Raw genomic sequence first — 144,179 nt, forward strand, 5'->3', positions numbered from 1 at the left:
GCTTCCCTAGGACTGAGTTTTCCCTCTGTGTCACTGGGAGCCACTGACAGATAATGAGCAGGAGCAGGATGAGGACCGTGAACCAGGCACATAGGGTTAGGTAGAAGGCCTGGATCAAAGAAGATGCAGTTAATAAAGGACCAGAAATCAAAGTTGGTGTGGGAAAATATTCAGCCAAGGAAAAGTGGCACACTTGAATGAAGGCTGTCTAGTACCACACTATGTAAATCCTGGTTCTTGCAGTATAAGATATTGCTCCTAAATTGTTTAACCTGTGTTCATCTTATCTCCACAAAGAGTGAAAAACTACCTGGCAGACAAGGTCCACACGTCATAACTATGGAGCAGCTCCAGGTTTATTTGAACAGTAATGATCTGAGAGCTGACATTGATAAAATACTCTTTCACCAGTCCAGTAGAATTCAGTTATTAAGATGCTGCACTCATTGCCCTGAACTGACTGACATTTTATGTCTGACTTGAGATCATGTAGACACTGACTCTGATCAGCAGTCACACTGGATCACATCTCCCTGGTTTTCTCCTCTGCTTTTAAGGCTCATGGGATTACATTTAGCCTATGCAGATAATCCAGGATTATCACTTTAATTTAAGGTCAACTAATCAGCAACCTTAATTACATCTGCTGAGTCTCTTTGCTATGTAAGGTAACATATTCACAGGTGTTATACCTCATCATATTCACAGTTCCAGAAACTAGGGCATGAACTATTCTTGGGGGGCAAAATTCTACTTCAGAGATGACATTTTTCCCCTTGCGGAGTAGGAGGAACAGTCAAGTGTTAACAGGGAGGGAGGAAAGGCTGAAATGACAGATTATAGCTACAGGATAGTTTTTCTCCACAAGTGGTAGTTAAACATGTTTATGTTATTAAAAAAAATACAAAGTGAAATTTATTCTTTGCCCTCCTGTCCACGGCTCCCAACATCACTTTTTGCCAAAAATTAAACACAGCTGATTTGGTGTTCGAAATAAATATGTATTTATTCAAAAATAGATTTTATTTGTTTTTCATAAATCATATAATCAAGAATATATTGTTCTGCAATTTGTGTTTTTTTCTTAATATCTCCTGGATACCACTTCATAGCCATGTATATTAATTATTCTCATGCTTTATACTACTCTATATGCATATACATTTAAATATAATATAAATAAATTTAAATTTAACTGTTGCCCCAATAAGGACATCGAGGGTTATTTCTCATTTTTTTATTGCTAGGCTAATGCTTTAATTAGCCTTCTTGTATATGTTTCTTAATATATATGTGTAAATATATTCTTAAGGTATGCACCTAGAAAAGTTTCTGAATAAAATGGTATACACATTTAATACTATTGCTTATACCCCTGCACAAATTGGTGCCACTTTACACTTGTATTGAGTATGAGGCTATCCATTTCTTTCCAGAACTTTATATTATTATCCATTGTGAGGTCTGCAAGTCTAATGAGTGAAAAACAGTATCTTGTTCATTTTTTATTTAAATATTTTATATGTAATAACAATGTGAATATCTTAAAGTACTTTGCAATTTTTTCTAATGGGTTATCTGTTTCTTAAGAATTTGTAGAAGACTGTTTCAATAGTTTTGATTCCAATGCTTTCTGCTGTTTAGTTTGCACATGTGTGTCTGTTTATATCTCCATAACCATTCAGTCTGTTAACTTAATATGTTTTCTCTTTTTGATGTTCGCTTTTTATGTATTGTTTAATAAGGCCTTGTTTAATACAAAGGTATAACCAGATTATATACTATGTTTTCTTCTCTCTCTGTCTCTTTGTCTCTCTTTCTATATATATATATGTATCTCTCTCTCTCTCCAAGATTATATCTCTTTGCCTATAAAGACATAGAATATATGTATACATATACACAAAAATAAGGTGAAGATGGAAGCACAATGAATAATTATACATATAGTTAATAACATTGTATTATAGGTATTATATATAATTCAGTGTGGTTCTGCCTATACCTTATTATTGTATATATATTTTGTGTATATTATATATACAATAATAATATAGATTCTATATAATTTTACATATAATTATTTAATGTGTTCCCATTTGTACTTGTTTTTTTGGAGTTTTTGAACTATGGGAGATACAGGTCTGTCTTTAATATTTCATAAATGTATTGTTAATTATTTCAACATCTCTTATTTTTCATTGCATTCCCCCCCAGTCATTTGAAATGTTACATTTAATTATTCTATTTCTTTAACTACACAAGTATATCAAGTCCTGATATACCTGCCATTACAGTGCAGCCAGTATTTTAATTACTATAGCTAAAAAAGTCTTAATATCTGATAGAATATGTTCACTTTTTTTCAAAATTTCTTCACAATTTTTGTAAACTAATAGTTCTCTATTAATTATGAAATCACAATATTTATTTCCTTAAGAAACCTCGATGAAATTTTGATTGGGATTGCATTAAATTTATTGATTAATTTGAGTAAACTTGGCATAAGTGTCATATTGAGATTTTCATCCATGAACATATTTCAATTATTCAAGACTTTTATTATGGACGTCATTCAGAGAGTTTTATCATTATCTCTGTAAAGATCCTGCGTTTATATATATATATATATAAACATAATTTATTGGCTTTTCCTGTGATACTCTACTGTATCTACTGTGCAGGTTATCTGGGGAAAGGTTTAGGGCACTAGGGTAAAATCTTTTGAATTTAAGTGCTTCTGGTAGCTCAGAGTTTGACAGTTCACCTTAATTAACATTCCATCTCTGAAATCTGTGTTTTATCCTTAAGTGTTACCACATGAGGGCAGACACTCCTATTCCTAAAACCTGACCCTAAGATGAGTCGTAGAGCTCTGCTGAAGCCAGTTATCAAACAATACCCTTTAACTAAACGTTATGTTGGTTGGTTGGTTGGTTAGCTTGCTTTTTCTTGAGTACCTACTCTTATCCAGCAATGAAGTGTTTTTGGTGGCATTTCCAGTGTTCACAGCATTATACTGAAATAATTTTGGGGCTGCTTCTGTCTTCTTTGCATATTTAAGCTCTTTCTTATAGTTTTCAGCCCTCCAGATGATCCCTCTTTTAATATCCTTAATGATTTGGACTTAATATGTGCTTTTTATTCTTTATGCCATTTTACTGCATTTGTAGGTGGAAAAGATTATCGCATTAAGTATATATCTTGAAAGGAAATTGTAATAGTTTAAAAATGAGCAGCATTCCAACAATTTCAGACAATTAAGGTGAAAAAGAGAAGCTTAAAAATTTGTATTAATTTACAAATATTTTTGGTTTATTATCTATAACATGATATGGAAATATAGTTTTATTACCTGCCAAGCACTTTAAATTATGCTTAATATTCTCGTGTTTCTGATTAATTTTTTCTTAAATGGTATTTGAAATCGATTAAACTATTTAAGCTGTTCCAACTTGCAAATAGACATCAGTGTTTTCTATTTTTATTAAAACTATACTTGGGAAGAGTTTGAACCACTATGTTAAACAATATTCAGTGGGAAAAGTAAATTAAAAATAAGTCAAAACTAAAGCAACATTTATTTAGAGATTGCATTAACACAAGTTATTATAATAAATGATACTTTTTGAAATTCAGTTCACATGAAAATGACTATATAAAAATTTTAAATACTATAAATATAGAGCTCTATCAAACTATCACCATTATATTCATGTTGTATCTGCATGATAATTAATAATTTTTACCTTTGTATTACTTTCTTATGAATTTTAACAGTTGTCTAACCATTCTTTCTGGAAATGAGACATGCTTCCCTTTCCTATCTGCAAGAGCTAAGATGCAAACAAAACCCAACTTTATCTTTTGATAAACTAATTTTTTTCGCTATTATATTGGTTAAAAGTGCCATATTCCCCACCCCCCCCAATCCCCCGCCCTGGGAGGTTGACTTCTTTTTTTTTTTTAACATCTTTATTGGACTTTAATTGCTTTACAATTGTGTGTTAGTTTCTGATGTATAACAAAGTGAATCAGCTATACATATACATGTATTCCCATATCTCCTCCCTCTTGCATCTCCCTCCCACTCTCCCTATCCCACCCCTCTAGTTAGAAACAAAGCACTGAGCTGATCTCCCTGTGCTATGTGGATGCTTCCCACTAGCTATCTGTTATACATTTGGAAGTGTATATATGTCAATGCTACTCTCTCACTTTGTCCCATCTTACCCTTCCCCCCTCCCTGTGTCCTCAAGTCCATTCTCTATGTCTGCGTATTTATTCCTGTCCTACCCCTAGATTCTTCAGAACCATTTTTTAAAAAAAACTCCATATACGGTATTTGTCTTTCTCTTTCTGACTTACTTCACTCTGTATGACAGTCTTTAGGTTCATCCACCTCACTACAAATACGGTATTTGTCTTTCTCTTTCTGACTTACTTCACTCTGTATGACAGTCCCTAGGTCCATCCACCTCACTACAAATAACTCAATTTTGTTTCTTTTTATGGCTGAGTAATATTCCATTGTATATATGTGCCACATCTTCTTTATCCATTCATCTGCCAGTGGACACTTAGGTTGCTTCCATGTCCGGGCTATTGTAAATAGAGCTGCATTGAATATTGTGGTACATGACTCTTTTTGAATCATGGTTTTCTCAGGGTATATGCCCAGTAGTGGGATTGCTGGGTTGTATGGTAGTTCTATTTTTAGTTTTTTAAGGAACCTCCATACTGTTCTCCATACTAGTTGTATCTATTTACATCCCAACAAGAGTGCAAAAGGGTTCCCTTTTCCCCACACCTGCTCCAGCATTTATTGTTTGTAGATTTTTTGATGATGGCCATTCTGACTGGTGTGAGGTGATACCTCATTGAAGTTTGGTTTGCATTTCTCTAATGATTAGTGATGTTGAACATCCTTTCATGTGTTTGTTGGCAATCTGTGTATCTTCTTTGCAGAAATGTCTGTTTAGGTCTTCTGCCCATTTTTGGATTGGGTTGTTTGTCTATTAGATATTGAGCTATATGAGCTGCTTGTATATTTTGGAGATTAATCCTTTGTCAGTTGTCATTTGCAAATATTCTCTCCCATTCTGAGGGTTGTCTTTTCATCTTGTTTATGGTTTCCTTTCCTGTGTAAAAGCTTTTAAGTTTCGTTAGGTCCCATTTGTTTATTTTTGTTTTTATTTCCATTTCTCTAGGAGTTGGGTCAAAAAGGATCTAGCTGTGATGTATGTCATAGAGTGTTCTGCCTATGTTTTCCTCTAAGAGTATTATAGTGTCTGGCCTTACATTTAGGTCTTTGATCCATTTTGAGTTTATTTTTGTTGATGGTGTTATGGAGTGTTCTAATTTCATTCTTTTACATGTGGCTGTCCAGTTTCCCCAGCACCACTTATTGAAGAGGCTGTCTTTTCTACATTGTATCGTCTTGCTTCCTTTATCAAAGATAAGGTGACCATATGTGCGTGGGTTTATCTCTGGGCTTTCTATCCTGTTCCATTGACCTGTATTTCTGTTTTTGTGCCAGTACCATACTGTCTTGATTACTGTAGCTTTGTAGTGTAGTCGGAAGTCAGTGAACCTGATTCCTCCAGCTCTGTTTTTCTTTCTCTAGATTGCTTTGACTATTGGAAGTCTTTTGTGTTTCCATACAAATCTGAAATTTTTTGTTCTAGTTCTGTGAAAAATGCCATTGGTAGTTTCATAGGGATTTCTGGAATCTGTACATTGCTTTGGGTAGTGTAGTCATTTTTATAATGTTGATTCTTCCGATCCAGGAACACGGTATATCTCTCCATCTGTTTGTATCATCTTTAATTTCTTTCATCAGTGTCTTATAGCTTTCTGCATACAGGTCTTTTGTCTCCTTAGGTAGGTTTATTCCTCTGTATTTTATTCATTTTTTTGCAGTGGTAAATGGGACTGTTTCCTTAATTTCTCTCTCAGATTTTTCATCATTAGTGTATAGGAATGCAAGATATTTCTGTGCATTAATTTTGTATCTTGCTACTTTACCAAATTCATTGATCAGTTCTAGCAGTTTTCTGGTAGAATCTTTAGGATTCTCTATGTATAGTATCATGTCCTCTGCAAAGAGTGACAGTTTTACTTCTTTTTTTTCCAGTTTGGATTCCTTTTATTACTTTTCCTTCTCTGATTGCTGTGGCTAAAACTTCCAAAGCTGTGTTGAATAATAGTGGTGAGAGTGGCAACCTTGTCTTGTTCCTGATCATAGTGAAAATGGTTTCACTTTTTCACCACTGAGAATAATGTTGGCTGTGGGTTTGTCATATATGGCCTTTATTATGTTGAGGTAAGTTCCCTCTAGGTCCAGTTACTTGTGGGTTTCTGTCATAATTGGGTGTTGAATTTTGTTGAAAGCTTTTTCTGCATCTATTGAGATCATCATATGTTTTTTCTCCTTCAGTTTGTTAATATGGTTTATCCCATTGATTGATTTGCGTATATTGATGTATCCTTGCATTCCTGGGATAAAACCCACATGATCATGGTGTATGATCCTTTTAATGTGCTGTTGGATTCTGTTTGCTAGTATTTGGTTGAGGATATTTTCATCTATGTTCATCAGTGATATTGGCCTGTAGTTTTCTTTTTTTCTGACATCTTTGTCTGGTTTTAGTATCAGGGTGATGATGGTGGCCTCATAAAATGAGTTTGGGAGTGTTCCTACCTCTGCTGTATTTTGGGAGAGTTTGAGGATAGGTGACAGCTCTTCTCTAAACGTTTGATAGAATTCGCCTGTGAAGCCATCTGGTCCTGGGCTTTCGTTTGTTGGAAGATTTTTAATCACAGTTTCAATTTCAATGCTTGTGATAGGTCTATATTTATTTTCTATTTCTCCCTGTTTCAGTTTCAGAAGGTTGTGCTTTTCTAAGAATTTGTCCATTTCTTCCAGGTTGTCCATTTTATTGGCATGTAGTTTCTTGTAGTAATCTCTCATGATCCTTTGTATTTCTGCAGTGTCAGTTGTTACTTCTCCTTTTTCATTTCCAATTCGATTGATTTGCGCCTTCTCCGTTTTTTCTTGATGAGTCTGGCCAATGGTTTATCAATTTTTTTTATCTTCTCAAAAAACCAGCTTTCACTCTTATTGATCTTTGCTATTGTTGCCTTCATTTCTTTTTCATTTATTTCTTATCTGATCTTTATGATTTCTTTCCTACTGCTAACTTTGGGAGTTTTTTGTTCTTCTTTCTTTAATTGATTTAGGTGTAAGGTTAGGTTGTTTATTTGAGATATTTCTTGTTTCTTGAGCTAGGATTGTATTGCTATTAACTTCCCTCTTAGAACTGCTTTTGTTGCATCCCGTAGGTTATGGGCCATCGTGTTTTCGTTGTCATTTGTTTCAAGGTATTTTTTGAGTTCCTCTTTGATTTCTTCAGTGATTTCTTGGTTATTTAGTAGTGTATTTTTTAACCTCCATGTGTTTGTATTTTCAGATTTTTTTTCCTGTAATTGATAGCTAGTCTCATAGCGTTGTCATCAGAAAAGATACTTGATACAATTTCAGTTTTCAGTACTAAAGCTTGATTTGTGACCCAAGATATAATCTATCCTGGAGCCTATTCCATGAGCACTTGAGAAGAAAGTGTATACTGTTGTTTTTAGAGGGAATGTTCTGTAAGTATCAACTTAGTCCATCTTGTTTAATGTATCATTTAAAGCTTGGGTTTCCTTATTTATTTTCAGTTTGGATGATCTGTCCATTGGGGAGAGTGGGGTGTTAAAGTCCCCTACTATGATTGTGTTACTCTCGATTTCCCCTTGTATCGTTGTTAGCCACATGCATTGAGGTGCTCCTAGGTTGGGTGCATAGATATTTACAATTGTTATATCTTCTTCTTGGATTGATCCCTTGATCATTATGTAGTGTTCTTCTTTGTCTCTTGTAGTAGTCTTTATTTTAAAGTCTGTTTTGTCTGATATGAGTGTTGCACTCCAGGTTTCTTTTGATTTCCATTTGCATGAAATATCTTTTTCCATCCCCTCACATTCATTCTGTATGTGTCCCTGGGTCTGAAGTTAGTCTCTTGTAGATAGCATATATACAGGTTTTGTTTTTGTATCCATTCAGCCAGTCTGTGTCTTTTTTTTTTGGAGCGTTTAATCCATTTACATTTAAGATAGTTATCAATTTGTATGTTCCCATTACCATTTTCTTAATTATTTTGTGTTTGTTATTGTAGGACTTTTCCTTCTCTTGTGTTTCCTGCCTAGAGAAGTTCCTGTAGCATTTGTTTTAAAGGTGGTTTGATGGGGTTGAATACTGTTAGCTTTTGCTTATCTGTAAAGTTTTTAATTTCTCCGTCAAATCTGAATGAAATCCTTGCTGGGTAGAGTAATCTTGGTTGTAGGTCTTTCCCTTTCATCACTTTAAATATGTCCTGCCATACCCTTCTGGCTTGCGGAGTTTCTGCTGAGAAATCAGCTGTTAACGTTATCTGGATTCCGTTGTATGTTATTTGTTGCTTTTCCTTGCTGCTCTTAATATTTTTTCTTTGTATTTAATTTTTGATAGTTTAATACGTCTTGGCATGTTTCTTGTTGGATTTATCCTGTATAGGACTCTCTGCGCTTCTTGGACTTGATAGACTATTTCCTTTCTCATCATGGGGAAGTTTTCAACTATAATCTCTTAAAATATTTTCTCAGTCCCTTTCCTTTTCTCTTCTTCTTCTGGGTCCTCTATAATTCGAATATTGGTGCATTTAATGTTGTCCCAGAGGTCTCTGAGACTGTCCTCAATTCTTTTCATTCTTTTTTCTTTATTCTGCTCTGTGGTAGTTATTTCCACTATTTTATCTTCCAGGTCACTTATTCGTTCTTCTGCCTCATCTATTCTGCTGTTGATTCCTTCTAGAGAATTTTTAATTTCATTTATTGTGTTGTTCATCATTGTTTTTTTGCTCTTTAATTCTTCCAGGTCCTTGTTAAATGTTTCTTGTATTTTCTCCATTCTGTTTCAAAGATTTTGGATCATCTTTACTATCCTTACTCTGAATTCTTTTTCAGGTAGACTGCCTATTTCCTCTTCATTTGTTTGGTCTGGTGGGTTTTTACTTGTTCCTTCATCTGCTGTGTATTTCTCTGTCTTCTCATTTTGCTTAACTTACTGCTTTTGGGGTCTCCTTTTCTCAGGCTGCAGTTTTGTAATTCCCGTTGTTTTTGGTATCTGACCACAGTGGGCAGGGTTGGTTCCGTGGGCTGTGTAGGCTTCTTGGTGGAAGGGACTGGTGCCTGTGTTGTGGTGGATGAGGCTGGAACTTGTCTGTATGGTGGACAGGACCACGTCCAGTGGTGTGTTTTAGGGTGTCTGTAAACTTATTATGATTTTAGGCAGCCTCTCTGCTAATGAGTGTGGTCTTTTTCCTGTCTTGCTAGTTGTTTGGCATGGGGTGTCCAGCAGTGTAGCTTACTGGTTGTTGAATGGAGCTGGGTCTTAGTGTTGAGATGGAGATCTCTGGGAGGGCTTAGCCATTTGATATTATGTGGGGCCCAGAGATCTCTGGTGAACCAATGTCCTGAACTTGGCTCTTCCACCTCAGAGGCTCAGGCCTGACACCTGGCCGGAGCACCAAGAGCCTGTCAGCCACACGGCTCAGAAAAAGAGAGAAAAGAAAGAAAGAAAGAGAGGGAGGGAGGGAAGGAAAGCAAGAAAGGCAAGGAAGAGAGAAAGAGAGAAAGAGAAAGAAAGGAAATAGGAGAGAAAGAAAGACAGAAAGAGAATAATAAAATTAAGTTATTAAAATAAAAAATTATTAAAACTAAAAAATGAAAATGTATTTTAAAGAAAGAAAGAAGAGAGCAACCAAAGCAATAAAAAAATCCACCAGTGATAAGAAGTTCTAAAAACTCTACTGAAAAAAAAAAAAAGGGACAGACAGAACCCTTGGACAAATTGTAAAAGCAAAGCTATACAGATAGAATCACACAATGAAGCATACACACTCATGAAAAGAGAAAAAGGAAAAGAAAAAAAATATATATATAAAGAGGAAGAGAGCAACCAAATCAATAAACAAATCTAATGATAATAAACTTTAAATAGTAAACTAAGATAAACATAAAACCAGAAGCAAATTAGGTACAGAAAGCAAACCCCAGTCTACAGTTGCTCCCAAAGTCCACTTCCTCAATTTTGGGATGATTCATTGTCTATTCAGGTGTTCCAAGATGCAGGGTACATAAAGTTGATTGTGGAGATTTAATCCACTGCTCCTGAGGCTGCTGGGAGAGATTTCCCTTTCTCTTCTTTGTTCACACAGCTCCGGGGGTTTAGCTTTAGATTTGACCCTGCCCCTGCGTGTAGGTCGCCTAAGGGTGTCTCTTCCCTGCCTAGACAGGACGGGTTAAAGTAGCAGCTGATCATGGGGCTCTGGCTCACTCAGGGTAGGTGGAGGGAGGGATACGAATGCGGGGCGAGACTGCAGCGGCAGAGACTCGTGTGACGTTGCAGCAGCCTGAGGCGCACCGTGTGTCCTCCCAGGGAAGTTGTCCCTGGATCCTGGGACCCTGGCAGTGGCGGGCTGCACAGGCTCCTGGGAGGCGTGGTGTGGATAGTGATCTGTGCTTGCAAACAGTCTTCTTGGTGGCTGCAGCAGCAGCCTTAGTGTTTCATGCCCATCTCTGGTGTCCACGCTGATAGCCGCAGCTCTTGCCAGTCTATGGAGCTCATTTAGGTGGTGCTCTGAACCCCCTCTCCTAGCACACCCCGAAACAGTGGTCTCTTGCCTCTTCGGCAGTTCCAGACTTTTTCCCGGACTCCCTCCCAGCTAACTGTGGTGCACTAGCCCCCTTCAGGCTGTGTTCACGCAGCCAACCCCAGTCCTTTCCCTGGGATCTGACTTCCAAAGCCAGAGCCTCAGCTCCCAACCCCCACCCATCCCAGCGGGTGAGCAGACAAGCCTCTCAGGCTGGTGAGTGCTGGTTGGCACTGATCCTCTGTGCAGGAATCTGTCTGCTTTGCCCTCTGCACCCCTTTTGCTGTGCTCTCTTAGGTGCCTCTGAAGCTTCCCCCGGCCAACCTCTTCGTTTCCACCAGTGAAGGGGCTTCCTAGCGTGTGGAAACTTTTCCGCCTTCACAGCTCCCTCCCAGAGGTGCAGGTCCCATCCCTATTCTTTTGTCTTTGCTTTTTCTTTTTTCTTTTGCCCTACGCAGGAGTTTCTTGCCTTTTGGGAAGTCTGAGGTCTTCTGCCGGCATTCAGTAGGTGTTCTGTAGGAGTTGTTCCTACGGAACATGTAGGATGTATTTTTGATGTATTTGTGGGGAGGAAGGTGATCTCCATGTCTCACTCCTCCGCCATCTTGTAGGTCCCCGTTGATAGTGCCAGATTTTCAGATGGTTTAAAAACACACTCAGAAAACAATATGTATCCAGGAATAATATTAAATAATAATATTAAATAATATTTAATATTATTGAATTAAGTATTTCATTTAAGATGTATCATTTTTCTAACGTCCGAAGCATGTATGAATATTGTAATAAATGTGTGCATTCAGTTATACTTTCCTGAAAATATTACACTAAATCAATTATATAACTTGGTGCCATCTTAAAATTGAAATAAAAAATCAGTAAAGTCAGACAATCAGGTTCTACAAAAATTTTACAAGTTTTACAATAATTTTGCAAATTATTTTTAAATTTCATTAGGCTTTCTAGGAACCAGAGTAAAAGAGGTAAAGTGATTATTAGATAATTCTCGTTTTCAGACATTTTGTTTCAAAATATTTAAGTAAAGATTCTTCTCACTTTGATTTTTAAAGTAATATTCCCTCCTGAGGTGTAATGTAGAGGAAACAATTTTGACGAGGGTCATATTACAACAGTTTCATATCAAGTACAATAATGAATAGCTGTTCATTGCCGTACTTTTCAAACAAGCTAAGTGAGTTATGATAGGTAGAATAGTGTAGGGATTAAGAACACTAACTGCTTGGAGAAAGATTGCCCTTGAGATCGTTCCAATGGTGAAGTTGACTTGAGGTCTTTTAAACGTAAGGATATCTAAAATTTAATTTTAAATCGTTTCCATTAGTGAGTTGAAATATAATCCTTTTCCCTAGTCATGCACACGCAGATGATCTTTGATGTTATTTTGGAGAATAAAAGGGTTTTTGTGGTGTTGAGCTGGGTGGCCCAAAATGGGAAATAGTAGAACATGTGCTTGGTGAATAGCATGAATTCTGCAGAAGCAGTGAGTTAATACAGATAGTGTTTTTAACCAAAAAGTTCCCGGGATTTATTAAAAACTTGGAAATTTGGATCTCTCACAGAACATTAACAAGTTTTAGTCAATATGATCCCCATGCACAGGGACATTTGACAATTCAAACTTCATAATACTGTTAAAAGATAAAATGGGTTAGTATACTATAGAATAAAGAGAGCTACAGGATAAAATACTGTCCTATTATAATCATTCAAAGAAAATTATCACAACTGGGCTTTCTGTTTTGGGGGCTTTTGAGAGCAGGCAAGATATTTTCATTTCTAATGAGAAATTGGAAGAATAAAATGAATTCAAACAGTGGATATTTAATTCATCAAGAATAGTCATTTAGGCTCTATTCTAGGACTAAGACAAACTCCTCAAGGACCTCTTCCAGGGCTTAGCGTAGATTTAATTTCTCAAGGTCTAAGCTAGATTAGATGAGAAACACACACAGAGCAACTTGTGGCCATGTGTCATCACAGTGAATACCTGATTCTTAGAGGACATGGGAAGTCAACAGTCCAAGGTAACATGCTGGATATAAAGAAGGGGCTATGGGTAGAGAACAAGTATAGGTGCTTGCAGATGATAAGATGATAAATAGATAATGTAGCTGAGTGCACACATATCAGGGCAAGAGGTTCTCAACAGAATTTGTAAGTAATGTAAGATTATGAGAAGCTGGTGTCTTTGAAGTAGAGAGTTCACCATCTTTATTATGCCAGGTCATGAAAAGACAAATGCTCTGTAGAGAAAGAATGAATTGTGCTTGTCCTTGAAGACAGAATATGTTACTGATGAACACAGAGAAGTGAAGAGAACATAATCAAGTTCCAAAAAATAAAGACCAGCAGGTCTTTGGATTTGTTGTCAAACTCAACTTCTAGTAGTATATTAGCTTCCTGCAAGATAATGGAGGATATACACAAAGAGATCTAATTTTTAAAAATGAACTACTAGTATTTGAGAAATAACTATTTTGAATATTTTTTCAGGAATTAATAGCTTATGATATGCTTATTCCATAACATGCAGAAAGCTCATGATTTCTAATAAAATTATAAGTGAACTGTGCCTTAAATTATGAATTTTCAGTTGGATTTATGCATTTAGGCTTCCAAGATATCCAAAGGAATGAACAGAACTTCCTTTCATTCTTTGCAGTGTTTCTTGTTTGTTTGTTTTGTTTTTGGGATTTGCTGTTGTTTTTTAAGATGCTTTGATTTTATTTCTTCTGACATTCAGTACTATTTGAATCATTGAAATAATAGACCGACATCTAGTGATATAAATTTCTGCGATATTCAGGAAGCCAAACAGCAGTATATTAACTAAATCACATATTTTGTTTGTAGCTTTTGTTTTTTTCTCATTGTATTAACCTGAACACTTTATCCCCTCTAGAACAGTAAATCAGAGAATCTTGGGCTATAGATAGGAGCATTAAGAATATCTTGGCTGTCCTAAGCAGTAACTCAGTTCTGTGAAATTATATCCACTGGGATCTGTGGGGTGCTTGAGACAGCTTTATTTCTCGAATTTATTACATTCCTTCACAGCTTCTCTTAAAGATTTCATAAACTCACAATGAAAAGTGATCACTTAAAGTCAGACTCCAAACATAGCAGAGGTAATCATGCTTGCCTTTTTCCTTCCCCTAGATGAATAGCAAGGACAAGTCCCAGGTAGTTCTCTGCCTTAAGATCATGCCTGGGGGCATTTTTGGGTCATTTAACAAGCAAACTCTCTGTTACAGTCGAGCTTAATTTTTATAGAAGAACAATTTTGTATTTCAAAAGAACTCTTTGGTATTTGACCTACTTGCAGGTTGCTGAAGGAAATTTTACATTGTTTTAATACAGAAGCAGTAGTTGTGTTTTTGTATTAGAAAACAGTGACTCACGTTTTTATTCTTTTATGGTTTTGCTTTGACTTTATGTGCTGGGGACAGAAATGTCTTTTTGTTTGTTTGTATTATTTTATTAACTTCATTTGATTTAAGACCCTAGAATGAGCTGGACTCAAAAGTTAAAAAAAAGTACAGGTATATGTTGCAGTGTTTAGCAAATTAGTGTGTTTTGCTCTAATAAACTGTAAATGATAAGAAAAATAAACACTTGGTACAATTACAAACTAATTTGAGTCTGGAGGATATTAACATATTAATATTTAAAATATACTTTCTAACCATCACTTGGTAGATTTCAAAAGTGTATTTATGACACTTTTACCAACATTAAAGCAAATGTGGTAAATGTTAATACTAGGAATTCTTCGAAAGAGTATATGATCATCAGTCAAACTGAGGTAATCCAAGACCCACAAGATATTTTACCGTTTCAAAGAAAACACAGCAAATTTGATATCTTTCAGATACTGTATGCATTACTACCTTTAGATAATTCTGTGCTTCAGCATTAAGTCATGTTACATTGCTTTGATAATATCATATCTTTAACAATTTAGATTTTTCCATCATTGTAATTAATGACGCTAACAGCAAAAATGAAATATCAAAAATCTCCGTGGAATAGTTAAGGATGTCTAATCTGGTTTCTAGACTTGAGAAGGTATGCGGGGCTTTTCAGGCATAGGTATATCAACAATAATTGTGTTTCCTTAATTTCCCTTTCAGATTTTTCATCAATAGTATATAGGAATGAAAGAGATTTCTGTGCATTAATTTTGTATCCTGCTACTTTACTAGTGCTAATTCATTGATTAGCTCTAGTAGTTTTCTGGTAGTCTTTAGGATTCTCTATGTATAGTATCATATCCTCTGCAAACAGTGACAGCTTTACTTCTTCTTTTGCGAGTTGGATTCCCTTTTTTTTTTTCTTCTCTGATTGCTGTGGCTAAAACTTCTAAAACTATGTTGAATAATAGTGGTGAGATGGGCTTCCCTGGTGGTGCAGTGGTTGAGAGTCCGCCTGCTGATGCAGGGGACACGGGTTCGTGCCTTGGTCCGGGAAGATCCCACATGCTGCAGAGCGGCTAGGCCCGTGAGCCATGGCTGCTGAGCTGGTGCTCCGCAACAGGAGAGGCCACAACAGTGAGAGACCCGCGTACTGCCAAAAAAAAAAAAAAAAAACGAGTAGTGGTGGGAGTGGGCAACCTTGCCTTGTTCCTGATTAAGGAAACACTCCCATTTACCACTGCAACAAAAAGAATAAAATACCTAGGAATAATCCTACCTAACGAGACAAAAGACCTGTATGCAGAAAAGTATAAGACACTGATGAAAGAAATTAAAGATGATACAAACAGATGGAGAGATATACCATGTTCTTGGATTGGAAGAATCAAGATTGTGAAAATGACTATGCTACCAAAAGCAATCTACAGATTCAGTGCAATCCCTATCAAACTACCAATGGCATTTTTCACAGAACTAGAACAAAAAATTTCACATTTTGTATGGAAACAAAAAAAATCCCAAATAGCCAAAGCAGTCTTGAGAAAGAAAAACGGAGCTGTTGGAATCAGGCTCCCGGACTTCAGACTATACTACCTAGCTACAGTAATCAAGACAGTATGGTAGTGGCACAAAAACAGAAATATAGATCAGTGGAACAGGATAGAAAGCCCAGAGATAAACCCACACACATATGGTCACCTTATCTTTGATAAAGGAGGCAAGAATATACAGTGGAGAAAAGACAGCCTCTTCAATAAGTGGTGCTGGGAAAACTGGACAGCTACATGTAAAAGAATGAAATTAGAACACTCCCTAACACCATACACAAAAATAAACTCAAAATGGATTCAAGACCTAAATGTAAGGCCAGATACTATAGAACTCATAGAGGAAAACATAGAACACTCTGACATAAATCACAGCAAGATCCTTGCTGACCCAACTCCTAGAGAAATGGAAATAAAAACAAAAATAAACCATTGGGACCTAATGAAACTTAAAAGCGTTTGCACAGCAAAGGAAACCGTAAACAAGATGAAAAGACTACCCTCAGAATGGGGAAAAATATTTGCAAATGAAGCAACTGACAAAGGATTAATATCCAAATTTTACAAGCAGCTTATGCAGCTCAATGTCAAAAAGAACAACCCAATCCAAAAATGGGCAGAAGACCTAAACAGACATTTATCGAAAGAAGATATACAGATTGCCAACAAACACATGAAAGGATGCTCAACATCACTAATCATTAGAGAAATGCAAATCAGAACTACAATGTGGTATCAGCTCACACTGGCCATCATCAGAATGACCATGATCAAAATATTTACCAACAATAAATGCTGGAGAGGGTGTGGAGAAAAGGGAATCATCTTGCACTGTTGGTGGGAATGTAAATTGATACAGCCACTATGGAGAAGAGTATGGAGGTTCCTTAAAAAACTAAAAATAGAAGTACCATATGACCCAGCAATCCCACTACTGGGCATATACCCTGAGAAAACCATAATTCAAAAAGAGTCATGTACCAAAATGTTCATTGGAGCTCTATTTACAATAGCCCGGACATGGAAGCAACCTAAGTGTCCATCGGCAGATGAATGGATAAAGAAGATGTGGCACATATATACAATGGAATATTACTCAGCCATGAAAAGAAATGAAATTGAGGTATTTGTAGTGAGGTGGATGCACCTAGACTCTGTCATACAGAGTGAAGTAAGTCAGAAAGGGGAAAACAAATACCGTATGCTAACACATATATATGGAATCTATAAAAAAAATAAAGGTTCTGAAGAACCTAGGGGTAGGACAGGAATAAAGACGCAGACATAGAGAATGGACTTGAGGACGTGGGGAAGGGGAAGTGTAAGGTGGGACGAAGTGGGAGAGTGGCATGGACATATATACACTACCAAATGTAAAATCAGTAGGTAGTGGGAAGCAGCTGCATAGCACCAGGAGATCAGCTCCGTGCTTTGTGACCACCTAGCAGGGCGGGATATGGAGGGTGGGAGGGAGATGCAAGAGAGAGGAGATATGAGGATATATGTATACATATAGCTGATTCACTTTGTTATACAGCAGCAACTAACACACCATTGTAAACAATTATACTCCAATAAAGATGTTGAAAAAAAGTGTTATATGAAGAAAAAAACCAATAATTGTGGTTTTTAAAAGTGAAGTAAAGATTTTCTTTTATAATTTATTTTTATTACTTTTTTCAAATGACTGTTAAGTTTTTAGAATATAAATGCTTATTATATAGTTTGGACTTTTTAGTAGTTTTTAAAGGAAACTGTTAAGTATTTGTTTTGGCCTGGAGTGAGGTGAAAAAAATTCTGAACCTCTAGGGATGGTGTGAAACTAGAAAGTTTCAGAACCCTTTGTATATGGATAGTCTTTGTATAATTTTTGAAAATTTTATCACTTTTTAAAAATAGGACATTTTTTAAGTAAAATGTATTAGCTGAGTTTCTACAGAATTAGATTATAGATGGTTCTTCCTAGTTCTACTTTGCGATGAGTTTTTTTTAATGCACTGTGCATAGAATTGGCTTAGAAAATGATTTTATTTAATTTCATTTTCCCTTGTTGTTGTGTTATTTATTTTTTATCTTACTTCCTCTCATTCCCTAAATAGACTTTATTTTCAGAAGCAATATTACGTTTGCAGCAAAATTCAGCAGAAAGTACAAAGTTCTCAAGTAATCCCAAAACCCCACTGGCAAAGCCTCCCTTGCTATCAACATTGCAGAGTGGTAAATTTGTTATTATTGATGAAGCTACATTGACACGTCATTCTCATCCAAAGTGCATAGTTTGCATCGGCGTTCACTCTAACGTTGTACCTTCTGTGGTTTTGAAAAATGTATAATGAAAAGTATAAAACTTTTTAGTATCATACAGAGTTTTTTAAGTACCCTAAAAATCCTGCACCACTTATTGTAAACAGGTCCCTCCCCACTAACAACCACTGAACTCTTTTATGTCTGCATAGTTTTGCCTTTTCCAGAATGAATGTCATATAGTTAGGATCATATGGTAAGTAGCCTTTTCACATTGGCTTCTTTTACTTAGTAATATGCATTTACATTTTCTTCATGTTTTTTTCAAGTCTTGATTATAGCTCTTATCTTTTTAGTGCTGAATAATATTCCATTGTTTGAATATCCCACAGTTTATTTAGCCATTCACCTAATGAAGACCATTTTTAATCGCTTCCAAGTTTTGGCAATTATTTCTTTTAAAAAAACTTATTGTATTGAAGTATAGTTGATTTACAGTGTTGTATGTTTTAGCAATTATTAATGAAGCTGTTAAAAACATCTTGTTTATATATGGACATAAGTTTTCAACTCATTTGGGTAAATACCAAGGAGTGTGACTGTTGGATCTGATGGTATAAGTGTGCGTAGTTTTGCAAGAAACTGCCAAATTGTTTTCCAAAGTGGCTGTACCACTTTGCATTCCCACCACCAATATATGAGAGTTCCTATTGCTCCGAATTGTCACCAGGATTTGGTGTCATCAGTGTTTCAGATTTTGTGCATTCTAATAGCCATGTAGTGGTATCTCATTGTTTAATTTGCATTTCCCTAATGATACATGATGTTGAACATTTTTTCATCTGCTTATTCGCCATCTCCAAATCTTCTTTGCTGAAGTGTCTTTTCAGGTCTTTTGCCCATTTTTTAATCAGGTTTTCTTTTTCCCTATTGTTGAGTTTCAGGAGTTCTTTGTATACTTTGGATAGCATTCCTTAATCAGATACGTCTTTTGCAAATATTTTCTCCCCATCTGTGGCTTGTCTTCTCATTCTCTTGACAGTGTCTTTTGTAGAGCAAAAGTTTTTAATGAAGTCTACTTATCAATTATTTATTTCATGGATCATGCCTTTAGTGTTGGATCTAAAAAGTCATTGCCATGCCAAGGTTACCAAGATTTTCTCCTATGTTATCTTCTAGGGGTTTACATTTTACGTTTAAGTCTGTTATCCATTTGCATTAATTTTTATGAAAGGAGTAAGGTCTGCGTCTAGATACATTATTTTGCATGTGGATATCCATTTGTTCTAGTTCCACTTGTTGAAAACACTGTCTTTAAATCAGTGTATTGTCTGTGCTTCTTTATCAAAGATCTGTTGACTGTATTTATTTGGATCTCTTTCTTGGCCCTCTCTTCTGTTCCATTGATCTGTCTATTCTTTCACAAATACCATACTGTCTTGATTAGTGTAATCTTTTTTTTTTTTTTTTTTTTTTTTTTTTTGCGGTACGCGGGCCTCTCACTGTTGTGGCCTCTCCCGTTGCGGAGCACAGGCTCCGGACGCGCAGGCTCAGCGGCCATGGCTCACGGCCCAGCCGCTCCGCGGCATGTGGGATATTCCCGGACCGGGGCACGAACCCGTGTCCCCTGCATCGGCAGGCGGACTCTCAACCACTGCGCCACCAGGGAAGCCCGATTAATGTAATCTTATTAAAAATTCTTGAAGTCAGATTTTGTCAAACCTTTACTCTGTTTTTCTCCTGTAATATGTGTTGGCAATTCTGAGTCTTTTTTGCCTCTCCATACAAACAGTAACTTGCTGGGCTGTTGATTGGGATTTTTTTTACCCTAAAGATCAAACTCGGAAGAAATGACATCCTGGCAATATTGAGTCTTCCAATCCGTATCTCTCCATTTAGTTTTAGTTTTTCTTTGATATCTTTTATCAAAGTTTTGTGATATCAGAGTTTTATAGTTTTCCTCATGTAGATCTTTTTTATAGTTCATTATATCTAAGTATTTTATTTTTGGGGTGCTAAGGTAAATGGTATTGTGTTTTTATTTTTATTTATTTATTTATTTATTTACATCTTTATTGGAGTATAATTGGTTTACAATGGTGTGTTAGTTTCTGCTTTATAACACAATGAATCAGTTATACATATACATATGTTCCCATATCTCTTCCCTCTTGTGTCTCCCTCCCTCCCACCCTCCCTATCCCACCCCTCTAGGTGGTCACAAACCACCGAGCTGATCTCCCTGTGCTATGCGGCTGCTTCCCACTAGCTATCTATTTTACGTTTGGTAGTGTATATATGTCCATGCTACTCTCTCGCTTTGTCACAGCTTACTTTTCCCCCTCCCCATATCCTCAGGTCCGTTCTCTAGTAGGTCTGTGTCTTTATTCCCGTCTTACCCCTAGGTTCTTCATGACATTTTTTTTTCTTAAGTTCCATATATATGTGTTAGCATACGGTATTTGTCTTTCTCTTTCTGACTTACTTCACTCTGTATGACAGACTCTATGTCCATCCACCTCATTACAAATAGCTCAGGTATTGTGTTTTTAATTTCCACTTAACTTGTTCTTTGCTGGTATATAGAAAAGTTACTGACTTTTACCTTGTATCCTGCAATCTTGCTATAATTACTTATTAGTTCAGGAGTATTTTTTGTTGATTTTTTTTATTATGTCTATAGTTAATCATATCATCTGAAAAGATAGTTTTGTTTCTTCTCAATCTATATACTTTATATCTCTTCTTATCCTATTACATTAGTTGAAACTCTCATGTGATATTGAAAAGGAATAGTAAGAGGGGACATAATTGTCTTGTTCTTGATAGCAAGTGATTTTAAAATAAAATATTTCTGTTTTATTATGTTACTGTGAATTACATTGGCTAATTTTAAAATACTGAACCTGGTATAAACTAAATATGTGTGTGTGTGTGTGTGTGTGTGTGTGTAATTTTATCATTTATCACCAGAATCTTCCTAAAGAGCAAAACACAGAGCATATTTAAGAGGCTGAATCTTTATAATGAGGTTCCACCTAGACTTAATCAATTTGCTGTTCTGAGTTTTAAGCTTAGAATTTAGACTTGTATCCATTTGTACTTTAGTAAAAATTGTATCTCACAAACTCAGTTGATTTTCACATGAACCAAATCTCAGTCTCCAGTTTAACAAATATGTCATCCAGTCCTAAATGAGGTTACATGAATATTGGCTGGCTTGTACAAGTGAATTTAGATGAATTTAGATTTCCGTTGCTCAAAGACAGAAGATTCCTAGATAGGTAGGATTTTAAAGGCTTGTGTTTTGGGCTTGGAAGTTAGAACATCATGTGTTGGCAGTCTAGTAGCATTGCATGTGATTTTGCTCAACTGGAAAACAAAAAAATTTTTTTTGAAAATTTTTTTTTCTCCAACTAATTCTCTAAAAAGTTTCACATAATAGGTAACAACAACCCTATTTTTGGCACTATAAAAAAATATATTTCTCGGTTTTAAGAAAGGGGAGTCAGATTCCTCTCATTTTTATGCCTTTTTTTCATTGTAACTGAAGTCTAATTTACACAAATCTATGATATTTAGTTTTGTGTTTGATAATGTGCTAAGTTGAAAGCTTTAACATATGTGCTGTGTGTACCAATGATAATTTACTCCATCAAGATTTTATTGTGTTTTTCAGTAACCTGGAGATACTGTTTTTAGGACAAGTCCTAAGAACAGTCACTGCTCTTCCCACTTTATTAATTATATAGTAGGAATTTGAAATGGGATATAGTAAATTTTGGCTGTATAAAGTGGAAATGAAGTTATTTACAAACATGATTTTACTAGTTAACAAACAGAACAAAATCACTAAATTGGAGGAACAATAAAATGCCATCCTCACTATGGTAACATTAGATCCTGTGTTCTATCTATTATATCTGGTGGTCACTCTTTTGAAAAGCAGGTGCTTCAGGTGTCTGTTTGTTTGCACTTAAAGTAGACAGAACCCCAGTCTCAACCAAGTGTTGACAGAGCCTGTACTAATTTTAGACTACTGGTTCAATTGGTGTAACTGTAATAAAACTTGCACTGAATAATCATGGAAGACGAAGAGTCTGTTTTATTAACCACTTACTCATGGAGTTTTCACTGCTTTGGCATAAATTACAAAAAAACTTTTTTCCCCCAAATGTGAGATGACCTAGATCTCAACACTTCGTTTAAATTGCAAAATGTGACATATATACAGAAAGATAGATTATTGTTAAAGGTGGAAGAAATTGTATACATATTGTCAAATGTTCCTCATTGAAAATTGAATCAAATTGCTTTCCTACCAGCAGTGCACAGAAGTGCCAGTGTCTTAAAAATTTGCATACTACTTAGCCCAAATTTCACTTCTAGGAATATATCCTTGGGAAATGAGCAAAGAAGTGGTTGTTTTAGGATGTACTTTGCTGTGTTTCATATAGAGATAAAAAGTTGGAATTTCAAAAATATGGCATTATTAAAATAAGTTCTGAGACATCCATGAAAACTAATTTTATGTAGCTAATCAAAATAATATTTCCAATGTCTTTTCCTCTGTTTAATTCTGACATAGAAGGTATTCAATCAGTACTACTTGAATTAATATAAATATATTCTCCATCTGTGTTTTCATTTTTTCTTTCCTCAAACCATACTCAATGCTATTTGAGTAAACTCAGTATCATTAAGGCAGAAGCTGTAGAAGAGAAAAAAAATATGAATGATTTTTGTGTGACAAACAATTATTATTTAAATCCAAATAGTATGACAATGTAATTGCCTTACTGCAGATTGTTGGCAGACACAGATCTAGAACCCATTTATATCCTTGTGATTTTACCAAAATAGTATCTCTTTTCAACTCCAAAATTAAGGAGAAAAGATCCTTTCAAGTCTAGCAAATTGATGTACCACTAAAATTAGAGGCTATCCATATGTAAACAATGGTCTAATCCCTCCTGGCACTGAGCTGATGGGGAAGATTTCGCTTCATACATAATTTGTTTAGTATTCCTGAGCCCCCTGTTTTTCTTTCCCAAGTGAGGGTGAGAAGATAATTCCTATTTTGCACATCTTTATTAATCAAGCAAAACTGGGGAACAGATGTGCGATTCTTTAGCAGTTATGGGGATAGACAGAAGGAGAGCCATAATTTTTAGGCTTGTCGCTTTAAATGATGCCCATGAGACACAGCATCACAGACAGAGCCGTTGAGATGCAGAATCCAAATGGCAACCGTATATTTTAAAGGAAAAGTAAATAAGTTGTACTTCTTTGCTGATGTGCATTCATTATGAAGTAATGTATGTATATATTGCTGTTAGTTGTTGACTAGAAGCCAAAGGAACTTGCTTACAGGTTCTTCAGATTTTGTTCCAATGGAGGGTGCAATAAACACATACTTTAGTTGAAGAAAACCATCCTTTTAGATAGTTTTAAACAACTAGTATTATTCAAATATGGATCTAGAGTTTGGAGGGTCAGGACTAATTGGCCTCTAGAGCACATTTAATTGCACATTTAATTGATTCCTCAGTTATCAAATTTTGTTTTGCTTAATAGTAATAGTTTTAAACCAGTTATCTTATAAGAATAATTGTAGTTAACATAGCAACCTCAATCTTCAATAGTTAAACTTTCAAAGATTGAACTATTTAATTTTATGGAGCACCTTGAAAAATTTTTATTATTTTCAGTAAGAATATTTAGGCTAATAAATTTCTTGTACTAATAAGAAATACTTCAGTTATGTTTAGTACAGAATGCAACATATATTTTATATACTATAGGGGACAAAAATTAAATAATATATTTCATTTAAGGTTTCTACTTTTATGGAATTTGGAATATTTTCTTTAAATAAAATGATTAACCTCCTTTTTATTTAATGTAAATCCTTGCCCCCAGTATATTAAGTATATCACATCTCAATCCTAAATCAAGATATAATAAGCACTCATAACTTAACAATATTTAAAATAATACTTTCTTTAGAAATCTGTATTAAAACTCTCTATGATCTGTTGTATATGTTTTATAATTTAAAGTCAAGACTCTAGTTCCAAACATTTCTACCACCAAACATTCTATTTATGAATTTTCACTATATTTCTAAAGTCTATTAGTTATATTATTACATTATTTGCTTTCACTTTATTATTCCAAAACTACTATTAGTGAAAATTATAAATAGTTATCAGCATAACATAAAAGCCCTACTATGTGACTCACAATGCCTAGGTCCTGGGATTGCTTGTGAATAAGACAGTTTTCACGTTCTCTAAAGTTTTTGACGTAGTCATTTTATGCCTACCCAAAAATGTTGTACTCCAGAGGAATTCCTAGGGTATTTTGACTTTATAATTCTTCTGCTAAGTATAAACCCACACTCAAACAGGTTAATGATCTCTTGATGTTCTTCCACTTCCCATATGAAACATCCAAGGAGTTCATCTTCTTTCCAAAATAGCAATAGTTTTAATAGATTTAAAATTTGTAACTAGAGTAATGGAAATAAAAACAAAAATAAATGGGACCTAATGAAACTTAAAAGCTTTTGCATAGCAAAGGAAAACATAAACAAGGCAAAAAGACAACCTTCAGAATGGGAGAAAATATTTGCAAACGAAACAACGGACAAAGAATTCATCTCCAAAATATATAAACAGCTCATGCAGCTCAGTATTAAAAAAACAACCCAATCAAAAAATGGGCAGAAGACCTAAATAGACATTTCTCCAAAGAAGACACAGATGGCCAAGAGGCGCATGAAGAGCTGCTCAACATCACTAATTAGAGAAATGCAAATCAAAACTACAATGAAGTATCACCTCACACCAGTCAGAATGGCCATCATCAAAAAATCTACAAACAACAAATACTGGAGAGGGTGTGGAGAAAAGGGAACCCTCTTGCACCGTTGGTGGGAATGTAAATTGATACAGCCACTATGGAGAACAGTATGGAGGTTCCTCAAAAAACTAAAAATAGAATTACTGTATGACCCAGCAATACCACTCCTGGGTGTATACCCAGAGAAAACCATAATTCAAAAAGACACATGCACCCCAGTGTTCATTGCAGCACTGTTTACAATAGCCAGGACATGGAAGCAACCTAATTGCCCATCGACAGACGAATGGATAAAGAAGATGTGGTACATACATATAATGGAATATTACTCAGCCATAAAAAAGAACGAAATTGGGTCATCTGTAGAGACATGGATGGACCTAGAGACTGTCATACAGAATGAAGTAAGTCAGAAAGAGAAAAACAAATATCGTATATTAACACATATATGTGGAATCTAGAAAAATGGTACAGATGAACTGGTTTGCAAGGTAGAAATAGAGACCCAGATGTAGAGAACAAACATACGGACACCAAGAGGGGGAAGGGAGGGGTGGGATGAACCTGGAGATTGGGCTTGACATATATACACTAATATAAATAATAAAACAGATAACTAATCAGAACCTGCTATATAGCACAGGGAACTCTACTTCACCTAAGTATACAGTAGAAACTAACACAGCATTGTAAAACAACTATACCCCAATAAAAAATAAATAAATAAAATTAGTAAGAAGTGTTCTTTACTTTTGGGGGGTAATTAAAATGAAACATTTTAAAAAATTTGGAATCCGTAGTCAAATCTTTAAGATTTATGACTTTAATAAATCACAAAAACAACAGAAACAACAACAAATGCACTGGTCTTTCCTATATGGTGGGTGTATACATTTTATTTTTATTTATTTTTTTATTGGGATATAGTTGCTTTATAATGTTGTGTTAGTTTCTACTGTATAGCGAAATGGGGTTCGCTGTGCTCTACAGCAGGTTCTTATTAGTTATCTCTTTTATACATATTAGTGTATATATATCAATCCCAGTCTCCCAATTCATCCCACACCCCTGCCCGATATACGTTTTAAATTTACAGTTTGCCTTAAAACTTTTGGAAAAATATTTCACTGGAAAATATACTTTTGAATTTATTTATATATTATTACACAAATATATGATATAGTAAGTAAAATATATGATAGAAAATATAAAATAATAAATAAAGGAAGAAAAAATAAAATTATGTCTCAATTTCTCTTTGTGAACAGGGCCAGTGTTAACATTTAGGTAAATTAAATGATTTTCCTTGTAATTGCTTATTTTAATACAATGTATGATATGTATGTGGATATTCTTTATTTTTAATATATTATATCATGATATTCTTTCATTTAGCCATGTTACAATAATGTTTAAAAACCAGTTAAAGCAAAACTATTTCAAGAGTTTAACAGGCTAAAAAGTATTTCATATTACAATCTTTGTGAGCATTGCTATTGTGAGCATTGCTATTAATATAACTGTCTTGTCGAAACTCGGCCTCTGTTCACTGGTGCCAAATAGAAACACAGAGACGGATTTTGGGGTGAAGTAGAAAGAGTAGCTTTTATTGCTTTGCCAGGCAAAGGGGGCCACAGCGGCTAATGCCGTCAAGACTGTGTGACACACCCTGGAGGGGGTAGTAAGGAGTCTTATAGTGTTAAAGGATCAGGGAGTGATCAACTTGTGGCTGTTCTTCTTATTGGTTGGTGGTGAGGTAATTGGGAGTCAGCATCATCAGTCTTTTGGTTCCAACTGTTCTGGGGTCTACATGTTTGTGGGCACTAGACAGTTAACTTCTTCCACCTGGTGGGGGTTTCAGTGTATGCAAAACAGCTCAAAGGATGTGGGTCAGAATATTATCTATAGTCCTTGAGGAAGAACTAAAGGTCCTTGACTTTGTTTAATGGCTACAGTATTATTATTTTGTCTTGCTTGACTGTTTTCCTTTCTTTCTGCATTGTCTCACTTCTCTGATTAAACTTATTCTTTGACTAAAGTTTTTCTGCATGCAAAAGGCAAGTGCAGGACATGGGTGAGGAAGGCCTCATAGGGTCCTGCTCAGTTACATTATCATAGTTGAAACTAAAGAACAGAGAAATTTTTACAAGTTAGATTTATTTAAACACGTTGAATGACTATCTCTGTGTGGTTAGGGTTGGTGAGTATGTGCTGTGTGACACATTTGGGATATGTGTAGGTTTATTTCACTGTAAAATATGTATAGTTTGTCACATATAAAATTTTCTTGGGGTAGGGGAGCTGTACAGCACCTTAAGAAGAAGGCAGTGCTTCTTTTGAAGAGCAATAACTAAATTCAAGAACACCTCATGAATGCTGACCATAGAGAGAAGTACTATAATCATGAAGCCACCATAGAAAGAGAAGAGAAGGGCAGCTACTTAAAATTATTGTTCCTGGTTATAATCCAGCTATTTTTCACAGGATCAACCCTACATAAAATAATCTAACCCAGTAGGAGCCAAACTTTTCATTTAATATGCTTAATGTGTGCTTATAGTAATAGTAACTGTAATGATAGCTGACATTTGAGTATTATAATCTAGCCCATATTTGCATGAATTAGCTCACTTAACACTCATAAGAACCTGTGAGATAGAAAATGTTATTTTAATTTGCATAATCATGTGTAAGGTGTGTGTATACTGTTATGCAAATGAAATTACATATATGTATGTGTATATGTGTGTGTACATACATATATATGTACACAATTAGTCATTAGTTGCCAGATTATTTTTATTCTCTGTCTCTCTGTCTCTCTCCCCGCCATCAGTTTTTTGTTACTTTAAATTTAATTTTAAATATGCAAAGTATACATACCATAAAAATTCAAAAGATTCAGGGGGTGTGCAATGAAAAGTAAGTTTTCATCTCACAACTACCTTCCAGTCTCATTTACCCTTCTCAGGAATTCCCACAGTTGCCAATTCTTTTTCAAACATTGATGCATGGCTATTAAGTGGAGCAAGAGGAACTATTCAATTCAGGTTTATATCAGTCATTGAAAATAATTTGAAGCAAGTCTAAGATCACACAAAGAGGAAGTGAAAGACCCACTGTTTGAACCCAGGTCTTCTGAATTTGTACACTGTTAATTTTAACTGGTCTTCTACCTGACCCTATTATAAGCTACTGAAAACCCCATGAAATGAAGAAAAGCCTCAATAAAATAGCAATTTCAAAATACACAATTATTATAAAATAAGATGTTTGTTTCATTAATCATTCAATATCTAGTGTACTGGCCTCTAGTTCTTATTGTAAATAGTGCTCTGTTTAAAATTCAAAACACAGGAACACATTCTGTTCCTTCTCCCTCTCTGTTTCAGAGAATTGTAATGTGCCTTAAAACTTTTAAAAACATATTTCACTTACCAATATGATAAATGCATTTATATTTCTTTTATACAGTAAATCCAGGTACATTATTGAAAATTAGAAAAAGAAGTGACAAAAAATCACCAGAATTCCTCCACCCAAAGATAACCACTGTTAATATTTCAATGTTTTTATTATTTATAGGCATATAATTTACATACTGACATACATGTCTTGCATATTTTTAAGTAAATTTATTTAAATATTATGGTGATTTTAAAACTTTGTAGCATGTACTTACTCACATGCTAATTTACTTTAAAGATATTTTCCAGTAACTAAGTATAGATCTTCATATTTATCTTAATGACTACACTAATCCATTGTATGAGTTACATATAAATGTAAACACCTAAGTTTATTTAGTTTGGCCCAGAATTTTTCTTTTACATGGTGCCCGTTTTTTATCTTGTGTTCAAAGAGATATTGGCTTCATACAAGGAATTGAGTAATGTTTTCTCTTTATTTCCTTGAAGACTTTGTATGACAGTTGCATATTTTTTCCTTAAATGTTTTTATATTTTTGTATAAAAATATCTAATCCTACTGGTGCTAGAAAAAACAGATAAGCTTATTAGAGCCTTCTTTTCTCACAGATTATAACTGAAATTTCTGGATAAAACACAACTGCCTGAAAATTCTGAATCAGGCATAGTTGGAAGGAAAGTCAAAATTTGGAGAAGCTCATGTAAAGTTTCCCATTTACTTTTTTAATGCATTTCTTTCAATCCTTTGATCAGAGGTTGATCAGTATGTACACTACTATTAGGCAATCTGGTCATCAATAATTCTGAGAGAAATCTCCATTTTTCTTGCAAGAGGACCAGGAAAGTGGACCTTTGAAAGATGGAGGATGTAAAGGAGATCTCCATTTTTCTTCCTATCTTTTTATCCTTCTGTTATCTCTCCTGCCTGTACCCTGAAGATAGAATCCAGGCCTAGAGCTGTGACAGAGGCAGCAGGCAATTGAAACTCCAAGAAAAAACTCATCTTTCTAGTCAGAAGAAATGGCAGAAAAGGCCCCTATGGGCTAAATTATGTTGAAAGAATCCCCATTATTTTTTCTCTCTTTTTGTCTCATAGAATTGGTAAAAGTGCAGGCCCTATTTGTCAAGTTACAAATGTGGCACCAGTACATTGTATAAGAAATCCTAGACAATTCAGTAGAATAGTAAAAGTCATAGAGACTGCAAACTAAAACTTGAAAGCTGTGTATCCAAAAATGAAATGATTTTTTTTCCATAGGAAATCTCAAGGAATCTGTGAAAAATTCTTACAAATAGTGAGTGAGTTTAGCAAGGTTGTAAGATACAGTGTCAATATACACTAATCATTTTTATATCTGTAGAGTAACATCGAACAATTGCAGAGAATTTTTATATAAAATAACATTTACAGTAGGCTCAAAGAAACATGAAATATGTGTAAATCTAACAAAATATGTGTGTGATCTATGCTAAAAGTTACAGAACAATGACTGAATCAATCAAATTTATCTAGGTAAACAATATAACATGTTCTTGAACTGGAAGGCTCAATAATATTACGAAGTTAAATCTCTCTGACTGATCTGTAGATTCAAAATACAAGAGACCTCTTATCTGTGGTTTCACTTTCCACAGTTTGAGCTACCCATGGTCAGCTATGGTATGAAAACGTTAAATAGAAAGTTCCAGAAACAAACAATTTATAAGTTTTAAATTATGCACTGTTCTGAGTAGTGTGATGAAATATTGTGTCGTCAGGCTCCATCCTGCCCAGAACATGAATCATTCCTTTATCCAGTGTATCCCACCCTTTTAATCAATTAGTAGCCATCTCCGTTACCAGGTCAACTGTCATGATTATTGCAGGACTTGTGTTCAAGTAACCCTTACTTTATTTAATAATGGTCCCAAAGTGCAGGAGTGATGAAGCTGGCAATTCGGATATGCCAAAGGGAAGGTCTAAAGTGCTTAGTGAAATAGTGAAAATTTTCAACTTAAGGAAAGAAAAAAATTATATGCTGAGGTTGCTAAATTCTATGGTAAAAAATGGATCTTCTATCTGTGCAATTGTGAAGAAAGAAAAAGAAATTTGTGCTAGTTTTGCTATGGCACCTCAAACTGCAGAAGTTACTGCCACAGTGTGTTGTAAGTGCTTAATTAAGATGGAAAGCGTATTAAATTTGTACAATAACATATTTTGAGAGAGAGAGAGAGACCACATTCATATAACTTTTATTGCTGTATATTGTCAGACTGATCTGTTTTATTAATTATTGTTATTAATCTCTTTGCCTAATTATAAATTAAACTTTATCCTAGATATGTATGTATAGGAAAAAACAGTACACATAGGGTTTAGTATTATCCAAGATTTCAGTCATCCACTGGGGGTCTTGCAACATAAGTTTTAAGTTTTCCTTCCAATCCTTGCACATTACTACCCACAGATAATTATTGTTCTTCCCAGAAACCATGCACATGTTCATCACATAATGATGTCCCTGGGTGAATATCAGATACTAAGCATGATGGACAAAGGTTTATATACAGATTGGTTATGCCTTCTGTCTCAGTCTATGGTGTATCTAACAGATGATACTGGCCTTGAGATCTTCTATTAGGAAATTCATCTCCCAAAGAAAATTGTGGTTTAGTCACTAAAAAAAAATGATGGTCAAGGAAAACATTTCTCTGCCCTCTTTTTTCTTTCCCTTTTCTACTAGAAACAAGTTTTAAAGCTCATATTTATAGCTTTAACTCTGAGGCATATTAACATGGTGTTCACTTCTCATTTATTCTTTAAACATTTGGCTCTAATATTTGGTTTGAATTGGAGAGGAAACTGTGCTTTATGACAGTGGGACCTAAATGTGTGTGTGTGCATGTCCCATTTAGATTTCCCTATTTAATGATTGCTTTAACAAAAATATACTCCATTTACCACACTAGATAAGCCAAAATTGATTTCTGCCCCTTAAAATGTAAAGACTCATATAGTTAATGCAGTTTTGCTATTATTAAAGAAGAGGCCACTATTCCCATTCAACACCTGAAACAAAAATTGAATTCATTTTGCTTCCAATACAAAGGGATGGTGAAGTGTTAAGAAATAATTTCTCTGAAGCCTCAGACTGATGGTATAGTATAGGGTTAGAGCAGTCAGGAGTGCAGGGATTACAGGACTTCGGAAGTGGCAGTTTTTTGTGATTTATTCATTTTTAACAACAGAATTAATTACTACATTGTAGCTATTACTATGTGGCTGACTTTCAATATGATAGGGTATTGGTTATTGACTGGCTTTCAGAAGCTTGTGTGCATTCTGATGAGAGGTTGACATTAATCAATTCTGGTGGGTTTATAGTCAGTTCTGGTGGCCATACATTCCTATGACCAAAGAACCATCAGTATTTTCCTTTTTTGAATTTGGAGCATAAAAACTGTGTAGAGTTTAGGAGTACAGAAAACAGTTCAGACTTTCAGAGTCGATTAATAGAATCAGAAAATGGCCTGGTCCCTGGATTTGGCATTTGTGGATTAGGAAATTGAGGAGTAGCCAATTTTAAAAGATTATAAATTTACTAGTTAGAATAAATTTTTTTAAATGGTTATCATCTCATTATCTGCCCAGTACTCTGGACAGTTTTTCACCTAGTTCTGTTCAGTTCTATTCTCTTCTTAATGAACCACATTGACAGCAGGACGTATCCAATATTGGGAGACCAGATCCTCTGCTCAAAACGTCTTCCCCTGCCAACTGTTTGCCTGCCTCAAACTTCGAAAAAAATCTAGAAATGTTAAAGTCCACCACATCACAAATATTGTCCGTTTAGCTTTGTTAAGTGTTAGGTTGGCTTAGCAAGTCAAGAGCATGGAGGAGAGAAACGGCATTTTGCTTTTGAAGAACTTGGGCAAAGGAAATTTTTGAGAACTTTTTCTGTTAAGATATCTCTATATCATTATTTTAAAAATTATATACATATATATACATATATGGAAAGGGCTAGAATCAACATCTTGCGTGTTCTAGAGCTGCAGTGTGGTATAGTTTTATACAGTAAAGGCCGTCATTACCAATATATGCAGTCATCGACATTAAAATGTTTGTATACTATAAGAATTATTTTTACAAATACTTGATTTTAATTTATAGCTCATTGTTCCGTAAAAACGATGGTAGATTAATCTTTGGAATTACAGACAGCAGCCAAAAAACCTTATTTAAACTCCAGGATACTTGAAGTGCTATTATAGCAATAGCATTATTTCATTTATTTATAACTGCTATTTTAAAATGGTTTCCATTTGGACCTGCATTTCGAGTTACATATCAAGAAGCCAGAAGCATTGTGCAATACGTAGAATTTAAAAACAAGGAAAGCACTCCACTTCAAAATTTGTGTAATACCACTACAGCAGTACCTGGGAAAATGTGAAACCTTGAATACAGTTATCAAAACAAGAACGAGTGAAAACCAGTGAACTCCCATAACCACATGTGGTTGGTTGGAGCATGAATAATGTATAACTCTCCCCCTTTCTTCGGTAATGACCAGAGAGAGTAGGAAGGGCCTCCAATAAGCTAAGGAACTTGTTATAACAAAGTCCAAATTTTCTTTTCAGATTTCTATCCCAGTGGACCTCAGTCTTTAATGAGTTTACAAGTCATGTAAAGATGATTAAAGTATAGATTTCTCAGCTCTAATTTCTGGAGATACTGAATCTGTTGGCTTAGGTTAGGTCTGTAATACTGCATTTTAGCAAGCAATCTAGATAATTTGGACACAATTGTTATGAAATGGTATCTCTACTTATATTACAATATATATTTATTGACTATCATTTCTATGATGCTCTGAATGGGGGAGAATAGAAGTTGGGATAATTGGTAAGGATTTTCATCACAAAGCAAGATACACATTCTGATTTATTCCTAAATTGAGTATATTTTAGGCAGAAACTACTTACTGTTAAGTTTTTAATGTCTGTTTTTGACTTCCCAGGACTTAGATGCAACAGATGTAGTAGATTTTTCCGAATTATTATGCCATTTTGTACCTTATCTAGACAACCTGATAATGAAAAAGTATTAAGGTAACAGATATTTTTACTGCCCCATTTTCCAACAATTGTTAACATCAAGGATTAACAAAAGATCAATCCTGCCTTTGATCTTGTATCTAAATTTCATCCAAATCCATATCTATTGATTCACCAAGTAATATTTCTCAAAGTAAGAGTTGCAATCATTTTGGATTATCTCAGGAATAATGTTAGCAGAAAGAATGAACATATCCCCGTTAAATCAGAATACAAAGTAAGTTTTCTATATTGAATGTAAAAAATCTTTTAGACATTTGTTTGAAAAAAAATAAGGTTTGGAAAGATTTAATTTTATCTGTAAAGCCTAAAGAACAAATAAGTGGGCTAGATTCTAAAGGGCTTTTATTCCATGTAAACAACTAACATTATCAGAGGTTGAAAATTTTATCCTTAAAGTGGCATTATACCATAAGACTCTGACTCTCAAGCCAGAGGCATGTAATTGAACATTGGATCAAAAATTAATAGCTTATCATTTGTCTGGAAGCCCCAAATTCTTTTTTTAAACCTCACTTCTGTAAGACATATCTATACAACAGTAACTAAAATGCTGCTTCTTGGGACATAAAGGAAAGTGCCTTCCTCACGGTCCAGTTTTTGAAAACTTACAGTTCAATAGGCTTTTGGAAGTATTCCATTTGAAGGTGTATGATGTTTATCAGGTGAACATTATAGGAGTAGGTGCTCTGTTGTTTAAATAATTTGAAATGGAATTGATCCAAATGATTCCAGCAAAGTTTTAAGGAGGAGTCATTTAATTATTCTCCTGAGAAACCCTGAATTACTTCAGAAATCTGTAGTTTTGAAAATTTAGTGAGACATTGAGTTGTTTTTCTGTTTTGTTTTGTTTTTTCTCCCTGCCCTGTGAGGAATGTAAAGTGCTCTATCATCTAATTTCTGTTAGTTTATCAGCAGTGCTTTGGTGTTAAATCTATAGCCGAAAGTTGAAAAGAAACATTCATTCATAGTAGGAGCGCATCCGAAACAAAGCAAGGTCAAAGCACAGCTCTTTTGATAATTATTATCTTTTTAAGGACACAGGTTAACATTTCTATCCCAACTAATTTTTTTGTACTGATGAAATAGTTTTTAAAAAATAGTGATTTCTGTGTATGTTATTAATTGTAATTTTCAACTGGCAAAATTGGAGAACAGAGCATCACAATCTTCCCGTAATTACCCTGTGGCAGATGGAACAACAAGAACCATATCTTCTGCCAATTAACTATTTTTTTCTTAAATTATGAGTGCTTGGCTGTTTCAATAAATGTCATGCCTCCTCAAAAAAAAAAAAAGGTTAAAAAAAAAAGAGTAGAAGGTGTATAATGTTTATGAATGCTTAGTAATACAGACTGAAGTTGGGGAATTTTTTTAGATGTATCTGATGAATTGAACATTACACTTCAAAGCATGAATATTAAAGAAAGGTCTTGGATTACTTTTCCATCTTGGAAAGATAGTTAAAAAGGGGTTTGACACTTGATGATACTCCAGAGTATGTATCTCAACCTCACTACACTTAACTCCTACCATTTTCCCTAACCACCAAGTGTAAATGCAAGTTTCTATTTATTGGGCTCTGACTCCTCTGTTTTCTAAATATTCTAAAATCAATTTGATTTCTTACAATGAAGATTTGCACAGTTTTGATGAGATTATGTTGACTCCTGGAAATCATTTTTTTAATTCTCGGTACACCGTCTTGCAGCAATTATAACCAGGGTTTTCTCTTCAGTAGGACACTCAGATCCCATTAGTGGCAAACAATTTCTTGTAGGGTTATTCTCCAGTCAAAGATAATTTGATTGTAGTTACCAGACTCAAGCTAATGGTGTTTACTAATCTGTTTGCTGCAAGTGATAAACCAAAGGAAATAATGCTGACAGAAAGATATCAGCACAAATTATGAGAAGCCAGTGTACCATACAGCCCAGCCTTAGCTGTTTTTTCTTTCCTCTTAATAGCAGAGGGGAATGCACTAATACACAGAAAGCCGCAGTTGATTTTTGAACATATTACAGTTTTAGCTCATCACACATCATGCACATTATATCGGATAACATTCATTGCCACTTCTTGAGGTGGATTAATATTTACACATGAATTAACAATTGTAGGGAGAGGAATGGAGTCTGAGACTAGCTTTCTGAGAACTACTCAATAGATAAGCTTTGCTGCACCTTTCTTAGTCATCCAGAAATATTGAGCCATAACAAGCAGAGCATCCAACACTCTCCTCTTCTCCAGTTAGTTTTGGCCCTTTCTGATCTGACTCATTTAAAAAAGGCTCAAATTGGCCTTATGCATTTTACATTGGTTATCATAGCATATAAAACCTGATACATGTGTTGTCAACCATATGGGAAATGGACATTAGTTTATCTATAACTAGTTTGAAAAAAAAAATGAATAAAAATAGATCTTCACATTATTATATTACTGTAAAAAAATAGGTAATAATTCAGCTCACTACCAAACATGAAAATTACTTTCCAGTTACAGGCTTTGGAATTTAATTTATTCTTCCAGTTTTGGAATGGAAGATGCATCTATGATTATTAAGACTTAGATTGTATTTGAGGCAGTAAAAATACACATAGTCATGCAGCAACATTAGATTTATTTCTTTAGCCTCATCCTAGGCAAAAGTTGCTACCTGGTTTCAGAGCAGCGATCTGTCCCCCAAAAGATGCTAGACCCATAGACTTGTGTTTAAAATGTGGCTCTGCTAAACCCATCATTTGACCTGGGCAAATGTCATGTGGATTTTTAAAAACTCATGCTCTGGTGCCCATTTCCTCATCTCTTTCATCTTTCTCATGGCAAATTAAGGGCAATATCATGTACCTTACATCTTTACTATCTCGATATACCTAATTGGTAGGTGCTTAGCATCATGCCTAATACATAGGAGATACATATACATGATAATTTCTTCTATATTCCTTTGTCCTCCTTTCTCTATTACAATTTAACCTCCAAAAGTAAGTCAGAATAGTTCCTTAGACTTGGTTTAATTTATGATATGTTTAAATTAAAATATTTTTCTGTTTCCCTAATAGTCAATGCCACCTTTCCCCAAAATAGTAACTATCCATAAGTTGCTGAATGGTTAACTATCTATATTTCTTGTCATTTTAACAACTGTAGAATGTTATACTGTTTATTAAAATGAAGTTTTCCATTCAGTAGTGTAAGAACATTCATATATTCAGAGAGGGTTTTATTTCTTTGAATAAGATGGTAAGAAGACTCTTAAGTATAGCTATAGGTGGATGGTAAAAACAGTATATCAATATTTGCAATCAAAGTCTTTGTTTATGGAGACTAATGTATAATATGAGGATTAATAAATAGCATATCATATTAATACAACATGTATTCATAATAACACCGGTATGAATGTTATGGAGCTTATGATGAGGATATGATCAATAATTACATTGACTCAATGTCTATAATGTGTTAGTTGCTGTGCTAGAGTCTCAAAATGTCTTATTTGATTCTCACAACTATCCTATGAGTTAGGTATTGCATAAATTTTAAATATGAGAAACCAGTTTTGGCAAGTTTATCTGATTTACGTGACAATTAGAATAGGTGAAGCGTACAGGGATAAAAGGCAAGTCTGCCTCATCCCATTGGATGTGCGCTTTCCACTGAGCCACATGGCCTTCTATTGATAGAAGGATTGTGTTTTCCTTAACTCTTTAAAGAAAGGGAGCTGTGTGTTACTACTGTTATATTTCCAGAACCTAGCATAATTTCAGGTATATATTAGATGTGCTCACTATCTTTTTTTGTTGTTATTGTTGGATGAGTGAGTAACTGAATGCACCATTTTATCTCTTGCATTTAGCATAAGGTCTTGTCTTAAATGATCAATAACTATGCTCTGAAATTTTACTCATAATGAAAATAAGTTCTTGATTCAGAACATCAGTTGGATATGGGTGGAAGTCATATGACAGTACTCATGAAAAAGCCTACTGGCCAAACTCTGGTCCAGTCTCCTTCCCCTTGCACACATGTCCCTCCACCATCTATGTCAGGTGGAAGTTTCAAGCAGAACCTACCTGCAAGCACAATGACAAGGAGGATGCTGCCTTCTGATGCTGAAGGGAAGGGTCTCCTCCTATTTGGAATATTTCTGTGACATATATCTCAAATATTAATCATCATAATGTCTCCGCTGAACTTATGAAAAATCTCATTTTCTTCTAAGAATGTTATGCAATAATTATGTTTATTTTATGTTTTAGATTTATCACATATTTCATAATTGAGTACCAATAAAAGCTTAAGTACAGCTCACACTGAGATGCATTTCTCTCAGTATCTGTCTTGGCATATTTTACATTTTTAATAATATGATGTTTAGTAAAAATGTGCCAAAGGACCTAAATTGATTTGAGTAAAATTGATCCATAGGCAACCACCAACTTAGAACACAGCAAATTTTTCTGCCAACCCTCCTTTTCAGTTTTGAAGATCATTACTTAGGGCAAATACTTACAATAAAAATTAATTTTGAATCATGCCATAAAACGTAGATTCTTTTTCAGCATACCATTTTGTAGAACAGTCACCTACTCCTAAATCATCATAAAATGGATTTGAGGGATAATGAGAATCTGTGATTGTTAAAAATGTATCCCTGTTATGCAAAATTCACAAGACGTGGCATATTTGTTTAAATGTGTCAAACTTTGATATTTAACTTCAACTTCTATTGAGTTCTGTCTGTGTTACAGAAGCTGCTAAATGATAGAAATTTGAAGAGGCATAAAATAAAATTCCTCCTTTCAAAAATCTCGTCTATCTTGGCAAACACTTCTAAGTACATGACAACAGTATCTGGAAAGGGGTAGTGTGTATTAAAGGAAGGCTGAATTATTTTCCCTGTTTATAAGTAATCTTGAAATTTGTTAATAATAACATTATCAGCATTAAGATTATTCAGGAACTTATTGAAACATTCTATGTTCCTTCTTCATTTTTCTCTTTTCTACATTTGTAGTCTCTACTTTCTGTCATATATTTTCTCTTTCATGTCGTCTATACCTTTTATTTCCCTATCATTCTCTTTTCTAACCTTCCTTTACTTTATTATCTACTGTGTTATCTTTCTTTAGCATATTCATTCTTGCTCTAACTTGTTTTTTTAATTTGCAAGAAAACCTTTGCTTCTATAAAATTGCTATAGTTATATAAAATGATAATCTACATAGGACATAGAACAAAGTAGTAAGAAAACAACTGAGATTAAGAGGCTTGCTAAGTATCAGACGCTGTGCTAAATGCTTTACATATATTATCTCATTTCAACCTTGATTAGACAGAAGTAGAGATTATTGCTGTCCACATTTTCCAGTTAAGGACACTGGAGCACAGACGTCACATGTAGCAGGTCAGACTGTGCTCTGTGTAATCCTGGGGAATGCCACTCACATAGACTAGGATGTACAGTAAGATGGCTCTGGCTACTCTTCAGTTTTTTTTCCTTGGCAGAGATGATCATCAATCACAGTGTGTAAAGCAGAGTGAAGTGTTTGGGAGCCGTCTGTGAGGCAAAGTTTGCCCAGATTCAGGTCCTGGCTCCACCACTTTCAAAGTGTGGGCCACGGGCATTGAGAGATCAAACAACTTGCCTTAGGTTACTCATCTGTACATTGACATAATAACGGCTACTCCATAGACTTGTAGATGATCTAATTAAAGCGTTTAATATGAGTTGAGCACTTACAACCATGTCTGTCACACAATAAACATTTTACAGTGGTGCGCTAGTAAATGTTTAACAACTGGCTCTGCGGAGTAAGGTGGAGAGGGCCTTGATTTGTAGTGTTTGTTGGGTGTAAATAATACCACTGTGGTCAATTTCAAGCTCCAATGTGGCATCACTAAATGTATTGGAAAGAATTGCACAGTAGCATTTGGAACACAGATTTTCACTATATAAATAAAGGAGATGTAAATAACCTCAAGTGCATAGATATTATTAAAATGTAGTAAAAATAATTAGGAGGCAGTAAATTTTTCTATTTCCTTACCTTTGTTTTTTGTGGGTTTTTTTAACATCTTTATTGCAGTGTAATTGCTTTACAATGTTGTGTTAGTTTCTGCTTTATAACAAAGTGAATCAGCTATACATATACATATATCCCCACATCTCCTCCCTCTTGCATCTCCCTCCCACCCTCCCTACCCCACCCCTCTAGGTGGTCACAAAGCACTGAGCTGATCTCCCTGTGCCATGCGGCTGCTTCCCACTAGCTATCTATTTTACATTTGGTTGTGTATATATGTCCATGCGACTCTCTCACTTAGTCCCAGCTTACCCTTCCCTCTACCCGTGTCCTGAAGCCCATTCTCTACGTCTGCATCTTTATTCCTGTCCTGCCCCTAGGTTCATCAGAACTTTTTTTTTTTTTTTTAAGATTCCATGTATATGCATTAGCATACAGTATTTGTTTTTCTCTTTCTGACTTACTTCACTCTGTATGACAGACTGTAGGTCCAACCACCTCACTACAAATAACTCCATTTCATTTCTTTTTATGGCTGAGTAATATTCCATTGTATATATGTGCCACATCTTTATCCATTCATCTGTTGATGGACACTTAGGTTGCTTTCATGTCCTGGCTATTGTAAACAGAGCTTCAGTGAACATTGTGGTACATGATTCTTTTTGAATTATGGTTTTCTCAGGGTATATGCCCAGTAGTGGGGTTGCTGGGTCATACGGTAGTTCTGTTTTTAGTTTTTTAAGGAACCTCCATACTGTTCTCCAAAGTGGCTGTATCAATTTACATCACACCCACAGTGCAAGAAGGTTCCCTTTTCTCCACACCCTCTCCAGCATTTATTGTTTGTAGATTTTCTGATGATGCCCATTCTAACTGGCGTGAGGTGATACCTCATTGTAGTTTTGATTTGCATTTCTCTAATAATTGGTGATGTTGTACAGCTTTTCGTGTGCTTCTTGGCCATCTGTATGTCTTCTTTGGAGAAATGTCTATTTAGGTCTTCTGCCCATTTTTGGATTGGGTTGTTTGTTTTTTGATATTGAGCTGCATGAGCTGCTTGTAAATTTTGGAGATTAATCCTTTGTCAGTTGCTTCATTTGCAAATATTTTCTCCCATTCTGAGGGTTGTCTTTTCATCTTGTTTATGGTTTCCTTTGCTGTGCAAAAGCTTTTAAGTTTTATTAGGTCCCATTTGTTTATTTTTGTTTTTATTTCCATTCCTCTAGGAGGTGGGTCAAAAAGGATCTTGCTGTGATTTATGTCATAGAGTGTTCTGCCTATGTTTTCCTCTAAGAGTTTTATAGTGTCTGACCTTACATTTAGGTCTTGAATCCATTTTGAGTTTATTTTGTGTATGGTGTTAGGGAGTGTTCTAATTTCATTCTTTTACATGTAGCTGTCCAGTTTTCCCAACATGACTTATTGAAGAGGCTGTCTTTTCTCCATTGTATATTCTTACCTCCTTTATCAAAGATAAGGTGACCATAGGTACATGGGTTTATCTCTGGGCTTTCTATCCTGTTCCATTGATCCAGATTTCTGTTTTTGTGCCACTACCATACTGTCTTGATTACTGTAGCTTTGTAGTATAGTTTGAAGTTAGGGAGGCTGATTCCTCCAGCTCTGTTTTTCTTTCTCAAAATTGCTTTGACTATTTGGGGTCTTTTTTGTTTCCATACAAATTGTGAAATTTTTTGTTCTAGTTCTGTGAAAAATGCCATTGGTAGTTTGATAGGGGTTGCATTGAATGTGTAGATTGCTTTGGGTAGTATAGTCATTTTCACAGTCTTCTTCCAATCCAAGGATATGCTTACCTTTGTTTATAATACAATTGTGCATTTATATTATTTATTTTTAAATTAATATTTATGTTTAACCACTGGTTCACAGAATTTCTAATTATGTAACGGTTGGGTCTTGCAAGTCTATACAGGCACACTTCATTTTATCGCACTTCACATTATTGTGCTTTTCACAAATTGAAGTTTTGTGGCAACCCTGCATCAAGCAAGTTTATCAGCACAACAGTATTTGCTCACTTTGTGTCGCTGTCACATTTTAGTAATTTTTGCAATATTTCAAACATTTTCATTATTATTATATTTATTATGGTGATCTGAGATCAGTGATCTTTGGTGTTACTACTGTGATTTGCTGAAAGCTCAGGTGATGGTTAGCGTTTTTTAACAATAAAATATTTTTAAATTAAGGTACGTACATTGTTTTTTTGACATAATGCTATTGCACAGTTAAAAGACTACACTATAGTGTAAACATAATTTTATATGTGTGGGAAACTTGGAAAAAAAGTGACTCCCTTTATTGCAGTATTTGCTTTATTGTGGTAGTCTGGAACCCACCCTGTTATCAGTGAGGTCTGCCTGTACAAGTCAGCTACAATGTACCACTGGTACTTTAAGAGTGTTTAAAAAAATAATTAATAATAAATAAATAAACAAACTCAGTGTAGATTCAGAATACATCTCAATAAAGCACTCCCTATTACCAGTGGATCAAATTTTCAAATAAGATGAAAAAGTGTTTTTCATCCTTGTCTATGGAGTTATCTTTGACTTATATAGTATTTAACTAAACTTTGTAACCTTATGAGGGAAGATTAAAACATGATAATGACAGAAATTTGGTAAATATCACATAGCTAGTCAGTGGGAGACTCTACTTTTGAACCCAACTTTCCTTTATTTCAAGGGCTATGATTTTTAAATTTTTTTATTTTTATGTTTTTTAATCCCACACTACCTCGAGACATAGGAACAAGGACATGAATATGTACTTAGAATCAGAGCCATTTTCTAAAACCCAGAATTAACTATGGGACAGTTAAAAGTAAAAGCATGACATAATCAAATATGAAAAAAGCTATGACTTTTCTAAGGTCTCGTAGCCACAAGCACAATCTCAACTCTTCAGTGATTTTAAAATAAGGGTAATATAGGTTGACTCATTAATTTTCAGAAAACATACTACCCTATCTGGGGAATTAGCTGGACAATTAGAGGGGAGGGGAAAGCTAATGATCAATCTTTCTTTTCTCCCAAAGTTTAACATAATTTAAAAGAATAAACAGCTTTCCACTTCAGATCCTACTGCATTCCCTTCCTTGCAGCTAAGTAAGCAAAGTTCGTTCATCAACAGCTTTGCCAAATATCCTTTCTTCCAGTCCCCATGGAGTCGCAAGTTGTGTTCCCAGGAAAGCTAGCTCTAAGATGGAATTTAGTTTGCAGGAAGTTTATATTAAGGAAAACTTGGGATCAATACCTGCAGAAGGGAGGGAGAGCAGGAGTGGACATAGAGAGAGGTCAAAATGTGATGCCTTTGTAGTAGCAGATGTGCCCAACTTCTCGGCAAGTTCAGAACTAGAATGACCCTTCAGAATTGTCCAAATTGAGGCAAGATGTTCAGATGTTCAGATTTATGTTCCCTCGTTGATCTGTTATGGTATGTGTGACTTTGATCAAGGTGGTTTCTGCAGCAGAGGTAATTGCTGAAAGGGCTGAAAGCTGAAAGTTGCCTGCTGACAGACACCAGCAGTGGGATTAACAGGTCCTTTAGTGAGGAGGGATCTGGGTGGCATATCAGAGTGTCTACTATCTGTCATCATATTCCAGTCAGTCCTTACACTGGCTATGACTGCCTTTCATGGCCAAACGTATTTTCTGTTTTTCCTCCAACAAAACCCTTTCTCTACCCTGCTCCTCTTCTTTTCACTGTCCCCTCATTTCTCCAGTCCTTTCTTCTCCCGAACTTTTCTTCATCTCATTTCCTGACCAAATACTAATCTCAAGACATGCAAGATTTGTCTGGCCCATTTTGATTTCTGAATCATCCCTGCAAAATCACATTCTGTAGTTTCAAAGATAGTCTCAATTGCAAGTAATTATACTTTTTCCCCCCATGAAAAGGCATTTTATTAAGTGTATAGCAATAAAACCTAATTTTCATTTCCTTATGAAAATTTTTTATATGTATCAAATCAAAAAAGATAGAGTACTTTTAAGGCTATGTTATTGACTTTACCATTATGCAATATGGCCATTATAGTTCACACAATATTACCAATAAATAATTTCATATTGAGAACTAAGATAAATTTCACAGCTATTGTCAGGTAAGCCTAGATTGTAAACCATTCTCAGGAAAGATAAGATGTTGTCCTATACCTCCTTTGTGTCATGAATAGCTCCTAGAACAATACTAGACTCACAGGAATAATTAAAACAATCTCTTTTTAAATTTATCAAGTTTCTATTAGGACTATAAAGTGACACACAACTGAGATTCTTTCTGTTCACAAGAATGGACTCCCAAGCAGAAGAACCTCTAAGGGTGATTTTCTGATTGTTTTCTTAACAGTAAGTGAAAATCAGGAAAAACCACCTGATAGGCCACCTTCTGACTACTTTAAAGAGAGTATTTCTCAGAGAGTGTCAAGATGCATTTCATGTATATTAGTGCAGAGTCTTTTTTTTTTTTCTTTTTTTTTCTTTTTTTTTTTAGAGAAGAAATAGACTTGTACTCTGGTGAATCCTGCATCAGTGACAGCCTTTGCTCCTAATGCTAGCAAGGGACTAAATGTCACTTTCCCATGGGAAGTGTCCTTGGTGTATTTTCAATATGCAGCATATCCTGACCAAGATGGTTTTAGGAAGATAACAGTGCTCTGCAGTAAGCTGACTCTCCTGCCCTCTTATAACACAGAACACATTCTGACAAAAGATGAAGGAAAAAGAAAGAGCCTTAACAGTTTGTTCAGCTCCAGAGCTGAACGTATGTAATACCTCCATTATTTTCCTGGCAAACCTGGGATGTGGACAATTATGAAGTCATTCAGTGTGATGAAGATGCACCAAAAGTGGCAGCTCTTCTTAAATGGAATATTAAGAAAATGTAAAATAACTCTAATCCTGATAGGAGCTGTACTACCATTTTAAAAAGTTCTCTTTGTCATATTTTAAAAACTAGAATTCTCTACACCATAAAATACTATAATATTTTCCAGTTTATGCTTCCTCTATATGGTTTATTTGCTTACTGTTTAATATTCTTCGTGAGGGTTGAAGTTGAGCAAATATACAAGCTGAGCTTTTGAATGTTCCAGCTCCTTCTTTTTTAAGGTATTTAAAAGTTGGTTTGTGCTTACAAAATTGTGGTAAGAATTGAAAGCCCTTTTCTTTGAGTTTTCTTGCCATGTCTTAAAAGTTTCAAATGTACCCTGGAGCTGCCACTGGAAATTGAATATTTCATGAGAAAGAACAAAACAAAGTGAAAAGATTAAAATTAAGATACTTCCCAAAGTCCAATGTTCCAATTTCAAATGCAGTTTAATATGATAAACATGCATCTGTATTGCAACACTTTTCTCCTCTCTATAAAATCTCAAATTGGTATCTTTGAGAAACCTTGATTGAGAAGAATGCATTTTTATTTAAGTATATTATACCTAATATATTTTGCTCCTCATCTGCATTCAAAAGGAATTTTTCTGTTGTAGGATAAATTGTAATTCAGATGATAAACTTTTGGATTTCTTGTTTTTATAACACCTAAATTATGCATATTTTTGTCAATACAATCCATCACATAGTGATATGTAACAAATAATGTTTCAATATATAGCAAAAAATATGTGTTCTGTCCAATTTGATTATGCAAGGAACTTGTGCTCCTTAGTGGAACATTTTCCAGTATCAACAGTTTACTATTTAGTAGTGAATTTGAAAGGTTTTATAGAAATTAAAAAATAAATATTTGTGCATGCATGTATGTGTGTTTAACCCTAATTCAGTAGATGGCTGGTCAAGTTTAAAATGTAGAGGCTAAATTTGGAGAAAGTCATTATTATTAAAGTGGAGAAAACATTTATGTTCTCAACATAAACATAGGAAAAGTATATGAAGAAAAAATAAACCTAATTTGATTATGTATTCTACCCTTTGAGGGAGAACAGCAAAGGCTTGTTAAAAGATAAATGTGATAAATGATAAAAGATTCCCTTTTTGTTGTTGTTGATTGTGTGTACGTCATATTAATGGTTTGAAAGATTTGAGTCACTGAACTAAATACATTTAAGTTTAGAACTCCGTTTCTTTCCTAGCTAGGAGAAGTTAGAAAACAGAAATACGGAAAACCACATAAGATAGTTTGGAAATATTTAAGTTTTGATTTGTTTGAGGAAGGCAGAAGTAACCCAGAATTTTCCAGGCATTTGCATCAACTACTGTGAAACCCAGAGGTTCCTACGTTATATTTTCAGTGATTAATCTATTGAGGCTTTGCCATGTATTAATTACTATTGTTGGATACTGAATAATTTTGGTTACAAAAAGTAGACCCTTCTCTGCTTTAAGGGAAAAGTGTATTATCAAAGGATATTAAATAATTTTCAGAACTTCTGGAATTCCCTAAAAGTCAGCCTTGGAAGCTATAAAGTAAAAACAAAAACAAAAACAAAAAAACCCAATAAACCACAAGCAAGGAATTCTGGAAAGGAATGTAGTGATGAGGCTGAACTACAGCTTAACCACTCTTAGGTTGCTGCACTTTTGGTTATGTTGGCTGTACCAGTATAATATAGAAGAATGGAGCTCTTTTAATAGAAAAATCAAAGTTTGATTAGACATAGATTCCAAGTACAAGTCTTGTGTATTTTGGTATCAGACACATATATGTTTACTGGATTCCTGAGGTTAGCTATGTATGATTCTTTTCTCAAATATAAATAGAAATAAATCAGAAATAAGTATTATGAATTCCCAAAATATACTTTTTAAATAATAATTATCATAGTAATAGTAATAGTGGAAGCTACCAGTTATTGACTACTTACTGTATACCATTTGTTCTTGGTTGATTTGTGGGTCAATAATTAGTATTAGGTAAAAGTACAAAGTGAGAAAGATGATTTGAGCTTAAGCATAATGTATCATGTTTAATGAAATACACATAAGCTTGTTTCAAACACGTCTTGCTTTAGTGCCAAATATTGGCTTCAACATTTTTTAGCTGTGAACTAAGTAAATCTTATTGTGCTGTTTTCACAACTAATAAGGAAAACAATACCTGCCTTGTAGGAATTTTGTGATTGTATGGAATTTAATGTAAGTGCTCAAAAGAATGTAACACAATGTTAGAAATGTTTATCATTAGTTATCATTATTCCAGAAGAAGGTCCAATGATTATAGCAGAAGAAAATATCCAATATTAACCCAATAAAATGTAGACATGTTTCCCTGTCTGAATTTTGATGATGAAGTTAATATGCATGTCTGTGTACTGATTTTTGATGTAATTTTCTACCCAGAACAGTAGGGAAAGTATAAAATAAATTAAAGGCCTATGCTGTGTAAACCTGTGCCAAGATAGATTGGTATGTAGTTAATATTTTAATAAGAAAGGCATGACTGGAAAAGCTGTAGGATTTAAATCACCTGGTATTTTTTGAGTAAGAATGAGAATAAGCAAGATGGAAAGATTAATGTTAGTGTACAGATAGGTGAAGACTCTGAAGCTTAGGAGATGTTAATTGACTTTGCCAAAGTCATGCAACTAATACATGAAAGAACTTTGGCTAAAACTCCAGTCTATATAATTTAGCATCCAAACTCCTTACCTAACTGTGTGGGTCAAAGAATCTAAGGATATACTGTAAGGAATAAAGGTGGGGCCCCCAATTAGCAAGATACTAAATGCACATCAGAGTTATATATTAACTTTGTCTTAGGTTGGAATACTCCAGAATCAGATTGTGGGACAAAGATGTAAATTTAAATAGTTTATTTGCAAGGTGTTCCCAGGAAGCATCCACAGGGAAATAGAGAAGTTAGGGAAATGAAGAAAACCAGTAAAGTGTGTGTTAACAGGCACATTACCACTGTGGATAAATGGGGCTCAGTCCAGCTGGGGAAACTCTGCAAGATAGTATGAAACATACCTCAGAGTTCCACCACTCAAAGCCAGGTGTATCTGCTATAGCTTTGATGTAAGACTTGTTCTTCATTTGATAATAGTTGATAAATTTTTGATAAAAAATAAGACACATTTTTAGTTTTTTAACCAACTGCTGTACTGTTCTCCATAATGGCTGTACCAATTTACATGCCCACCAACAGTGTAGGAAGGTTCCCTTTTCTCCACACCCTCTTCAGCATTTATTGTTTGTAGATTTGTTGATGGTGGCCATTCTGGCCGGCGTGAGGTGATACCTCACTGTAGTTTTGATTTGCATTTCTTTAATAATTAATGATGTTGAGCACCTTTTCATGTGCTTTTTGACCATCTGTATGTCTTCCTTGGAGAAATGTCTATTTAGATCTTTGCCCATTTTTTGATTCGGTTATTATTATTTTGATATTGAGCTGCATGAGCTATTTGTACATTTTGGAGATTAATCCCTTGTCATTTGCTTTGTTTCCAAATATTTTCTCCCATTCTGAGGGTTGTCTTTTTGTTTTGTTTATGGTTTCCTTTGCTGTGCAAAAGCTACCATATGACCCAGCAATCCCACTCCTGGGCATATACCCAGAGAAGACCATAATTCAAAAAGATACATGCACCCCAATGTTCACTGCAGCACTATTTAAAATAGCCAGGACATGGAAGCAACATAAATGTTGGATAATGGATAAAGAAGATGTGGTACATATATACAATGGTACATATATAGTCAGCCATAATAAAGAACAAAATAATGCCATTTGCAGCAACATGAATGGATCTAGAGATTGTCATACTGAGCGAAGTAAGACACAGGAAGACAAATACCATATCACTTATATGTGGAATCTAAAAAAAAGGGTACAAATGAACTTTTTATAAAACGGAAGTAGAGTCACCAATGTAGAAAACAAACTTATGGTTACCAGGGAATAAGGGTGGGGGGATAAGGGTAAGGATAAGGGTAAGGATAAGGGTAAGGGTAAGGATAAGGGTAAGGGTAAGGATAAGGGTAAGGATAAGGATAAGGATAAGGGATAAGGGGGAGAGATAAATTGGGAGATTGGGACTGATATATACACACTACTATATAAAAAGAAATAGATAACTAATAAGAACCTGCTGTATCGCAGAGGGAACTCTACTCAGTATTCTGTGATGGCCTATATGGGAAAAGAATCTTAAAAAAAAAAAAGTGGATATATGTATATGTATAACTGATTCACTTTGCTGTACACCTGAAGCTAATACTATGTTGTAAATCCACTATACTCCAATAAAAAACTTAAAAAACCTAAAGTTATTACAAAATAAAAAAATAAGATATTTCTAAAAATGTACTTTGAAAACTATTGACATAACTATGATCAGCATAGGCTGTTCATACACTAGACTCTTACTGTTAGTCAAATTAATGTTTACCCATGTTATAATCAAAGGGGACCTAGAAACCAGTCTGTCCTGTGAGCCAGCTGATGTCCTGTTGTGCTGAGGTTGGTGCTGAGTTTGGTTCTGGCTTCTGGACTCAACCAACTATTGGCTCTGACTTTTCGCTCTATCCCATCCTAATACCTGCTGCAAAAAGTATTCTAGAGGACACTGGGCTAAACTGGGAAGGTGTGAACTGGCTAGATTAGGGAGGGAGATAGGTGGCAGACTCCTCAAATCCATGATATCCTAAAACAGGAATGTCCTCAAACTGGACTGTAAGCTCAAGGAAGGTGTTGGAGCAGTTGATGGCGTTGTGTGTGTGTGTTTGATATCTATAAGCACTTCCTTTGGTATCTTCCTACTGTGTTCCTTCTGTACCATATCTCTCCCTGTTTGCTCAGATATCATATTCCCCAAGGAGTAATAGGCAAAAAGCAGGTAATCAGCTAAAGGGTCCTTTCAGAATCTACAGTTGGACTGAGTTTGGGGGACTGACCTTCAGGAGTTGCAGGACCTGAGGGGGCTGGACCCAATTCACAAGCCACTTCAAGTCCACAGCTGAGATGGGCTTGACTCCTCCCAGGTTGCTTGGTATATGTTGCTGGTGACAGGACCAAGGCCAAACAGGGCCAAACAGTACAGAACTGTTTCTGGGTCAATACCTGGGTCCATGGTCGGCAAGTCAAGTGGGTGGGAGCCTGCCTTCTCCAGTAGCTTCTCTAAGTGTCTCTCCTTCGTCTTGGGCTGCACCGAAGTTTCACAAACTCCTACTTGTATCCTAAAGCTCCCACAGTACACTTTTGTCTTTGCACTGATGCCAAATTATCATTGTTAAGGGGCGATATGAGCAGGTGAGCAGGGGACTTCTCTGGTCATCTTGCTGACGTCACTCCTCTCACATGAAATACCTGATTGTTCCTTTAATGGGACAAGTATACTCCCAGCCCAGGTCTTTAAATTTTCTCCCTTTCTCTTTCTTCTTCCTGAAACAGCCCTCCCCAGATATCTATAAGAAGCTTGTCCTCACTTCATTCAGGTCTCTGCCCAAATGTTATCAGAGAGAACTTCTAGATTAATCCATATAAAAGAGTACTCTGTCACTTTCTATGCCTTTACTCTGCTTTTTCTTCATATAATTTAATTCTTTAATATTGATGCACTGAATTTCTTCCTATACAAAATTTAAAATCTGTGGAAATGTGGAATCTGTGTCTTGTTTTCTGCCATATTCTGCACATTGAATGAATGGATTTTTTGTGTGTGTGAGGAGTAAACAGAATAATCATGTAAAAATATTACCATGGTGCCAGTTGCCCCATTCAAATTGTGCCTCTTTTTTGTTTAAAGTAAGGGATAGTCTTATAGCTCTTGGGCAAAATCTTGCTCCTCACCTGTTTTTTATAAATTAAGTTACTGTACTACAAGCACAGCTGTTTGTTTATGTTCTGTCTATGGCTACTTTCCTGTTACAATGGTACAGTTGAATCACTGTGACAGAGACTGTGTAGCCTGCAGAGACTAAGATATTTATCCATCTGCCTCTTTGTAATGAGATAATGATACTTATTATCTGCCCCTTTAGAGAAGATGTTGGCTTTTTATCCACCAAGGAGTGAAATGCAGGAGTGGACTGACTGAATGAAGAAAGTAAAAATGAACAAATGAATGAACGAATGCATGAATGAATAAGTGAATTAGTGACTCTCAGGCTTACATAGATAATGATAACAGCTATTAATGTGAATCCCTATTTGACTCTTTGGAATCGAGTTCAAAGTAAGCAGCCTTCTCAATTTTAACAAAATGTGAAGTTTTATCCCTTGCACATTTAAAAATGAGACGTTTATACTAGTTGAATTTTCAGGCCCAGGAGTTGAGAATTTGCCAAAGGTCACAGAGGAGGTCAGATGCAGAGCTGAGGCAAGGTCCAAAGTGTCTCCATATGTAGCCCATGTCTTTCTCAAATATATATCTGGGTATCACTGACAAAAAATAAGCCATTTCAGCACTTATTCTAAAAGTCAGTTAAAACTTGCATTATTGTCGAAATGTTGTTGGCAATACTCTTCAATTAGTAAAAATGGATATTTAATTAATTTATTTATTTTTTTACAAATTTATTCATTTATTTATGGCTGTGTTGGGTCTTTGTTACTGTGCGCAGGCTTTCTCTAGTTGCGGCGAGTGGGGGCTACTCTTCCTTGCGGTGTGTGTGATTCTCATTGCGGTGGCTTCTCATTGCGGAACATGGGCTCTAGGCACGTGGGCTTCAGTAGTTGTGGTACACAGGCTCAGTAATTATGGCTCGTGGGCCCTAGAGCACAGGTTCAGTAGTTGTGGCACACAGGGTTAGTTGCTCTGCGGCATGTGGGATCTTCCCAGACCAGGGCTGGAACCCATGTCCCCTGCATTGGCAGGCGGATTCTTAAACACTGCACCACCACAGAAGTTCTAAAACTGGATATTCTAAACAGAAGCTTAATTTTTAAATGTTTTATTTGATGAGGTAAATGTGCTTTCATGACTAAGCTCTAGTAAATGAGAGTGGTATTTTTGTATCTTCTTGATAAATTGTACACACTGGAAAGCATTCCCTACTCCTCCCTTTGAGTAGACTGATGTTTGGGCAATTTTCGTTACTTCTAGGCAAAAGAATACAGATTTTTCTCTGTCTACCCAAGTGAGAAAATATCAATGTTACTGTATAGAAGAAACAAGTTTTTATTTAAAAAGGAGCATTGTGAGAGGAGTCAGGAAGCTGGATTCTATTCCTGGCTTTTCTGTAGTGATCTTAAACAACTGTCAGATATACTTTTTTTAATAATTACCATATTTGTTTTTATTTTCAGTCAACATACAGTATAATCCCTGGTACACAGTTCATATTCATAAACACTTGTTGAGAGAATATATAGAAAACATAGAGTTTATGGTTAAAAAAAGAGAAAGGGGAAATTTTATGTACGAGATAGAAACTTGTATAATTAAGAGGAGGTTAATAAGCCTTACAAAACAGGTCAAATGTGTTTTGTTGTTACTGTGTTTTGTTATGTTTTGAGGTTTTAAAGGCATTTAGGTGGAGCTACAGCTGTCAACATTTGCTTACTGGGAAAAGGATCAGGGCACATCCATGGGAACATACGGAAAATTCTCCGTTATTTAAACCATGGTAAAGAAGAGACTAAATATTACACCTAACCACCAGTCTAAAAATTACTCAAGTTACTGTGCATCTAAAACACTACTATTACATCCTCTGAAGTGGTGAAGGAAGTCAGAGTACTTCTGTTGAGTGAAAGGAAGGAGGGTTTTGTTGGTCAGAATTCTTACGGTTGCTAGTGAGAGAAACCCAACTCAGAATAGAATAAGTGGAAAGATGGGGTGAGTTGAAGTTTACTGCCTTACGGAACTGAAAAATATAGATTTGTTCTTGTCTTCAGAACTGGATGAGCCCAGGTGCTCAAATAATCTGTCCGGGAAGCTCTGTTCCTTCCTAACTTAGACCTACTTTACTTTGGGTTGACTTTTTGCTTAGGGAGTTCTCTCTATGTGGTAGTTCCAGGCTCATTTAATCAAGAAAAACACGTGACACTGTCTTGTCCAGTCATTTTTTCAGACGTGAGTGTCTGGCTAAGGCAGGAGTAGAGCAGATGCACCTATTTTCTCTGGGAATGAAAAAGCAGCTTCCTCTTGGAAAACTAACCCTCTTAGTTAATGTGATGATTCCTCTGGATATGTGGAACAAATATTCCAACAATTTTGATGGAATTTTCAGGACTTCCAATTTCTGATCTGGTATGTAAGAAGCTTAGACGCTTAGACTAGAATGCCTCTCACTAGAGCCAGTAGCTCAAGTCTTTCTCACAGAGCTACAGCCATATGATTTGAATGAAAAAAAAAAAAAAGACATTGGAGAGTAAATGAGGTTTCTTTCCATTGGAGATAAAAAGTGTGTCTATTTCCCCAATCTGCATTCACACACTTTCTTGATGCCTTCTTCATTTTATTGTAATGTTCTTTAACTCTTTTTCAAAGCTGGATATCAAAATTCTTTTATCTTCTTATTTTATTGTTTTTGAAAACCAAGATTTTTTAACATGTCTTGTATTAAATTGAACAATCTGAGTAAAATTCAACATGCATGAAAAAATTATCCTAAGTCTGAGGATGGAGAATTCAAAATAATGACTGAGGCTTTTTTCACTTTAATTAACTATCAGTGTGTTGAGGACCATTTTTCAACTATTGCTTCTTTAGTCATTGTTCTTAAAAGTAGTATTATCTTTAATTAAAGTGATTGACCTGAATTAATATATTTATACATTTCACTAACATCACTCAGGAATAAGTAGCATAAATGTGGTATGATTTCTGTCTCAACCTCTTTTCCTTTTCTTCTGTTTTAAAATTGCTTTAATTTTCTGTTTACATGCTGCATTAGTAGATATGGGTTAATTCTGTTGTTTTTTTCCTTGTCAATCACGCTGTATCCCAGATTGATGATGTTAATTCCACAGGATAAAAGAAAGCACTGGACTGCAATTTGGGTTTTACAAAACGCACACACACATACACACACACACACACACACACACACACACACACACACACACACATATTCCACATGTGATGGAAGTAGGCCTGGGAATCTGGCAGGCTGTGTTATTGTTCTTGACATGTTTAGCATATTTTCAGATATTATGCATAATGCCATAATAAGGTGATCACATTTTCAGGTAACCAGGAAATGAGAGAAGTAACTAAGTTGAATAATAGAAATAAGATTCAAATGCTTCATTATAATCTGGAATGATGTGCCATATCCCTGTGAATTTCATTTACATTTTAACTATTTAAGGCAGTGACAGTAAGCCCAGAAAAACAAAGCAAATTTAGAGGATGGGGGAGATATCATTTAAGAGGTGACCCTGTGAAGAAGAGTTGAATGTACTTCAGTGATTTGATGTGGCTACCAGGGAAGCTGAGTATGTCTCAGGCCACTGTTTTTAGATATTTTGGCTCTGATTGGGATGGAAAAATGCCTGACACCGTGTTTAGCTCCAAGAATCATTCCTTAAATAATAATCTGATACAGTGAAACACCGGCAAAGGAAGGGCGTTAATTAGTGAAGGAACTCAAAAATAACTTTCTTGGGTTTTTAAAAATTTGTTTAGAGAGAGGGCTCAGCAATAAGACTGCCTGAGGTCAATTCCCAGGTCAATCCCTTGGGGACTTTAGTTTAGTGATTGGGTCAGAATATATAAGAATCATGGTGCTTCAGATAACCCACATACTCAGTTTTCCTCATCTGTGAAATGGGGAAGTTACGTTCCCCAGAGAGTGTTTGTTGGATGAAACATGAAAATGCATCACACATACCTAACAAGTTTGATATGGTCAGTGAAGGTTAGCTCCTATTGTGTTTTTTTTTTAATAAATTTATTTATTTTATTTTCTATTTATTTACTTTTGGCTGCATTGAGTCTTCGTTGCTGCATGTGGGCTTTCTCTAGTTGCAGCAAGCGGGGGCTACTCTTCGTTGTGGTGCACGAGCTTCTCATTGTGGTGACTTCTTGTTGCGGAACGTGGGCTCTAGGCATGCGGGCTGCAGCAGTTGTAGCACACGGGCTTAGTTGCTCCGTGGCATGTGGGATATTCCCAGACCAGAGATCGAACCTGTGTCCCCTGCATTGGCAGGCGGACTCTTAACCATTGCGCCACCAGGGAAGTCCCCCTATTGTGTTTTTTCTTTTCATTATAATAATTATTGAAGAAAGTTAGGGAAAATGCTTCTCAAAAATATAAACAGCCTCAGAAAGTTATGTGCCCCTCAAAAAATCATTTCAGCCCTTGAAATTGCCCACAGCAGCTAATAGCAGCTACACCAGTCTCACCCTTTAACCCAATATGCTGTACTCATGTAATTTTTTATGTATACTTTGACATGAAAAATGTTGGGAAGCATTTTGAAGATAAGAAAAAAATGGTAAAACTAAGTTATTTTGAAATAACACTGTAGCATTCGTGTAAGGAATGATTTGGTTGGGGATGGTTAAGAGGAACATGGGTTAGGATGGTGAGTTCTTAGTATAACTTCATGTCAATATTATTGTAATATTCAAAGTAGTGGTAAAGGTGATAGATATGGCAGGTTTGAAATTCCATTGGTGGTGTTTGTATTATTCCACTACAGCTTTTACAAGCGGACTTCAGTTCATCCGAAACAGGAGAAAAAATCATATAATCCAGGATTAGGTATTTCAGCAACTTCTTAACTCTCAACAAGTTATTTAAGACACATTCAAATGTAGAAAATACCTGTAATAGAATCGGCTTGTCAGCTTCAACTGAGTTTACTTATTCACTCTTTTTTTTTTTCCAGAATATGCGACCTTGTGGTCACTGCATGTAGCATACCAGCCATATGTATTTAAGCAAGTGAATGAGAAGGGGGAACTTAAAATGTCCCACTGCTAAGTACTAGGTGCTTTAGATGTGTGATCTGATTCAATAATCACAACAGCTGAGGAATCAGACCTCTACTGTAGTGTGTTACTTACTCAAGGATCTCCAGTGAGTAGAATAAGGATTCAAATTCAGGGCTGTCTGTCTGATTCCAAACTCCATGGTCTTTCCTTTAATCATGCTTCAACCTATGTTCAGTAAAACTTTACAGTTTTAGACTTTGTCACCCACTGTGCAATAACAATTTTCCTGTGGGAAACACATTTATACCGTTAGGAGCAAAGAGGCATGTGCTTCTGTGTGCCTGTGAATGTGAGTTTGTGTGTGGTTACGTGTGTGAATTTCATGTTTTCAGTGTGGAGTGGATCTGATAGAACGTTGGGCTCAATGAAATTCTTGAAATTATATCACCAAAGCATCCACCTCTCACAAGGGCAGCATCAGAGGAATACCTACAGGGGATAGCAATTAGCACTTTCTAAAATAGTCAAATTAGTAAAAAAAAAAAAAAAAAAAACTATTTCACTAGTGACCAAAATAGGCTTTTCATTTTAACCCCTTATTAATAGTCCTATTTTATAAACACAGTCCTTCAGGATCGTTTCAAACCGAGGTGGAAATCAAAAAATCAAAATATTCATGATTCATTGAAACAGCTTCAGATGTGTAACCTTTCTAAAAGTTACTTCTAACATTCATCACCCAGCAACTGCAGCTGAGTGATAAGGAAACAAGGCAGAGACTGGAGAAAAGGAGATTATCAAGTATGAACAGTTAATTTGAGTACTTCTCTCAAATAGAGTAGGCAACATATGTTGAGTTTACTGTCTTATACCTAAATGCCAAAAGAATATTTTTGAAAGGAGGAGTACAGCCATCTCAAATTATTTTTTCCTATAAATATATTGATTTTAAAAAAAATATTTAAAATTGAGTCTAAACTGGAACACCTTAGTCCCCATGCTCTGGTTTCTTTCTTTTTTCTTTTTTTTTTATGGAATTCAGGGTTACTGTCTCCTTTCTCTTTAATATTATGGTCAGTCCCTCACCACACTCTGCTGGCTGCATAATGGTCTCCATGCTGCTCTCCTCCACAACCTCAGACGTGAGGTCCACCTCTGACCACATGCAGTTCAGCAGACTCTGAAGAGCCAGGTCTTCCTGGGTCTACGTTTTCATGACCTGAGACTTCAGTTTGTGTAGTAGGTGCTTTGAGCTTTTTCAGAAAAGAGTCAGTCTTCTTGGTTCTCTTACTTGGAGAACCTAGGACTAGTCTGTGCAGTCGGGTACGCTTTGAAGGTCTAATCCTTTGGGAGATCTTACTTGAAGATGTTGAACTAGACCTCTCAAAATTTTGAGATAACCTAGACTAGTGTTGCAGTAGAACTAAGGCTGGAGTTTTGTCAGGGGGGAACTGTATCCTCTGTCTACTGGGCTGTTCTGGCCTTTTCCCTTTTTCTCACCCCTAATGGCTTCATAGAAAGCTAAGGACCAGGAGAAGGATGATGTTGGGGTCAACTTATCCTTCCCACTTCCATGGTTATGGGAATGCCTTTTGGAAGTTGTGACTTTTTCCTCTATTTTTCTTTGGGATTCAGTATTACGTTGGAAGACCATCTGGCTTTCATCCTGTTCACTCATATAAACTGTACTCTGCAAGGTGGAGTTGAGGGATCCCATCATAGAACCTTTAGCTGTTTCTACAATAGGCTTGCCCATCTCTTGCAAGTTGCTTACTGGTGAGAGACTGGAAGTTTCTGTTGACATGCTTGAAGTATCCTCTGAGGGCAAGAATGTGTTTGTAGCACTTGCAGCATACATGATAAGACTCTACGGTTGTGTTGGAAGCACCTTGCCTGGCCACATTGGTTCTGCTTCCTCCTGGACCATGAAGGCTGATCCTGCCAGCACTCTGTTTATTTGTTCTGAGTCTGCATGTTGAGTTTCTTCCCCCACCAGCATTACCAAAAGAGGTGGATTTGGATTGATTTGAGAGGCAAGTGAAACCAAAAAGGTCTGGTCCTCTTGCCTCTATAGCTGAAAAACTCAAAATCTTATAATTAGAAGAACCTTTAAGATTATCAAGTGCAGTCTCCTGTTTATGCAGAAATTCCCTCTATAAAATCTGCACATAACAGTCTTGGGAGACAGATTATGGATCAAAGGAAGGACTTTCTAATAGTTAAAAATGTCCCAGACTGCCTGAATTTGAGTAGTAAGTATTCAAAAATACTTTGGACGGTCAGGATGCTCTCTAGGGCATAACAACATTGGGCATGAGATTAGAGGAACTGACATCTGAGGAATCTCTGGAATTCAGCCTTGAGGAACACTTTGGAGAAGTACAAGTAGCCTCTCTGATGTGTCAAGTCCTCCAAATGGTGGTTTACATGGTCCTGAACACTTCTAAATGCAAACCATTTTGTAGAAAACCAAAGGCTTTGCAAGACTAGCTTTTAGCTGCCCTCCCAAAGCTCCTTGGTCTTGTCTTCTAGAACTTCTGCAAAGACTTACCACTGAGCTCTTGGCCTCTGTCTCAAACACAGGCTTGTCTGTTATGTTGTGTCTGCAGCTGGCATGGCCTGGGTGTTGCTGTAACTCTCCACTGGTAGTATCAGAGGTGAATGAGGGGACTTTTCCATTAAACAAAAAAATCTTTTGTGTCTGAAGTGGGGCACAGCTGAAAGGCAAAAAAAGAACAGATAGTGGCAAACTTCAGCCAGAGCTGCTGCTTTCCAATATCAGGGACACATATTTTACAAACTTTAATGTATCAACCTGATTAGCTTTAAGGTCTTATTGAGCTTGTGGCCTCTTGCCTGGATGTCACATCCACGTCTGGCATATCCTTCATAGCTTGTGGCTAATCTAGCCAGCATCATGGCAGTAGGTTGTGCAAGGCTATGGCTGGACAAGGTAAGACTCGATGCCCACTGTCACCATTAGGACATGGCTATGCACATCGATCACATCTCTTTTGCTGATCTTGGTTACATTTGTTCTCAAATATTGGTGTGTTCTTGAATACAGTATATTATCTTGTACAGCTGTCGCTGTAGTTTCCCTGTGGGGGTATTAAGCATGTGCACTGCAGGGCTGCATCAGGGCTTGTAATATGGTAATAGGGATTTGCTGCTCAGGGCTATCTTTATGAGGACAGTTCCTTATGGCTCCTCTACACTTCCTTTAGCACACCTCGCAGGGCTCCCATGTTCCTGCTTCTCTGGCAGATGGGGGAGTAGCATCCTCTGCTGTGGCTCTCAGCTTAAGAGCCCTGGAAGGGAGGGAGGCTCCTGAGTGACTGAGGATGATTTGACACCTTTCTGACTTGGACCCACACCATGCTGCCTAGGGCTTGAAGACATGGGCACGCTCAGAAGAGGCTTCTGCGAGTCTGACGCCCCTAGTCATCATGTCTGCTTTAGATGCCTCCAAGGGAGCTGCTGCTCTTCTTCCTCAGGAGCCTCCAACTGGGCTTAGGCCAGCCCTTGGGGACCCTTTTATCCAGTCCTGCTCATTGTGACCTGTAATCACCACACATCTCTTCGTCTCTGCTCCCCAGCAGCAGCCCCTTCAGGACAGTGCCTCTGCCTCTGTGTGGCCAACTGGGAGAACCCACCTGGGGTGTGGGTAGGGGGGTAGGCTGAGTGTCTAAATCGGTCTTTATGAGGTACAGAAATGGGCTAGAGAGCAGAGATACTAGCCAAACAGATAATTGAAGGTAAACGTACCCCACATTTTCCTTTTGACATGAAAATGAAAGGCAGTAGGGAGTCAGGTCCTAATATTAATTAATGATAGAAGATTGGCCTCTACTCTCTATTTTATCTAGTTTTATGTATTCTATTAAAATCATAATAGTATAATTTTTATGTCCAACAGCAATGATTGTGTGTGCAGCAGTGGATGAAAGAAACTTATTTCTTTGCAGGTAGTCTCTGAAATTTGAAGAAAGCAAGCAGAAATCTCTGTGGAATATTTACTATAACTAAGTCAGATGGGGCAGAATTTACTGTGGAATTGGAGACACTGAGCACATCAGATGGATAGAAGTTCAGTATCCGAGTGACTTACAGCTTATCAGCTATGTCAAGTACCATGAAGTTATCCTCACATAGCAGTGGGCTTCTCATTTCCCCTTATTTGGAGAGTGCAGAAATATCTACCAAGGGTGAGTGCATTCCTTTTGGTTATTTTGACTGCTATTCTTCAAGATGTTTATATTATTGTTCCTCCATGTGAAATATGTATGTTATACCTTAAATGACTTTAAATGACTTAAGGACCTTAATATTGTGTGTGTGTGTATATGTATGTATATATATGTGTGTATGTATATACACATATAAAACACTGTCCATAAAGTTTGATGTTAACAAACTCAATTAAATATAGCTACTCTACTTCACAGTTGAACACTATGTGCTAAAATATAAAAATGATACCTTTCTTTCATTCTATGCTACTGTTTACACTTTTCCTCAACTGCATCCATCAAGTGAATGATTTTGAGCAAATGATTGTCAGTCCAAAGAACCACAGGTTAAAGCAGACAAACGGTATATCTGGTGCCCTTCCTCCCACCTTGATCAACACAATAGGATTGCCTAGTTATCAGAGCAAGGTTCTGAGACAGCCTGTACTCAAACCCCAATTCTGTCCCTCCTAACTATGGGATATTAGGTAAGTTTCTTAAACTTTCAGAGCTATATTTTCTTATCTGTAACATTGGCATAATGGCATCTGCTTTGTGGGTGTAAAGTGAGAATTTAATAAGCTACTGCAGAGGAAGCTTTTAGTTTAGGGATTGATGTTTAATATGTTCTTACTAATGAGTTTCAAGTATACCTTAAAAAATAAAAATTTCTAATTGAACAGCTATTTCAGTCTATTTAGGACATTAGATATCCTCATTACTTGCCCTGCGTAGACATAGGTAACACACAGAGGTATTGCCAACAAACTCCATTCTATTGTGGAACAGAGATCCTGGGAAATACGAGCCCCTTTCTACGTTTTGCCCTGACCTATGTGGCAGGCGATCTGTTGCTTCACTCTCAGAATTTCTGCCCACTTTTGGCTGAGGAGAGGATAGAACATAGCAGGCATTTTTATAAAAGCCCAAGTGATAAGTATTGGAAGGAGGAAAAACAGTCGGTGAACTGGACACTGAAGAATCAAAGCAGAGAGCAAATTTCTAACTGAGCTTTCAGTTACATTCACAGGAGGGAGTCAAGAATTAGAGACAAGAGAATGAGACTGAACTCTTAATGAGCTCTTAGGAACTTGGCAGCTTTGCCATGTTGTATTTCTCTTAGCACACCAGCATTCATCGAATACCTACTTTGTATTAGGTCAGTTGTTGCAAAATGGAATACAAAAGTAAAACTAAAAAGTATAAAATTGTTTCAAGATAGTCACAGGGGTTGGGTAGGGATAGATAAATTACTAGTTCACAATAGGTGGATGACAAAGTTATCTGAGAGTGATTTACACTAATTTATACAGAAGTACAGAAAATAGACATCCTGGAAAGCCACTCAGGATAGGAGAAAATTTAATTGTAAGTTGAAGATAGCAGAGGAGTAACTCAGGCAAAGATGGGACATGATGGTCATTTCAGACCAAGGGAACAGCTTGTGCAAAGGCCAAAGGCAAGATTGACAATGCAGAGACTATTCAGTAGTTCATGTGAGATTAGCATAGAGTAAGTAATAAAACTTGTAAAAAGTAAGACTGGAGAAGAAAACAGGATGGACACCACTGAGGACCCTGAAGTTCTTGTTAAGGAGTTTGAATTTATGCTGGGTACAGTGAGCTATTAAAAGGAGATGAGTAACTCCATCTGAGTGTGCTTTAGAAAATGAACTCTAGAAGGGAGGACCTTCAAGATGGCAGAGGAGTAAGATGTGGAGATCACCTTCCTCCCCACAGATACATCAGAAATACATCTACACATGGAACAACTCCTACAGAACACCTACTGAATGCTGGCAGAAGACCTCAGACTTCCCAAAAGGCAAGAAACTCCCCACATACCTGGGTAGGGCAAAAGGAAAAAAGAAAAAAACAGAGACAAAAGAATAGAGACGGGGCCTGAACCTCTGGGAGGGAGCTGTGAAGGAGGAAAGGTTTCCACACACTAGAAGCCCCTTCACTGACAGAGATGGAGGGTAGGTGGGGGGGAAGCTTCAGAGCCACTGAGGAGAGAAAGCAATAGGGGTGCAGACGCCAAAGTGGAGAAATTCCCTCACAGAGGATTGGTGCTGACCAGCACTCACCAGCCTGAGAGGGTTGTCTGCTCACCCGCTGGGGCGGCAGGGGCTGGGAGCTGAGGCTCGGGCTTCGGAGGTCAGATCCCAAGGAGAGGACTGGGGTTGGCTGCGTGAACACAGCCTGAAGGAGGCTAGTGTACCGCAGCTAGCTGGGAGAGAGTCTGGGAAAAAGTCTGGAACTGCCTAAGAGGCAAGAGACCACTGTTTCGGGATGCATGAGGAGAGGGGATTCAGAGCACCACCTAAACGAGCTCCAGAGACGGGCGCGAGCCACGGCTATCAGTGTGGACACCAGAGACGGGCATGAAACGCTAAGGCTGCTGCTGCCACCACCAAGAAGCCTGTGTGCAAGCACAGGTCACTATCCACACCTCCCGTCCTGGGTGCCTGTGCAGCCCGCCACTGCCAGGGTCCCGTGATCCAGGGACAACTTCCCCGGGAGAACACACAGCGCACCTCAGGCTGTTGCAACGTCACGCCGGCCTCTGCCGCCACAGGCTTGCCCTGCATTCAGTACCCCTCCCTCCCCCTGGCCTGAGTGAGCCAGAGCCCCCTAATCAGCTGCTCCTTTAACCCCCTCCTGTCTGGGTGAAGAACAGAAGCCAGAGGGTGACCTACATGCAGAGGCGGGGCCAAATCCAAAGCTGAACCCCGGGAGCTGTGTGAACAAAGAAGAGAAAGGGAAATCTCTCCCAGCAGCCTCAGGAGCAGCGGATTAAAGCTCCACAATCAACTTGATGTACCTGCATCTGTGCAATACCTGAATAGACAACGAATCATCCCAAATTGAGGCAGTGGACATTGGGAACAACTATAGAATTGGGGTTTGCTGTATGCAACTGACTAGTTTCTGCTTTATATGTTTATCTTAGTTTAGTTTTTAGCACTTCTTACCCTTGGTGGATTTGTTTACTGGTTTGGTGGCTCTCTTCTTTTTCTTTTATTACTTTTTTATTTTAAAAATATTTTTTAATTTTTAATTTTAATAATTTTATTTTATTTTACTTTTTTTTCCTTTCTTTCTTTTTTCTCCCTGTTCTTCTGAGTTGTGTGGCTGACAGGGTCTTGGTAGTCTGGCCAGGTGTCAGGTCTGAGCCTCGGAGGTGGGAGAGTCGAGTTCAGGACATTGGACCACCAGAAACCTCCCAGCTCCATGTAATATCAATCAGCAAGAGCTCTCCCAGAGATCTCCATCTCAATGCTAAGACCCAGCTCCACCCAACGACCAGCAAGCTGCAGTGCTGGACACCCCATGCCAAACAACTAGCAAGACAGGAACACAAACCCACCCATTAGCAGAGAGGCTGCCTAAAATCATAATAAGTTCACAGACACTCCAAAACACACCACCTGACTCAGTCCTGCCCACCAGAAAGACAAGATCCAGCCTCATCCACCAGAACACAGGCACTAGTCCCCTCCACCAGGAAGCCTACAAAACCCACTGAACCAGCCTTACCCACTGGGGTCAGACACCAAAAACAATGGGAACTATGAACCTGCAGCCTGTGAAAAGGAGACCCCAAATGCAGTAAGTTAAGCAAAATGAGAAGACAGAGAAATATGCAGTAGATTAAGAAGCAAGGTAAAAACCCACCAGACCAAACAAATGAAGAGGAAATAAGCAGTCTACCTGATAAAGAATTCAGAGTAATGATAGTAAAGATGATCCAAACTCTTGGAAATAGAATGGAGAAAATACAAGAAACGTTTAACAAGGACCTAGAAGAACTAAAGAGCAAACAAACAATGAAGAACAACACAATAACTGAAATTAAAATTCTCTAGAAGGAGTCAATAGCAGAATAACTGAGGCAGAAGAACAGATAAGTGACCTGGAAGATAAAATAGTGGAAATAACTACCACAGAGCAGAATAAAGAAAAAAGAATGAAAAGAATTGAGGACAATCTCGGAGACCTCTGGGACAACATTAAATGCACCAACATTCGAATTATAGGGGTCCCAGAAGAAGGACAGAAAAAGAAAGGGTCTGAAAATATTTGAAAAGATTATAGTTGAAAGCTTCCCTAATATGGGACAGGATATAGTCAAGTCCAGGAAGTGCAGCGAGTACCATACAGGATAAATCCAAGGAGAAACATGCCAAGACATATTAATCAAACTATCAAAAATTAAATAAAGGAAAAAATATTAAGAGCAGCAAGGGAAAAGCAACAAATAACATACAAGGGAATCCCCATAAGGTTAACAGCTGATCTTTCAGCAGAAACTCTGCAGGCCAGAAGGGAGTGGCAGGACATATTTAAAGTGATGAAAGGGAAAAACCTACAACGAAGATTACTCTACCCAGCAACGATCTCTATTCAGATTTGATGGAGAAGTTAAAACCTTTACAGAGAAGTAAAAATTAAGAGAATTCAGCACCACCAAACCAGCATTACAACAAATGCTAAAGGGTCTTCTCTAGGCATGAAACACAAGAGAAGGAAAAAACCTACAATAACAAACCCAAAACAATCAGGAAAATGGTAATAGTAACGTAACATATCGATAATTACCTTAAATGTAAATGGATTAAATGCTGCAACCAAAAGACATAGACTGGCTGAATGGATACAAAAACAAGACCTATATATACGCTGTCTACAAGAGACCCACTGCAGACCTAGGGACACATACAGACTGAAAGTGAGGGGATGGGAAAAGATATTCCATGCAAATGGAAATCAAAAGAAAGCTGGCGTAGCAATACTCATATCAGACAAAATAGACTTTAAAATAAAGACTACTACAAGAGACAAAGAAGGACACTGGATAATGATCAAGGGATCAATCCAAGAAGAAGATATAACAATTGTAAATATTTATGCACCCAACATAGGAGCACCTCAGTACATAAGGCACATGCTAACAGCCATAAAAGGGGAATCGACAGTTGCACAATAATATTAGGGGACTTTAACACCCCACTTTCACTAACGGACAGATCAACCAAAATGGAAATAAATAAGGAAACACAAGCTTTAAATGACACATTAAACAAGGTGGACTTAATTGATATTTACCGGACATTCCATCCAAAAATAACAGTGCTTTCTTCTCCAGTGCTCATGGAACATTCTCCAGGATAGATCATATCTTGGGTCACAAATCAGGCTTTGGTAAAACCAAGAAAATTGAAATCGTATCAAGTAACTTTTCCAACAATAACACTATGAGACTAGATATCAATTAGAGGAAAAAAATTGTAAAAAAATACAAACACATGGAGGCTAAACCATTCACTGTTAAATAACCAAGAGATCACTGAGGAAATCAAAAAATACCTTGAAAAAAATGACAATGAAAACACGACAGCCCACAACCTATGGGATGCAGCTAAAGCAGTTCTAAGACGGAAGTTTATAGCAATACAAGCCTACCTCAAGAAACAAGAAACATCTCAAATAAACAACCTAACCTTACACCTAAAGCAATTAGAGAAAGAAGAACAAAAAAACCCCAAAGGTAGCAGAAGGAAGGAAATCATAAACATCAGATCAGAAATAAATGAAAAAGAAATGAAGAAAACGATATCAAAGATCAATAAAAGTAAAAGCTGGTTCTTTGAGAAGATAAACAAAATTGACAAACCATTAGCCAGACTCATCAGGGAAAAAAGAGAGAAGACTCAAATCAATCGAATTGGAAATGAAAAAGGAGAAGTAACAACTGACACTGCAGAAATACAAAGGATCATGAGAGATTACTACTAGCAACTATGTGCCAATAAAGTGGACAACCTGGCAGAAATGGACAAATATGTAGAAAAGCACAACCTTCTGAAAATGAACCAGGAAGAAACAGAAAATATAAACATACTAATCAGAATAACTGAAATTGAAACTGTGATTAAAAATCTTCCAAGAAACAAAAGCCCAGGACCAGATGGCTTTAGAGCTGAATTCTATCAAACATTTAGAGAAGAGCTAATACCTATCTTTCTCATACTGTTCTAAAGTATAGCAGAGGGAGGAACACTCCCCAACTCATTCTATGAGGCCACCATCACCCTGATACCAAAACCAGACAAAGATGTCACAAAAAAAGAAAACTACAGGCCAATATCACTGATGAACATAGATGCAAAAATCCTCAACAGAATACTAGCAAACAGAATCCAACAGCACATTAAAAGGATCATACACCATGATCAAGTGGGATTTATCCCAGGAATGCAAGGATTCGTCAATATATGCAAATCAATCAGTGTGATACACCATATTAACAAACTGAAGGACAAAAACCATATGATCATCTCAATAGATGCAGAGAAAGCTTTCAACAAAATTCAGCACCCATTATGATAAGTTTGACATTTATTTAACATATATTTTTAAGGTAAATGCTGAAGAACTGTTATATTTTTCCTTGCAAACTCTATCCTAAGAATTACATTAATATTTAGAATTTCTTTTCTAAATTATTAACTGCTATGCTTTTGCCTAGATGACTGATCTTTGTATGTTTCAGTATCTAGATGACAAACAACTGCCTAATTACATGAAATACATGAGTTGTTAAAATCAATCAAATGAATTATATAGTAGTGTCAACTGAAAGAAAAATGCATAGCGTGAGAGTTCTGAGTTAATGTTTATCCAGGGGCTTACTGAGGGCTTATTGAGGACCTCCAGAAAGTAGACATAGAGGGAACTTGCCTCAACATAATAAAGGCCATATATGAAAAACCCACAGCCAACATTGTTCTCAGTGGTGAAAAACTGAAACCATTTCCACTAAGATCAGGAACAAGACTAGGTTGCCCAGTCTCACCACTATTATTCAACATAGTTTTGGAAGCTTTAGCCACAGCAGTCAGAGAAGCAAAAGAAATAAAAGGAATCCAAATCAGAAAAGAAGTAAAACTGTCACTGTTTGCAGATGACATGATATTATACAAAGAGAATCCTAAAGATGCTATGAGAAAACTACTAGAGGTAATCAGTGAATTTGGTAAAGTAGTAGGTTACAAAGTTAATGCACAGAAACCTCTTGCATTCCTATACACTAATGATGAAAAATCTGAAAGAGAAATGAAGGATACACTCCCATTTACCACTGCAACAAAAAGAATAAAATACCTCAGAATAAACCTACCAAAGGAGGCAAAAGACCTGTATGCAGAAAACTATAAGACACTGATGAGAGAAATTAAAGATGATACAAACAGATGGAGAGATATACCATGTTCTTGGATTGGAAGAATCAACATTGTGAAAATGACTATACTACGCAAAGCAATGTACAGATTCAATGTAATCCCTATCAAACTACCAATGGCATTTTTCAGAGAACTAGAACAAAAAATTTCACAGTTCGTTTTCTAAATACACATTTCTCCAAAGAAGATATACAGATTGCCAACAAACACATGAAAGGATGCTCAACATCACTAATCATTAGGGAAGTGCAAATCACAACTACATTGAAGTATCACCTCACACCGGTTAGAATGGCCATCAGCAAAAAATCTACAAACAACAAGTGCTGGAGAGGGTGTGGAGAAGAGGGAATCCTCTTGCACTGTTGGTGGGAAGGTAAATTGATACAGCCACTATGGAGAGCAGTATGGAGGTTCCTTAAAAAACTAAGAGTAGAACTACCATATGACCCAGCAATCCCACTACTGGGCATATACCCTGAGAAAACCATAATTCAAAAAGAGTCATGTACCAAAATGTTCATTGCAACTCTGTTTACAATAGCCAGGACATGGAAGCAACATAAGTGTCCATAGACAGAAAAATGGATAAAGAAGATGTGGCACATATATACAATGGAATATTACTCAGCCATAAAAAGAAATGAAATTGAGTTATTTGTAGTGAGGTGGATGGACCTAGTGTCTGTCATACAGACTGAAGTAAGTCAGAAAGAGAAAAACAAATACTGTGTGGTAACACATATATATGGAATGTAAAAAAAAAGGTTCTCAAGAACCTAGGGGCAGGACAGGAATAAAGACGCAGATGTATAGAATTGACTTGAGGACACGGGGAGGGGGAAGGTTAATCTGGGATGAAGTGAGAGAGTGGCATGGACATATATACAGTACCAAATGTAAAATAGATAGCTGGTGGGAAGCAGCCGCATAGCACATGGAGATCAGCTCAGTGCTTTGTGATCACCTAGAGGGGTGGGATAGGGAGGGTGGGAGGGAGATGCAAGAGGGAGGGGATATGGGGATATATGTATATGTATAGTTGATTCACTTTGTTATACAGCAGAAATTAACACAACATTGTAAAGCAATTATACATATGTGTATGCTAACACATATGTATGGAACAAAAAAAAAGTTTCTGTAGAACCTAAGGACAGGACTGGAATAAAGATGCAGATGTAGAGAATGGACTTGAGGACACAGGGAGGGGGAAGGGTTAGCTGGGACAAAGTGAGAGAGTCGCCTCGACATATGTACACTATCAAACATAAAGTAGCTAGCTAGTGGGAAGCAGCCACATAGCACAGGGAGACCAACTCGGGTGCTTTGAGACCACCTAGAAAGGTGGGATAGGGAGGGTGGGAGGGAGACACGAGAGGGAGGGGATATGGGGATATATGTGTACATATAGCTGATTTACTTTATTATACAGCAGCAACTAACAGAACAATATAAAGCAATTATACTCCAATAAAGATGTTAAAAAAATAAAATTAAAAAAATAAGGAAGTGAACTCTGCCTTGAATGAGGACAGTGGACTGTGGCAGATATGGATTAAAGGAGGGAGAGGATTTTAGTGTCTTAAGGTCTGGAAAACTGGTAAAATACTGGACAGTAACCAGAGCCTGAAGAAAGAAAATTATGAATGGGTTTTTGAAAGATGCGAGTGATGATCCAGTAACTGTGAAATTTGATCCTTTTATTCTATACTATATCCCAAGATTTTTGAATGTTGAAAAAAGCAGATTCAATCCTTCATTCATTTATTTGTTCCTCCATTGAACCAACATTGAATAAATAAACACTTTTTGCTGCAGAACCTGTGCTAAGGGTGGCAGATATGGGAATGATGCCAAATACCATGGCTTGAAACATCTCATTGTATTTTTCATATTGGAATAGACATATTACAGTGTTGTATAGCCAGACCTATAATAAAGGTATGCTCAAAAGATGTTGTTATACTTGTTGTGTCCTCTTGAACAATGCCAATGGAACTGGATGGCTTCATTCCATTACTGTAAAGAATCTAACCATATAATCAAATACTTTGCAAACACAAAGTTTGGCAAGCAGTTTAACTCAGGTTCAGCTGTTCACTGCTCAAAAGCCAATACTCAAGAGGCAAGTGTTGGTAGAAAGGAAAGTTGCTTTAATCTGAAAATCCAGCAATCTGGGGAGAAGGTGGACTCGTGTCCCAAGACCAACTGTGAAGATTCTTCTCAATCATGACAATCTTTAAAGGAAAAAAAAGGGGGAAGAATCCCAGTGAATCATCAAGGCAGGATATTGGATTCTGCATCATTCTCCATTGCATGCAGACTGGCTGACTCTTCAGGTGTTATCCTGCCCACTTGCAATCTGCCTGCCTGCAGGATTGCTAAGAGGGCTGTTGTGGGGTAGAGAGCTAGTCATTCTTTAACTACTAAATTCTTCATACTTACTTCTTTTAATCTAGGAAAAAAATCAACAGGTTAGGCAAGGCATGGTGTGCATTCAAGAGAGCATAAGTCAGGAGCTAGGTTAAATTCCCTAGTGACCTCATTCCTATAATTAGTTTTTTTTAAGGTTAGAGGGGAACAAAAATGGGCAAACATGAAGAAGCAAAAGATCTGGTTTCAGAAACAGATCAAAAAACAACATCAAAAAGAAATACGGAAAAACAAAACAAAGGGGCCAGTCTAAATAAAAGACAATGAGAGCAAAGGAAGATTTTCCTCCTGAGTGCTTCACTCCATTTTTTTCTTTTCCTTTCTTCCTTTCATTTCCCTTTTCCTTTCCCTTTCTTTTCTCTCTTTTTATTTTTCTTTGTTTATTTTAGTTTTCTTCTTTTTCTCTCCTATATATTTTTAAAGTCCTCAGAATTTTCTGACACATTTACAACGAATCTCTCAAAAACTTCTTCTTGTGTATGAATAAGTATCTTATTGTCTCAATAATTTGTGGTTAGTTTTGCATAAGATAGAGGTCAAGTTACATAGGCTTTAGCTCTAAGGAAGCAGTGACAGATGAGTCTCAAAAAATATCTGTGATATATTAATACTACCATAATTTTTGTGCATTATCAGTGATATAAAAGAGTGCAATTAATTTCCAGTTCCTTATTGGGTAGAATCTTAATTCATCCCCAGGAATATTTAAATGGAAAAACTGCTCACTCTTTCTGACCCACCAAAAAAAAAAAAAGTAATGGAGATATAATTACAGTTAGGTGACATAAGCTTTTGAAAATGGAACATAACAGATAGAGGTCTGACATTCACTATTCGTGTAAACTTGTGATCTTGTATATCTTGCTTGACATTTCTGAACTTTGAATCCCTTCCTTCTAAGGAAAAATGTGAATTGGTAGCTCATAAGAATATAATGAAATGCATATATTACAGTTCATATAGTACAAAGCGTAGTCTCTGGCATACAATAAGTGCTCAGTAAACGGTAGCTATCATTACTTAATAATCTAGGCTGATTTTTTTCTGGAAAGCTTATCAGATGGAATGATTATAGGCTATAAAAAAGATTTCAAGAAAATCTAAGAAAATTATTTCCGTTTCCACAAATAATTTTAAGTGAAAACATCTTTGAAGTTTTACAATTTTACCTCTGTTATACTATCTTCAGGTTAATTCCAGTGTACGGAGAGAAAAATAATAACTTCAGGTTTGTGAAGCTCCCTAGTGTCATAAAATCAATCAGTGAGTTTGTTGTACATCGTCTTTCTCCTGTTCATTATACCTACCAATGGAGTGAGACAACTATTAGAATCTAACCTGATATTCCTCTTTAAACTAAAAGATATGTCCAGAATGAAGGCTAAAGAATATTAAAGAAAAAAGTTCAGTAGAGTTCAGATGGTCGGTTTCCTCAGGTTTGCTCTTTCTCACCAGTAGAGATTTCTTTCTTTGACATGTTAAGCAGTGCCTCCAGGAGGGAAATAAATTAATTGCAACTTCCTCAGAGAAAGGCATGTTCTGAGTCTGAAGCTCCTCATTGTGGTTTACATGTTCCTTAGGGTAATGTCCTCCAATTAAAAAGTTGTTTAGAGAGTTCATCTGAAACATTAAAAAATAAAAAATTACCCAGTAGCAAGGACCTTCTGGGATTCTCAGACTGAATTTGAAGAAATGGATTTTAAGAAAGAGCTTATTAGTGGTGAGTTATGCTCTAATATCACTTGGTTAAATTTGTAGATTTTACCCATTTTCGTTACCAACTGCCATGTTATTCTGAGTCTTGCATAAGTGTGATTTTATGATAGATCATAATACAGCAGATTTGTATGATGCCTGTACTTCAAACTTAATTAAGAATTGTTCTACGATGTCAGGCAATAAAGTCATTGCGATAAATAATAAAAAGTAGAGTGGGAGAGGAATTGAGATAGATAATCAGGGAAATAAAAATATGTTTTCATTTGGAAATTGATGGGGGAGAGGTGCTGAAACATATACGGGGGAGAGGTGTTCCTGGTAATAGGAGCAATAGAAAATAAAACCTTATGCTCACTGTGATAAAACAGCAGAGAGGATGGAAAAGAAATAGACTTCTCTATGCTGGGTGAAAGTACAGAAGGTAGCCTGTAGGAAGCCTGTCCACACTTTTAGTTAGTCTCCCAAACAGTCAAGTGTGTATTTGGATCAAAGTAGCAATTTTATTGCTCAGCAGTAAAAGAAAAAAAAATACTAAATATACTAAAAAATACTAAGTACTAAAAACTACACATGAATGAATTTCATGGATGCTATGCTTAGCAAAAAAACCACACACATAAGAAAACATGTCTTTTGGTTTCATTAGTGTGATTTTCAAGAATAGAGAAAACAAATTGATGATGATCCAAGTCAGAATATTGGTTACATTTTGATGGGGCAGAGCTCAGTTTACCTATTGGAAAGATGTGGATTGGAACCTTCTGGACTGGTGGAAACTTTAAAAAATCTTGATCTCTTAGTAGGTAAATGATTGTAGACATTTGCAGAGATGTATAGAGAGGTACATGGTATACTTTATTCTGTGTAAGATATATCTGAATTGGGAAAAACAAGAATAAAATTGTAGATTTAAAAAATCAATTTCTATATTTTAGTACACATTTTCTGCTTTGAGTATTCTTAGCATTGATGTAGTCTTTCAGTTTGAGCCTTACAACAAACTATATGAATGTTTCATGACTACATAGAATCTTAGGTGTGTCTGTGTGTTTGTCATTTGTGGAGTTAAAGGAGAAAAACAAGTGAGCATCTATTTATTGCCAAGCAATTTATATTTCTTATCACTTAATCAGCATAACTACCCTATAAAGTTTCTGAGAGAGTAACCTCCACCCAGAATGAGTGAGGTTAAAACGTAAAGCTAGAAAAATCATACATAAATCTCAATCCAGACTGAAACCCCCAGTTTCTTCCACTGCTGCCTCTCTGTATAGAAGATGTCAGCCAAATAGTTTAATAATATCCTCAGTCTGTGCATGGAGAGAGAAAATTTAATTTTGTTCTCTTCACAGATGGAAATATTACAGTATTTTAAAAGTTGACATGTTTATCATTATTTGTTTACTTCACTTTCAGATCCCTGCTTGAGGCAAGGTTTGGATGGTTAGCCCTCTGGTAGCATGGGGTTATGGCGTTAGTAAGATGATGCTTTTTTTTTTTTTTTTGATCAATATTATTAATGTCTCTCATTAGTTACATTTAACTTCTTGCTAAAACTCTTAAATAATTTTCAGCCTGGTGGGCATAGAAGCTCAAAGGCATGAAAGCCTGCATTTCTAAGGAAGATTACAGAAATTTCAGTGTGTACTTACTCTATTTTGGTTTGGTCACAGGGAAAATGGGGAAAGAATTTTTCTCAAACATTTGATAGACCCCTTGATTAAAGTAAAATACAGACTAGGGGGTGATAGACAAGTCAGAATGGAATAAAAAGGGTTCCTCTGACAGACACCTCTTCCATTTTGAACCAAACATATTTTAACTTTATAACTTCTGCCTTCTGGGCCTAGTTCCACTTTCTAAAGTCACCTCAAACAAGCCGCATTTTCATACTCCGCAAGAGAGCTTTTTATTTTTCCTTGAAGTCCATGAAAAACAAGGTAGTTTGTATCATCAGGGTGAACGATTCTGAGTACTCAGTCACCAGTAGTCTTAAAGCAGAGACTAGGGAATCCTTCTGCAGCGATTACTCAGCAGAGATTTAAGCAACCTGTGTAATTTGGTAAAAACCAAACAAACCAACCAACCAAAAAAACCTTGTGTGATATATTGCCTTATAAGGGAAAGAGTAAGAAGGTAAAAATCTCATATTTTAGTATTCCAGTCCTTTCTAGAAGAATGTTCCTTGGGTAAAAATGGAGCTCCCTGGGTGAAAATATATAGCATAGTAAGGATTTGTTCATGCATTTTATAGCTTTACTCATACATATAGCTTTACTCAAACTCTCATAAGGAGAGTTTGAGCTATTCTCATCATCCTTCACTGATGCAATAAGACACTAAATTTAAAGTTGATCTCATTAGCTTCTTCCACAATTGCCCGTGATTCTGCAGTACCACAATTAACCTTGTAACATCATATGTGCCTTCCTCTATTATGTAAAACATTCTTGCAATGGTGAGCACACTTTACCTTTTCTTCTCACCTTTCCCTTAGTGTATAGCATTTATGCAAAATTATGTTATTTGATTTGTCATGGCAGACACATGGGAGGGAGGGGTCATGTGATAGACTTGGTGCCAATATAGCATGACCGATGTTACAAGAACATTCAGTAAGTGAAGATAAGGAATATCCCAAATGAAATGCATCAATTAAAAGTGAAGATGGCAATGGTTAAAGTAACCTTTATTTTCCCCACAATGACTTGGGCTACTATGGTTATGGGGATGGGAGTTCTTAAGAGTAGAGGCCTTGTTAAAATATAGCAATACCTAAGGCTGTATTCTCTTTGTTCTATTAGCCTTATTCAGAGTGTGTACGTTTTAGATAGGTTTGGGATATCCATATTGAAATTTCTATGAGGTTCAGAGAGTATGGCATCAGTAAAACCTTGTAAAATTTGACAAGTCATATTACCCTAAGATTACAAAGGAGATGCTGGTATTAACAATAAAATGGAAATTGATTTAGATTTCTAATATGCAGTGACATAAGAACATTATTTAAAAGCAATATAGGGGAAGTATAAGCAGTAAGTATAAAAAAGTACATGGCATTAATAAGAGCAGTAATAATATCAAAATGACACCTCTTGATACTGTTTTAGATGATCTGGGTATTGTCATAATTACCATTATATTTGTGAAAATTACATTTTCTTGGCAAAAGAAGTAAAATAAGTCATAAGTATGTATGCATTCAATTAATTTCAAACATCCTACCTCCCTCTTATAAACAGGGTGATGTGCTATCAAAGGAAATAAAAATTAGGGAAAAAAATGGCTTGGCATCACTGAGCTCATATAGCTACAGCTGCTCATTAAAAAGACAAATTACATTGAGTATTCTCACAGTTTGTATGCATGTGTTCTTATCTCTAGCACAAGGTATCAACAAAACTGACCTTATTTATTCTCCGTCAAAATTCAGAATCTGTATCCTGTCACATGAGTGTAAGCATTGTTAATACTCACAGCGTTATTCCAACAACAAAAAAAATCAGCGAGGTCAACAAAAGCAGCTTATTTTTCATTTAAAAGTGATTCTAGGGACTGAGTAATCAAAAAGGGTCACTGGGCAGCTGGACTGTGGGCTGTGGATTGCTTGTGGTCCACGCCCTGATGCGTTCTTCCCTGCCTTTTGGGAGAGCCTACTCTCCAGCCAGACCACAAACCAGTTTGCAGGAGAGGCTGTGCCTGGAACATCTTGGCCAGGTTTCTTTTCTCTAGAGATAGAGAAGCTGGGAAAAAGGCTCCTTTGACCTACTTCCAGGATACTGGAAAACACTGAATAAGCTTTCAGTGGGACTCAGAGCTATTGACTAAAATTTACTCCATCATTGCACATGACCCATGGCCAGGATTGAGTTCTAATAAGGAAAAGAAAAGAAGATCATATCCGGTATCTGAAGGAGTTTATATTCATTTATTGCCTTTAGCTTCTTAATTGTAAACTTACTGTGGAAAACACAGTTGAGTATGAGTGGGAAGCATTGGAAACATTTTAGCGAAGGAGAAGGTGCAGTATGTCTGCTATTGCTTTTATTCCAGTAGATTTGGTGGGGGGAGTATTTAATTTAAAGTGTTAATGCTTCACACATTATTTGTAACTACCATAAGCAGACCATGGTATTGGTGATGGCAGTGATCATTGTCTTTTTATTAGCATCCACGATCCTCTCAAAGTTTTTCTCTCAGGATGCTTTTGGATCTGTGCTGCCTATTTCATTCATACTTTCCTGGACTGAGATCTGGCTCATGGATTTCAAAGTCTTGACACAAGAAACAGAAGAGAAGAACAGATCCCTGATGGTTCAGAATGCTTCAGGGAGAGTAACAGCTAAGCAACCTGCTGACGTTTAGGGTGGGTGGCTTCATTCTGCACCTGATCTTGAAGGAGGCTTCAAGAAGAAACTGAAGAAAAACAGGACGCTGAGAGTTATGAGTGTTACTTTTGCTGAATGTGAAAACTCTACATTGAAGATCATTGAAAGTAAGAAAAAGGTCTGGGGAAGGTGTCTCTTTGTTGAAAAAAGAGAAAATGTTAAAAAGGAGATAAAAGTGTTTCTAGGGACATATATCTAAAAGAATAAGGCTTTGCCCTAAATGGCTTAGTTGTAACAGCATCTACAGCAGAGGCCAGCACACTTCTTTAGCAGCAGGCCAGTTAGTACGGATTTTACCCTTGTGGACCTAACAGACTGTCACCACTACTCAACACTGATGTAATGGCATGAAAGCAGCCATAGACAATATGCAAATGAATAGGTGTGATTGTGTACCAATAAAACCTTATTTATAAAAACAAAATTTCAATTGCATAAAATTTAGGTTTTCACATACAGAATAAGCTTTAAAAAATTTTTTTTCAACTAGTTAAAAATATAAAAAGCATTTTTAGTTCATGGACTAAGACAGATGATAGGCTAGATTTATCCCATGGGCCCTTGTTTGCTCATTCCTGGTCTATAAGTGTTTGAAAAGAATACTGCAAAGTAAAAGATATAAAATAAAATTGAAAATAAAGAGTAATTTTGGACCTAAATTTAAATTATCCTCATTTAGATGGTGTTGTCTTCAGAATTTCACATGTCTTCTTTTAAATAATATTTGACACCTTCAAAGTATTAACTTTTTCAGTTTTGACAAAGACTTGTTTAGGATGTTTTCAATATTTATACTTTTCTGCATTAAAGCCAGTATATTTACAACTCAGTAAATTGAATACTTAATCTATGCCGGGCATTGTGCTTGGGGTGGACATAGAAATAAGGCAATATTTCCTGCCTTTTTTTTAAAAAAATTTTATTTTATATTGGAGTATAGTTGGTTAACGATGTGTTAGTTTCAGGTATACAGCAAAGTGATTCAGTTATATACATGTACATGTATCTGTTCTTTTTCAAATTCATTTCTCATTTAGGTTATTACAGAATATTAAGCAGAGTTCCCTGTGCTATACAGTAGGTCCTTGTTGGTTATCTGTTTTAAATATAGCTGCGTGTACATGTCAATCCCAAACACGTAAGGACATATTTCCTGTCTTAAAAGAGCTTTTACAAAGTGCAGTTTGGTGTATTGTGTTCCTACTTCCAATTATTCAGTGACTTCCAACTGTCTCAATCTAAAGTTCCTAATATGATTTACATTCCTCTTCCAAACCTGGCCCTTGCCCTCCTCTTCAGGTAAAACTTAGGCCACTGCCTATGTCTCGATCTATAGGAGGCTTTTCTTCAGCTTATTAAACACAATATTCTCCTTTTCTACCAGAAATCTTTCAGTGTGCTTCCTTCTAATTGCAATGTACTCCATCTGGCGAACAACAATTAATCCATAAGTCACAGTTTAAGTATTCCAGAGGGCTTCTGTGACCTCTAGATAAGATTAAATCTCTTTTCTGTATGTTTCTATAGCACTCTGTACATTCTCTTTCAATTTCCATTTGTAATTAATGAGTTAATGTATATCTTCTTGCCCCCACTCTTATCCTAACACTGCAGGACAAGGACCTTGTCTGTCTCACTCAGGATTTTAGCCTTGAAGTAGGACCCAGCATAGGATAGGGAACATGAGAACTGCTCAGAGGTATTTGTTGAATTGTGCAGTATTCAATTAAAGACGACCCCTCAGCTTAATGGTACAGACCACTAAGTAAACAAAATATATTCCTAGAAACAAGATGTTAACTGTGCAGTCTCAGAACAGTCTGCAATGTGGAAACCAGTCTTAAAATCATCCTGACAGAGTGGCATTCATGGAATTGATAAGACTTGGTCAAGAATCAGTGTTACAAATTTTACTGCATTAAATAGTGTCATAAGAATAATCATTTCAAATTATGAAATATTTAAAAATTATGAATTTTGTAAAATTATAGAGGCATACTCTTACTTTTCTCTGACCAACATTTCAGATACCCCTACCAAGTTATATACATTGTTAAGCTTTTGTTGTGTATCATTGCAGACAAGTTCCCATGCATTTAGGAAGCTATTTTTAATGGCAATATAAAAGGTTGATAAGAATCAATTAACCTTCCTTTTAAGATGATGTCCATTTTAAGATAGAGAAATTTTTATCATGTTAACTACTTTTTGTTACATTTTTAATATTTAACCTGAAAAGTTTCTGGCCTGATGATCGACTAGCTTGAAGAAACTAAGAACTGTTGAAAAGAACCACATTTATATGAATTGCAAAATTGGGAGGAAAGGACTAAGGCTTACCTGTTTTGTTTCGGATATGGCTGGCCTTTAAAAATGTAAAATCATTCTTTTGGAAACTTCTTTAGAGATATAGTAGCATTCTGAATATATTTATAGTGCCTTTGAATAGTATTATATGGATTTTATATAGTTTTCTTTATATCTGTAGGTTAAGAAAATGATTAGTATAGTTGCTATGCCTTACTACCATCCAATAATATTTAAAAAAATAATCATGTTGATATGTAGATTTCATTCATTTTAAGCCATTTATTTGATGCTCCAATTTGTGCATGTTTTTTGCTTATAAGGTTTTATTATTTACTCTTTGATTAAAAAAACTGATAACTTTAAATAAATGTGAGTGCATATAAACCCACATACTCAGAGAAGCCATGTATATACAAGTGCAGTTTGAGCAAATAAAATATATTTTTGATTATACCAATAAAATCATTGTCATTTAACATAGGATGATTTTAAGCTGAAGAAACGTATCTGCATGCTCTCATCAAGAGTATTCAGTAGTTATAAAGAAAGTGAGGAAATTGAAACCATTTTGTGTACTTATAAAACCTGTAAAGTAGAAAGATTAATAAATAAAATCTCAGAATCCTCAAGACAACATTACCAGTAACTAACAATTATAGAGTTCTATTTCTTTTTCCTGATAAAGGATTAACTAGATGTCCATTTCTTATCCATTTATTTAAAAATACTTTAATTTCATTGTTCTCTTTAATATCCTATAACAGTATATTAATCTATTAAACAATTGAAATTTGCAGAACTAACATTTACAGGTTTGACAATTTTCAAAAAAAATATTATAGTAACATATTAACTAATATATGGATACAAATCACAATGAAGTGGCAAGTAAGTATTCCAGAGGGAGACACGACACTTAGTTAAGGAGCGATTCTCACTAAATGTCCAGACTTCACATTTCAATATGCTTTATTTGCTTTTTGCTTATGTTTGTAAACACATTCCATGAAGGAAACTATATTATGCTGATATTTCAGAATTTGATGAGCCCCAAATATCATTAGATAAATAGACTTCTGGTATTCATTTTGAAAAAATATATATTTTAATTGTTTCCCTGATGAGAATACTGAAACACCATGCTTTAGTAATTTTCCCAAGGATAACATGTGGACGTCAGTGGTAGCTAAGCTATTTTGGCTTTCTTCCAAGCTTCATCTCCTCTTCCTAGTATCAGATCCTGATCTTTGGACACAATTTTAGGCACGGGACAGAGTGTTGTGTAATCACAGTATACCATACTCCTGGCAACAGTGATTGGTGCAAGAGGTAGGCACATCACCCAAGCATGGAGAATGACTGTTCTTCCTTAAGGTCAATATATGGATACTAGGAGAGAGTTTTCCATATCACTGGGATTTCTAAATTGTCCTATTTTCTATGCCCTATTTTTTACCATCTGGAGAAAATTTATAGAAGAGAAGAGAATTATACTATTACTCAGAGAAATGGAGAGAATCATATAGAAGAAACATGAGATGAAGGAGATAGAGTTTTACCTGTATGTTTTGAGTTTTCACAGTCTGTCTCTGAGACTCCTATTCCCATCTGTTTTTCTTTGATTTGTGTAAGCTACTCCTATGATATTACTGGTTAATTGAGCTAGAGAATTCTTTAAGATTCAAATGAGGTTTGAAATGCACATTATCCTACTTCTTAAGTCCATGCTCTTTAAAAAATTTTTTATTTATTTTATTATTCTTTAAAGACTTCTTTTTTTTTTTTTTTTTTGCGGTACGCGGGCCTCTCACTGTTGTGGCCTCTCCCGTTGCGGAGCACAGGCTCCGGATGCGCAGGCCCAGTGGCCATGGCTCATGGGCCCAGCCGCTCCGCGGCATGTGGGATCCTCCCGGACTGGGGCACGAACCTGTGTCCCCCGCATCGGCAGGCGGACTCTCAACCACTGCGCCACCAGGGAAGCCCTAAAGACTTCATTTTTTAGAGCAGTTTTATATTGACGGTGAAGTCGAGCAGAATGTAGTTTTCCCATGTATCTCCCCCCACATGCATAGCCTCCCCCACGATCATCATCTATGTTCTTTTTATACATTATAGTGATGCTAAGTTTTTTTTATTTAAAAATTAGTAAGTTTTTTAAACCATAAGCATAAGCCAAATTAATTCAGATTGGCCTTGTTCCTTTTCAGATACTGCCCTCTGTGTGATAGCTGCCTCTCAACTCTAGAAAAGAAAGAGAAATTTGGATGCATCACTTATTACTTTAAAGCTTTCTGTGGATATCTGAGCAGGGTATATAGTCTAATAGTGGAAAATAAGAGGCATAAAGCTGAAGACATTCTTGAGATTCCTTTGTAGCCAAGGAGTGGATGAACAAATTATAAAGGAGATGTAAAATAAAGGCTTGAAAAATTAGTGGAGGTATAAGTGATCAAACTACCTGTGATCTGACATGGAATCATATATCAGAGGAGCAACAACCATTTGTGTCACCAGAAGGTGCCAAGCAATACTCTTTTATGGTAACACCACTTCAAAACACCCATATTTATAGCATGTTTTACAACTGTATATTAAGTGCATGAACATATACAAGATAACATTTTTTAAAAACAAAGCTACTAGCTCATTAGTTTGATTAATTATAAAATGACTTTTTCCCCACTAAATTTATAACCTCCTGATATTCTTAGTACAAAAAACATCAGGAAAAAATTCCCAGTGAAAATAAGTAAATGAAAATTTGTAGATACTCAGTGTTTGGTGATTCAAACAAAGCCCAGTACTAATCTTGATATTTTTCGTGGAGCGCTCTCAAGGGTTAGATGGTGCGTTGGCATTGGAGTTCCCCTCAGCTCTGACTCCTCCAACAAATACATCAATGAAACGAATGTTGAATTTTTATTTGAGCAAAGCAGAATGTCAGTGCCATTCTGACATTGATGAGGAGACAGTATACTGATGATTAGCCAGCATGGAACAACTGTGGTGTAGGTATATGTATACCTGCTGGTGTGTGCAGTGTGCATGGTTACCTACAGAGTTCCTTCTTTTTCTAAGAATACTAAGTCTAACATACTAATACCTGTGAATGGTATTTGAGCCAAATCAGGAGGATCGACTGTGAGTTAGGAATCTAGAGCCAGCTGTCTGGTGGTAAATAAAAATAGGTAGATATTAGAATCCTGAATATCAGGTCCAAGCTGGGTAAAATGAAAACTTAAGGGCCAAAGTCTAGATTCAAAGCCAGGAAATCCTGGAATCTTGCAAATGAAATAAAACTGGGTTCCAAATGTTGAGCAGTAATCAGTATAGAGGCCACAAAGAACAAAGCTTTAATTTGGGTTCTTAGAAATTGCAATATGGGTGACACAGATTCAGGCAAAGCCAAGAGTGTTCCAAGGAAGAGAAAGAGTCAGGGACTTACAAAGGCAACAGCCACAATGTTGTTAAAGTTGTCTTGCAAGAATCATGATTGACTTTGATACAAAAAGAAAATATTTGTCCTTAAGGGATAGGGTGTCACAAGTTACTTAGGATAATTGTCTGATAAGTAGATAGCCTATCATGAGTTATTTAGGGTAAAGATCCAGTAAGTATCTTGAGTTTCTAGAATATGGTGCTGATGTTCTGGATGCCTGCATTAAGACAATAAGTGGTCAAAAGTTCTGATTACATTCAGACTGAGATGTGTGTAAGTCCCACTTCCTCAATGGCCTCCCAGCTCCATTTCAGAAAGCTCTCTTAGCAATATCAACTGTACTTTGACATTCCTTTCACACAGAGGTCTAGAGTCAGGGAGTACATAAATAAGAAAGGTTAGCTGATTGTGGGTCAGAATTCAGACAATCAGTCGCGATTTGTTTCAAGTCACAGCAGGATTAAAAACCTGAATGTAGGGTGGGAGGGAGGGAGACGCAAGAGGGAAGAGATATGGGAACATATGTATATGTATAACTGATTCACTTTGTTATAAAGCAGAAACTAACACACCATTGTAAAGCAAGTATACCCCAATAAAGATGTTAAAAAAAAAAAAAACCTGAATGTACAAGTCATATTCGGGAAATGGAGAGTATGCAAAGTTTTATGATTACGTGTGTCGGGGAAGGGAATATGTAATAGATGAAACGAGTCTACAATTGAATCTATAAGTGGTCCACATGTCTGGTATTTAACTGTGGCAATATGAAAACAAAAAATGGGCAAGTCAGCTTCATCACCTTTTTTTTATTCTTTTGATTTTACTAACACTGCCTCAGGAATGAAAAGAGACCATGGAGTGCACAACTGTTTCCTTACTCAAGCATTCTGTCAGTTTTTTTTTTTTTTTATTTTATAAATTTACTTACTTATTTATTTTTGGCTGCATTGGGTCTTCGTTGCTGCACGCAGGCTTTCTCTGGTTGTGGCAAGCGGGGGCTACTCTTCGTTGCGGTGCGCGGGCTTCTCATTGCAGTAGCTTCTCTTGTTGCAGAGCACGGGCTCTAGGCGTGCAGGCTACCGTAGTTGTGGCACATGGGCTCAGTAGCTGTGGCTCGCGGGCTCTAGAATGCAGGCTAAGTAGTTGTGGCACATGGGCTTAGTTGCTCCACGGCATGTGAGATCTTCCCGGCCCAGGGCTGGAACCTGTGTCCCCTGCATTGGCCGGTGGATTCTTAACCACTGCGCCACCAGGGAAGTCCATCCTATCAGCTTTTTTTTTTTTTAACATCTTTATTGGAGTATTATTGCTTTACAGTGGTGTGTTAGTTTCTGCAGTTCTGTCAGCTTTGATCATACTTTGATGTTGAAAATAAGTCCAGTCCATTTGTTTCTCTCATCTGTCTCTTGATTTCTAACTATTCCCTTTTTGAGCTGTCTCGAATGAGAATTAATTTTTACTGTGCCTTCTCATAGACTGGGGAGAAAATGTCTTCGTGCATGAAATTTCTGCGATTTTATTCAAAATCTAGACATTGTTGCTTCTCAGTACTCTCTCAGCACTTGAATCTTTGAAGGAAGGAAGAAATGTTACAAAACAGGCACTGAGCATCAGGCAGGTAGCACTCTGGGTTATTGCATCTTCTTTGTTAGGAGAGAAAGAAAGAACTGATTTTAAGTCCCTTGGTAAGATCAGGTGAGAACTCTTTTCCCCTTTCCTCAGCCCCAGGTCCCAGAGAATGTGTAGATTATATAAAAAACATCTAAAAGAAAGTTCGACCAATTCAAATAAAGAATAATTCATTTTTATTTAATGTTGAAGGAAAGTTTTGCTGAAAGGTTTGACGAAGAGAGCAGCAACATTTTGTTCCTCAGCAAAAATTTTAAAAAATGCATCTCCTGATACTCATGTACACTATGGCAATAGAAGAACGTTAAACAGGGAACGTGAAATATAATAGGTACCACCTTATCTGTTTATATAGCTTAAGTGGATCAAATGAGATAATGAAGATGAAAGCTCATACATAATCTCCTATATAACAAGATTGGTGTCATTAACCTTCAGATGACTCAGTTTCTTAATCAGTCAAATGGAGATAAAAGGCTTATGCAGGCACATCTCTGATATATTAGCAATTTAGGGGACGAAAAATAATTTTGCATCTACCCTTCTAGGTTCTTGGTTGAGACACCCCTGTAATAAAAAGACACATTAACAAAGGAAAACAAACAGAAGTTTAATAACGTGTATACTTTCTGTGTATATGGGAGATATCAAGGAAAATTGAGTAACTCCCAGAAGTGGCCCAAGCCACCACCTTAAATACCACCTCCAGCTAAAGTTAGAAGAAGGTGTTGGGGGGAGGGGGAGCCAATTATGGGAGGTTATTGGGAAACAAGGGTATCATTGTTATGTAGATTAAAGTCAGTGCCTTCTCCATTGGTAAGAGTTTCTTACTATTTAGAGCCATCCTGGTCTTCCTGGTAGAGAGAAAATACCCTTACGAATGGAGATTTCCTTTATAAATGTAAATTTATAGTAAAAGTGTAAATTTTACTCTTATTTGGTTTATAGAGTTTCTGTGTCTGCAGTTTCTTAATAAATAATCAGGTCAAAATAATCCTTATGTCAAAACATATTTTGGGGTTGCAAATTCTGCTCCCCTTCAGTGACGTTGGATTAGAGCATATGGATTTTCATGCCTTTCATTTATGTGAAGCTCAAAGAGAGTGGTATATGTCAAAGAGCAAGGCAAAGACAGAGCATACTTGTAACAGAGAGAACGGTGGTGCCTAAGGAAAGGCAAGTCAGAACTAATATATGGAGAAAGTAGACTGTGTCCAGTAGCTGTCTGTCAGTTATGGTCTTGAAGCAGGAATCTGGCATAACAGGTTTGTATTTTAGAAAGACCCTCCCCCTCCCCCCGTCATGTGCCACCAAAGGAGAGGGTAACTTATTTCAGGATTTATTTGGGAGAAACTCTCTAGCCTGAGTCTTATACTAGAGGGTCATCTGTACAAAAGTGGTGGCACAGGGTAGAAAAACTTAGCTGCTGGAAGAAGTATGAGGATGGAAGCGTATGTCTCTTTTTCTTCACCTTTGAGGGGTCAGTGTCCTCTGGAAGCAGTAGCCAAGGAAGAAGAGCAGCCTCAACAGTGTGCCTGCAAGGACAGAGAGAGGAGGAAGTATGTCATCTGTTCATAGCGGAGTTGGGAGGTGAGCTCTGAGTTGATTCTCTGAAGCAGTTCTTCTCAAAGTGTGGCCCTGAACCAATAGCATTAGCATCACCTGGGAGCTTTTGAGAATCACTGGAACAGTGGCTCTTAACGGGGCAGTTTTGCTCTTAAGGGGACATTCGTCTGGAAATGTTACTTTTTTAAACTATTCTCTGTCTCTCTCAAACACACACACACAAACAAAACTATTTGTGCAAGTAATTTTACCATTTTTCATCCAGTTTTAAGGCACAATAATGTTAATATCTCTCAAAAGTGCTTATTTGAACCTAGGTTCCACGACTAATTTTTAACGTTCCTAGATGGTGAATTTCCCTTTCTCTTTTTTCATCCTTCTCTTCCTCTCAAAATTCTAGTGTTAATTGCAGTGTGTATTTGTATTTTAGTTAGGCTTTACGATACAAAGATGAATGATACAAGATTACTGTCTGTTAAGAATTTAATTTTGCCTTGGAGTAAGCATCATATTCTTTACTTTTTTGTGTTTGCAACTGTTGCAGTAAATGTTATATTATATATTATATTATATATATATATATATATATAATATATATATATTATATATATATTATATAATATATATATATTATATATATATATATTATAATATATATATATAATATATATTATATATTATATATATATATATTATATATATATTATATATATATATATTATATATATAATATATATATATATTATAAAATGTATATGTATACATATAGATATAAAAGAAAACTGAACAAGAAGAAACTTTCTGATGGTAATCAGAAAAGGTGGTCTTCAACTAAATTGGAAGGAATATTAAGTGATTTTAGAACTATGATTTTCATTCAATTTTAAGATCAGCTTCTGCACAAATATATGTGGAGTTTCTTTAAAATAAAACCAAAACAATCAAATCATAATAAGTTATATGTATGAGGATTCTTACATGTTATAGTTAAATGTTTCTATTGATAGATTGGGTGGAAGATAAGGGCATGAAGATCACTTTCTTTTTGCTCTGCCATTGTTGTAATTTTGAATTTTGCATCAGATATGTAAAAAATCTATTTTAAAATTAAATAGATTAAGATAAGAAGAGAGTAAATGGGGTTTAGGGGTCAGTAGTTCTGAGAATGACTCCCAACTCTACTATTGCGTGTATAATTGCAAGTCTCTAAAAAGGTACAGATTACACAACTGAGAAAACCAACAACAGTGAAAGTGTTGGGAGACAGAAAAAGGATAAGGTTGTGGCAAACGCTGCTGGAGGCCACTGGGGAGGCAGTTTTGATGCAGCTCAATCAAAACCCCTGTAACTGCTTTGTTTCACTTTCCTTCATCATCCTCTTGTGATGTAATTAACTCCAGCCCTGGTTAAATCCAAAACTTCACCAACAGCATATTGCAACTTCATAGCTACAGATGGCTCAAATAAAACACTTAATGTTGACTGGTTCCTCTTTACATCCCTGAACCCAGCCCACAGTGGGCTTCCTGGCAATCTTTTCCCTAATCCATTTATTACTCCACTATACAAGACAATCATTTCACATCCTTTCCTCTTTGCTCAACCTTCCATCCTCACTCTTAATTTATGACCTGGGTTCCTATTTCACTGAGACAAGTCAAGCCATTTGAAGATAACTTCCACATACTAGCAACTCCACAGTTGCTAATCCTGTGCATCTGTATCAGTATACACTGTTTTTATTTTTCTCCTGTTCCTTGAAGAAAATCCTCATTGTCTTCAGCCAACCCCTTCATTTAATGCACAAATTCCCTTCTCCCTCATTATTCAAGAACATAAAGAAGTCAACCCAGCAATTGCCCTGTCAATCCTTCCATCATCAATCCCTCCTCCTATATTAGTTGATTCTCAGTGGCATACAAAGGAGCTATAATTTCTTCATTCTAAAATGAAAAATAATCTCTCTATATACATTGTCTCCCTCCAGCTACCACACTATTTATCTTCTCTCTTTAAATTTAAAACCATTAAAAATGTTTAACTTCTGAAACAGAGTGACTCCCTCTTGCGAGAGCAGAGGAATCACAACTAACTGCTGAACAATCATCGACAGGAAGACACTGGAACTAACCAAAAAAGATACCCCACATCCAGAGACAAAGGAGAAGCCACAATGAGACAGTAGGAAGGGTGCAATCACAATAAAATCAAATTGCGTAACTGCTGGGTGGGTGACTCACAAACTGGAGAACACTTATAGCACAGAAGTCCACCCACTGGAGTGAAGGTTCTGAGCCCCATGTCAGGCTTCCCAACCCGGGGGGCCGGCAACGGGAGGAGGAATTCCTAGAGAATCAAACTATGAAGGCTAGCAGGATTTGATAGCAGTACTTCAACAGAACTGGGGGAAACAGACTCCACTCTTGGAGGGCACACACAAAGTAGTGTGTGAATCAGGACCCAGGGGAAGGAGCAGTGACCCCATAGGAGTCTGAACCAGACCTACCTGCTAGTGTTGGAGGGTCTCCTGCAGAGGTGGGGTGTGGCTGTGGCTCACCACGGGGACAAGGACACTGGCAGCAGAAGTTCTGAGAAGTACTTCTTGGCATGACCCCTCCAGGAGTCTGCCATTAGACCCACCAAAGAGTCTGTAGGCTCCAGTGCTGGGTCGCCTCAGGCCAAACAACCAACAGGGAGGGAACCAAGCCCCACCCATCAGCAGACAAGTGGATTAAAGTTTTACAGAGCTCTGCCCACCAGAGCAGCACCCAGCTCTACCCACCACCAGTCCCTCCCATCAGGAAACTTGCACAAGCTTCTTAAATAACCTCATCCACCAGAGGGCAGACAGTAGAAGCAAGAAGAACTACAATTCTGCAGCCTTGGAACAAAAACCACATTCGCAGAAAGATACACAAAATGAAAAGGCAGAGGATTTTGTACCAGATGAAGGAACAAGATAAAACCCAAGAAAAACAACTAAATGAAGTGGAGATAGGCAACCTTTCAGAAAAAGAATTCAGAATAATGATAGTGAAGATGATCCAGGACCTCGGAAAAAGAATGGAGGCAAAGATCGAGAAGATGCAAGAAATGTTTAACAAAGACCTAGAAAAATTAAAGAACAAACACCTAGAAGAATTAAAGAACAAACAAACAGAGATGAACAATACAATTACTGAAATGAAAACTACACTAGAAGGAATTAATAGCAGAATAACTGAGGCAGAACAACGGATAAGTGACCTGGAAGACAGAATGGTGGAATTCACTGTTGCAGAACAGAATAAAGAAAAAAGAATGAAAAGAAATGAAGACAGACTAAGAGACCTCTGGGACAACATTAAATGCAACAACATTCACATTATTGGACTCCCAGAAGGAGAAGAGTGACAGGAAGGACCCGAGAAAATATTTAAAGAGATTATAGTCGAAAACTTCCCTAACATGGGAAAGGAGATAGCCAATCAAGTCCAGGAAGTGCAGAGAGTCCCATACAGGATAAACCCAAGGAGAAACACGCCAAGACACGTAGTAATCAAATTGACGAAAATTAAAGACAAAGAAAAATTATTGAAAGCAACAAGGGAAAAATGATAAATAACATACAAGGGAACTCTCATAAGGATAACAGCTGATTTCTCAGCAGAAACTCTACAAGCCAGAAGGGAGTGGCATGATATATTTAAAGTGATGAAAGGAAGAACCTACAACCAAGATTATTCTACCTGGCAAGGATCTCATTCAGATTCGATGGAGAAATCAAAAGCTTTACAGACAAGTGAAAGCAAAGAGAATCCAGCACCACCAAACGAGCTCTACAACGAATGCTAAAGGAAGTTTTCTAAGTGGGAAACACAGGAGAAGAAAAGGAGCTACAAAAACAAAACCATAATAATTAAGAAAATGGTAATAGGAACATACATATCGATAATTACCTTAAACATAAATGGATTAAATGCTCTAACCAAAAGACACAAGCTTGCTGAATGTTAACAAAAACAAGACCCATATATATGCTGTGTACAAGAGACCCACTTCAGACCTATGGACACATACAAACTGAAAGTGTGGGGATGGGAAACGATATTCCATGCAAAAGGAAATCAAAAGAAAGCTGGAGTAGCAATTCTCATATCAGATAAAATAGACCTTAAAATAAAGAACGTTCCCAGAGACAAGGAAGGACACTACATAATGATCAAGGGATTAATCCAAGAAGAAGGTATAACAATTATAAATATATATGTTCCCAACATAGGAGCACCTCAATACATAAAGCAACTGCTAATAGCTATAAAAGAGGAAATCAGCAGTAACACAATAATAGTGGGGGACTTTAACACCTCACTTACACCAATGGACAGACCATCCAAACAGAAAATTAATAAGGAAACACAAGCTTTAAATGACACAACAGACCAGATAGATTTAATTGATATTTACAGGACATTCTATCCAGAAACAGCAGATTAAACTTTTTACTCAAGTGCACACGGAACATTCTTCAGGATAGATCACATCTTGGGTCACAAATCAAGCCTCTGTTAATTTAAGAAAACTGAAATCATATCAAGCATCTTTTCTGACCACAACGCTATGAGATTAGAAATCAGCTACTGGAGAAAAAACGTAAAAAACACAAACACATGGAGGCTAAATAATACGTTACTAAACAACCAAGAGATCACTGAAGAAATCAAAGAGGAAATCAGAAAATACCTAGAGACAAATGACAACAAAAACACAATGATCCAAAAACCTATGGGATGCTTGAAAAGCAGTCCTAAGAGGGAAGTTTATAGCAATACAAGCCTACCTCAAGAAACAAGAAAAATCTCAAATAAACAATTTAACCTTACATCTAAGGGAACTAGAGAAAGAAGAACAAACAAAACCCAAAGCTAGCAGAAGGAAAGAAATCATAAAGATCAGAACAGAAATAAATGAAATAGAAACAAAGAAAACAAGAGCAAAGATCAATAAAATTAAAAGCTGGTTCTTTGAGAAGATAAACAAAATTGATAAACCATTAGCCAGACTCATCAAGAAAAAGGGGGAGAGGACTCAAATCAATAAAATTAGAAATGAAGAAGGAGGAGTTACAACAGACACCGCAGAAATACAAAGCATCCTAAGAGACTACTTACAGCCATTCTATGCCAATAAAATGGACAACCTGGAAGAAATGTACAAGTTCTTAGGAAAGTATAACCTTCCAAGACTGAACCAGAAAGCAATAGAAAATATGAGCAGACCAATCACAAGTAATGAAATTAAAAATGTGATTAAAAATCTTCCAACAAACAAAAGTCCGGGACCAGATGGCTTCACAGGTGAATTCTATCAAACATTTAGAGAAGAGCTAACACCAATACTTCTCAATGGTGAAAAACTGAAAGCATTTCCTCTAAGATCAGGAACAAGACAAAGATGTCCACTCTTCCCACTATTATTCAACATAGTTTTGGAAGTCCTAGCTATGGCAATCAGAGAAGAAAAAGAAATAAAAAGAATACAAATTGGAAACAAAGAAGTAAAACTGTCACTGTTTGCAGATGACATGATACTATACATAGAGAATCCTAAAGATGCCACCAGAAAACTACTAGAGCTAATCAATGAATTTGGTAAAGTTGCAGGATACAAAATTTATGCACAGATATCTCTTGCATTCCTATACACTAATGATGAAAAATCTGAAAGAGAAATTAAAGAAACACTCCCATTTACCATAGCAACAAAAAGAATAAAATACCTAGGAATAAACCTACCTAGGGAGACAAAGGACCTGTATGCAAAAAATTATAAGACACTGATGAAAGAAAGTAAAGTTGATACACACAGGTGGAGTAATACATCATGTTCTTGGATTGGAAGAATCAATATTGTGAAAATGACTGTACTACCCAAAGCAATCTACAGATTCAGTGCAATCCCTATCAAATTACCAATGGCATTTTTTGTGGAACTAGAACAAAAAATCTTACAATTTGTATGGAGACACAAAAGACCCCAAATAGCCAAAGCAGTCTTGTAGGGAAAAAAATGGACCTGGAGGAATCAGACTCCCTGACTTCAGACTATACTACAAAGCTACAGTAATCAAGACAATATGGTACTGGCACAAAAAAAGAAATATAGATCAATGGAACAGGATAGAAAGCCCAGAGATAAATCCATGCACCTACGGTCAACTAATCTATGACAAAGGAGGCAAGGATATACAATGGAGAAAAGGCAGTCTCTTCAATAAGTGGTGCTGGGAAAACTGGACAGCTACATGTAAAAGAATGAAATTCGAACATTAAATGGATTAGAGACCTAAATGTAAGACTGGACACTATAAAACTCTTAGAGAAAAACATAGGAAGAACACTCTGACATAAATTATAGCAAGATATTTTTTGATCCACCTCCTAGAGTAATGGAAATAAAAAGAAAAATAAACAAATGGGACCTAATGAAACTTTAAAGCTTTTGCAAAGCAAAGGAAACTACAAACAAGATGTAAAGACAACGCTCAGAATGGGAGAAAATATTTGCAAATGAATGAATGGACAAAGGATTAATCTCCAAAATATATAAACAGCTCATGCACCTCAATATTAAAAAAGCAGACAACCGAATCAAAAAATGGGCAGAAGACCTAAATAGATATTTCTCCAAAGAAGACATACAGATGGCCAAGAAGCACATGAAAAACTGCTCAACATAACTAATTATTAGAGAAATGCAAATCAAAACTACAGTGAGGTATCACCTCACCCCAGTTAGAATGGGCATCATGAGAATATCTACAAACAACAAATGCTGGAGAGGATGTGGAGAAAAGGGAACTGTCTTCCATTGTTGGTGGAAATGTACATTGATACAGCCACTATGGAGAACAGTATGGAGGTTCCTTAAAAAACTAAGAATAGGACTGCCACCTGACCCAGGAATCCCACTACTGGGCATATACCCAGAGAAAACCATAATTCAAAAAGACACATGCACCCCAATGTTCATTGCAGAACTATTTACAATTGCCAGGTCATGGAAGCAACCTAAATGCCCATTGACAGACGAATGGATAAAGAAGATGTGGTACATATATACAATGGAATATTACTCAGCCATAAAAAGGAACGGAATTCGTTCATTTTTAGAGATGTGGATGGACCTAGAGACTGTCATACAGAGTGAGGTAAGTCAGAAAGAGAAAAACAAATATCGTATATTAATGCATATATGTGGAACCTAGAAAAATGGTACTGTTAAACCGGTTTGCAGGGCAGAAATAGAGACACAGATGTGGAGAAGACACCAAGGGGGGAAAGTGCCTGGGAGGTGGTGTTGGTGTGATGAATTGGGAGATTGGGATTGACATATATACACTAATATGTATAAATTGGATAACTAATAAGACCCTAAGAACCTGCTATATAAAAAAATAAATAAAATTCTACCAAAAAAAATGTTTAACTTTTGATGCTGACTCCTTTCTTCCAGTCATCTCTTAAACACACCTCAGTGAGGCATTCACTTCCACAATTTCACTGAGAAACCTATTACAATAAACATATCGTCAATTCCAAGGATCAATTTTAATTTATTTTTTATTTGATTTGTTATCAGCAATCAATCCCTTGTTTTTATGCTTTTTTTTTTTCTATTGACTTCTAGTCCAAAACTCTCTTGGCTGTCCTTCTAAGTAGCTGCAGCTTCTCTATATCTTTTGTTGGATCTTCCAAATAGGTACTGAAACATTACAGTTTGCAGTATTGAGGCACTGGGTCTTTTTTCTGTCTATAATAAGTTCCACATCCAGTCTCATGCCTTAAAAAGTCTTATATCCACTGACATCTTACAATATTATATATCCAGCATTGATATTTCTCTGGGCCATATATACAACTTCCTTCTGTACATCTCCACTTGGATTGCTAATAGATACTTCAAAAGTAACATATTAAAATCTCATTTTTAGATTTTTTTTCCCGAAGCATAATCCTTCTTCATGCCACAGCATGTCAGTAAATGGCAATTCTACCTTTCAGGGGATTGTAGTCTTAGAACCTGAAAACATCAATGATGTATTTTTATCCTTCACACAACACATCTCTTCCATCAGCAACTCCTGCTTGTTATACTATTAAAAAAAAAATCTGAAGTTTTACTACTAATCTCCTCCTTTATTACAATTATCCTTCTCCAATCCATCATCAGTGGTATCTGGCTCATGGCAGTCATCATCTAGCTGGTTTCCCTGCCTTTAGCCCCAGGGTATGGGTTGTGTTTTAACTCTTATTAAGATCATTATGACTCTGCTAAAAAAGTGTTTTTCATATTTTCCAAAATTTATATTATGTACTGCCTGTAGTCAAATGAAAGAAAATCAGGTTTTGTTTCATAGTCTGTTTATAAACCTTTATAAAAAGTCTTCTTTCAGCAGGACTGTCGTTAGAGTGCATATCAAATTTATAAGAGTCAGTACTAAAATGGAGACTACCCAAAGTTGTTTTAGCAGGATAGGGATGGGTTTGAACCTGTGACATGTAAGAAGCCACTGAGTGAAAGATGATGCACAGACTGGAGGCAGGACTCATAGAGGAAAATGTCAGCAGTTTCCACATGAGCCAGTTAGTATTGAAAAGTAATTCAGCTTATCCTAAATAGCAAAATTAGGTCATTTATCAATGAGTGGAATTAAACATTTTTCTTTATATTGATCTATGGCTCCTTCCTGATGTGCATGTAACATAGTGGATTCCTAAACACTAAACATGTTCCATAGGTAACTAATTCTCAACCACTGGAGATATTCTCAAGCACTGGAATAGCAGGATGTTTCAGCTGAGATTTAAGCATTAATACTGGATCAGACAACATACAAATTTCTTTCCACTTTTATAATCAAATGTTAATCCCTAGCTATGGTTACTGTAGAAGCAAGTCATGTGTCCCACACTTGCTTTCAAGAAGCTAACTGTCTGGTTGTTAGATCAACAGAGACATTATAATACAATAAGAATTGTGATCATGTATTAGTTTTCCTTTACTTCCATAACAAATACCAACATACCTAGCAGCATAAGCAGAACAAATTTATTACCTTATAGCTCTAAAGGTCATAAGTTTGCCACAAATCTCACTTGGTTGAAATCAAGGTAATAAGAAGGCCACATTCCTTGCTGAAGGATATAGAGGAGTATATGATGATATTAACATAGTGAAAACGTGCCTCGTTGCACTACAGAAATACCCTAGGGGTATTGGCAACAATTATGTATGGAACTTTAATAAATCTAGCACTATTTTGTTTGTTTTATAGACTACAATAAGACCTTCAATGTAATTTAGTACGTTCTTAATATTTTCAATGACTAGGGACAGAATGATCAACCCAAGCTATGATCTCTGCACTCAGTTGGCTTATATAGCAGAGGGAAATAGAGGTAATTAAATGAAGATCATTACAGAGTAAGATGCTAGTGGAACACAGAAGAAGAAAAAATAATGAAGACCGGGCTATGTTTCCAAAGAAAACAATATGAGGTCAAAGGAAGGAAAGTGATACTCCAGATAGAGAGAGGAGGATCTGTGAAGGGTGAAAGGTGACAAAGTTTGTGTTTCTTCAAATGGAAATGAATAACCAGTGTAGAAACTGCATGATAGGGGAGGAGCATATCAGTAAATGTTGAGAAGTAGATTAAGGATAAAATAGTGTTAGGATTAAAGTTTACATGTATTATTTTGCCAAACATATATATAGCCACTGAGTATCACTTATCAACCTAATCATTTTGCTAAAATATGGCCTACATTTCGTGTTGATCCCAATTCTGGGCTACTAAAGTCACTTAGTTCAGTACCAACACTATAAGATATAATTACACACAGAACAGAAAAAATTAAAATTTTACTTTTATCTTCAGTCTAAATGGAACTTACAATTGGGTAGACTTAATGGCGTCACCTATACCATCTATTCATTCATTCATTCACTTATTCATTCTTCAGGTAGGCAAGGATGTTAAAATAATCAGAGACACTATCTTTCTCACCTCCCTTGAGGATGTGATACGTCAAATAACCTACCATAAAGGTAGCAATGAGAAAATTCATGTAAAATCTTTAGCACAGAGCTTGACTCCCAGTGAGCCTTTTTTTTTTTTTACAACATAAGAGAAATGATTGATAATTCGCTCATTTGCAGATGTAGAATGGAAATAAATATTAGAAATATAAGAGACATGGATTCAAATTGGAATTCTAGATCAACCATTTATTTCTGTGTGACCTTGGCCAATTCTGGCATTCCTTTTAAGTCTCAATTTTCTCAATTTTAAACGGAGACGATTATCTTGATTTTGCACAACTGGTTTGAGATTTATAATTTAGATATACATATAGTAAAATATATTATTCCATTTAATTCATTTAAATTCAAATGTCAATATATGGCAGATTTTTTTTCTTAACTGACCATTTAGCACATTTAAATTTATTTCCTCTTAATTCTTTTCAGTTCGGTCATCCACAGTATCAAACTTTATCATTTAAATGGATGATAGGCAAGGCTTTATAAGAGGTTATTACAGTCTTTTCAGATGCTTGCTTTCATAATGATGGATTATCACTTTATAGAGGTTAAAATGAATGATGCAAGAAAGTTGGCTCCCTGTGGGAGTTTCCAAGAAACTGTAAGAATATATCCAGGACTGGTTTCATTCAGTACTAAAGATACATTACTACCTGTTAATGTACCTTCTTTTTATCTCATTTGATGGACCATTTATTTTATATAGGTTTTCATTTACTCACTAAAGTGGTATGCACCATTAGCTTGGACCTCTAAATAGATAGCAACATAATAAGCTACCTGCAGACAGTCTCTGGAGTCCTCCCACACATAGCCAGAATTCAGCCAGCAGAATTTCATATTCAGTATGGGGTCTTTTGATTATACACAAGTTATATTATTGTATTTTTGCCTGGTTCTAATAGTCTCTGTTGCCAATCAGGATGACAGGAACTCTTGATGAAAAACATGCAAGAATTGTTTGTTGAATTACGTTTTTCCGCCTTTCCAGCTTGTACTTATTTGGCCTCAAAACATCCTATTAGTAATCTTTGTATTTAAAATCATAAAATCTTCTGTGAAAATTCCACTGAAGAATGATATTTTTACAATAGATTTATGAAAAATTTTTAAATAAGAGAAGTAATGTTAGTCCATTTTGGGACTTTTGAAAGTTGCAGAAATATATAAAAGCAAAATAGTGCTCCTTCTTTTTTCCCACTAGTATTACCATGTATTATTAAATAATTTACTCTATATTATTTTAAAATAATTTTATATTATGGATATGTAGTATTATAACTTTGCAATCCACATTTTTAGGTTTTTGTTCAACAGAATACGTGTTCCCATGGCAAAACAAAACAAAACCAACAAGCACACAAAACAATAACTCAACAACGAACCCCTTTTGTATAATATCATTCTATACTCCCTCCCTGTCGAAGAAAACCAGAGCCGGACAGATATTATGGCTATAAAGGCAAATTGTATTCAGGACTCCTGCAATAGGGGAAAAGAAACCCCAGTGTAGACCTGCGCTGCCATTCCCAATACAACAAATACAGTGGGAGTGTATAGCGAAGGAGAAGGTGGGTCTTTGGATGAAAAATTAGTAAAAGGAAACATCAAGTCTGGGGGAATTCTGGCTAAACTGACCTAACAGGATTCCTGTTGAAGGCAGACCAGGGTGATCAGATACCAAGAGTGGGGAGAGAGGAATTTTGATTAGAGGTAGAGGGGGACCATATATCAAGGTTAGGGGATTCTTGATAAAATGACTTAGCAAGGTTCTTGCTAAAACTGGATTTTACAAGGACATAAACAGATGGGCCTAGGAGAAGGTTTGTGAGGAGAAGTTTGGTCAAGCCAAGAATCTCTGTCACCCCAAAGTCAAAGTAAAAATACAACACAAATACAATGTCACAATTGTCTATTGCTGTCTTTTTCTACTATTACTATTATTTTAGAGTGCTGTGTGTCAATTACCTCTATATTTAAGTGCCTGATTGAAATATCTTGTTTTATTCTCCAGTCAGCTCTATATATTCAGATGTATTATAGTATTATCTTTCCCATTTTACAGTAAGGGAACTGTGTTTTGAGATGTTAAATAACTTCCCTACTGCTGCTCTGCTAGTAAGAGTAGGGAAAGTATGACTTTAGACTTCAGAGTCAACTGCTACAAGATCACACCTACTATATTGGGTAATTAAAATCATTATAGAAAAAAGATGACCAGCTATTTCTTAGGTTCTCCTCTATGATGAAACTTTTCCTGACAAATGGCAACCAAATGTACTAAGGTTGAGGAACTATAGGTTGGGGGCTTGTAAGGTAAGTCATTGACTCTGGAATCTTCTTTTGACTGGCTCATATTGTAATGTAGTTTGGTGAAGGACTGAACTAGTGGTACTAAAAAGAGAAGCCCAGGGGAAGCAATGAGTGTGAAGTGCAGGAAAGGGTACTCTGACTTTCATTCGTCATTTCTCAGAAATCCGTTTTGAGCTGAGTGCTCTGTTAATCATCCTTTTGTTATAGCCCTTTACATTTGGGAAGAATCTTCATATTCATGGCCTGATTTAATCACTACAACAAACCTCTAAAGAAAATATGATGCTCCTCAAATTACTAATAAGAAATTGGATGCTCAGAAAATTAAATCACATTGTCTGCTGTCACAGTAAGGAAACTTTTATTTATCCAGCAGTTATTTAATTTAGCACCAACTAAGTGCCAGGCAGACTCTGTGTTAAGATGCTGAAGGAGTTTCTGTTAAACTGAGAACTTACATTCTTGTTAGAGTCATGGGAATATCATTCAAATTATTTCATAATTGCCTCAGTTATGGTGTTTCTGTTTTACAGAACTATTTATAGCAATTGCCATTTCAGTTAAATTGTGACATGACTGCCATTTCCACCCCGCCCCAGGGACTTCATACAAGGTGTACACTTGTGAGGTTTAGAGAAAAACACTGATGACGTTAGCTGAGCATTACTTTAAAATTCTTTCAGAGGTGATCTGACTTTGGGGGTTTGAATTGAGAGCTGTTAGAGGCCTATACATTAATACTTTTAAGCTGTGTTGCAACTACCACAATAAACTCTATAGTTTTTCTCTTTAGAGTCTTTGTGGTCCCAGGTATGTAGCTTAGCAGCCACAATAATGTCAGTACCTAGAATTTTTCATATGTAAGTGGTTCTTATTAATATTAGTGGCTGAATGCAAATCAGGGACTTCATGGCACCTGAAATTTTTAATTCGAAAGCAGTATAGGTCTTTGGGTCTGAATTTCATCATCTAAAAATGGGAGCCAAACGTCAGCTAAAGGATAGGTCTAAGAACACCTAGATAATCAGTGGAGATATTGAATGCATCATCTTTTTCACCTCTCTAGTCATCTTTTCTAGTCCTATTAGGTGCTTTATATTCTGAGTGTCCCCTTCTTTCTTAAAAGAATGTTCACTCCAAATAAAAATGCACTATTTATCCTCAGCCATTTTTTCTCTCCCAAAACTACGTTTCACATGGCTTCCTAGCTGTTTGGTCCATTGAGAACCCTGGCAGACGATCAGATGGAGGTAGGAGAATAATGTTGGGTTACTGCTGTATAATAAAGAATTTGTTCTTTATCTGGAGTTCTTAGGAGGAAACTTCTAAAACCTTGGACTTTTCGTAGTGGTAGGAGTATCTTTGTTATTCACGGTAGGCCCTTGGGACCACCCCTGAGTTTATGCTAATAAACTAATTCATGGTGGGCCCCTAGAAAGGTGGACTTCTAGATAGTCAGGATGAGGGGTGGCCTCACCTGAAAGATCAACCATGTGATTTGAGGGTTGGATCTTTGAGCTAAGTGATATGAGCCTGATCCTGTGACCTCCCTGGAGAGAGGGAGGGTTGGAGATTGAATTCAGTCATGTGGCCAGTAATTCAATGAATCATGCCTATGTAATGAAAGACCAATAAAAACCTTGGCCACCTGAAGCTTGGGAGAGCTTCCTGGTTGGTTCCTGTAGGGTGATAAGTCCCGGTTCCACAAGGATAGGACATGGTAGCTACATGTTTAGGACCCTCTCAGACTGCTCACTATGCATCTCTTTTTTTTTTGGCTGGTTCTGATTTGTATCTTTTGTAATAAAACTGAAATGATATGTGGAGCACTTCCTGAGTCTTTGGGTCATTTTAGTGGATTGTCAAAGCTGAGTGTTAGGGGATTCCCCCCAATTTTCAGCCTGCTGGTCAGAGTGTGGGTGGCCTGGGAACACCAGAACTCATGGCTGTTGTCTGATGTGAAGGCACTGTGTTTTCACCCTTCAGAGTCTGCCCTAACTCTGGGTAGTTAATGTTAGAATTAAAATGCAGTATAGCAGATACCTAACTGTTATTCTTTGCCCAAATATGCATACATCGTTACACTGTTTGTGTGTGTCTATCCCTAGCTTATGTGTACTTTTAGTTTTAAGGGATGGCATCTATAACTTTCCTTGCAGGACTGTCTTAAGAATAATAGAGCTACCTTGACCTATATGATGGGTTGATTGTAACCCCCCAAAATTCATATATGGGATCTCTCTTCATTAGAATGTGACTGTTTCTGAATATAGGACCTTTAAAGAGGTGATTAAGTTAAAATGAGGCCACCAGTGTTGGCCTTAATTCAATCTGAATGGTGTCCTTATAAGAAGAGAACATTTTGACACACAAAGAAACACCAGGGATGCTCACACACAGAGGAAAGACCACGTGAGGACACAGCAAGAAAGCGGCCATCTGCAAGCCAAGGAGAGAGGTCTCAGAAAAAACCGAACCTGCCAACCCCTTACTCTTGGACTTCAGCCTCCAAAACTGTGAGAAAATACATTACTGTAATTTGAGTCTCCTGGTCTGTGGTATTTTGTTATGGCAGCCCTGGCAAAGTCATACAACCATACGTGCTGAAAAGTGGGAAATGCTTAAGAATGTAGGTACTTATGGTTGATCCCTAACTAATGGTCAACTAGCACAGAAGTAGGAAAGCCCAGTTATTTTGCTCTGAGACAGTACAAATTCTGAGGCATAATTTATACCCCATACTTCCCTGCAGGGTCTGCTGAAGCTGGAACTTTGCCTGAAATTGTACCCTTGTTTAACTTCTTTTCCCCACAACATTATTGCCCCGTGCCCCGGTCCGGGAGGATCCCACATGCCGCGGAGCGGCTGGGCCCGTGAGCCATGGCCACTGAGCCTGCACGTCAGGAGCCTGTGCTCCGCAACGGGAAAGGCCACAACAGTGAGAGGCCCGCGTATACCGCAAAAATAAATAAGTAAATAAATAAATAAATAAATAAATAAATAAATAAAAGAAGCGTAGTAGTAAAGTAGGTAGTATATCGTTTCCAAAGCTCTGCCACCTGACAGGTAAACGACCAGGGATAAGTGCAAGATATTTCAGCACTCTGTATAGCAACATCTTCATCTAAAAGAAAGAGATTATAATACTACCTATTTCATTTTTTTTTTAAACTGAGTTAATATAACCAAAATATTCACACTGGTAAGTGCTCAGTAACTTATAACTTCTTTTGTTATTATTGTCTATTGAAAGACTCTATTTCTAGAGTATTAGAATGTGTTAAGTAGAGTATTTTAGAGTATTAGAGTGTTATTAGAGTATTCTTGAAAGTATTGATAGGAAAGGCCCTTTCCTCCTTCTAAACTTCTTTATATGTCCCAAAAAGTGAAAGCATGCATCTTCCCCCTTCTTTCTTCAAGAAGATGTCCGTTATTGATAAATCTAGGAAAACAAATCCCTAACAAAATTCTCAGAATAAGGTCAGGAGACAGACTTTACAGTATTATTCTTCCAGAGCAGAATCTACTCTAGTATTTGGTCCTGTAGAAGCTTGCATTTTTTCAGCACTTATTTGTATGTACGACATTGATCTACGTTCTAGGAATATGCCAGTAAACAAGACAGATAAAGTCTAGGGTAATCATCACACGTGATATAAGGACACAGTGGAAAGTTTGTAAGACTGTCACTTTTTCAGTTGAGAAGGTGACTGGGCTGGGAATTGTGGATTCTTTTCATATGAGAAGTCAGCAAAGGCCTCCAGGAAGAAGTGGCATTTGAGAAAAGCCTTGACATTCTAAAGAAAAGCTAGTCATGAAAAGGGACAGGGTGAAGGACTTTCCAGGTAGAGATTGTGCAATGACCCTGACGTAGAGGAGGAGAAGGCAATAAACCTTCAGAGTTTCCTGACCCACGTAAAAGAGTTCTCTTGACATATTCCTTATATACAAATAAAGCAATTCACTTTACATTAAAACAAGAGCAAACAAAAGCCGTTCTATAAAAAACTATTTGAGGGCTTCCCTGGTGGCACAGTGGTTGAGAGTCCGCCTGCCGATGCAGGGGACACGGGTTCGTGCCCCGGTCCGGGAGGATACCGCATGCTGTGGAGCGTCTGGGCCCATGAGCCATGGCCGCTGAGCCTGCGTGTCCGGAGCCTGTGCTCCGCAACGGGAGAGGCCACAGCAGTGAGAGGCCCACGTACCGCAAAAAAAAAAAAAAACTATTTGAAATTTTCCTCCAGTGCTCTCTATGTGAAATGGGCTCATCAGATTACTGACAGAGAGAGCTATCCCCATAACTTGCAACAAATTTACTTATGAGTACCTAGAATTTCAGATATTTGGACATAATTGTTTAGAATAATGCTGAGTTCTCAGGAATACCAGAGAAGCACAAAGAAGCCAAAAAGGAAAATAAAATGTCAAATAGCTGCTCATATTGGCCATGAAATAACTCCTAGACAGTAAGTTTTGAAATATACAGCAGGTCATTCAATCCACATTCCTCCTCAGATCTGTGTTCTTCTCCAGTTTTGTACAGATGAATTTAAAATTTTCCCAGATAAGATTTGGCTCTGAGCTTCTAAATGTTCCTCAAAGATAACATTGAAAAATTTAATTATGCTGCCTTTTTTTTTTTTCAAAAGGAAGAAAACCTTGCCATAATCAGTGGAGCTATTTTTAAATTGCAGGAGGGCAGGAATGAAGGTACAAATTAATGAGCTGATGTCATATTAATGTAGTCTTTTTGATCTTGTAATCATGAGCTCTTTACAAATCATGTTTGGTTTCAGGATTGTGATTTGAGACTCGTTGTTGCAGACATATAATTTAAATACCATTAAAGGAAGCTCCAGATGTTTCAGGGGAAACATTTCTTATATTTAAGAATGAAAAGACAGAAGACAATTTTGTCTAACTAGCTGTGTGCCCATGGACAATTTGCTTTACCTCTCAAGGCCTTAGATGCTTTATTTGGATTGATTGATTCCTAGGGCTTTCAGCTTTGGCATTATACGAAAACTGTCCATGATTGATAAATCTAAGAAAATAAATATTTAAATGAAAGTCTCAGAATGTCAGGTGATAGACTTTGAAGTATTACTTTTTAAAAAATTAGAAAGTCTAGGTTACACAATTTTTGGGGGGGGGGTGGTGTCTTGTCATTCTACTTTAAGGTTCTTGCTGCTTACATGCTAATGTGTCCACAGAAACCAAACTTCAAAATGTAGGTCACACTGCTTTGTGATAAGAGTGCATTGGAAGTAGGACCTTTATTAGTTTTATGACGACTCTTTCTAAATCTTCAGGATCCCTTGACTAGTTAGGAAAGCTTTTACAACAAAAACATTTTTGCTAAAAGTAGGGGGGGAAAAGTGCAACAAGGAAAAGAAAACAATCCAACAGCAAAAATCTTGACATTTAAAAGTGATTTGAAAACAAAACAAAAATCTGAACTATAAAAAAGCCAGATCAAAATGATTGTGCAGTCAGAAATAATTCCTAAGAGAGAAGGAAAAATAACATTTTTAGTTTTTCAGACATGAATGTTTTTGTCCTTCCCTGAATATTCTTCATTACGTAGAGGCTATTTATTGAAGGTCAGGAATTTTAGCTTAAATGCTAGAACAATTGGATGGAACTTGTAGTGTGATTTCTTCAAGGACTGCTCAAGGAATTGTTGTTCCTCCTTTGTGGTTTAAACACTTTCAGAGGTATTTTTTTAACGGATGTTGTTATGAATATTTATAGTGTTGTCAAACATGAAAAATAAAATGTTCCAGCCCTAGAATGAAATGTATGTGATGCTTTTTGGAAGAAATAGGGAGAAATAGTAAATAATTATTTATCTTTGAAATTGAAGTCTGGATTATTTTTCCCATGTAAGACATGCCATTGAATGGTTTCATAGTGAGTAGGTTTATTAATTATTTTTTTAAATTTACACGTCTTCAGTTATTCTTGATAAAAGTCATCTCAAGTAATGGAGTCCATTTTTTCACAATTAATTCCATTAAAAATTTTAGGCTTTCTCTTCTTAATTGAAAACAGAATTCTTGGGTGTCCAAAAAGCTGAGCAGACCACAGGTAGCTGAATACAAAGTATAAAAATTAGGTAGGATCTTAGACCAGATCGTATTGCCTACATCTTTCATATTCTGATGCTGTCTTTCATATATACTGTCATAGTTTTACTGACCAAGAGGCCGTATACTTTTCAACAGCCTCAGTTCCAATACATAATGTTAGTTATAATCTGATCAAATGCCTATAGCACTTGGTTACAGTCTCATGTCCACTTTATAGAGGACAGTATTTTTGCCTCAGGTTCTAATTTCTGGGTTTTCAAGGCTGACTTGTAAGTGATGCTTTTCAAAGAAATTCAGTTTCATCTTAAGAAGCAGGTAGAAGAGTAATGATGGAAGGAAGGAGGAAAAGCCAACATAAATTTGTGTAATAAGGCTGGTCGCTCTAAGTAGGACTAATTGCTGGATCTCATGGATTTTTCTGCTGGGAGGGAGGAGGAATGGAGGAGAATGAATATACCAGCATTTATCTTCTATCTGTCAATGATTCTACCACAGAGCATTAACTCCTGCCTCTGCTGCTGGGTTTTGTATATACGGGAGCAAAATGGGTTTCCCCTGTACCCCACACATCAGCATCGATAAAGGAAGTCAGGATAGGGAGTGATAGGCACATGGCACCAGCATGCAGCTTGCATTTTTATGGATCTAATTGGAGCCCACATAGAACTGGCTCCAAAATCAGTAGATGGAACAAGTGACAGGTTGGTGTTGAGTGAATGAGTTGTTCTATTATATGCAGTCAACTCTGGCATTTTAAAATCCATATAAGAAGAAAGGTGTACGATGTGTGTTTTATTTCTAATTTTATTCTCTTGGAAACTGTTCAAATATAGCAATCCTTTCTCAGTTGTGGATTTCTAGGTCACATACATAAACTGTTTATACTTCTGCAACAGCAAGTGTCCTGGATTAGCCATGAATAAGCAATTCCAAGTCAAAGTTTATGTGTTGCCAGTGCCATGGCCATACTGTCTCATAAATACCACTTTGAGTTTGTGACCTTTCGAGTCTCTCATATCCATCTTCCAACTTTTGACTACTGCTCCCCATGAGATCAGTCTTACTCATAATTCCACAACAAATGTGTTAGTGCCATATAATTGTTCAGCTCTTAAACATCACCACTAAATAGCATGCCCACTCAGCAATTGTAAGATATTATTTCCAATTTAATATGTGTCAAATAACTTTAGTTAGTTATTTAATCTATTTAATGCAAAACCTCTGTTTAAGGTGGCATGTAAATATGAGCACTGTCAAAAATTAAAATAGCTTGAAAAGTAAAGCTAAGGAGTTGGGAGGAAGGGACTTAGAGTCAGAAAATAGAAAGCCAAAAGAAAATTTGTGTGCCAATTCATGTCTTCTTTTTTCCTCTTCCTCCTTCTTTTATTTCCTCCTTCTCCTTTTTTTTCCTTTTAGATAAATGTGAGTTATACTCCTTATTATCTTAATTATCCCACTTTTAATATACTTTGATTGTAAAATAGAAAAGGTTTCATGAGTAAATATGTAATGGAATAATTTCTGGCAGTGAAAACCAAACTCCCAAGCTTTTATTCAGTTAGCCCTGAATTTATGATGTACAGTAAAAACTGTTGTGGGAATAACCCTGACTCAAAATATGCAATTCACAACTTAAAATCCGGACCACATAGCTAGAAATGTTACTTAAGCTAAGGCAAAGAATGATGTTTACCTGAATTTATCTGAATGAATTCTTCCAAAGAAGTGGTTAAAATTAGTCATTGTTGGAATTTCAGTAGTGAAGTTTGGTTACCCAGTAGGAAATATTCTTAGCAATCTGGGATAAGTGGAGAGTGGCCATATCATTAGTAATGTATGATTTTTACCATTGGCACAATTGTTTTTTTTTTAAGTGAAATTTGATGGGAAAAAGGGAAAATGGAGGAATCCTGCCCTTATCTGGAATCATAATGAAGAAAACCACAGCATTATCAGTTGTTCCTAAAGTCTTGGCAAGGAGTTGCATCATGACTGAGATCCAGGCAAGGAGATCCTGTTATACATGTTGCATACCTCCAGTCTAATCCCTACATTATTGGAATACTATCTAACATCTTTTAGTAGTATTTGGTTTTAGTAATCTTAAACCATACTCTTTCTACTGTTATTCAAGTAAAATTTTGAAGTAGTTGAAATCTATCCAAATTTTTCTTATGTTACTTAGAGCCAAATAAATACACATGAACTCTTCTATTTTTTTTTTACCCTTCCAGATTACTTTTATGCTGTTTTAAGAAAATATAAATAGGGGTATTGATGGGGTTCAGGACACACTACCCCAAAATATGGCATTTTGATTTATTAAACATTTTAAGCTGAGTTTGAGAAAATGGCAGAAGCAAGGATGGTCAGTTTGACCTTCCTATCCTTCTCCCCTGAAATAGGTCATAAAAGCCTCTTGTGAGAGGTGCCCTCTCTGTACGCATACCTCCTTATACCCCTGTATACCCAGTTTCCAATTACTTCATACTCCTTAACCTGTCACATTCCTTCAGGACTGCCTGCTCTAAAAATACTCAAGTCTGTTTGTTAGAGTCTTTATTTCCTTATGAAGCCTCTTATATCATGTAAAACTTAAGTAAATTTGTATGCTTTTCTCCTGTTAATCTGTCTTTGTCAGTTCAATTTTCAAACCCAGCCAGGGACCCTAAGAGAGTTGAGGAAAAATTTTTCCTCCCCTCCAGCATCAATAAAACAATATTTTTGTGAAACCAATGGCTGATTATGTAAAAAGATTTAATACTCAAATGTCAGTGGTGTAACTATCCTGCATGAACCTTAATGTAATGCCTACAGGTTACAGTCACTCTGAAACCATAAGTTTTGAAATGACTTTAAAATATTACTATTAGACCACAGAGCCTAGCCTGGAAAACTTACACTCGTCTTTCATGTGGAGAAGTCTGAAGTTCATAAAACTTGCGAGTCTGACTTGCTTTAGCTTCTAAATTCCCTACTGTTTATTCCTACACAGTCTCATCATTTACCCCCTACTAAAATATGGGAAGAAAGGAATTGACAAAAGGAAAGGAAAGGAAAGAAAGGAATTTGACAAAAAAAAAAAAAAACTAAACTGAATTTTTAGGAGCAGACTTTCCTTTAAAATTTTATACCTCATTTAACTCAGAACATGGAAAATGGAAAATAGATCTAGAGTCAAAAGAATTATTTTTTATGGCTTCTCAATCCATTAAGATAAACTCTTGCAAACACCAATTTAGCATTTTTTAATATTGTGGGAAGATTGATGTAAAGGAGACACATTCTTTGTTCTTTTTTTCTTTTCTTAATAAGTAATAGTATACTGCTTAATACTTCAAGGAAATAGGAAAATTACTGTTTCTTAAAGGAGTAAGCAAACATCATAACAAAATACATTTCCTTCACTCACTTGGTGGGGGATATTGGGGGAAATGAGAGAGAGGGGAGGGCATTCTTCTTCTCCCAGCCAATAGAGCTACTCTTAATCTCCTAAGAAAAGGTGACAATGAAGAAAACACTAGTTTTCACTTGCCCCTTTCAGTTGGATAAGGGCTATCCTTGTCTTCTCATGACAGAAGGCAAAGTTTAGATCTCAAGGGGAAAAAAATCAATGAAAACCCTCTTTACGAGGTTTTTCCTCTGCAGATAATCCACAGTGTTCTATGGAAATTAAGACTCTGAATTGCATTAGAATTAAGACCAAATAATGCAGACTGCATTTGAATTTTAAATCTGCACATGGTTGCCTGCATTTATTGCTAAGCTTTAGCTTATAGAAGAGCAGATGGTTCCCTGTGCCCCAGATCACATACTGTCAACTACTTATTTGATCATCTGCATTGGGTTTTTGATTTAAATAATTGAGCTTTTGCAGTCAGTGCTTCTGAAATCTGACCTGCTTCTTGCAGCTTTTCCAATTGTGGAGACCATTTTTAGCTCTTGAGCAAGGCCCGTTTATACCAACGTTTTGAATATAGCTAATCCATGAATGGGAATTTAAAAGAAAGTCCTTCAAAATATAGAGTCTTCCATATTCTGTTTCAAATAATTAACTGAATAACACTGTGCTTGATTTAATAAACCATTATTCACAAAGAAGGAAAAATGGATTAATTGGTTTCCTGATTTGCTTCTATGGTAGATTATTTGCAAAAGTGGCCCAGTCATTCTCCTCTCTATATTTACTTCCTTTTGCTCTGTGACCCTGAAACTTATCCTCTAGAGAAGGAGAGTTTATTTCCCCACCCCCTGAATCTATTCTGGTCTCATTACTTGTTTTGATTAGATTCTGCTGTGCGTGTTAGGGACATTGTGACAATTTTGGGCCCAGTGGATTATCCAGTTAAGATCAGCAGAGCCAAGTACCTGATCACAAACGTTTGTGGGAACCCTTCAGAAGAACAACGTAACTGAGCACAGTCTAAATTGCCACTCCACGAAAAATAAAAGCTAAATAAATTGTTATTTTAAGCCATTAAGCTTTGGTGGTATTATATAATGGTAGCTAACTGATACAATCTCTATTTTATTTTCCACTGAGCATTTTTTCCCATATGGCTTAGGAGTTCAGTCATGGGCTTAAACCTAGCAGATCTTTACTTTTTGTTTAACTTGACAAAAAAAATGTTTTTTAACCCTTGTGTGCTTCTACTCATTCATTCAGTGAACAGATATTTAAATAAGCTTCTACTATATGCCAGTCACCGTGCAAGGCACAGATAGAGTGGTGACTAAGGATAAAACCTATTATTTATGGTAATTTCATTCTGTAAAGATAGAAATACCCATGTCTTACAATTGCTACAAGGAGTAAAGTAGGTGTTGAATATATAACAACCAAGCATGTGAATGCCAATTGTACCAAACCCTACCACTTCCCAGTCTTTTTCAGAAAAGACACATTCCTTAAGGAATGATCTCTGATACAGCTTTAGAAAAAACTGCCATTCACCAGAAAAGAATAGAGTCAGACGAGGTGGGACTGAGGTCTTGATTCTACCGTTATCATCTATTACTTAATCTCGCGAAATTCTGTTTGCTACTCAACAAAATAGAGCTAATACTTCTAAAATATATTTATTAGTATAAATCTGGACTCTTGTCCTCAGTTTGTCATAGCATTCCATATTAACTCTGAATCTCTGCAGTCACTACCATTTCTAATTAATATTCCAATAAACTGAATCAAAATCATAAAACGTTGGTTAAGTTGTTCTTGACATATTTTTCTTCAAGGTGCCTAAAGCCTTGTGACAAGGGCCCCCTTTTGTTGGAAATGTAGTTGCTTCTGTGAGGACTGTTATGGAGCCAATCCCCACGTGAATTTCACAGATTGCTTAGTTGAACTGAGAATATGATCAGAACATCCAACTTCAGATCATTAGTCATTTCATGGCGGGGGGGGGGAAGCAGATGGCTTCCCTAATAGAGGGGTTTTCACCTCCCATAGAATTTGGGCACCCTTGCAGAAGTAGGCCTAATTGTTCAGAGAAGCATGTTTGCGTTACTTTCAACCCGCATTTGCAATTCTCCCTTTTCTCATGATGCATGTGTGTATATATGAAAGGACTCCCAAAATAAGAAGAACTATCACATTTATCCAAGCCAGTCATCATGTGCATTGGGTAAGAGTGCAGTAGCATAAAGAGTGTCTAAATATGCTCTGTTCTCTGGAAGTATTCTAAAGAAAAAAAGTATGTATCATATACACAAACCATGTAAACTAGTTTTTTTTTCATCCTTGGCACTATTGATATTTGGGACTGGATAATTGTTGTGAGGGGCTGTCTTGTACATTGCAAGGAATTTTACAGCACCCCTAGTCTCTACGTACTAGTTGCTAGTAATCCCCTCCACCAGTTGTGAGGATCAAAAATGTCTCCAGACTTTCCAAGTGTGCAGTAATTGCCCTTGGTTAAGAACAATTGATATACAAGTATCAGAGTATCAGAAGGAGAAAGGAAATGCATTCATATTCAGCATGACCGAATGGAGGAGGGTGATAAAAGACGTGGAGTCCAATTTCATTTTCTATGTATTATTACAGATTTGTTATTCATTTAAAGATTCATTTATCTGTCTCTACATATGAGGCACAGAGTGAGGGGGAATGAGGAGAAGCAAAACCCTGGTCATTTTCTCCCTGTGAGGACAAAATCTACCAAAATACATCATCAAATATAATTCTATCATGTTTGGCAGTGCACCACCACCAATAAAAATGGTGCAGAAAACAGGGCTTCCCTGGTGGTGCAGTGGTTAAGAATCTGCCTGCCAATGCAGGGGACACGGGTTCGATCCCTGGTCCGGGAAGATCCCACATGCTGCGGAGCAACTAAGCCCATTCGCTACAACTACTCAGCCTGTGCTCTAGAGTCCGCGAACCACAGCTCCTGAAGCCCGTGTGCGTAGAGCCTGTGCTTTGCAACAAGAGAAGCCACCGCTCACTGCAACTAGCAAAAGCCCGCGAGCAGCAACGAAGACCCAATGCAGCCAAAAATAAATAAACAAAATAAATAAATTTATTTAAAAATATATATATATATACAGAAAACAATAGTACTGGGTTTTAAAGAGAGTGTGAAGTTATGAACATCCCATAATGTTACCTCTCTAAGTTTCCATTTCCTTATTTATAACGTAAGGGGCATAATATGTGCTTCATCGTTGATTGCTATGCAAATTAAATGCTGATAAATAGATAAGTAGAGTATATTTTGTAAATAGGTAACTGTGCATTTTGTATATCACACTTGGCATAGTGTCTAAAATATAAGAAGTCTACAACAAAATTAACTATTATAATAATATTATAATTTCATTTTATTCTGGCTAAACAAAAATATTAATGAGAAGGAGCCTTTGAGTAGAGCTGGAAAAGCAAATGCAGATGAGGAAGCATGCAATTCAAGGAGAAGGACAATAAAAACAATGTACAAAGGCACAGAAGTACATTTCAGAATTGAACAGTATGTCCTTCAGTCTAATATTCACACTTTTTTCTAGTATTATTGAGAACAATTTTTAAAGATATATCTTATACTTGACATGCTCCTTTAGTGTTGTTTCTCTCAGTTCCCCTTACTTCCAATCTGTAGGTGATTGCATTTCACCTGGAATATGGCAAGGATCTTTAGCAGTGAAAGTGGAGCTAGGCAGAAGCTTAATTGATGAGGATTTTTCCGTTCTTCCTAATGTGTAAAACATTTCTTTGAGTCTGAATGTGAAAGTACAGGTGTAAACAATTGGACTAAGGAAGGCAGGAGAAAGATTCAGATTTGGGGAGCTTGGTATCATCCAGGCTAAGTTGGTGAGAGTCCATGTACAGGAGAATTTGCACTGTTGACCCCAGTCCCTCATACTACTCTTAGGGAAACAAAAAATGTAGTTGTTGAAAATATAGTAAGAATGTGATGCTGTTTCCTGTCCCTGACTGGTTGACTGCCAGTAAGACGGTATAAAAGAACACTTACACGAGGAAGACTTGTTTAAGTAGCTGGTATCAAATGAGCCTGAAGTTTTCTAGTTAAAATTCATCTCTGTATAGTCTCATCTATATAAACCTTCATACATGCTTGCATATATACATATGTATTCTTCTATTTTTCAATCATAATAGCGCATTAAATGAACATACATAAATCAATATCTAGAATATATCAAAAGGAAGGTTTACATTATATTTGTATATTAATAACTTATTATACAGAAGAAATATTTTTATGGAATGTAAGTCAAATTTCAATTTGATTTCTTTAAACTCTGAGACAAAGAGACATTATTTTCTCTAGTAGACCAATATCCTCTTCTTTACAAGTCCTGTTTTATTGTCCCCATAACCTCTATTGCTTTTTAAAAGTTTGGTGATGTTGGTTGACTCAATGTAATTCTTCAGTTTAGATATGCTTAATATTGAACGTCAACCACAGCTATTCAAATACTCATATTACTTAAATTCCCTGATTCTTTTTTTTTAATTATTATTTATTTATTTATTTGGTTGCACCAGGTCTTAGTTGTGGGAGGCAGGCTCCTTAGCTGTGACATACATGTGGGATCCACTTCCTCGACCAGGGATCGAACCCAGGCCCTCTGCATTGGGAGTGCAGAGTCCCATCCACTTTGCCACCAGGGAAGTCCCAAATTCCCTGATTCTTAGTGTGTCTTTTCTTCTATACAAAGATGACAACATTTGGTCTCAAAGTTTCATTGTAAGGATTAAATTAAATAATAAATGCATGAAGAACACCTAGTGGAACATTAGCTTCATAATAGGTGCAAGATACATGGTTCTCCCTATCTTCTTTACCCTTGGTGAAGAGGGAAATATAAATCAATGTCTAATGACATGTAGGAGTAGAGAAAATTACATTTTCATAGAAGCAAGTTTCCAATAATTTATTATAACTTAGGGACAATCCTGTTATGGAAACACATTTCAAATTATAATTTGACTTCATATAGCCTGGGAACACTAAACACATCATAAACCACAAAAACAAATATTTACAAAGATGGATGCACAAGAGCATTTCCATTACCACTGCATTTCCCCAGGGGACCCACCTGACCTGGAAAGGTTTCTATAAGTTTCTAAAATGAAATAAAGTATGTGAATTTCCTCCAGAAGGTATCAGAAAACATTTCCAAAATGCCTCACTGTAAGAAATAGAATCTAGTCCTTTGATGCTTTTGTGGTACACACCATGTTGTGGTGAGGCCAATTTGTAGACACACAGACTTACTGCTCTGCTCTTACTTACATAGAGAACTCAGAATCATTTTATAAAGTGAAGCCTAATAAACAATTGGAACAAACCAATCATAAGCTTTAGTCAACTTTTGCCTCACTGTACTTTTGCATTTCTGTTTTCTCATCTTGTCCATCTAATTTTTGCATCTGTTAATTGAGCACCTGATTATTATAGTAAATATTTCTATAATTATGAACTAAATTTGACTTTGTTGTAATACTTACCCATCATGATCCCTACTCTGATGACTTTCACACACATAGACCTCTATGCACATGACACAACATGCTACCTTTCACTACAGTTCCTATTCATGTCTGTCTCAAATAGTAGGTTAGCAATTTCTGCTAGATTTGGGGTATATTCTCAGATTACTTTTTTGGCCATTTTATCCTTAGAATGTCTAAAATGTAGCAATTGAATATCTATACAGTAACCATCACTATAGTAGTTTATTGCATATATCCTTATTGAAACCACAGCAAAAGACATAGCTATTATTAGCACCATTTCAGAGTTGTAGAGCAAGGAAAATTAAGCTTCAAGTAGCCAAATAACCTACTCAAATTCACAAAATTGGTAAGAGAAGTTGTGCCTGACTCCAGTGTCTCTAATCTTTCCACCATTCCTAGCTCAGGGAGAAAAAGAGCAAATCAAAACCTGATGTATAGAACATATAACTGAATTTAGAAACTGAGCTTTGCTGGCTGATAATTCCAGGTTCCATTATGAATGATGAGGAAGAAATGCCTTTAAATTCCCGTCAAGTTTAAAATCTATATGTACAGCTGCATGGCAACAGCAAACTTTATTTTAATTTACTTTTATTTAGGTCCATCTCAAAGGATTTTGACATGAAAATAAATTCTCTAAAATTAAGCTGAGACAGAGTATTGAAGTATAAATGAAGACACATTGGCAAAGAAATGGAAGTACAGAATTGATTTGTGCACTTCCATCTTTGGTTTCCCTTCATTAATTGTTCTGTCTACTCTTGTTTTTCACAGTATGCCCCACACCAAAAACTATTCAGAATGTGCCTTGACAAAGATGGCACTTTTAGTACAGACCTATTCAACTCATAATAATGTGTCTCAAGATCAAACCTGGGGGAAGAGGATTGTGGAGGGATGAGGTCTAATGAAGGTACTTTCAGGCTAAAGGGAGAACTGGATAGACAGAAAAAAAAGCCAGGTGCATTCAGCATCAGGACAATGGATCGATGTGAAACAGACAGATTTTTTTTTTCTGTGATCTTAAACACAGTATTGTGTGTGAGTAACTAGGTCCAATTCAGTCAGGAAGCCATAATCAAAAAGAGAAGCTGGAAAATGCGAGCTGAGTACCAGTGAAAAATGTGAGCAGGGAATGAGGGAGACACCAACAAAGGTGGTCTGATAAATTCTCTAGAAACTGCAAGTATAATCACGCTCTTTCAAGTTTACATGTCTTTGGTGGAGTGCCACTGACAGCCTGCAGCTGAGACCCTTTCATCGTCGCTGACAGTATATTTGTGATCCTGCCATTGTCTCCCTGTCCAGACTCAATTCTAACACAATCCTCCTTACACTTTATGCTGTAGCAAAATTGATCTGCTTAAAGTTCTCCAGTGCATTTTCTTTTTCTCATTTTATGACTTTTGCATATGCTGCTTTTTCTGCCTCAAATTCATGTCTCCTACCTATCCTGTCTCTGCCTTCCAGGGTCAGTCAAAAGTTTCCTCTACTGGGAAACCTTCCTGAGACTCATTCAGGCAGATATGAAGACTTCTGTTCTCTGCTCCTAAGATGTCTTATATTAATTTCACATACAGCAGAGATGGCATTACATTGTATCTGATGATGATATGACTGTGACAGGTCTACATCTGCCATATTCCTGCCATACAAAGTATCATACTCTCTTGAAATAAATTTTTACCTGTTGGTCTATCCTCAGATTATAGATTTAGTGTCAACTGACACTATGTTTCAACACTCTCCTTCCTTTTCCTAGGACAGACATCACTAATCTATCTCAGCAGGTTTCTACAGGAGACATGGTTTCTTAATCTTTCACAATGTAGCACTCAAGACAGGACTGTCAACCATAGTTGATGATCCTAACAGTCATCATAAATGTCCTACCAGTTAGGCCCAAGCTACACTTTTTAATATTAACATATATTGTATTCTTACTATGTCATTATGCTATTTTATGTAAAGCTGTTTGCTATACCTAGCCTAGAAAAATGCCAAACATGATTTTGCATTTGACTGATTAAATCCTGTGGTGATTACATTATTGTTTAATCAATATCTAATCAATATATCTTTCCCGAAGTTCTTTTTAATTTCTCTTCTTCCTACTTTTCGCATAGGCACATTGATTCTTAACCAGTCATGTCTTAAAGGCACTCTCCATCACTTGCAAAATGGAAAGTTGGAAACATGTTTTAGACATGAGACATTACATTTTTCAACATTAATTTACTTATTAGTTGTATAGAATCTTTCTTCCAAGAGCAGTGGGAAGACCATGGAGTTTCCAGAACATCAGAGCAGTAAAGAATCTTCTACGACAGCAGGGATGTGTTCAACTGACAGATTGCCTCCTCTCTATGGATACTGTGTGCATGACATTTAAAAGTTTAGTATATTCCTAGATGGTAATCAAAACTCTTGTCCAGCCCCATGTCTAGATAGATGTTCTACCTAGCCAGCCTTAAGATGACATCTCTGAATTTGTGCATTTTAGAGTGAGTAGAAAAGGCCTGTGTGTGTGATCTATATAAAAAGGGCTCCTCTGCTTATGGAAATCTTGACGTGGCATTGGAATGCATTGTCCCTAGACCACGTGACTTTTCTTATTTCCACTCTTGGGGGTGAATTTGTCCATAACTCCATATTTGTCCTATTTTATGATGGCTAACAACCACCAAATAGCTAAGAAATTCATTTGTGCTCAGACAATGACCACCAATAAGAGCTCTTCAGAGAACTGATTTTGAGTATAATGTAGATCCATTGCTTGTATTAATCAGTGAACCAGTGATTCCTGTAATTCCCTCTGGTATTTTAAAGACAAGGAAAAAAGATTACATTCACTGCAGATGAGGTGTAAAATCTGGAGGCTGCACCTTATGCAAAGTGGAGATTTGTATTCTTTTCCTTAAAAAGAGAGAATATATATATTTAATCTGGATTAATAAAATTACCTATCTCTACTGAGTAAAACCACTACATAATTACCCAACATGTTATCCAAATAATTTGGTTTTTTAGCTAAAAAAAGTATAATTTTATAAATAAAGAAGATGCAGTGTGGAAACAGATTATGTAAATTTCTGAAAATTTGAAGTATGTATTGAATTTCATATATACTTCGAAGGGAGTGTGAATATGTTCTTTGAAAAGCAGAATTTTACTTTGGCCCATTGTGATTATCTTTTCCATTGATGTGCTCTCTAAAACTGTTTAATTATGTGGTTGTTAGAAGGTACATCCTGTTGTCTGGAGGAAAATATAATTATTAGGCAATAATGCAAAGACACGATTCAGAATACAATACCAAAAGGTTTTTATTTTTTTCCCCCATTGGATCCCCAGTGGGGCCATTTAGACACCAACTCATGTGATCATTACAGATTCCCTTTTGCCAGGACTGTGTCCCTTGTTTCTTCCAAGTTTCTTCCTACTCCATCCAACACATACTTCTTGGTTTTCCTCACCTTACCCCTTTACCATGAGTTATTTTCAGCCACTTGGTTCTTTCTGTTTTTTTCCTTGATAGAGTCCAAAATGTTTTCTGTTCTTCAGTTTCCTCCAACATTACGTTTTTATAAGAAAAATTTTTCTTTTGCTAATATCCACCCCTTCTTATGGTACAAATCTGGTACAAGCATTCCTATAATTCAAGCTGTATATGATCCCAAAATTGGGGTGAGAGGAGAGAGAAGATAGGAATAAACACCTCAGAAAAATATAAAACAACCCTAAACTTCTCCATCATAAAGTCTAGTAATAGCACTGATGACATGCAATGCATCCACTGTGATTAAGAAGCTATAGAGGGCTTCCCTGGTGGCGCAGTGGTTGAGAGTCCGCCTGCCGATCCAGGGGACACGGGTTCATGCCCCGGTCTGGGAGGATCCCACATGCCGCGGAGCGGCTGGGCCTGTGAGCCATGGCCGCTGAGCCTGCGCGTCCGGAGCCTGTGTTCCGCAACGGGAGAGGCCACAACAGTGAGAGGCCCGCGTACCGCAAAAAAAAAAAAAAAAAAAGCTATAGAACAGTTGTTTCTCCCTTATATCAATCATAGTATGTTAATGTTTCTATGATTACAATATATTATTATTTCAACTACTTGAGAATATAGTAATGTTAATCAGTTTCAAGGTAATTCAATATCCTCTGTGATAAAACCAGCAATTTAAAAGTAGTGAGTGTCCAATAGGCACCTCTCAAACCTTCTGACACAGAAGTTAGGCTCTGATTGAATGCCGTCACTTGGCAGCAGGAAGTAGAACATTGATTGACTCTGAATTGGTGTTTCTCCCTGCTCTTGAGGGTTGGCCAGTGCTCAAGAATAAAGAAGGTGGATATTTGGAAGCTTGGAGAGTCTGAAGCAATATATTTTCTAGAGCAAAATAAACACTTATTTTTAAATTTAGTTCAACAGAGTCATTAAGCCAAATTAGGCAAGCATTTAATTAAGTAAAAACCTAAAATAATATCTTTATAGGATTTTTATCATATCTAAAGATATAAAGGAATAAACAATAAACCATGTACTAGTCACATCAATTTTTTTAAACAAGGAAATAGAAGGGATAGAATGATTCACCTTATCTACATGGATAAGGAAAGTTTTCTTGAAAACAAAGGAACAAACTCATTGTCCAATGTATATATAGAAGTCAACTGGGTATACAAAGCAATAGAAGAGGAAGACATTTGCTAATTGCAGGTCGTGGGGATAATAGGTTCCAAGATATAGGTATGGGAAACATCAACTTGCACTGTATGAATTCGGAATTATTTGAAAATGAAGTAAGGAATGGACAGCATATGGAAGTATTAGAAAATGTGTTGAAGAAAGGATTATGATGAGAGAGAGACAGAGACAGAGACAATATGGAAATTAGGTGGGAGTCAGGGCGGTATAAACTTTGGGTTTTATTCTTTATACTGTTGTTGATGGTGATGATGATGATCATAATCATTGGTTGCTGTAGACTTATTTGCCTAAAGAAATTCTTCCTGGAGAAACAACATGGTGGAGAAACAACATGGTGGAGCTGTGATTGATGTTGAATGGGGACTGTTATATCTCCTGTCTTAGACTTGACCAGTTCCTTCCCTCTCCAACATCACCGCCATGCAGAATCTCCCACTGACTATCCCAGAATCATTTCCTCAGATCTGTTAAACTTCTGCAGAGCACAGTTTAAGACATCCTACAGAGTAAAAACATGTTCAGATTTTCAACTCACTGGAGAAAATGAGTTGAGGAAGGAAAAGAGAGAAACTAAAGGAATTTAAGTCCAGTTATTTTTTTAGAGAAGCCCCAAGGAAAGTCATTGATAATCTAAACAATAAAACCAGTGTGTCAGGGGTGGAAAGAAAAAGGTGGATAATAAGCAACATGCATGGAATTTGTGATTTTTACTTCGGTGAAATTTTTGCAGTGGTGTATAAGAACTAAATAGAAGAATCTAGGCTATCTTTGAGGTTCCTGACTTGAGGTGACTAATAGTGTTACTAACTTACTTGTTTGCCCTGTAAGAGCTGAGCATTTCCTTTTGTTATTTTTCTGCCAAGAAAAATCAAAAATCACTTTACTGAATGCAACGAATTTTGCATATTGATTTATTTTATATTATTGGAATACATTAAAAGGCTTCTTTTTATTGAGCAGAAACTGTTGTTCACCACAGATTCTGAAAAGATTGCCAGGAGGCATTTGTGTATTTAATGTTCCTTCAGTTCAAATATACTTAATCATAATTAAACTCAGTTGAATGGCTTTTAAAAGAAGTTAGTTGTTAATGTGATTGGCAGTTTTCTGTGCCTTTGACAACATCTTATGAAATAATGCCTGGGTGGTGTGCAACACTGACAAATGCCAAAATTTATCTTCTGTGATCTCTACCTAATGTAATGTGATTATGTTGAATCCTCTGTTTTCAAGAAGGCATGTTATTACCTCCCATTATCTAAATAAGAATGATAAATGTTCAAGGTTTTCATTAAGTATAAACAATCTTGAAATTAGTATTCTTCAAATACTTTTGTTAAAAATGAGGGTGAATATTGTTTTGTAGGAGAAAATAAACAGAGACACATAATACATCATTTTTTCTTCAAAAGTGGTATTAAGTCAATATAACAAATGTTTCAAATTCATAAAGAGGAGAAAGAAGATAGTGAGAAAGTGGTACTGCAGACATTACTTTGGGGTCACAAGCCTGCAGCTTGCTTGTCACCACTAGATGACAACCTTGCATATTTGGTAGTCACTAGCTCTCTAGTTCTTTTCTGGTGGGATTTAGTATAATTCACCATATTTTCCAGCATTTCCCCAAATAACATGAAAATATAAATACCTTTGAAAAAAGCTTTCATCACGGTTATTCGTTGTTCTCCATTATCAGTGGTATTATTTATGTGAAGTAGAAATATTTTCTCAGAATATTAGTACAAATAGGTTTTTAATGTTCTCTACAGTTTTGAACAATTTGGTTTAATTTCTGATTTTTGTGTCTCAACAAACTTATTATGAACTTCCATGTAATTGCTTTTATAGGTAAGGTCACTTTCTGTGATGTTTTCAACTTTAATGCTTCTCAGCGTATACAGCCACAGCAGGTTGCTTTCTGCTTTGGGGAAAGAAATGTGACCAATAAGATGTTACTGAATCTATATAGCCACCTCTCTTACATTAGGCTTGAGTTCAACTGATGGGTAGTGATTAATTATGGAAATAATGACATTGCTTTTCTCGTAACATCCAACGTAAAACCTGACCTAGGCTTTTTTTCATGCCTCATGCTAATTAGGCTTTGGATAAGAGAGAACTTAGAAGACAAAGATAAGGAGCCAGTGGCCATATTCTTTCTTTACAGAAGGGACACTAGCATATACATTGATTTATTAATTCATCTACTTAGGAAGCCATTTTGCAGCAGCAGCCAAAAAAAAAAAAAAAAAGTCTTAAAGTCCTTCTGTATCAAAGGTCCTCAACTGGTGAGGGTTTGACCTTCTCCCCCCAAATCAAGGACATTTTTTGATTGTCACAACTGGAGAAGGATGGCAGCTAGTGGGTAGAGTCTGAGGATGCTGCTGAAAATCCTACAATTCACAGCACAGCCTCCCACAACAAATAAGTATCCAACCCAAATGTCAATAGAGCCATGACTGAGAAATCTGTTTCTATCTGCCTCAACTTTTCACTCCCAAAGAAGACCACAGAAAGATTAATCAATCAATAATGAATATATTTTAAACAGGTAGTGTAAGAATGACTCTGTCCTGGGAACCTGGAGACTTGAATTCTAGTTCCAGTTTAGATCTGTAATAATTTCATGAGTGATGGCAAATTTCATAACCTCTGAAACTCAACTTTCCCATTCTGAAGTTTGCAAACTAAGCCCTGATCTTTTTGAGAATCAAATAATAAAGTAGATAAAGGGCTGGCGTATAAGGAATTTATAAGTTGCCACTCCATCCTAAGACAAGCGAAAAGCTGAACAAACTGTAAAATCAACAACTTTTATAGGAACCATAAGAGAGAGGAAGACACAGAGCAAACTGTGGTCCCCAAGACTGGAGAGAGAGATAAGCTACTACAGGGAGTCCTGGTTTACCAGGGCAGAGACTCAGAGGCAGAAACCACTGCAGAAACCAGTATCAGCTTAGGAAAAGCTGAAATGTAATCAACAAATTGCTGGAGGCTCAGTGTGGATAAGACTGAGAGTTAAAAGCTGTAAGAGTACCCAGTCATAGGGGTGCTCCCCCAATATTGAGAGATTTACCTCCAGGAGTTCAGCCAGTTTCCCACAGTAAACTGGAGGGAAACACCCCCCCCGCCCCCCCGCCCCCCCCCCCCCCCCCCCCCCGCAAACTGGTGCTTCCAGAAGGAGGAGCGGAAAAGGAACCATTCTGAAATACAACAGAGTACTCTGTTCTTATTAATAAGGCCTGCCCTCAGGGGAAGCTAGTTAATCAGAGCCTTAACTTCTGGGGTATTACAGGAGGCTGACTGACCTGGAGGAAGGGAAATACGCAACTTCCGCCCCCTGAGCCATCCTGTCTCACCTAAGAGGAGAGAAAAAAACTTAGAAACACTGGTGAAGTTGGGTGTCCAAAGGCATAGGCTCAGTAAAAGACTGAGGTCTAATCATAGAACTATAGAACGCTTCCTCTCTCCCCGTATATTATTGGGTCAGCCAAGAAGTTTCCGTAACATCTTACGGAAAAACCCGAACAAACCTTTTGGCCAACCCAATACCATCACATTACTAAAGGCCAATTTACAGCAGGTTTTTTTTCCCTCTATAAATCATGTCCTACTATCAAGAAAAAAAAAAATTACAAGGTATACCAAAAAGCAATAAACATAACATGAAGAGACAGAGGAAGCATCAGAACCTGACATGGCAGGGATACTGTAATTATCAGACCAGGAATTTAAAAACAACTATGATACTATGATAAATATGCTAAGGGCTCTAATGGTTAAAGTAGACAGAATGCAATAACAGATGGGTAGTGTAAACAGAGAGACGGGAATCCTCAGAAAGAACCAAGAAGAAATGCTAGAGATCAAAAACACTTAAAGAGAAATAAAGAATGCCTCAGATGGGCTGATTAGTAGACTGGACCTGGTGAGGAAAGAATCTCTGAGCTTGGTGATGCCTCAATAGAAACCTCCAAAACTGAAAAAGCAAAGAGAAAAAAGAGTGAAAAAAAAAAAAAACCAAAACAGAATAGAATGTCCGAGAACACTGAGACAACTACAGAAGTTTAACATATACATAATAGGAATACCAGAGGAGAAAAAAGAGAGAAAGGAATAGAAGAAATATTTGAAACAATAAAGACTGAAGTTTTCCCCATATTAATGTCAGACACAAACCACAGATCCAGGAAGCTCAGAGAACAGGGTAAATGCCAAAAACAAACAAACAAACAGACAAAAACCTACATCTGGGCATATCATTTTCAAACTTGAGAACACACACACAAAAAAAAAACATTTATGAAAGAAGCCAGAGGAATAAAATACCTTACTTACAGAGAAGAAAGATTAGAATTACACCTGAGTTCTCCTTAGAAACCATGCAAACTAGAAGAGATTAGAGTAAAATATTTAAAGTGTTAGGAGAGAAACAAACAAATGAACAAACAGAAAACCCCCACCAACCTAGAATTCTGTAGTCTATGGAATTATCCTTCAAAAGTAAAAAAGAAATAAGAACCTTCTCAGACAAATAAAAAATGAGGGAATTTGTTGTCAGTAGATCTGCCTTACAAGAATGTTAAAAGTTCTGTAGAGGGAAGGAAAATAATATAGTTCAGAAATTCAGATCTACCTAAAGAAAGGAAAGCATCAAAGAAGGAATAAGTGAAAGTAAAATACAAACTTTTATTTTTCTTATTTTTAATTGACTTAACAGATAGTAGTTTTTTTAAGAATAATAGAAAAGTAGAAAACAGTAACTAATATGGTAGATATTAATCCAACTATACCAATAATCATTATGAATGACAATGGTTTAAATATACTGATTAAGACAAATTATTGAGTGGATCAAAAAACAAAACTCAATTATATGTTCTTTATAAGAAACTCACTTTAAATGTAAACACATATAGATTAAATGTAAATGGTTGGAGAAAAATATTCCATATTAACACTAATCAACAGAAAGCAAGAGTAGCCATATCAACTTCAGAATCAGCAGACTTCAAAGCAAGGGAAGTTAGCAGGGATGACAAAGGGCATAGCATGAAGATTCAGGCATCAATTCTCCAGGAAGACATAACAATCTTTAATGTGTATATGCTTAACAAAAGAGTGTAATACCATTTGAGGGAAAAACTCATAGAACTGTAAGGAGAGATAGGTGAATCCACTATCATAGTTTGAGACTTCAACAACACTCCATCAGAAATATATCCAGCAGGTAGAAAATCAGTTAAGGACACAGGTGAACTCAACACTACCATCAATCATTGGATATAATTCACACCTATAGACTATTTCATGCAGCAACAGTGAAATACACATTCTTCTTAAGCTCACATGGAACATTCACCAAGATAGAACACACTCTAGACCATGAAACGCACCTAAAAGAATAGAACTCATACAATGTCTGCTCTCAAACGACAATGGAACTAAAGTAGAAGTCAATACAGTAACAGAAAGATAACTGGAAATTTTCAAAGTATGTGGAGATTAAACAGCATTCTTGTAAATAACATATAGGTTAAAATAAATATCAAAAGAAATTTTAAAATATTTTGAACTAAATGAAAAAGGAAATATAACTTACCAAAATCTGTAGGATGCATCGAAAGTAGTGATTAGAGGGAAATTTATAACATTGAACACATATATTAGGAAGCAAAAAGAAAAATCTAGAATCAGTAATTTAAGTTTCCTCCTTAGGAAAGTAGAAAAAGACAAAAATTATATCCAAAGTAAGCAGAAGAAAAGAATAAGAATTAGAGCAGATATCAATAAATTGAAGACAGGAAATTGATAGAGAAAATCAGTGAAACTAAAACCTGGTTCTTTAAAAAGATCAGTAAAATTGATGAGCCTCTATCCAGATTAACTAAGAAAAAAAGAGAGAAAACACAAATTACGAATATCAGAAATGAAAGAGGTGGCATCACTACCAATCCTACGGACATTAAAAGGTTAATAAATGAATATTATGAACAATTCTATACTTACAAATTTGATAACCCAGATGAAATGGCCCAATTCCTTGAAAAACACAACCTTCCAAAAATCACACATGAAGAAATTGAAAATTGGAATAGGCTTATGTTTTCTAAAGAAATTGAATCAATAATTAACAACCTTTTAAAACACAAAGCATCAGACCAGAAAGAATAGATTCACTGGTGAATTCTACAAAACATTTTAGGAAGAAACTACCCAAATTTTCTACAATCTCTTTCCTATACAGAAGCAGAGGGAATAGTTTCTAACTCATATTAACCAGCATTACACTACTACCAAAACCAGACAAAGACATTATAATAAACAAAAACTATAGACCAATATCTCTCATGAATTTATATATCTAAATCCTCAACAAAATATTAGTACATGGAACCTAAGAATTGTATAAAAAGAATAACACACTGTGACCAGGTGAGATTTATCCCAGGTATGTATGGCTGATTCACTATTTAAAAATCAGGAAGATAATTCATCACATGATCAGGCTAAAGAAGAAAACTCACATGATCATATCAATAGATACAGAAAAAGCATGTGTCAAAAGCCAAATCCTGCTTATTGAAAAAAACAAAACAAAACCCTCTCAGTGCATTAGGAATGGAAAATAATTTCTTTACCTTGATAAAGAATACCTATGGGAGTTCCCTGGTGGCACGGTCGTGAAGAATCTGCCTGCCAATGTAGGGGACACAGGTTCGAGCCTTGGTCCGGGAAGATCCCACGTGCCGCGGAGCAACTAAGCCTGTGTGCCACAACTACTGAGCCTGTGCTCTAGAGCCCGCGAGCCACAACTACCGAGCTGACGTGCCACAACTACTGAAGGCTGCACGCCTAGAGCCTGTGCTCCACAACAAGAGAAGCTACCGCAATGAGAAGCCCGCGCACCACAGCGAAGGGTAGCCCCCACTCGCTGCAACTAGAGGAAGCCTGCGCACAGTAACGAAAACCCAACGCAGCCAAAAATACATAAATATTAAAATATTTATTTTTATTAATAAAGAATACCTATGACTAACATCATATTTAATAGTGAGAAAATAAGTTTTCCCACTAAGACTGGGTAATAGGCAAGGATAGCCCTCTCACCATGCTACCATGCCTTTTCAACTTTGTACTGGAATATCTAGGTATTGCAATAAGACCAGAGAAGGATATAAAGGTATATAGATTGGGAAGGAAGAAATAAAATTGTCTCTGTTCACAGATGAAATGATTTTCTATGTAGAAAATCTGAAAAAAATTGACAAACAACTCCTGGAATTAATAAATGGTTATGGCAAAGTTGCAGGATACAAGGTTAATATACAAAAGTCAATCACTGTTCTAAACCATAATGGAAAAGAATATGAACAAGAATATGTGTGTGTGTGTGTATATTAAATATATATAAAACTGAATCACTTTGCTGTACAGCAGAAATTAACACAACATTATAAATCAACTATACTTCAATAAATTTTTTTGAGAAGTCAAAAAAAATCCTTCCATCCAAAAAAGTGAATTGCTTCTCTGTATACCAGCAATGAACATGTGGAATTTGAAATTAAAAGCACAATACCATTTATATTAACATCCCCCAAAATGAAATATTTAGCTTTTAATTCTAACAAAATATGTGCATGATCTATGTGAAGAAAACTGTAAAACTGTGATGCATAAAATAAAAAAATAACTAAATATGAAAAAATGTTCCATGTTCATGGATTGGAAGACTCAGTATTGTCAAGATACCAGTTCTTCACAACCTGATCTATTGATTCGATACAATCCCAATCAAAATCCCAGCAAGTTATCCTGTGGATATTGACAAATTGATTCCACAGTTTATATGGAGAGGCAAAAGACTCAGAGTAGGCAACACAATATTAAAGAAGAAAAACAAAGTTGGAAGACTGATGCTATCTGACAGGAAGATTTACTATAAAGCTACAGTAATCAAGACACTATGATACTGATAAAAAAAAGTAGACCAATAGATCAATGGAATCGAATGGAGAGCCTAGAAATAGATCCACAAAAGTATAATCAATTGATCTTTGACAAAGGAGCACAGGCAATATAATGGAGCAAACACAGTCTTTTCAACAAATGGTGGTGGAAAATTGGACATTCACATGCAAAAAATAAGAATCTAGACACAGACATTATATCTTTCACAAAAATTAACTCAAAATGTATCATAGTTCTAAAAGTGAAATGCAAAACTGGGAAACTCCTAGAAGGTAAATTAGATGACCTTGGGGGTATGGCAATGACTTTTGTAAACAATACTAAAGGCATAATCCATTAAATAAATAATTGACGAGCTGGACTTCATCAAAATTAAAAATCTCTGCTCTGCAGAAGAAAATTACAAGAGATTGAGTAGACCAGCTACAGACTGGGAGAAAATGCTTGCAAAAGACACATCACAAAAAGTACTGTTACCCAAAATACACAAATAACTCTTAAAACTCAACAATTAGAAAGCAAACAAAAATGTTAACAGATACTCTACCAAAGAAGCTACTCGGATGGCAAATAAACATATCAAATGATGTTCTACATCATATGTCGTCAGGCAAATTAAAACGAGATACCATTAGATACCTAGCAGAATGGCCAAAATTCCAAAGACAACACCAAATACTAAGGATATGGAGCAAAAAATGTATCTTTGACTATTGATGAGTTCAGAATAATATTGTGGTAGATAGAATAAGATGCACACAATATTTTGCAGATTTTGTGTCGAGAGATGGAATTTATTTCCCCGTGCCTTGAATATGAGCTGGTCTTAGGATTTGCTTTGACTAATAGAATGTGGTAGAAATGATATAATTAGACTTTCAAAGCCAGAGCTGCAGATGCCTTACAGCTGTGGCTTCTGTCTCTTTGAACCATGACCGCAATGCTGCAAATAAAACTGGGATGAAAGACCACGTGGAGAGGGAGGCCAGGTAATCTCAGCCATTCTGGCTGTCCCAGCTGAGATCCCACACATGTGATAGAGGCCATCTCAGGACATCCAGCTCCAGCCAAGCCACCAGCTGGTTGAATACACATGAATGTGTCCAGGTGAGACCAGCAAGAGAATTGCCCAGTCAACTCATAGAATCACGAAAAATCGTTGTTGTTTTAACACAATTGGTTTTGAGATAGATTTTACACAACAATAGATAACTGAAAATTATTTTCAAAATTAACCTACTTAATAAATGAAATATTTTAAAATATAGACAAGATAGAAGGGTATTTTAGGAAGGTACTTTGAAGATAAAAATACTAATGACCCCTGGTTTTGTAAGCCTCTTTCTTTATAGGGTAGAAAAGAGAAAAAAAAAGTACGTCATCAAAATGCAACTTGAGACAAGATTTTGACAGAAAGGTTTGGATTAAAAATGAAATGTACAGTCATACTATACATGCATATTTATATGCTTGTCACGACATAAATGCATATAGATAGCTATTTTCTAACATATATATATATATATATATAGGGTGTTTTGACAGATGTGACAGATATGTATACTTACATATGTATTGCTATTAGTGTTTTTTAAAACCAGTGTGATGGATGCTTATTTTCTGCATTTCATTATGTTTTAGTCATAGTATACCTGAAGAACAACTGCATCATTTTTTAAAAATAAGCCAACCATTTTACTTTCCTGTTAACCTCTGACAGTGCAAAGTAAAATGATTCATTAAATACATACTTTATGATTATTTATGACATGCTAATTAGATGTGTGATGTGCTAATTATTAAGAAAATGCACATCAGAGAATCTCCAGGTGTCTTTCTGCTGCCTCCTTTTCCCCCCAGGTGTAGTTGTTCTCCCCGTGGAAGAATGCTGGGGTACTACACCGTTTCTTCACTGCACTAAAAAGTTCAAGAATAAAATTCAAAAAACCATTATACATTTTAGTTAAAATAGATAGCAAAAAGGATAAGAAAGTAAAAATTAAAAAAGGTTTATGTAATGGGGAATTTAATATTCGTAACATTTTTTAAATGAAAACAATGCATTTGTAATTTTTTTACACAATACAAAGAATATAACCATAATGTTGCAAAAAGATAAAAGAAAAAACTCTGGAAAAAGATAAGACAATGATATATCAACATACACCTGTAGCATAACACTAATTTCTCTTTGGTTATTTTTCCAAATTTAAACATAAATAGGTATGTTTAATTAAAAACATTACTAGTTTGTGAGTTGAGAAAAATGTAGATTTTTTAAAAAGCTTTTTACAAAAATATGCATTACTTTAATATTGATAATAGTAGCAATAAAAACAGATAACATTCATCATTTATATGTGCCTGGGACTCGGCTAAAATCTTTATCATCTCACATGGTTATCTGAATTCTATGAGTTTGGTGAACTATTTTAATGATTTCCTAACCAGTTCACGTACATCCACCCTTAACCCTCTCCAGTCGTTTTCATGTTTAAGTGATCTTTCTGACACAAAGTTCTAATCATGTCATTCCTTATCTTTGCTTAAAAAGCTTGTATTGCTTTCCATTATTCTCAGAATCAGGGCAAAACCCCCAGAAGTAGCCTCCAGAGTTAGGTTTGGTCTGGCTTCTTCATAGCTCCTCAGTCTTAACCTTTTTCAATGTCCTCCCTTGCTTTCTGCATTACAACCATCCTGGTTTCCTTCAATCCTTGAGACTTGTCAGACATCCTCCTGCCCCATGGTATACTTTCACCTATTTCCCTCCACTGGAATTTTCTTTCTGTATCTTTGTCTAACTAGTGCCTTCAGATCTCAACTAAAATATCATTTTCCCAAATGAACAAACCTAGATTTTCCTGACTTTCTAAAATTCCTATTATGTATAATCTTACATTCTTATAGACCCTTATAATTCTATTTTTAATATTAAAATTTTAGAAATTTTAAATTTATTTTTCTGGTTACTTAATTAACGTTTGTCCACTGCAATGACTATAAACTTCATGAAGCAAGACATTGTTTGCTAATATTCATGATCTTTTCCCCAATGGCTAGCAAAATATTTAGAAGATGATAAAGAATGAACAAATATTTCTTCAGTAAATACATACCTAAGTAAAAGAATGAATTAAATAATGAACACTTTTCTGTGGTTGGCCAGTAGTATATTTGAATCAAGTGTTACAAGTATTCTAACCCTTGTTTCTTCTCAAAGTAAAATTTAAATAGCATCTAGTTGAAAGTGATATCAACTAAAGATTTTTGTTTTATTTTAAAGATAGAGGAATTTTACAAAATATTGGTTCAGAAAGTTAGTGAGGGTCCTGGTAGAAGTATGGGTGGTAAATTCAGATTAAAACAAAAAAGGAATAGTCAATACATTTTATAGATTTTTTCTTAAATTTCAGGGGAACCAGAGCTTAGGTTTTTCTAGGTAATGAGATATAAAACAAAGGAGGTTTTGGAGTAAAAATTCAAGGCTAGTTTATTGGCAACAGGTTTCATTAAGGAATGCAGCCCTTTGGAGTCAAGAATCTATCATTCTCTGATAAATATGAGATATTGTCCAGTTAATATGGAGTAGGAGTCCTACTAAGATTGTAAAAGAGAAATTGAAAACCAAAGTCATGGATAGAACATAAAATACCAATGTTCCCTGTTTCTTGGATTCTCAGAATATTTTGATGAAGCCTTTCAGGCAAACAAGATGAATCACTGCACCATCTATGATTGTGCTTACAAACTTCCCTATTTCATTGGTTTGATTGGTCACTAGCTAGTGGCTTGACTGAATCAACCCATTGTTTGATAGTAGAGACCAGTCAGTTTAGTAAACTATTAAACAAATTAGAGCATGTATTTCTGTAGCAGCGTATTTCCTGGACAAATAGAGGCTAGAAAAAATTGGGATGGAGAAAATACTGGAAAATATTCATCATTGGCTTTAAAAAGCAGCAAAATGTAGGAAAAAGTAAAGTTTTTTCAAGCCTTTCATGCTTAATTTCCCCTTCGTCTTTGCCCTTGATGGTCTTAAATAGGTTGCTTTGCTACTTTACCATTAAAAGTCTAGGTCAACTGAGAAATAACAAAGACAATAATAACTGACTGTCATTGTTACCTAAGAGAATATGGGTCCACCATGGGTGGTATCCAGGAGAAAAAGAAGGTGAGGTTTAAGATAATAATTGAATGTTTGAAACATGAAAGCCAATGGAGCTAATGTCATTATTTTAAAAAGAGAAAATACTAGGAGTCAAGTCTAGTAGATAGAAAAGTATTTGCAAAAGTGAATATTTGAAGATGCTATGGCTGATTCCCAAAGGAATATACATTTGGTGAGCATGAAAGATTGACAGTTGTAATAGGCATGGACTCTGAGAGAAGAATGGCAAGTTACAGGAAAGAGATGCTCTTCCAGGGAAAGGAAGAGTCAATATGTGATAAACTTCATTGACCTTAGATTGCCAGACAGTTGCATTGATAGCAATTCCCAGCTGGAATTTGAAAACATGAAATGTGAGATCAAAATGTTGACTCAAGTTCCACTATTCCCTATCCATATTGCCTTGGGCAATTATTAAACCTCTCTTTGTTTCAGTTTCCTCATCTGTAACATAGAGATGAGAGTATATAGTAATGCTTAACTCATAGAGTTCTTGCTAAGGATATATTAGATAATGTTTGTAAAGTATGTACACATGCTTATCATAGTTTATGTCTATAGCAGAAGCTGTTCAGTTTCATTTATCTACACTTGGCCCTTGCTGTTCCTGAACACACCAGTGTGCAGGAAACTCTATTGTCTTTTTCTGTTCCCAGGAAAATGATTGGCTCTGAGGAGCAGTCCTCACCTAATGACTTGATAGGAATTTATGGTTAAGTACCCCATTTCATGGGGTAAATTAACTAACAAATTTATGGCTCGGAGAAGGAGCTGATTTTTTATTGTCCTCATTCTCTGCTGTACTTTGTGATATGGCTCAGAAATAAACCAATTAGATATGCAGCCTTCATATTTATTCCAGGGAATTTTTTCTTAAATTTTTGTTGTTGTTGTTCTTGTCTTAGCCTGAGATCCCACTAAAAAAGGCTCTGAACTGTTCTGAAGGGTTGCTGGTCATTTAACTAAGTAGATTATATTTTTCCTTTCTGCATGATCCTCCACTGTACTTAGTGGACATGAAAATTTCCCCAAACGATTCAGACGGATAAGGTTTACTTGGAACATTCACTTAATGGGTGCCTCTAGAGGTGCAGTTAAAGCATGCAGAATCAGGAATATGTAATGACCAGGAATCCAGGTATTATCATTTACCTTATTGCTTGTCTAAACAGGGGAACAGGTAAGTGTCTAATGTTGTTACATTAAAAAACTTTGGGGGTTCACAAGGGATAAGAACCTCTGACTAGGAGGTACTGAAGGAACAGGGAAAATAAGTGTTAATGATTAGATAGAAATTTGTCAAGAAGGGAAGCTTAAGAAGTAAGACACCAAAAGAGTTGATAGCATATACAAAAGGCCGGGGTTTTTGAAAGTTTGTGTAGAATACAGTGGGACTAGAACACAAGCACATGTGTTAAAACGTAGAAAGAGATCAGGCTGGAGAGATGGATAAATTTGTCCTAAGTTCATACTAAGGGAGTGGATCTCAAACATTAGCACACATAAGAAACACCACTTGGAGGGATGTTCATTGCAGTGTTATTCACAATAGCCAAGACATGGAAACAACCTAAGTGTCCATCTTCAGATGAGTAGATAAAGAAAATGTCACACACGCACACACACACACACACACACACACACACACTCACTCACTTGAATATTATTCAGCTATAAAAAGGAAGGAGATCCGACCATTTGGGACAACATGGATGAACTTTGAGAGCATTGTGCTAAGGAAATAAGTCAGAGAAAAACCAATACTGTAGTATCTCACTTATACATGGAATCGGAAGAAGTTGAACTCAGAAGCAGTGGATTTGTTGTTGCCAGGGGCTGGTTGGGGGCAGGGGGTGCAGGGAAATGAAAAGATGTTCATCAAAGGGACAAATTTCCTGTTATAAGACGAATAAATTCCAGTGATCTAATGTACAGCTTGGTGACAATCGTTGACAATACTGTATTGAATACTTGAAAGTTACTGAGAGTGCATCTTAAATGTTCTCACCACTGCCAACCAGCACAACAAAAAATAGTAACTATTGAGGTGATGGATGTGTTTACTAACCATATTTTGTAGTAATCATTTTGCAATATATTTACCTGTATCCAGTCATCATGTTGGGCACCTTAAAGTTACACAGTGTTGTATGACAGTTATATCTCAATAAAGCCAGAAAAACAATTTAAAAAGAAACAAGTCCTGGAGGGTTTGTTAGAACACAGATTGCTGAGTTCTACTCCCAGAGATTCTGATTCAGTAAATTGAGAATTTGCATTTTTAACAAGTCCCTGATTGGTACTGGTGCTCCTGACCCAGGGACAAGACTTTGAGAACCACAGTGCTAAAGCAATATTTGCATTTTATCCTGAAGATATTGATACTGACAGATGTTAATTTTAATCATGCTCTCCAGAAGCATATGGATTATTTCTAATCCCTCTTTTACCATATCTTCAAGATTTCAAAACTGTTTTTATGTGACAGCTAAGTCCACTTTCATCCAGGATAAAATTAGCTTGTTCTGTGAAATATTCTTAGAGCCCACAGCTATCAGAACACTTACTATCCTGAGAATGCCCTAGTTTATTTTAAAATATGACTAAATAGAGTGCCAAAAACGTAACCTGCTGTTTTGCATGTGATATGGCCAGGAAAGATTGTGAGGATATGAAGTTTGCCTTTAGACAGACCATATGCTCTTACTGATGTTGCCTAAATGCGTATTATCTGATTTAGCAAGAACAAACTACTATTTAACATCATACTTGTTTCCACAAAATCCCTGGGGATTTCCCTCTGCAGGGGATTATTTGATGGCAATTAGGAGGTGAAAAAGTAGCTTTTATATTTATGATAACAAATGGTTTTGTTTACATCTATATTTCCAACATCTAGAGAAGTGCTTGGTGCCTGGAAGTTGCTCAAGAAATATTTGCTCAGTGAATTATTGAATGAATAACATCTCACATGTTTGCAAGTTTCAGCATGGCATTTAAACAGTATATAAAAATTAGATTTTTACCCCTAAGTGTTGCTCTAAGAAATGGCTTCATTGAAAGCCCCACTGCATCCATACCCCGTTTTCATTCTACTCATACAGATGCTTACACCAAGTATATTCAAAGAGTCTGTCTCCTTCTTCTTAGATGATAATCATAAAAATAATAGAATTTGGCAGCCATCTCAAGTATTCTGTTAAATATATTAAAATGTCAATGATTTAGGTCAGTGATCTGGCGTCTCTATATCTTTCTCCTTGGCCCTAAATGTAGACCCTAAGTAAAACGAGTATGTTAAGAAAGTGAAAGTAAAGGAACCGGCATTATCTGTGTTTGTCCTATATCAGGCAGATTTAAAAATTTTTATTTCTCACAAGAATATGTGAAAAATATTTCTAGTCCCAACATATTAATAAGGAAACTGAGATTGAGAGACATTATGTAGATTAGTCACAGTAATATAACTATGAAGGAGAGGATTTGAGTGGAAAGAATAAGTAGATTAAAGATGCATTCCTGTCATCTATGTCTTAACTAGTATGGATAGCCCATCTATCCAACAGGTTATGAATGGCTATAAAAATAAAAATGAAAATAAGAATACTGTATTAAATGAATGAGCCTGTTGGTGGAAAACCCCCTGTCTTTATTATAAATACTCTATGAGTAGAGACAATTGTCAAAATTTGGCGAACAGTATTTTGTAAACCTTATTATAGCTTGGTGCTCTACTAGAGACTCAGAAAAGGAAGATGAGTACAATGTGTTTAAATAGGTGAATGGAGAGACCTACACATAAAATAATTAGATGTTGTAAATAAAATAAAAAGCAGAAATGAAACGGGAAGAGGTAAGAGTTGGGGGGGAATTAACAATTATAAATCTTAGAAATTATTTTATATATACTATATATTGTATATAACATAAATGTAATTGATTATATAATTGTATGTAACGAGTAACTCTGAATAGTTAATGAGAAAATTAGTGATTTTAAAGAGCGTAGTAAAAGGTGAACTTATTTGCAAAGCAGAAATAGAGACACAGATGTAGAGAACAAACATCTGGATACCAAAGGGGAGGGGGAGTTGGGATGAATTGGGAGATTGGGATTGACATATATACACTACTATGTATAAAATAGATAACTAATGAGAACCTACTGTATAGCTCAGAAAACTCTGCTGAATGCTCTTTGGTGACTTAAATGGGGAGGAAATCCAAAAAAGAGGGGATATAAAGAGAGTAGTGAAGAATTCGTCCAGAACTCAACTTAAAATGGCAAAGAAATATTTTAAAAATCTGAATGAGAAGTTTAGAGCAGTGGAGGACAGATTGCAGATTCCAAATCTATCTGTTAAGTGTTTCAAAAAGAGGAAACAGAAGGAAGTGTATAAAAGCAACATTTAAGAAGAGATATAAATTTGTGTTTCCACAATTGAAGGAAGGCATTGGTCTTAGCTCACAGAAACTGACTGAATACAATGCAGCATAAATAAGAATAAATTGTAGCCTAGGAACATCCTGGTGAAACCACAGATTAGTGACAATCTTAAAATCCACAGGACATTTGGGGTAGATTACTATAGAGTAAAGTTAAGTAGACTGACAGGAAAATTCTCATCAACAATAAAAGACGCCAGAAGATAACAGGGTTATATCTTTAGAGCTGGGGAAAAATAAGATACAGATTAGCTAGTTTACCCTTAATTTTGAAAGATAAAGGCATTTTCAGAGTTATGTAAAAGACATCCATCCAGAAATCCTTACATAAAGAATGTAAAATCGTGCACTTGAACAGGAATAAAAGGGAATCTAGAAGAAAATCAGAGAAGTTTGGATAGAGCTAAGCAGAGCTAAATACATTATTTTGCTTTTATGTTTAAAAAAAGGTTAAACTAAAATTTTAGATAACGGTAACAAGCTGGAAATTTCCCAGTGATGGAAATATGCTAAAATGTGTGTCATGTTTTAATCAAGCTTAGAAATACTAAATGGCTAGATTTGTTAGAAAGATTTATAAATAATTATATGTATACTTTTAATGTAAGTTAGTTGTTAAAGAATAGAAATTTAAACTTTACTTTTAGATGGAAATACAGAAGAATACTGAAAATTTTAAATGAGCAAAGATGTAGGAGAAAAAATGACAGCAAAGAATAATAACAGAAATTTTAAGTCCAAATATGCAAGCAATTATAAATATAACTAGCATAGTATCACTAATTAGAACCAGAAATTATCTGACTGGATTTTAAAAGTATCCAACTATTCTGTGTTCGTAAGAGACACAATATTGCAAATTACACAAGAAGACTAAAATAAAAGGTTGGGAAAAAACTATCTATGCAAACACTAAACAAATGCAACTACTATGACAATATTAATATCATAATGATTGAATTTTAGAAAAAAGCATTAAATAGAGATGAAAGAGGTGAAACTCCTATGTTCTCTAATGGTAAATTTTTAAGTTGTATATTTATAAACTAGAAATACTGTTAAGGAGTTAAAATGAATAAAATATATCAACATGGATAATGATCCCATATAATGCCGTGCATTTAAAAAGGTAGCAAAATACTACACACAGTATTTTATAAAGTTAAAAGCATGCACAATACCAAGAGTATGTGTGTACATGCTTGAGAATGATAAACGCCAAATTTAGAGCAATGGTTACTCTGCAAACAGGGACTCTTGTAAAATTTTAATTGCAAAAGATTCAAAAATACTCTTATAAAACCTTAGAAATTAATATATAGAAATAAAAGTCTAATAGAGCAGATGGAGGTAATAAAATCTATTTTAAGAACGAACACTTTGTGAATATGGGAGTGTGCGTGTGTGCGTGTGTGTGTGTGTGTGTGTGTGTGTGTATGTTGTGGATGGGGTAAGGGGACATTTGCTATTTGAATCTTCAGCTCACGTCTCGCCTGAGACTAGGACACCAACCCATAATTAGCAATCCAGGCCACTAGGCAGACGAATGAGGACATTGATATGCGAAACTCTTTTCTTTAGAGGTTTCAACTCTCAGAGGCAATGACTTGAGCTTTGTTGGGCTTGTTCAGCCCTTTCCTAACACTCCTTCTGCTCTGATTATTCTCTGCAGCTCAATCCCATCAGTCACCCTCCTCACGGAGCTCCCCGGCGATCACACAAACCCAGTTTGCATCTGTCAGCCTCTGCCTGAAAAAGTCTGAATTCATGCAAATGTCGCTTCTCAGCCTGTAAAACCCAGAGAGGGGCTCTCTCATTCAACAGATGGGCCACAGGCAAATCGTGAGAGAAGTGGCCCTGGCCTTTTCCCGTTTCAGTAAAAGGAAATTTTAGTAATTCACTCTTACCTCCAAAAGCTTTTTTTAAAAAAATTTTCACTGACACTTACTAACTCAGATGGTTTATATATAGAACAATGGCAGCCTTATTCAGATGATATCAGTAGAGAAGTAACGTGGCAGTTAGAAAAAGCTGACTTCGGCACCGAATCAGTCACTTGGCGGTGGATTTGGGAGAGATGGCTTACCTCCTAAACTGCCTGCTCTTCACATCTTACTGATCCTGCCCAGATTGACTTTGTTCCTCCCCCTAGGCACATCTTGCTCCAGACTCCCCCCTCATTTTGTTTCCCAGCCACAATGGCTTACATTCCCTTTTTTGCTGTTTCTTTCCACAGTGTCTTTGCACAAGCTTGAGGCTCTGCCTGGAATGAGTCCAATCCTAAACCCCACTCCACTTCACTGTGTTAATCTCTACTCTTTCTTCAGATTACACTCGCTCATCAGTTTCTCAGAGGTGCTTCACTAACCAGTTACATTTCCTCTGTAATACATCCTCAGAGCAACATATGCATCTAACAATATTACAGAATTACTTTCATTTCTGTGCTTATTTTATTAAAGTGTCTACCACATAATGATGTAAAGCTGGAGTGTAGCGACTATGTTTATTTTGTGCTTCTAGCACCTCATTGCTCTCTAGAACCTCTAGAGTTCCTCACTCAAAACTCCACTGTTACTTGAAGCCCCAATATGCTGTCAGGCTTCTGCCAGTCCTACCAGGCTGAGAGCATGGGGACAGTAGAGGACCAAGAATAAAGGACTATTCTGTTTCCACATAGCAGAATGACTCCACAGATAAACAATAGCTTGAATTCTTTCACTATGGACATTCCTGATTATGTTTTTTTTTTAAATAAACTTAAAACAACGTTTAGAATAGTTTTAGATTTATGCCAAAGTGCAAAGACAGTATAAAGTTCCCATAAACTGCACTCAGTTTCTTCTATTATTAAAATCTTACAATGGTACGGCCTATTTGTTATAGCTAATAAAACAATATTGACATGTTATTGTTAGTTGAAGTCTGCACTTTGTTAATATTTCTTTAGTTTTTATCTAATGTCCTTTTTCTGTTCCAGGACCCCTTCAAGATACCACATTACAGTTAGTCATCACATCTTCTAAGTATCCAGTAGCTGTGAAGATTTCTCAGTATTTGTTTTTGATAACATTGGTAGTTTCAAGGAGTAGTGGTTAGGTATTTTATATAATGTCTTTCAATCTGGGTTCATATGATGGGTTTCTTACAATTATACTGCAGTTATGGGTTTTGGGGAGGAAGACCATAGAGATAAAGTGCAATCTTGTATCATATCGAGGATACATGCTGTCAAGATGACTTACCACTGTTGATGTTGATGAAACTGAGGTTTTCCTGTACAGTTACTCTTTCTCTCCCCTTTCTGTACAATGCGTTTTAGAAGGAATCCCTGTGTGCCGTCCCTACTTAAGGGGTAGGGAGTTAAGCTTCACCTACTTGAGGACTGAATATATAAATAATTTGAAATTCTTCTGCGTGGGAGATCTGTCTCTTTTTCCTTATGTATTTATTTATTCAGTCATTTTTATATTGGTATGGACTCATGGATTCTCATTTGTTTTCATTGTGGAAGACTTGTTATTTTTTTACTAAGCTGTGTAGCTCAGAAGAGCTAACAGGGGCATTCTTATGTGTACTCAAGACTAACATTCCAAATAACTCCCAGGTCCACAGTATCATAGCACCTCAACTGTGTTCAATATAACTTCACTCCATAGCACATGAGAACATATCAAGACATGCTGACCTCACTTCATAAAATATGTATAATTCATTTCCCCATAATGGACAGAGGAGTTTTTAGTCCCTTCTTTTCCTTTTCTTTGATTTTCTATTGCTGCATAACAAACCGCCCCCAAACTTAGTGACATACATCAACCGTTTATTGTGCTCCTGAATTCTGTAGATCTGGAATTTCAGTAGGACACAGAAGAGATGAATTGATTCTGCTCTCCTACACCTGTGGTCTCAGTTGGACGATTCAAAGGCTGGGTGGGGGTAACTCTATATCAATGGGTTGGAATCACCTGAAGACTTGTTTGCTTACATGTCTAACAGGTTATACTGATTGCTAGCTGTGAACTTAACTGAGTTTGTCATTCAGAACAACTACATGTTGCTTCTTCACGTACGTAGTCTGGGATTTCTCATAATAGTGACTGAATTACAAAGATGAGTTTATCAGAAAGACAGACAGAAGTGGTGGCACCTTTCATAACCTAGCCACAGCTGTTGCAGTGTCATTTATTTCTATGATACCCTACCAGTTGACACAGTATCAAATGTACACCCAACTTCTAGAGGAGGGAACATAGATTTAATTTCTTGATGGTCACAGGAAGGTTCTGGAGAAGCATGTTGGATTATTAATAGTCTTGCACTCATTTTTGAAAAATAAAATCTGCTACCCTCTCCTAGGATCACTTACTAGGACCACTTGGGATTACCAGGTGCTATAATTCTGAGTTTCTGGTGGCTATTGGCCAAAATGTCTCCAATTGCTTAACTCTCTTTAAACGACTGGTCACTAAGCTTGGGCCATTATGTTTAATCCACTCCCACACCTTACTAATTATGGCTCCTCTAAGTCCTCATTCACTTTTAATATCTACTGCTCCATTTCCTTCGAGCCCTAGAGTTTTTAATCTAAGGACACAGTTAGGCAAAACAAACAAACAAACAAAAAAAGAGGCACTACCAATAATTTCCAAAAGAAATGGGAAAATAGAGTTTTTTCAAGAAGTTTTTAATTGGAAAAATACAGCCAGTGTATGGAAAACAAATGTCTCTGACCAGAGAAGTACAATAGACACGTCAGATTGGAGAATGATAAAGAGAATTTAGCCGACCTTCACCTAGAGAATCTTTCTGTGAGCAAATTAGTTTATTGTCAAGAAGAAGCAAATCTTGATTTATAATATAGTATTAATGACTGTGTGAAATAAAATAGGAGTGAAACTGTGAACATAAATAATCCAGGTCGTGAATCAATGCCAGTAAAATGGTTAGAATGGAAATATCCAGTTTCTTATAACCCAACCAGGACTTATTTCATATAGAGAATTAATAGTAAACTGCTTATATAAATCAGAAGAAATGTAGCACTTTCTAAATGGAGACGAGCTGTATGGATATTCCTTTTGCCTCACAAATCCTTGTTCCTTTGCTTCCTACTGATACTGAAAACACATGAAGAGCCATATACTTCAGCAGTGATGTTCCATATTATTAATGTTCCTATTAAAGTCAATTTAAGAATTTCCAAATGCTGAATCTGCACACTTCTTGAATTAGTGCACATACATGAATTGGAAATGAGCAGTGGTGCCCGGTTTGCACAATAAAGGCTGTCTGTCCTTCTTAGTTTAGAGTTACCTTACTTGCCCGAGACCACTTAGGATTGTTTTTCCTAGGTATACTTATTCTGCATTTTTGTAAGAGTTCTCTGTATTTCTTCAGTGTTTACCAAAATTTTGAATTGTATATTTGTATATTTAGGCATTTAATAATTGTTTTTTCCAAAAGACTGTGGCCTTAAAACTCCACCATGAAATACACAATATGTGCTTTTGTGTGTGTATGCATAAATACACACTCTCTGTACACGTATACATACAAATAAATAGTACACACATGTATTTGTGTGTGTATGTATGCGAGAGAGAGAGAGACAGACAGAGAAGGTGAAGAGAAGAGTGGAGTACCAGGTAAAAAGTAAGAGGGTTTTTTTCTGGTTTTCTTTTGTTTTATAGTTCATAGAAATCATTCACAATATAGGCATATATATTGCCAACAAATTAAGATTTTTATTCCCAAAATGTAATATATTATTTATTGCCTTATGTGGATAAAGCATCCCTTTTAATAAAATGTAATGCCAAACCTCTTATAAGTGAGAATGATATATTATTACCATAGATATATGAGAAGTTTCAAGTTTGGTTATAATATTGTTGCAAAAATTTTTTGAGTTAATTTTCATATAATTGGTTTGAGATTCATTGTCAATATATTATCTCAGATTATTCAATAAAAAGTATTTTATGTTGAAAATACAGAGATCAGCCATCTGGAATGTTTTATTCAGTAACACCCAAACACCTTATTATTATCCAGTGAATAAAATTCTTAAGTAACAGCTTTAAAATCAATGAAGTCTATATTTTATAATCATTGATAGACTGCTTTTAACATATTAAGATAATATCTAATTTCAAATTTTCTCAAATATATAAAAACAATATTTTTTACAGTATTATAATGATATATGTACATATTTTAAAACATCCACATGTATTAATATATGTATTATCTTTCAGAATAGATTGTATAAGAAATATTTAGTTAGGACTGAACATATCTAATTAGGACCAAAAATGCATTGCATTTGGTTTGTGTATTAATACAGAATATTTTAAAAATATTTAACCTGAAACACTTTTATGAAAAACAAATGGAGCTTCTGCAAAGTTCTCAGTCTGCTGAACATTTTCCATTCTCCAGGGATCATTTTAATTTAATGTATTTAAAATTTTAGTCCTATGACAGTGCCACAACATGAGCAATTTTATTGAAATAGAAAGCAAAGAACAAAAATATTCAATAATTATTTTATTGATGTGAAGGGAATGAATTATTCATGATTTCAAAGTATCTGTGAATAATTCTAATTACCTGCTTTTAAAGGATATGAGACCCACTGAAAGTATATTAACAATTTTGATCGAACACCTGCTATCCAGTAGTATGTAGCAGGCATCAGAACCAAAATCCTCTGTGTGTGTGTGTGTGTATGTGTTTTTGTGTGTTTCTGATTTTCTAGGTGATCATTACATACTGTGCTTTGTTGTCCTCTGATACAATGTTTTGATAGTTGTAAAAATAGATCATACAAGGTAATAAAGCCAAAGTATTCCTAACTCGAATGCATTATGCATTTTCTAACAATCTGTATTCATTTACAGCTATGAGACACATTTTGAAACATTGTAAATGCTTACTGAGAAGGTTTTCTAGGATAGGGACTCACTTATATACCTCTACATTCTCTTCAGTGACTGGTGGATAAAAGCAGTGTTATGCCTGCCACTAACCAGCTGTTTGGATCCAGGCTTTTTGGATTTACCATCCCCACCTCCATCTGCACCTGTGATTCACCTGCTACTATAGTGATAGCACCATCATCCACCTAGTTAATTGGCCAAACTATTTAACTCAAAAATTTGAGTGTCAAACTTGACTTAAGGAAGCAGGCAACATCTAATCAGGCAGGGGTTCTGGGCTATTCTGTTGCCTTTATCGTTTAAAAAGTTTTTCTACTTCTTTCCTATCCCTCTGCTACTTGCTTAATTCACCAGCATTTTCACCTGGAATTACACTGAAATTACAGCCAGTCTTTTTAATTATATCTGTCTTCTATCACTTCTTTTCAGAGCATTGTCCATATCATATTCAGGGTGTAAATTCAGTATACTAGATACTTATCATTCCACATTCCTTTCTGAATCGTTCACATTATATAACACTGGCTTGAGGAAAGTCTCTTAACGTATGTCTTACAATGTCTACAATTCTTCTCTAAGCTAGGCTTTTTCTATCTCTCTGCATTTGTTGCTTAACATCTTTCCCCTCAAATTCTGTGATCCCATTTTATTAAACACCTTTCAGTTTTCCCAGAGTACCATACTTTCTTCCAGATGCGTACACTTGTTACTTCTTTTACTGTGAATGCCCTACAGATAATACTGCACTCTCTCACTGGTGAAGAAATATGCTTGGGAACTTTTCCCAGTATTTCAACAATAGTGCTTCAGCAACAAAAATCTAATCCTAACATTGGTCAAACATCTCATCTGTACCAGATAATGTAGACATTTTATATTTTTGTCTCTAATTTTCACAACCACTTGGCAGTTAGGAATTTTATCTCCTTTTCCAGTCTGAGTCTTAGTTTAATTAAATCCCCAAATCTGGGGTAGAACCTGGATATGGACCTAATAAATTTCTTTTTTTCCCCTATTGCTCCATACTACCTTCTACTTAACTGACCACATTACAAGATGTTTGTGTATGTATATTACACATATATATCTTGTACTGTGTATATATATACATACATATATATATGTATGTATATATTGTATTTATATTATATAATTATATATTATAATCCTGCCAAGGACAGGAAACATCCATTGTCCAGCGTATCCTGTGCATCAGTCACTTAGTAGCCATCTCTGTTATCAGAGCCACTGTCTAGCTATGTCAGTGCTTGTGTTTAATCAACCCTTATTTTAACTAATAATGGCCCCAAAGTGCAAGAGTAGTGATGCTGGCAATCTGGATATGCCAGAGAGAATCTGTAAAGTGCTTTAAGTGAAAAGGTCAAAGTTCTTGACTTACGAAGGAAAGAAATATGGTAAGAACAAGTCTTCTATCCGTGAAATTGTGAAGAAGGAAAAAAAAAATCATGCTAATTTCGTTCTTGCACCTCAAACTGCAAAAGTTATGGCTATGGTGCATGCTTAGTTAATATGGAAAAGGCAGTAAATTTGCAAATTAATATATTTTGAGAGAGAGAAACAGAGGCACCACATTCACACAACTTTTATTATAATATATTTTTACAATTGTTCTATTTTTAGTTATTGTTAATCTCTTTCTGTGCCTAATTTATAAATTAAACTTTATCATAGGTATGTATGTATAGGAAAAAGCATAATACATACAGGGTTTGGTATTATCCATGGTTTCAGGCATCCAGTGAGGATCTTAGAATGTATTCCCCACAGATAAGGGGAGACCACTGTATACAAAACTTGTGCTGAAATATTCAGAGGCAGTAACTGTACATCAAAAATATCCCTTTGAAACAATCAATGTGCAGTTGAAAAAGGTACCAAATTATTTGTTCATTGTATCCCATTTTAATACATTATATGGCTATAATCCAGTTAAATAAGTAGTTAGCAAATTTTGATGAGCTATTGGGTTTTTCTAATGTCAGAGGACAGGTATTTGAGTATTCAGTAGTTCCATTAATAGCCCTGCTCAGGTTCATCAATATAGATATATATCTAGCTGTTTCCTATGTTTATTGTGGATTTACTGAACTAAACGGGACTAAATAATTCCTAGATAGGCAAAAATAGGGTCAAATTTAATTATAGCCTCTCAAAATAGAAAATAACACTGGGCTTCTCTGAAAATTATCGAGATAAGAAAATCTCAGTTTTAGGAATGCATTTGTGTGACCATGTGTAAATAATTTAAACTTTATCTCATTTTTTTATCTTTTAAAATGAAAGACTCTAAATAAGGGAGTGTTTAAGTAAATTATGGCCTACCCATACATTAATATACTAAGCACATTTTGTACTTAGGCTAATGAAGTTTGTAGAAATTCCTGAGTATATAATATTATACTTAAAACAATATAGATATATGCATACATTAATTGACAATATTACAAATTGTTAATTATTATGTCTTTGAGTGATGGGCTTATAGACAGTTTTTCTTTTTATTATATTTTATATCTTCTATGTGGAATATTTAGTAAATATTCTATTTATGGTTGATAAATAATATTTCATTAATTAAATTTAAAGGTTTTCAATTAAGATTTGAGAGTGTGAGGGCTTGATAAGGAAAATTTATTGTTCTTTGTTTCTGATAGTCATAAAAATTAATATTAACACAATTTTAAGATTCATTATAGAAGGATATCTTTATCCATCTTATCATAACCATTGTAATTTCCTGAAGTTATAAGCCTATCTTGTGGAGGATTTGGCCCCAGTGTTAAAACTCTTAGTCTTCAGGCTCCAAAACAGTTAGTAATGAGTATCAGGACAGTCAGAGGAAGCCAAGGAGATCGTTTAATGAAAGTAATTAAAAACCCAGTTAATGAACAGATATCTATTACAAGAACATGGGGGAAAAAAGATGATATTGTCACTATATTTTCTTCATTCTGTCTCTTTGAAGCAGAAAAATGTTAGAAAATGCGTTCCTTATCACCTCAGATCTGTGGAATATAGCTTCCCCACCCCTTGGGGAAGAGAAGATGGATAATATATTATAATTGTGCACAAATGGCTAGAGTTTTTCATTATTAACCTTTACAATAAAATCTTTTCTGTACAGAAGAGAATTTTAAGTATAAAACAGACTTTTAATTTCATTTTAAATGTTTTCATTATGAGACATTTTAAATAAAGAAAAAAATCTATAACTGAGATGACCAATAGAAATATTATGCACATCATATATATGATTTCACATTTTCTTAGAGTCGCATATTAAAAAAGAAAAAAGAATCATGCGAAATTATTTTAATGCAATAGTTTATTGAATCCAGTGTACTAAAAATATCATTTTAACATGTAATCAATGTAGAATTTTTGAGATATCTTACACGTGTGAGGATTTTTGGTACTGTCTTTGAAATCCAGTGTACCTTTTATACATGATTATACATGTAATCAATGTAGAATTTTAGAGATATCTTACATGTGTGAGGATTTTTGGTACTGTCTTTGAAATCCAATGTACCTTTTATTCATTTTGGACTAGTGTCATTTTATGTACTCAGAACAGCTAGTGGGAAGCTGCAGCATAGTACAGGGAGATCAGCTCGGTGCTTTGTGATGACCTAGAGAGGTGGGATAGGGAGGGTGGGAGGGAGTCTCAACAAGGAGGGGATATGGGGATATATGTATGCATACAGCTGATTCACTTTGTTGTACACCAGAAATGAATACAGTATTGTGAAGCAATTATACTGCAATAAAGATCTATTAAAAAAAACAGCCACATGTGGTTCAGGACTATCATATTAGACAACACAGAATGATAAAATAATTCACAGTCGTGTGTCCATCACCCAGATTTAAAATATTTTGGTTCTTTAAAGAAAAATATGTGGATAACAAGGTGGCAAAATATTAACACATTACAGATAAAAATGAAGCCTTCAATCACCTGCTTCTGCCAGACACAAATTGCCTTTTAATTTCAACCTCCATGGAGTTAATCAGTACCTTAACATTCATGTATCCTTTCATTCTCTTTATATTTAGGGTTTTTGTTTGCTTGTTTGTTTAAAATTTTAAACAACATTGACATTGTTGGTTTTGTGGCTGTTCCAGTAAGAATGATTTCAACTACTAGAAGCAGAAAGCTCACCCTTAATTGGCTATATCAATAAGGGGACTCTGCCCTGAAAAGGCTTTGCTCACATAGCTTGAAGTCCTAAGTATGGCAAATGTAAGTTGGTTCATTTAG

The sequence above is a fragment of the Grampus griseus genome, assembly GCF_964374135.1.
Source record: "Grampus griseus genome assembly, chromosome: 19".
In the NCBI taxonomy this organism is placed as follows: Eukaryota; Metazoa; Chordata; class Mammalia; order Artiodactyla; family Delphinidae; genus Grampus; species Grampus griseus.